Genomic DNA, 144,179 nt, shown 5'->3' on the forward strand with positions numbered 1-144,179 from the left:
GGAATTGGCAGTTCAAAAAAATACTAAATGCCTTAATAATTAAAGAGAAACCTTAAAAGTTCCTTCTGTGAAGGTTCACAGCTATAAAAATAATAAATGAAGCATCCAAAATGTTGCACTGTAGATTGGGTTAATAATCCTATTCCACAAGAGCTGACATTACTGGTCTCTGAGCGCCACTGTCAGCTTATGTGCTACCATAGCTCCCCCTACTGACCAGATGCAAGCCAAATGCATTTGGTGGCTTTCACTTGATGCTTCCTGAACGGCTACTCTGCAAGTGTTGCCCAGCTCTCAATCCTTTTTTACAAGAGAGGTTTGCCACCTTTTCAGGAAAGATCAAGATCCTCTGATTTTCTTTTTTAAGACTCATTTATGGGACTGGCGCCTGCAGTGCTGGCATCCTATATGGGCACCAGTTTGAGTCCCATCTGCTGCACTTCCAATCCAGCTCTCTGCTATGGCCTGGGAAAGCAGTGGAAGATGGCCCATATCCTAGGGCCCCTGCACCAGTGTGGGAGACCCGGAAGAAGCTCCTGGATCCTGGCTTCAGATCGGTGCAGCTCCAACCATAGAGGCCATTTAGGGAGTGAACCAGTGGACAGAAGACCTCTCTCTCATTCTCTGCCTCTCCTTCTCTCTCTGTGTAACACTGACTTTCAAATAAATAAATAAGTAAATCTTAAAAAAAAAAAGGCTCATTTATTTATTTGGAAGGCAGAGCTAGAGAGAGAAAGAGAGAGAGAGAGAGAGAGAGAGAGAGATATCTTCCATCTTCTGGCTGCAATGGCCAGAGCTAGGCCTATCCAAAACCAGGAGCCAGGAGGCTTATCCAGGTCTCCCACATGGGTGCAGTGGTTCAAGCACTTGGGACATCTTTCACTGCTTTCCTAGGCCATTAGCAGAGAGCTGGATTGGAAGTGGAGCAATAGGGAATCCAACCAGTGCTCATATGGGATGGCGGTGCCACAGAGCCTTAACCTACTAAAGCACAGCGCCAGCCCCTCCCCTGATATTCTTAATCTCAACTCCTAAATGAGATTTCTTCTATTGCTACCCTGTTCCCAGCTGTTGCTGCCATAACCTCCCCTCTTCAGCAATTCCAGTTCTGCCTGTTCTCCTCTTTAAGTCTATTGGGACTGGCACTGGCTACTTACATGTACCCACATTGCACCTGGGATGTTTCACTCATGAAAGCCTCCCTTCCTCTCACTCTCTGCCCCATCTCACCTGTTCTTACTTCCTCCCACCCATCCAGGCACGCTTAAAATGAGGTAGGTGGACAATCTACGTACTATCTACTTGGCTGCTTGCAAAAATGCAGATTCCTGAGCCTCCTGAATCAGACATTTGGAATCCTGGAACCTACATTTGTAACAAGAGAATTCTTGTGCACATAAACATATGGTATAAAAGCCACCAAGGTGGATTTTTAAACATTTTATTAATTTTTAACTTTTGTTACGCCAAATCAAATGATCTTATCCAGAAACGTGTCATGGCTCCTGGTCATCTAAGAATTAAATGCAAAAGACTCATGCTGGTGTACAAGGCTGTTGATAAGTTGCTCAAGATGTTTGCTGTCCTTCTGGGAGGAGGATTATGTTTTATCCCCCATTGATAGCAGGCTTAGCCACGTGACTTCCTTTGGCCCATGAGATAGGAGCTACACTGCTAACCGAGGGCACTGCCAGAGCTCTCGTACAGTACTGCCATACTGTCTTCCCTCAGCCAGAAATGATACCCCAGAGAAGGGCTGCTTCTTCAACTTGGTCCCAGAGCAGGCTGCTGTGGAGCACAGCAACTGGCTGCCCCCAAGGGAAATGCAATAGAAGCGAGAAACGATGGCTCGGTGCAGCGCACCAGCTGTAGCAGCCATTTTGGGGGTGAACCAATGGAAGGAAGACCTGTCTCTCTCTCTCTCACTGTCTAACTCTGCAGTGCTGCAGTGATTTGGAGGGTCCTTGTTACTGCAGTGTAACTTTGCCTGGGCTATCTGATACAAAGTACAGTCATGCATCACTTAGCAATGGCACAGGTAGGTTCTGGGAAACGTATTAGGTGATCCTGCTGTGCGAACATCATAGAGTACACTCACACAAACCTTGATGCTACAGGTTGATCACTGGATGCGGCATCTTGATGCAATCAGGAGACTCCGTAAACAAGAGATGCATGAAGTTGCTACAGCAACTTACAGCCTGCTGTTTTACAGTCAATCTTTTTCTAAGTAGAAATACACTCTACAATAATGACAAAAGTACAGCATAGTAAATAGGAAAAGGAATTACATGGCCATTTATTATCAGGTATGCACTAGACATAATTGTACATGCTGTACTTTTATACAATTGGCAGTATGGTAGTGTGTTTATACCAGTGTCACCACAAAACACACAAGTAATGAATTGAGTTATGATGATGACAATGGCTAGGATATCACTAAGTGATAGGAATCTTTCAGCTCCTATAATCTATGATCTATACTATACTATAATCTTATGAAACCATCATCTTATCTATACTATATTCTTATGAGGCCGTCATCATGTATATAGGCTGCCATTGACCAAGACATCATTATTTAGTGCATGACTGTATTTTACAATTTGCTTTTCTAATTCTATTTCCCTCTACTTCCTAACACTTACTCCAAATCCTGCCAAAATACCTACTTGCTTTTCCACATAAATCTACAAATTCTTCCAACTCTATGCAGTTGCTTGCCTTCTAGCTCCTGCCTGTGAACACCACCTGTCAGAATCTGACCTTAACTTTCCATCTCAAATGACACTTTGTGCATAAAGGTCTTCCTCATCTCTTTGATCCCTTTGAAAGGAGGAACATCCTTGTTTTTGGTCCACTATCACAGCAACTTCTGTAACCTACTTATTTTTCATATATTTTTATCATCACACACTTCCCCAGATGACTATCTCATTCACCAATATGTTCACTGAAGTTGTGAAAACAGGGATCCTGGCATGCATGAAGTTTGTGTTCCTTAAATAAAAGGTTTCTTTGGGGAGAAAAATAATAAAATAAAATAAAATAAAAACAACACACATAAAAAAACAAACAGGTATCCACACAAGTATTGATTGAATTAAGTTAACACTGTCAATAAGAAAACTGTTTAGTATGTTTACAATGTTTTTAAAGGTAGATTTTAAAGAACATCTAACATATCATTGAGGAAGCAAAATTAAAACACAAATAGAATCAAATAGAATGGTTTCTAATAGCAAAGATTCCCCATTTGAAATATAGCTGTTTAATCTCTTACTCTTTTCACATGTGCACCTGTGTACACAAGTCATCTAACACAAGTCACCTCACCCTGGTTAGAATGGCTCACATACAGAAATCTACCAACAACAGATGCTGGTGAGGATGTGGGGAAAAAGGGACACTAACCCACTGTTGGTGGGAATGCAAACTTGTAAAGCCACTATGGAAGTCAGTCTGGAGATTCCTAAGAAACCTGAATATAACCCTACCATACAACCCAGCCATCCCACTCCTTGGAATTTACCCAAAGGAAATTAAATTGGCAAACAAAAAAGCTGTCTGCACCTTAATGTTTATCGCAGCTCAATTCACAATAGCTAAGACCTGGAATCAACCCAAATGCCCATCAACAGTAGACTGGATAAAGAAGTTATGGGACGTGTACTATACAGCAGTAAAAAACATGAAATCCCGTCATTTGCAACAAGATGGAGGAATCTGGAAAACATCATGCTGAGTGAAATAAGCCAGTCCCAGAGGGACAAATATCATATGCTTTCCCTAATGGGTGACAACTAACTGAGCACCAAAAAGGAAACCTGTTGAAGTGAAATGGACACTATGAGAGACAATGACTTGATCAGCCCTTGTCCTGACTGTTGATGTACAACTTAATACTTTATCCCTTTTAGTATTTTTTTGTTCTACTTAATACTATTGGTTGAACTCTGTAATTAACACACAATTATTCTTAGGTGTTTAAATTTAACTGAAAAGTGATCTCTGTTAAATATAAGAGTGGGAATAAGAGATGGAACAGATGTACAATTTGGGACAAGCTCAAGCTGACTTGCCCCAAATGGTAGAGTTAGAAACGTGCCTGGGGATTCCAATTACAATGGCTTCCCCCTCCCCATAACTTCCCTCCCACCTGCAACCCTCCCATCTCCAGCTCCCTCTCCCATTCCATTTGCATCAAGATTCATTTTCAATTATCTTTATATACAGAAGATCAATTTAGTATATATTAAGTAGAGATTTCAACAGTTTGCACCCACACAGAAACATAAAGTGTAAAATACTGTTTGAGTACTAGTTATAGCATTAATTCACATTGAACAACACATTAAGGACAGAGATCCTACATGAGGATTAAGTGCACAGTGACTCCTGTTGTTGACTTAACAATTTGACACTCTTGTTTATGACTTCAGTAATCTCCCTAGGCTCTTGTCATGAGTTGCCAAGGCTATGGAAGCCTTTTGAGTTCGCCAAATTCGATCTTAGTTAGACAAGGTCATAGTCAGAAGTTCTCTCCTCCCTTCAGAGAAAGGTACCTCCTTTTTTGATGTCCCGTTCTTTCCACTGGGATCTCACTCGCAGAGATCTTCCATTTAGGTCTTCCTTTTTTTTTTTCAGGGTGTCTTGGCTTTCCATGCCTAAAATACTCTCATGGGCTCTTCAGCCAGATCTGAATGCCTTAAGGGCTGATTCTGAGGCCAGAGTGCTATTTAGGACATCTGCCATTCAATGAGTCTACTGTATATCCCACTTCCCATGATGGACCATTCTCTCCCTTTCTGATTCTATCAGCTAGTATTAGCAGACACTAGACTTGTTTGTGTGATCCCTTTGACTCTTAGACCTATCAGTGTGATCAATTGTGAACTGAAATTGATCACTTGGACTAGTGAGATGGCATTGGTACATGCCACCTTGATGGGATTGTATTGGGATCCCCTGGCATTTTAAGAAACATTTTAAAAAATGTACATCCCAGTGGCCAGTGCTGTGGTTAAGCCTCTGCCTGTGGTGCCGGCATCCCATGTGGGTACTGGTTTGAGTCCTGGCTGTTCCTCTTCTGATCCAGATCCCTGCTGACAGCCTAGGAAAGCAGCGGAAGATGGCCCACGTGCTTGGACCCTTGCACTCACATGGGAGACCCAGGTGAAGCTCCAGGCTCCTGGCTTTGGATCAGCACAGCTCCAGCTGTTGCAGCCAATTGGACGGTGGACCAGTGGATGGAAGATCTTTCTGTCTCTCCCTCCCTCTGTCTGTAGTTCTGCCTCTCAGATAAAATAAATAAAATCTTTAAAAAATAAATCTTTAAGAAAAATACATCCCAGGGCCAGCATTGTGGCATAGCAGGTTAAGCTGCCACCTGCAATGCTGGCATCCCATCTGTGCACTGGCCTCAATCCTGGATGCTCCACTTCCAATCTAGTTACCTACTAATGTGCCTGGGAAAGCAGCTGAAGATGGCCCAAGTATCTGAGCCCTTGTCATCCACATGGGATTTTTGGATGGAGTTCCAGGCTTCTGGCTTTGGCCTAGTCCAACCCCAGCCATTGGGGCCATTTGGGGAATGAATCAGTGTGTGGAAGATCTCTCTCTCTTCCCCCTCCCCTGTAACTCTGCCTTTCAAACATATACAATAATTCATTTTTTAAAAGTTCAACCATATTATGATTAAAAGTCAACAAAATGTAATCCCAATTTCAAACCATTACATCTACCAAATTCAGTAGTGACATACTGTCCCTACAAATCCTCACAGCAAATAGTCCTTATTCTCAATGACTTGCGGCTGCTCCCTTTTCTACCCTCTCCAGCTTCTATTAACCTAATGCCCTCTGAGACATTTTGGCAGTAATTACAAAGCTTCTTCAGGTTTTTCTGGATCTAATTTAAAAAGGATATAAGATATTATTTTTGAACTGCATATCAATCTTACGCTGTGTGATGTTTTACTGGAAGCTGAAGGTAAAACTACTTTGTACATATTAGGGACACACTGCTGTTTGCCAGAGCATGGCAAAGCTGCCATCTGTGCCTAAGAAACACATTATGTGTTCAGCCTCTACATTCTCTCAGGAGGGGAAACACTGCTTTCTCCAAAAATCAAAACAACACAAAAATATATAAAGATTCCCAACCTTCTGTTAGGCATTTTCTCAGCATTTTCTAAATCGTATTCCATGGAATAGAAGCACCTCTACATCTATGAGACAGCTTCAAAAAGCTCATGGGAATTTTCATTAAAAAGATGTTTACATTTGGTGCAAAACCTTTTTAAAATATTCAGGTTTTCCACAATATGCATTTCCATGAACTTTTTGAGGCGCTCTCATATAGGTATATGTTTAGCAAAATAGCAATGGAGGTGGGGCAGGAGTGAGGGGGTTGGTGATCACCTGTTGGAAGAAAACTACAAATGAGACTTCGATCCCATTTTTTAAAAAGTTATTTATTGAAGAGGAAGACAGACAGGGATAGCGACAGAGATCTCCCTCCTGCTGGTTCACTCACAACAGTTGGGGATGGGCCGGTCCAAAGGTAGGAAGGAGGAATTCAACCCAGATATGTGCATTCTTTGGGGGTATGTACTGGAAATATTTTTAGAATATTTTAACAGGAAGTAATAAATTGCTCTTTCATTGAACTTAAAAAAAAACTATAGCCATCAAAGTCATAGTGCCTTTTTTTGACTCATCATCTTTATTTTGGAATGATTCTTAAAGATGTTGGAACAGTTGATCATTTAACAAAAGAATGGTGACCTCCTATTTTGTTGTTTGAAGGTACAGCAACTTACCTGATAAGGCACAGCACCTGTTGCATATTTTAGATCCCCTTAGTTTTTGGGTGTGTCTTGAGTCTATGTGGCTAGATTTGATTTTGGATGTTTCACCTTCATGCCATCTTAAAGCTAAATATGTAAATTTAATTGTTATTTCCTGACAGTAGTAACTGGTTTGTGGAAAATTTGAGCTAATCAAACAAACTGGATCGAACAGGTTCTCTGGGGCGGGCACTGTGGTTGAGGTGTCACTTGGGATGCCCACATTCCATACTGCAGTGCAGTCTCAGTCCTGGCCACTCTGCTCCCCAAACAGCTTCCTGCTAAAGCTAATGCATCCTGGGAGGCAGTACATGACAGCTGAAGTACTTGAGTTCTTGCCATTAATATGGGAGATCCAGATGGGGGTTCGAGCTCCTGGCTTTGGCCTGGCCCAGTCCTTGGCTATTGTGGACAATTACAGGGTGAACCAGCAAATGGAGGATCTCTCTCTGTCGCTCTACCTTTTGAGTGTATTTTAAAAAAATACACATTTAAAAAAATTTGGTTCTTCCCTTCCTCTATAAAGTACCCTAGCATCTCAAAGTCCAGAAGAAAAACGGCTTCGAGGCAGGACTCTAACATTCTAACAAAAAGTCTTGAGACCTAGTGAACTTTCACAGGGATTAGCTGATGAAAAAAGAAATTCCAAGTTATCAGAACAAGGCTTTTAAGAACACTTATCTCTGGGGCTGGTGTTGTGTCATAACAGGTAGAGCTGCCACCTATGACACCTGGCTGTCGCTCCCCCTCTTCGTGGAGGAACGACACAGGACCCTGCGCTGTTCTTTCGTCTGCTCGGCCCTCCCCGGGTTTGCTGCTGGTTCTTCCCGGGTTGGCTACTATCCCTTCCACCTCCGTGGAAGGGCAGTTCCCCCTGGCCGCATTCCCCACTTCCGCAGGGGAGCGGCACACCGCCGGCCGGCTTTCTTCGGGGGCTGCACGGGTTCCCTTAGATGTTCCCCATAGATGTTCCCGGTGCATGCCGTCTCTCTCCTCCTTTATAGTCCTCCTCCACCAATCCCAACTCGGCTGCCCACACGCCGAGTACGCTGCTCTCCAATCAGGAGCAAGTCCTACAGTTAATTGGTTGAACTGGAGGCAGCTGCGCGGAAGCTGTTTACTTCTCTCCCAGCGCCATATTGTGGGAGAGCAGTTGCATAGAATAAGTCTTAATTCGAGTAACTTAGTCTAGTCCGGATTGCTCCCCACACCTGGCATCCTATATTGGTGCTGGTTTGAGTCCCAGTTGCCCCACTTCTGATCTAGCTCCCTGTTAATGTGCCTGGGAAAGCAGTGGAAGATGGCCTAAGTGCTTGGGGCCCTGCCACCAGAGAGACCCAGAAGAAGTTCCTGGCTCATGACTTCAGCCGGGCCCAGTTTGGCATTTGTGGCCATCAGGGGAGTGAACTAGCGGATAGAAAACCTCTTTGCCTCACTCTGTCTCTGAAGCGCTTTCAAATAAATAAATTTTTTTTTAAAAAAGAAAAGAAAACTTATCTCTTGAAGACTTTATTTTCAGTTGTTCATGAGTCTTTAAGAAGTTTCTGCTCTTATTTTCTCTTTCAAACTTCCATGAATACACTTGCTCTAATGTTTTAGTTTCTTTCAATCAGTAAAAAGTATTTTTAGTGATTCCTAATTTTTAATGAATTTTAATGAATTTAATGAATTCACCTCAACCTGCCATACCACAGTGCCTGCCCCAAAAGAACCAGTTTAATCCAGCTTATTTGATTAGCTCATATTTATTTGATTAGCTCAAATTAAAACTGAATTGTAATTTTTAAATGTTGTACATTTAAGTTTGATTTTAAAGAGGCAATACTATCCCTCATTGTTTGCTTTAGCCCAATTTGTGAGGAGGAGTAAAAGGGAATGGAGCAAGATGGAAACAGGGGAAGAGGGATTGGAATGAGAAACAGAAGTCCAGGGCAGTCTGTTTCCCATAATCTCACTTCCTTAAATGAACTTGAGATGAATAACACAAATCTTGGATCCAGAATATTTCATGTACTGTGACATTGTCATATGTTGCAATTCTGTTGACTAAAGTAAGTGCTGTTTATACAGTATGGGCCCCAGTCTGGACTTGTTTGACCTGGGAGTTTCTATTGCTCTACTCTAACTCTATAGAGTTGACAGCCACAAGCTGCACGTTGAGGCTCCTGGATCCTCTGGCTCCCAGTCATATCCTGCCAATGACAGTCAGTGGCAGAAAGAAAAGGAAGTTTCCCCTTATTTGCCTTCAGATGAGTCACTGTAGTTCTGTTTACTCTGGAGGACCCTGGCCTTGGGCTTTGTGAGCACTTCCCCACCAGCCAGGGGGCAGCACTGGCTTTCTCCTGGTGTTGAGTTTGCACTTGTCAGTCTGACTAGTCTTCTCAGCTCTTTGAACACCTGTGCTATCAATTTTGTGTTAAATTCTCCATGTTTGAAACACAAGTAGTTTTTGTTTTCTTGGTTAGAAGCCTGACTTCTGTAGTACTCAATAAAATCATGACCTATTGCAACTCTGGAGGAAAAACTCATGAAAAGGAATGTAGATCTCCTACATACCTTCTACATGGACCCTTCCCAAGAGACATTATTCAAAAATTTCACTTTTGGTGTTGGCTTTAAACCTTAACATGCATAAATTATGCACCTCACTGAGGTTAACTTTTACTGACTCCAAGCTAAATGATGTGCTCCACGGGAAGATATACATTATCAGACACCTGAGACTTCATCTTAGAGATTAAGACATGAAAAAAAATGAATGGAAATGTTTTAATAAATGGAAATTTTAGAAATGAAATATTTGTTTGCACAGCCTCTACAAAACTACCATGGATTCAAAACTGTATTCAAATTCAAATATAACTTCTTAAGTATAGCTTTATTCATATGACTGAAACTTGTAAAGAGTCTAGATACTAAATCTAACAAAAGCAAAAACACTATGGGATGCCTATGCAACACTATGTAAAGTACTGAGCATGGGGCCAACACTGTGGCATAGTGGGTAAAGCCACAATCTGCAGTGGGGGCATTCCATGGGGTGCCGGTTCAAGTCCTGGCTGCTCTACTTCTTATCCAGCTCCCTGCTAAAGCACCTGGGAAAGCAGTAGAAGATGGCACAAGTGCTTGGGTGCCTGCAGCCATGTGGGAGACCCAGAAGAAACTCCAGGCTCCTGCCTTCAGATAAGCCCAGCTCTAGCTGTTGAAGCCATTTAAGGAGTGAACCAGTGGATGGAAGACCTATTTCTTTCTCTCTCTCTCCCTCACCCTCCCTCCCTCTCCCTCTCTCCCTCCCCTTCTGACTCTCTGTAACACTGCCTTTCAAATAAATTTAAAAAAAAAATTTAAGATTTATTTATTTTACTTGAAACTCAGAGTTACACAGAGAGAGAAGGAGAGGCAGAGAGAGAGAGAGGGAGAGGGGGAGAGAGAGAGAGAGAGAGAGAGGTCTTCCATCTGCTCGTTCACTCCCCAGTTGGCCACAATGGCCAGAGCTGTGCTGATCTGAAGCCAGGAGCCAGGAGCTTCCTCTTGGTCTTCCACGCGTGCACAGGGGCCCAAGGACTTGGGCCATCTTCCACTGCTTTCCCAAGCCATAGCAGAGAGCTGGATTGGAAGTGGAGCAGCTGGGACTCAAACCAGTACCCATATGGGATGCTGGCACTGCAGGCGGTGGTTTCACCTGCTATGCCACAGTGCCAGCCCATTAAATTTTTTTTAAAAGTACTCAGCATTAATGGAGTGTTTGATATTGTCCCAGGAACTACATAACTTTAAGAATCACAGAATTTTACAGAAAATATTAAGATTAGTTTCTCATTTAACACTGATCAAAGGAATCAGCATTTTGCAAGCACCCATGCAAGGATAGCCTTTCATAAAATTTTGCTTTCAATGTCATGTGGTCAGAAATAGGGCTTTTTCCTTAAGAACAATAAATGTGAGGTGTGGGTGTCTGGCACCACAGTTAAGGTGCTGCCTGGATGTCTACATCCCTCGAGTGCCTGTGTTTGAGTCCCAGCTTCCTGCTAATGTACACTCTGGGATGCAGCAGGTGATGGCTGAAATGGTTGGGGTCCTGGCCAACCAAGTGAGAAACCTGGATGGAGTTCCTGGCTCCTGGGCGTTTGGTGAGTAAACTAATGAATGAGAGCTCTCTGTCTTTGCCTTTCAAACACATAACTATAATAAAATAAAAATTTTAAAAGAGCCATGAGACTGTGGTTAAAATTAATTACAAAAAGAAAAAGAAATGTGAAAGCAACACCAAGTAAGCAAATCCTGGCTGTAAGACTGTAATGAACTGTTTTCACCTAGTGTCAAAAATAAGACTCTCAGCATAGAAATTTTCTGCCTGCCTTGCAAAGACCCACAGATATTAATGGGTATTCTTGGGTTTGTTATGACTTACCATAATTAAAGCTAGGTGTAGGAAAACTAAGTCAAGAAATAATGAATGCTGCGCATTCAAGGGCCAAATTGAAAGTTAACAAAAGCAGTTCTTAAGAAAGAAATCACATGCTAATTTAAAATAAAAAATTTTATGAAGTAACATGTTAAAAGTCTCAATTTAGAAGATTTCTTTTCCAGGTTTACAATGTCATAAGAAAAATGTTGCCTTCAAGAGTGCTTCTTGGCCAGCACTGCAGCTCAATAGGCTAATCCTCCACCTTGCGGCAACCGCACACCAGGTTCTAGTCCAGGTTGGGGCGCCGGATTCTATCCCGGTTGCCCCTCTTCCAGGCCAGCCCTCTGCTATGGCCCGGGAGTGCAGTGGAGGATGGCCCAAGTGCTGGGCTCTGCACCCGCATGGGAGACCAGGAGAAGCACCTGGCTCCTGGCTTCAGATCAGTGCGATGCGCCGGCCGCAGCATGCCGGCCGCAGCAGCCATTGGAGGGTGAACCAACAGTAAAAGGAAGACCTTTCTCTCTGTCTTTCTCTCTCACTGTCCACTCTGCCTGTCAAAAAAAAAAAAAAAAAAAAAAAAAAAAAAAAAAGTGCTTCTTGCAGTCCACAAAGCAGACTCATAGAATGATAATCACTTTAAGTAGCACTCTGACCTCAGAATCAGCTCTTAAGGCATCCTGGCGTGGCTGAAAAGCCCATGAGAGCATTTCAGTCATGGAAAGCCAAGAAGATGTGGCAAAAAATGTTCTACATGAAGGCTCTCTGTGAGTGAGACCTCAGTGGAAAGAAGTGGCCATCACAGAAGGATGTACTTTTCCCTAAAGGGAGGCGAGAACTTCCACTTTGCTTATGGCCTTGTCTAAATACTGACAGAGTTTGTGGATTCAAAAGGCTTCCATAGCCTTGGCAGCTCATACCAAGTGCCTCTGGTGGTCATACATAAGAGTGTTAATTGTTAAATTAACAACAGGAGTCACTGTGCACTAACTCCCCATGCAGGACCTCTATCCTTAATGAATTGAATTATGAGTTAACTGTAAAACTTTTTCTGTCTGTGTGTGTGTGTGTGTGTGCAAATTGTTGAAATCTTTACTTAGTATAGAGTTGGTCTTTTGTGTACAAAGTTAATTGAAGATGAATCTTAATAGAGACTGGGACTGGGAAGGAGAGAGGCAGGAGAAGGAGGGGTGGGAGTGTGGGTGGGAGGGCAGGTATAGTGGGAAAAATAACTATATTCCTAAAGTTGTACTTGTGAAATTTGTACTCATTAAATAAAAAGTTTCTTTGAAAAACAAGAGTGCTTTTCCACTTCAAATCCCTAATTCAAAATCACTTTTTGTGTCACCACAAATTCAACATGTTGTCATTGGACATGGTGCCACTTCACATTAATATTTCAGCAAAATGCCCAAGGGAAAATATGTAATTTTTTCTTAATATGTTAATGATTTTATTATTTGATACTGTAACAGTTAATATACATTGAATGTAGGACATTATAGAGAAAAACTTTGTTTAAATGTAATGATATTAAAAATGCTTAGTTTTTATGATAAACCAAAATTTTTTAGATAGCCAAAAATCAAAATACAAATAAAGAGTTAAAGATTTCAGGGGCATGGCACTGTAGTGTAGTGGTTAAACTGCTGCTTGCCACACCAGCATCCTATGTCAGAGTGCTGATTTGAGTCCTAGCTGCTATGCTTCCAATCCAACTTCCTATTAATGTGCCTGGGAAAAGCAGTGGAAGAGGGTTCAGGAACTTGGGCCCTTGTCACCTGCATGGGAGACTTAGATGGACCACCTGACACCTGGCTTCAGCCTGGCCCAGCCCTGGCTGTTGTAGCCATTTGGGGAGTGAACCAGTGGATAGAAAATTCTCTGTGTCTCTCCTTTTCTCTGTCACTCTGCCTTTTACGTAAATATTTTAAACATAAAGATTCTAATTATTACACAATCTTCATTCCAGATTGCAAAACAACAAAAACTTCCTATTAAAATAAATGGTCATTATTTGCTTCTGATTTATCATGGATTCCTCTTCTGTGCCTGGTTTATTAAAGATTCTTAATGTTCAAAGGAAAATTTCCTGTGTGTTGCTCCCCGTCTTCGTGGAGGAACGACACAGGACCCTGCGCTGTTCTTTTGTCTGCTCGGCCCTCCCCGGGTTTGCTGCTGGTTCTTCCCGGGTTGGCTACTGTCCCTTCCACCTCCATGGAAGGGCGGTTCCCCCTGCCACTTTCCCCACTTCCGCGGGGGAGCGGCACACTGCCGGCCGGCTCTCTCGGGGGCTGCTCAGATGTTCCTCAGGTGTTCCCCTTAGATGTTCCTGGTGCATGTTGTCTCTCTCCTCCTTTATAGTCCTCTTCCGCCAATCCCAACTCTGCTACCCACACGCCGAGTACGCTGCTCTCCTCCAATCAGGAGCAGGTCCTACAGTTTATTGGCTGAACTGGAGGCAGCTGTGTAGAAGCTGTTTACTCCCTTCTCAGCGCCATATTGTGGGAGAGCAGATGCATAGAATAAGTCTTAATTCCAGTAACTTAGTCTAGTCTGAGTTGCTCCCCACACCTGTGTACATAAATGCCACTCTGAAATACTGTTTTATTAATCCTTATATAGCCAGAGGCAGCTGAAGGAAATGTAGCATCTAAAAATTCCAAGTCTGATGGAAGCATTTAGCCCAACAGTTAAGATGCCCATATCATACATGAGAATGCCTGGGTTCTACTCCCAGCTCCTGCTCTTGACTCCAGCTTCCTATCAATGCAGATTGTGGGTAAAAACAGTGACGGCTCAAGTAACTGGGTTAATGCCACTCACGTGGGAGACCTAGATTATGTCCCTTGTTCCTGGCTCAGGTCATAGTGGGCACTTGGAAAATGAACCAATGCATGGCAACTCTATCTCTCCCTCTCCAATCAATAAAAAATAATTTTCATTTTACTTCTTATATTTTCATATTCTTTGAAAGGCAGGGGGTAAAGGGTAAAGAGAGGCACAGACAGACAGGTCTTCCATCTGCTGGTACACTCTTCAAATGTCCACAACAGCCAGGGCTGGGCCAGGCTGAAGTCAGAAACCCACAACTCCATCTGGGTCTCACCTGTGGATGACAGGGACCCAAGTACCTGAGCCTTCATCTGGGTCTCACCTGTGGATGACAGGGACCCAAGTACCTGAACCTTCATCTGCTGCTTCCCAGGATACGCATTAGAAGGAAGTTGGATCAGAAGCAGAGGAGCCAGGTCTGTGGATATGGGATGTGCATGTACCAAGCAGCAACAAAGTGTTGCACCAAACACCTGCCCCAATAAAAAATAATTTTAAAAAATTACAAATCTGCATAAAACATACCTCAATTAATCTAAATGGAATTTTTGAGATAGGGCACTTATTAAAATACAACCCTAACTTCAAATTCTGTAAACTATCTCAAATGCTATACCAGTATTAAAAAGAAATCACACACAATACATTTGTTACATGAGTTAAATCTGCAGATCTTGCAGATGATATTATTCATCTCTTATTTCCATGAATTTGTCCTAAAATATTTAGTAATAAAGAACATTTCAAAAGGATATTAGAGAGAAATGAATCAAAATTGCAACAACTAGAATTGTTCAAAATAAAAACAACACTTCATTTATTTGCTAATAAGGCTGTGAAAATATTATTTTCTCATTAATTCTTCCTTTATCCTTCATTAAAGACATTTTTGTTTCTTTAGGCAGCACAGTGAGGATTAATGCCACAGGCCTGACCACAGTGCCCTGTGAGAAAATGTGGCTTCCAGGAGTCATACCTTGCAACCCCAAATTGGCTCTGCATGATTGATTTTAAAGTATGCATTAGCATTCTTCCTGAAACAAGGCTGGATACCTCCGAGAACATTCGCATTTAACCTTGTGAGTGCACTTCTACAGAAACTGAGCTGCCAAGGGAAAAATCAGTGTAATATAAGGAATTAATTAAGTCAGGCTGGAAAGTCTAGTATCAAAATAAAACAAAATCAACATGTATCTAAAGGGATAAGGATAGATGCATTACATATACTTAATGGCTTTTCTAAATGACTCCCAACAAAAGCATTCATCTAAGCACTTTTAACGCTGCCTCATTTTATAGTTTTGTTGTACTTGAGATTCTGATGTTTACCTAATAGAAAGTCTGACAAAATAGACTTTTTTCCAGTCATGGTCATAATTGAAGCATTATACAATAGTGGGCTTTAAATTATGTATGGGTGGAAAAGTAGAAGACTGAAACCAAGATATATTCAGAAAAATATAATCATGTGTCAAAACTGCTCAAAAAGAGAGGAAGGACTTGAGCACTTGCATGTAACCTCTCCCACCCACCATTTCCAAAGACTTGCCCACCCTGACCCCTTGTTTCTGGGAGATCCAGATTGGAAGGAGCCTAGCACCTTATTTCTTGAGAAGATGAACTCTTAACTACAAAAGTGCAGAATGGAAGTCTTCAGGTGCACACTCACTATGACTACACTATTCAAATATAACAATCATTCAGATACATAAATCCTGAGAGAAAAGGTGAGCCAATGTTTTCAAAATTCATACTCCCATTTAGCCAGTTTATGGCGCTTCTTTCTAGGGAAGTTTTCTTCAATCAAAATACAGCAGCCTTGTAGAAGCCCTGCTGGAGATCCACCCAGCATGCTAACTAAGGCTTACTGCTCCCAGAATCCGGAATGACAAAATATGATCTATGGTGTGAGCCGACAGCCCAGGAGTAAGCAAAAAATTCTGAGTTCAATCTCTTTTCCTACCATGTTTACAGAATAATACGGATCAAGTATTTTACCCTGTAAATTGCTGAAGATCTCTGTGAACTGTTGAATAGCAAAAACAGAGTAGAAGTGTCTAAATAGTAAATTTCTACCATAATTAGCCTTTAGTAATTGCAATGTTAAGTTCTTTCTAAAAAAAAATTACTTCCACATTCTTTACATGCCTCTACCATGTCAAGATGAACAGATCAAAAGTATAACAAAATCAACATTATTTTTAGCCTACGAACTAAGATGTCTCCAAATGAGAAGACAGCTGTCTGTTTTGTAAATTACCATAAGCCATCTTTTAAATTAATATGATACAGAAGTTCTCAGTACTAAGCAGAAAGATCATAAGGATGGCTAAATTTCATCTTAAATTCCCAGTAACACTAAACCAATTTTAAGAACATGAATAGGACAGACTAAAACTAAAATATGCAAAGGGAATTTTAAAAAATCAGAATCATTGAGAAACTTTTAAGAGAACTGTTCCCACAAAACTTGAAAAGGGAATAGAGTCTGATTAATGAAATCACTGTGAGTCCTGGGACATATGTTCTCTCATGTCTATAATGAAAAGACTTCCAGTGCAGTCAAATAATAAATACATGGGAAATCTAAGATTAAGGTTGTAATTGTGAATATTTTATATTTAGTAGAGTAAAAAGTCATAGGTAAGGAGAATTCCTTCTTGCTTTTCTTCTTTGGCAACCACTAAAACTTTATTCAGGAAAACTAAGTTATTTCAAAAAAAGAGGCATTCAGTTCTGGAGTAATTTGGTAGATTTATATGTGCAAAAATTAGAAATCACTTGATACATCTATAATACACAAATACATATATAAACATTTTATTTTAATAATACTCTTTTATCACTTCAATTTAAATCATTCCATTATGAAAATGTCTTAATTGAAGAGAGAATATTTCTTCAAAACTCTAAATTAAACAGAGCTTTATCAATTAAATTTACAACAATACAACCTTTAGAAATATGTAATTCTTCATTTGACAATAATACTTCCCATTAAAAATTTGTCATGGTTTGTCACAGATTTAAAATACAAGGCACCTAATACTATTAAAAGATAATACAGTATATGTAGTGTAAGTGAACCAGATCTGTTCTCAAATATTTATTCTCTTTAAATTTCCATCAAATTTGCATGAACATACTTGTTGCATAAATTAGACAATTTTTCCTGTGTAGTTAATTTGCAATATTTTACAATACCAAAAAATATAATCCGTACCTATTGCAGCCAGCTTATCTTAACATTTTTCCTGTCAGAAACACTGATCTACATAAATGATTACTTGAAAATATTTCCATAACACAGTCCAGCATCTAATAAACATGAAAATAACATTAGGATTTTATTCCTTGATTAGTTTAATTGATTTCACCAGCTGAATTTCTTGGGACGTGTAAGGCAGGTTGGTCCTGTAGATGGACTATGGACTAGAACTTCCTACCATTGTTTTGATATGTATACAGCTACATAGCAAAGTACTTCATTATGAAAATGAAGAAAACAGATATGAGGAAAATATATTTTAGAGTTTCAAAGAACTGAAACTGTTATTTTTCAGACTAGGCACTGAAACACTTTTCTACAAAAACTTGCCAGAGATTGTCTCTTCGCCGTATAACGTTCCATGATCAAGCTAAAAACAAAAAACACAGACAAATGATTAGATTCTGATTTCCATAGTTTTGATTTTTGAGTTCTACAGCAATGTCAAAGGCTGACATTCAACACTATAAGTGCTTACAGACTGTGTCTTAGCAGTGTGTATTACTGGTATGTTTCACTATTACACCTACAAGAGACAAAGACTGCTGCCCAACCTGCTCTGCTCTACACTCCTCTACTACAATCGATTGTCTTGAGTCTTTACTATCTCCCCTTTGTCCAACTCTCACTTCCAGAAATACTGAAACTTTGCCTAGGTTGGGGTGGGTTTGAGCATGACCCTGGGAATAATGCACAGCATGCTATGAAAAGATGCTGCATAAATTATAGTATTTAAAAACTTTAAAAATAATTGTATTTATAGTTGTGTATTTAAAGATTTTAGTATGTATTCATTCATTTATTTATTTGAAAGGCAGAGTGACAGAGAGAGATCTTGCAACTGCTGGTTCACTCCCCAGCTGCCTGCAACAGCCAGGGCTGGACCAGCCCAAAGCCTGGAATTCCATTCGGGTCTCTCAGGTGGGTAATGGAAATCCAAGTATTTGGGAAATCACCTGCTGCTTCCCAGGTGCATTAACAGGAAGCTGGATTGGAAGTGGGTGTGGGACTCAATCCTAGATATTCTGATATGGGATATGGGCATCCCAAAATGGTGGCTTAAACCACTGTACCACAACACACTTTCCAATTTTTTTTAAAAAAACTTAAGAATGGCAAATAAACACAGACTTAGCTTCACTCTTTTCTGAAAAGCTCATTAAGAAGGCAATGAAGGGATTATTTTTTTCCTAAAAGAAATAAACCAGAGTTCAGTAGTTAGAAACCACCTGAGATGGCCACATTCTATATGGAAGTGTGTGGGTTAGAGTTCTAGGTCTACTTCTTTTTTTTTTTTTTTTTAACTTTTATTTAATGAATATAAATTTCCAAAGTACAGCTTATGGATTACAATGGCTTCCCCCCCATAACATCCCTCCCACCCATAACCCTCCCCTTTCCCACTCCCTCTCCCCTTCCATTCACATCAAGATTCATTTTCAATTCTCTTTATATACAGAAGATCAGTTTAGCATACATTAAGTAAAGATTTCAACAGTTTGCTCCCACACAGAAACATAAAGTGAAACATACTGTTTGAGTACTAGTTATAGCATTAAATCTCAATGTACAGCACACTAAGGACAGAGATCCTACTTGAGTAAGTGCACAGTGACTCCTGTTGTTGACTTAACAAATTGACACTCTTGTTTATGGCATCAGTAATCACCCTAGGCTCTTGTCATGAGCTGCCAAGGCTACGGAAGCCCTCTGAGTTCTAGGTCTACTTCTGATTTCAGCTTGCTGCTAATGCACATCCTGGGAGTTATGGCTCAAGTTAGTTATGGTTCAAGGAGCAGAGCCCCTGATATCCACACAGGAGACCTGGGTTGAATTCCTAGCTCTTGGCTTTGACGTGGCCCAGCCCTCAGCTATTGCAGGCATCTAAGGAATGAAGCAGCAGATGGAAGACCTCTCTGTTTTCATCTCTGTCTCTCTGCCTTTCAAAAAAATTCATAAATAATTTAAAATAAAAGGAATAAACTACACAGACTGAGAAGATCAGAGAGCTAAGAAGAGAGCTGTCAACTTTAGCACATAAGGGAGAAATACCACTTGGAAGAATGAGGAAACAACTAAAAAATATAATATTGGTACCAAGTGTATAGAAAAACCTTGGAGGTACGCAGGTGCCCTCCCCTTACATTTCGCAGATGGTCAAGTGTCTTCTCTCAGAAACTAAAAATGCTGGTAACAAAGGTTCTCTGGACTGGGGAAATACCAGGTAGAACCCTACATAGTTTCATTATAAGTAACGTTCATTTTGTCATAGCGATGTAAACCTTAAATATAGGTCTAGTAGAAATTATGCATTAATTATGATGGAATACAGAGGAGGTAGGCATGATGTAGATTAGAAAGGCAGGCATGTGGCATGGGAGCAGAGAAGGTTTAACTATTTTGGTGGAAAAGTCCACTGAAGATGCCCAAAAATGAAAACTAAAGAAACAGAAGCAAAAGCATGGTATTTACAGGGACAAGGAAGTAAATGCCAAAAGAATCAGCAAAAGCATTTAAATGATTTCTTCAGAATGGGAAAAGAATGAAAGCCTGAAGGGCAACACTAGGTAGGGCACAGCAGGACTAGCTGCTTTGAACAAGAAATCGCATGGAGCATTATAATGATGTACACGTAAGACCATCAGCACAGTAAAAACTAGATTAAAAAACAAAACCTAGAAATCAGTCTTAGGTTAGAGAGAAATTTACCATGAAGATAGTGAAATATAAGCTTCAAGACCAAGAGGAACACTAGAATGTAACAGGAGTTATTCAACAGTCTAGGCGGCAAGGGAAACCTGACTACAATCAGGAAACACTTCAATATAAATTGCCTAAAGATCTTTCACAAGGGACCTGCATCTCCATAATTCTGGTAACTTAATCTCTCATTCTAAATAAATAATAATTTTGTATATGCCAAAGATATGCTTACTTCAAGTATTCATTAGCAAATTATTAAATATCACCTACTCTGTCATCCCAGAAATATAAAAGATAGTATTTCTTATAATTTAAAAAAACGGGAAAATATTCTTGAAACATTTTAAATACAAAAGCACAGAGAATCAGGGAACAGATTGTGCTAGTTAGGCAAAACATACACATGCACAGAGAAAAGACTATATAACACATTTTTCTTAATTTTATAATCAGAGATAAAATATTTTTCTTAAGTATAATATTAAATAAAATTATGACCCTTAACATGAAAAAAAATACAAGTTTGGGGGCTGGTACTGTGGCATAGCGGGTAAAGCTGCTGCCTGCAGTGCCAACATCCCATATGGGTGCCAGTTCGAATCCCAGCTGCTACACTTCCCATCCAGCTCTCTGTTATGTCCTGGAAAGCAGGAGAAGATAGCCCAAATCCTTGGGCCCCTTCACGCACATGGGAGACCGGGAGGAAGCTCCTGGCTCCTGGCTTCTGATAGGCGCAGCTCTGGCAGTTGTGGCTATTTGGAAGTGAATCAGCAAATGGAAGACCTCTCTCTCTCTCTCTCTCTCTTTGTGCCTCTCCTTCTCTCTCTTGTGTAACTCTGCCTTTCAAATAAATAAATAAATCTTTTTAAAAATAAACTAGTTAAAATTTACTGGTCACTTAATTTGAGTTAGTCACTATTATGTGTACTCTAAATTTCCAAGAATTTAATGTTTCCAGTAACATTATGAGTGGGTTTCAATTTTGACCCCAATTCACAAATAAGCAAATTGAAACACAGAAGTAAAGCACTGGGGTTGAGTGGTTGGCATCCAGTTCAAGTCCTAGCTGCATTTCAATCCAGCTCCCTGCTAATGCACCTGGGAAAGCAGCAGCAGAAGGCTCAAATACTTAGGTCCCTGCTACCCACATGGGAGACCCAGATGGAATTCCAGGCTCTTGATTTCTGCTGAGTCCAGCTTCGGCCACTGTAGCCATTTGGGGAATGAAACAGTGGCTGGAAGATCTCTTTCTGTGCAACTCCATCTCTCTCTCTGACATTCAGCCTTTCAAATAAATAAATAAAATCTTTAAAAAAAAAAAAAAAAAAGAACCAGGATTGTTGTTGTGGGGACAGTGAGTTAAGCTGCTGCTGGGAATGCTGGCATCCCCTACTGAAGTGCTGGTTCAAATCTCTGCTGCTCCACTTCCAATCCAGCATTCCTGCTAATGTGCCTCAAAAGGCAACAGAAGATATCCCAAGCACTCGGGCTCCTGTACCCATGTAGGAGCAGGTGTTGCGGTCAGCAGGTTAAGCTGCTGCTTGCAACGCTGGCATCCCATATGAGCACTAGTTCAAGCCCCAGCTGCTCCACCTCTAATCCACACCCCTGCTAATGCACCTAGGAAAGCAGTAGAAGATGGCCCACATACTTGAGCCCCTGCCACCCATGTGGGAGATGTAGATTCCTGGTTTCAGGCTGGTCCAGCCCTGGCTGTTGGAGCCATTTGGGGGAAGTGAACCACCAAATCAAAGATCTTTCTCTATCACTCTGACTTTACATAAATAATAAATACATAAGAGAAAGAAAAAGAGAAAGAGGGGGGAAGGTTATACAGTTAGGACATGGAGAAGGTGGAATTGGAACACAGGCAGTTTGATTCCAGACTACTCTCTTAGCCTTTAGGTGAAATTGCCTCTTAAATAACCAATAATGGAACAAGAATAAGAATCTTATGCAACACTAATGCCAGCTTACATACAAACCTGGGCTCTAGGCAACAGCTAACTAGCTCCATCCTCCTGTGAAACACCATGCATAGGAATGAGGCTCTCACACTGTTCACTGTCTTCTGGAACTCTTAAGAAAAAAGCAATAGTTAAGGGCAGTTTTAGAGTTTTAAGGGAACCTTAAAAGTGATTTATTCTACTGGCAGAAGCTGTGAGGTCTGGATGCAAGTTACTGGCAGATCTAAAATGAAGCCAAGATTTCTTAACCTGTCCCAAGTTCTTTTTTATAGAACAATATAAAAAGCTTCCTCTCTTAAAAAGAAAGGAGTAGAGAAGAGAGAATTTGAGGCAATTCTATCATTCTATTATGAATTATATTCAAATCAATAAAGGTGTTCTCTATTTAAATAACATTATAGCAAAACAGTAAATACTCTAGTTCTACCTGTAAATCAAAACACTTTTTCTGAAGTGTAGCAATGAAAAAACTCTTACCACCTAAAGGATCTGAGCAGATTACTTTATTTTTATCTAGCATAACACAGAGATCATGTGTAATCTTTCAGTAATTCCTCACAGGCTAGCACGATCTGATTTTCAGTTTACTTAGCAAACATTATTTTTTAAAAACCTACAGTGGAAATCAACCTACCTCTGAATTCGATGTTTTCTGCATATAAAAGCAAAAATTCTTCTGATTCCTACCATCACGGGATCCCAATTATTATAATGGCATAGGAGAGTTACAATAAAAAATGAAAAAAATACTGGGATAGCGCCTGCAAAAAATAACCAAGAAAACTGCACCTAAAAATGAAAGATAGGGAAAAAAATCAGACCTGCAATTATCACTGAGGAAAATTTCCCCTTTAATATAACTTTCCTATTTACAAAAACTAACAGAAATGTTAAAACATCAAGAGGATAATACTCAGCATTGAAAACATATTATTAATTATGTTATCATTAAATATAAGAACCCAGGAGTTCAATTACCTAAATAATCAACAATATTTTCTGCTTGGAAAATAGGCTAAAGAAAAGGCCAGGTAGCCTTCATTTACTTCACGGAGTACACTGAAAACAGGATCATCTACTGTGAAGCTACTGTCTTGCACACACATCACCATCTCTTCTTGCTTGTCACTGCCTATTCCCTCCCCCTCAGTTCCTGAACTCATCTTCAAAAACCTTACATTAAAAAAAAAATGTCATAGTTGTGTTATTATTGTGTTACATTATGGTTCTTTGTTAAAGATAGTACTAAAAGCAAGCAAAACCTCAAGTGCAACTTTTGTGAACCTCTTAGTTTTTTTTTTTTTTTTTAAGATTTAATTTATTTATTTAAGAGGTAGAGTTACAGACAGTGAGAGGGAGAGACAGAGAGAGAGGTCTGCCTTCCATTGGATCACTCCCCAGATGGCCGCAACGGCTGGAGTGGCGCCAATCCGAAGCCAGGAGCAAGGTGCTTCTTCCCAGTCTCCCATGCGGGTGCGGGGGTCCAGGCACTTGGGCCATTTTTTCCTGCTTTTCCAGGCCACAGCAGAGAGCTGGATTGGAAGAGGGGCAGCCGGGACTAGAACCAGCGCCCATATGGGATGATGGTGCTGCAGGCTGAGGATTAACCTATTGTGCCACGGTGCTGGCCCCTGTGAACCTCTTATTAACAATTCTATCAAAGACACTTGAAACTATGAAACAAGTTAAAAATGAAATAATGACCAAGCAAAATAATGAAAATACATAGGAATATTTACTAAGGAATGTTAGAGAAGACAAGCCTCAGAACAGAAGAGCCCTCTGATGTCACCAAGTCTGATCTTCTAATTCATTTATCATGGTTGTCAAGAAAATTCAAAATAATGAGATGATACAGTTATCAAAAAAATTCTTCCCTTTTGACTAGTTTACCTTTACCATCTATATTCAACTAATGGTTAAAAACAATTGCCAAAGAAACCTGTACTGATTAACTATTGAGAATTTTGGGAGACATCTTGTTAGTGTGCTTTAAAAATAATGATGGGAATAGGCCATTTAGGCTAGCAGCTAAGACCCCCTATCATGGTACCTGGTTTTGATACTAAGCTACAGCTCCTGACTCCAACTTCCTGCTAATGCAGACCATGGGAGGCAACAGTAATGGCTCAAGAAACTTAGCTTCAGCCTCTCATATGGAAGACCTGGATTGAGTTTCCCACTTTTGGCTTTAGCCCTGGTCCCACTCCAACATCAACCATGTAGGCATTTATGGAGTCAATCAATGGATGAGGGTGTTCTCTGACTCTGGCTCCCAAGTAAATAAATATAATAATGGAAATAATAACTCCTTCTGTCTTTAAGATAGGGAAGGGCCGGCGCCATGGCTCAATAGGCTAATCCTCCACCTTGCGGCGCCGGCACACCGGGTTCTAGTCCCGGTTGGGGCGCCGGATTCTGTCCCGGTTGCCCCTCTTCCAGGCCAGCTCTCTGCTATGGCCAGGGAGTGCAGTGGAGGATGGCCCAGGTGCTTGGGCCCTGCACCCCATGGGAGACCAGGAAAAGCACCTGGCTCCTGGCTCCTGCCAGGATCAGCGCGGTGCGCCGGCTGCAGCGGCGGCCATTGGAGGGTGAACCAACGGCAAAGGAAGACCTTTCTCTCTCTGTCTCTCTCTCTCTCACTGTCCACTCTGCCTGTCAAAAAAAAAAAAAAAAAAAAAAAAGATAGGGAAGGAAACTGTGTGTTCTCTTTGACAGTTTGATGTTTTTAAGGAAGCTTAGAATTATACCCAAGACTCCCTCTGGTGGAAAACATATTTCATTTCAGAGTATCATTCATCAGATTAAAGGGGTTTTGTGAGAATGTCTTAATACAAGAATAATCACTTGGACAATTTTTCACATGCACACCTATTTGTATGGTACAGATACACAAAAGCTATCCCCCAAAAATAGCCATTAAGAGAAACTAAAAACCCTCTAGTTATCCATTAGTAGTATTTATAACATATTTACCAGAATATTTAATAATCTAGAGAAACCATGATACATTTAAATTATCCAAAACTATAAAAAGTGTGAAAAACTTATGAGAGCTAAAACTGTACATAGAGCTGATAGAATGACTTTGTGACTATTCAACTAAAAACCCTATTTTTTAAACTGAATAAAAGTAAAATTTATAAAGGTAGGGAGTGGACATATAGTTTAGTGGTTAAGAAGTCTCCAACCCCCATCAGAATAGCTGGGCTCCATTCCTGCACCTTGCTCCTGACTCCTGTTTCCTGCCAATACAGACCCCTACAATGATGGCTCAAATAATTGGATTCACCACTCAGAAGGGAGACCTGGATCATGTTCCAGATTACTGGCTTCAACCCTGGCCCAATCCCAGGCATTGCAGGCATTTGGGGAGTAAACTATCAGATGGGAGCTCTCTCTGTCTCTGACACGCTTAGCCTCTTAAATAAATAAAAACTTAAAAAATGTATAGAAGTAGATAATAAAGCCCTAGAAGATCTCTAAAAGCAAAGCTTATACTCAACAATGCAGTTATTTATGTCTTGGCTCATAAAACTTCTACTTTGATTACCAATAACCTATGAAGATAATTAAAAAATAATAAAGTCAGAAAAAAGGAAAATTGCTGAAGTAAACAAAAATTATTCTCTGATCCCTGAATATATCTTAATATAAATCTGAATCCATCAGAGATGCTTCCTACTGTATCAAATGCTTCTAGAATAAAATAGCTAATTTATGTCAAGTACAATAATGTTAATAAGTGCTAAAAATTCAGAAACTAAATGTATATTGGCTAATAAAAGCAAAAATGACCCATGAAGGTAGAAGATTTTTCTTCCTGAGTTTCTATTGTAGCTCTGATACACTCTGCTACTTTTTCCAGTATCTCCCTACCCTCAATCCCCCGCCAAAGGCCCAGTCTGCTCATTTAATTGGTTTCCCATTCTAGAGGTTCAGACAGTCCAAAAGACTGATTGGTTATTTTTTCTAATCAATTACATTTACATATATTTCCCCTTGTCTTCTCTCTTTTTTAATCTTAAAATACTTGATTAAACAAACTATAAAATCATGTAATAAAACCAGGTCTTCTATAACATTGAGTTTAAAAAATTCCCTAAAATTAGCCTTTATTTTCAATCAGCCAAAGCCTGTTTTTAAGTCAGTATGGTAAAGTTGACTTCCACATCTGTCTATTAGAATCTTGAAATATACAGTACTTCCCCAGTTTAATAGAATAATTTTGTTTGATATTCAGGATTATTATCCTGAGATAAGGAAGGACCTGGATGTTATTAAAATCTGTAAAAGAGTCTAATGAAGGAGGCAGGTGTTGTGGCACAGTGGGTTATGCAGCCACCTGGGATGCTCGTATCTCATACTGGAGTGCCTGATTCAAATCTCAGCTATCCTGCACTTTTTCAAAAATATATAATAAATCTTTTTTAAAAATGAATAAATAATATTCATTTACTTAAATGGCAGAGAGAGAGAAAAATCTTTTTGCTGGTCCAGTCTCTAAATGGCTGGAATGGGCAGGACTAGGCCAGGCCCAAGAAGCCAGAATTCGATTGGGTCCTCTCCATTGGTAGCAAGGGCCCAACTGATCTGCCAACGCCTTCCCAGGTGCATTAGCAGGATGCTGGAAGGAAAGCAGTGTGTCCTGGACTCAAACCAGCACTTAGTATGTGATGTCAAGTAGTGACTAATCCCACAATGCTGGCCTCTACTCTGCACTTAAAAAAAAAAAAAAAGGTTTATTTATTTGAAAAGCAAAGTTACAGGGTGGGGGAGAGGTTGCTTCCATCCTCAGTTTCACTCCCCAAATGGCTGCAACAGCCAGGGTTGAGCCAGGAGCTTCATCTGGGTCTCACACATGGATGCAGGGAATTGATCACTTGGGCCATATTCTTCTGCTTTCCCAGGTGCAGTAGCAGAGAGCTGTATCAGAAGTTGAGCAGCCAGTACTTGAACTGGCATCCATATGGGACACTGGCATTACAAGTAGCAGCTTAACCCACTTTGCCACAATACCAGCCCCTCCTCTGTACTTTGGATCCTGCTTCCTGCTTACACACCTAGGAGGCAGAAAATGTGGCTCAAATACTTGGGTTCCTGCCAACCATGTGGGAAACCCAAATGGAGTTCCTGGCTTTGGCCTGACCCAGCCCTGGCTGTTGTGGGAATTTGGGGAGTGAATCAACCAGTGGTACCTGGGTTTAACACTGAGCTCCAGCTCCTGACTCCAATTTCTTGCTAATGCAGACCATGTGAGGCAACAAGAAATTAAGTTCCAGCCACCCATATGGAAGTCCTGGATTGAGTTTCCCATTCTGGCTTCAGCCCTGGTCCCACTCCAACATCAGCTGCGTAGGCATTTATGGAGTGAATCAGTGGATGAGAGTGTCCTCTCATTCTCTCTCTGGCTCCCAAATGAATAAATTAAATAAATATAATGACAGAAACAATTACTCCTCCTATTTTTAAGGTAGAGAAGGAAAACTGTGTGTGTTCTATTTGACAGTTTGTTTTTTTAAGGAAGCTTGAACTTATACCCAAGAGAAGATCCTTCTCTGTCTTTCCCTCTCTGTTACTCTGCTTTCAAATAAATAAATCTTTTTAGAAAAATAATTTAATGATATATAATTTCAGTGTTATGTATACTTTATAATACACATTCACATTCTTTGAAAATACACAGTATATGAGACTTAATTGAGAAGAGCTCCATTCTTCAATCATGACAAATAAGTAAGAATTTACTGAACCATAAAACAAAAAGTTAAATGTAAGCACAAAACATTTTAAAAATACACATACTAGGCCGGCGCCCGCAGCTCAATAGGCTAATTAATCCTTCGCCTAGCGGCGCCGGCACACTGGGTTCTAGTCCTGGTCGGGGCGCCAGATTCTTTCCCGGTTGCCCCTCTTTCAGGCCAGCTCTCTGCTGTGGCCCAGGAAGGCAGTGGAGGATGGCCCAAGTGCTTGGGCCCTGCACCCCATGGGAGACCAGGAGAAGCACCTGGCTCCTGCCTTCGGATCAGCATGGTGTGCCAGCTGCAGCGCGCCGGCCGTGGTGGCCATTGGAGGGTGAACCAACGGCAAAAAGGAAGACCTTTCTCTCTGTCTCTCTCTCTCACTATCCACTCTGTCAAAAAAAAAAAAAAAAAAAAAAAACAAAACAAAAAAAAAAACACACATACTAGGGCTGGCGCCGCGGCTCACTAGGCTAATCCTCCGCCTTGCGGCACCAGCACACCGGGTTCTAGTCCCAGTTGGGGCGCCAGATTCTGTCCCGGTTGCCCCCCTTCCAGGCCAGCTCTCTGCTGTGGCCAGGGAGTGCAGTGAAGGATGGCCCAAGTGCTTGGGCCCTGCACCCCATGGGAGACCAGGAAAAGCACCTGGCTCCTGCCTTCGGATCAGCGCAGTGCGCCGGCCGCGGCGGCCATTGGAGGGTGAACCAACAGCAAAGGAAGACCTTTCTCTCTGTCTCTCTCTCTCACTGTCCACTCTGCCTGTTAAAAAAAAAAAAATGCACATACTATATTATCATTGAGAGTATTTTGCCTTTATCCTAAAAAACTACACAAAGGCCTAAAAAATAGCTACAAAATCTGATTATTACTTGTATACATTTGTATACCTTTGGACTTTCAAGTATTTCCTGCCACACTTTTGTTACTTAGCACGGAGATTTGAAGCTTCAAAACACTATACTTCATGATAAATGCACTCCACCTTCCAACAGTAAGCAGTCACACCTCTTTCCTCCTACCAACCCTAGGGGCACTGACGAAACTCCTCCCTTCCAAACAGCTGGCAGAGACCTTGGTTTTTCTTTTCTGTGATGTTATCATTGCCAATGTTTATCACAAGAGTCCCCATGGCCAGACCAGGACTTCACAGATGAGGGAAGGAACACGTCCTCTACTAATTCCAGACAGAGATGAACATTCACTGAGAAACAAAATTATTCATGTGCTGCTCATATCTATAGTAGTATTAACACAGTGTTAAGGAACCTCTGAAGTTTATCTTAGAAATCAAAATACTACTACTTTATCATAAAATGTATCCCCTATTCTGTTCTAACACAAAAACACTTAGACCATAATAAGCTCAAAAACTGGAAAACTACATATAAAAATATTGCTGTTAAAATTTAGGGAAACATTGAAAAGTTTAAAAGTCAGGAAATAATGCATTTCTTTGATAATTTTTATAATTCTATGTACATCAAACACTTTGGGAGAAAATACATCAAGTTTTATTCATATTCATATCCTTTATAATTTAGTCATATTCCTTAGCTTTTTTAAAACCATATACTTAAAATATCTAGTAAGTAGTTTTCCTTACCTTTTGCATACACATGTCAGCTATAATGGACAGAGGTATTGTAAGGCTTAGTGCAAGTGTGCCTATCAATGATGAGGTAAGAAAGCAGCCCCTAAAAAAAAATTATACATTTCTACATTAAAAAAATAAAAGAACAAAAAAAAGCACTGAATAAAGACTTTTTACCCTAAATACAGGCTGAGAGACCAGTAGCAAAATTAAAGCTTAGGATGAGCTGAGACATAAAACATTGGATGATTCTCAAAGTTTATATTAAAAATGCAAATATATAAGTACAAAAAGTTCAAATACTTTATGCTGTTTTTAAGATTTGCTTACAGATAATTTTCAACTTTGGATGAATCGTTCATTACTTTTTTTTTTTTACAAAACTGTCAAACAGAGCTCTTAGAATTTTATGATATATAGCTAATGAAGAAAACAGTATTATTAAAATTGGATATTTCACACAGAGACTTTAAGACAGTGATAAGCCAACATGTGACTCTATCATCAAAGCAAAAATCTCACCCTCATGAAAACTAATAATGTGTTATTCTTTAGATTTGCCTAAGCATAAAAAAGAACTGAATATTTTAAAAGAATATTTCTTTGCTTTCTATTTTTCTAGCAATTGTCCAAATAGCTAATTTTTTTCCACTTGAACTATCAATAATGGTGTCAAATTTTGAAATATTAATCTGCATGTACTTTCGTTTACTTGAAGGAAAATACTACATGATATATAGAGAGATAATCCATTTATACAGACTTACAATTTGGATCTACAATAAAATGCATTCTGAGATAAAAACATAATATATATTATTAGGACCAAAAACTCATGAAAGTTATAGGCAAGTAAAGCTCTAGTTCAGTATATATTAGAATTAGCAATGCTGCTCTGCAAAAAGAGGTCATCTCTTTATAAAATAAGTATCCAAGATAGGCTTGACAACTGGTTCTTACTGACAAGGAAAGGAGAGCTCCAGTAGTGGTTCCTACCACTCATGGGCTGGTTCAGGGATCAAGTAAATCTTTTCCCTCAAATACAGGATATGTTCTTGGATATTTATAATCTTTGGTATATATAATATAAAATCAAAAGTCTGAGAGCATATTAAAACCTTGCTTGACTTAACCCAGCTTTTCTCTTTTTAGCTTATGGCTGACCCCTTCTATTACCAATAAATATTTCAGGTTAAAAAAGTTAAGCATCTAAAATGAATATAATAAAAGAGGGAAAGTGAATGAATAATAGATTCAGATATCAAAAAGTTTTAGAACAGCAAAGAAAAATATAAATTAGTATAATGTGAAGCAAATCTTTAAGTATTATACAAAAGGGAATAAGTATGCTAGATAGTGAGAAAAGTGACTACTCCCTTAACTGGGCAGGGTGAGAAAACAGTGTTACGACTTCTTGGAAAACAGGATCTCTGTTGTAGTGTTTAGCAAGGGAAAGCCAGTCACTGGTCTCAATTGATATGTAATACAATTCATTTAGGAGTTTATGAACAATTTGAATTTCTTTTTAAGTTTCTATTATATGGAAACAGGATTAAGTATAAAGCTCCATAGTTAAAAAAGTTTCTTAAACTCCATACATGATATTATGTTCTAATTTTTTAAACATGTTCCATATTATAATATCTAAGTATATTTTAACACTTCATACTAATCACCTCTTGCTTACTCATATCAAAGGTCCTAAAAATAGTATTATAACCAAAAATGCCTAGGAACCACGAGATATTCTAAAGACTTTTATGTAAGTAACATCCCATAGATTTTTCATTTAGAATTAATTAATTCAGACTTGTATACATAGCTCATAAATTTAGATGTCCATTAGAAAAGGATTACATTCATTTGCATAATACTCTACTTTCTATAACACTTTTACAAATTTAAGAACATTTTGATTTATTCATTCATTCATTCAACAAGTATTTATGGAGCTCCTTCTGTGTATGAACTACTACTCTATGCAATGGGCACACAAAAGTTAAAAAAAAAAGTTCCTATTCTAATGGAATTAATGTATTCACTTCTAAGAATTTATGGGTGAGCTCGTGCGTGTGTGTGTGTGTTGGGAGTTGCAGAGGAGGGGCCATTAGAAGACAGAAAAATAGTACTTAAACTATCCAAAAGTCAATAAATGAATAATAAATCACAGGAGAATAAAGAGCACATACCACAACCACAGGAACTCTGAGAGAACTGTTCCAATAAGGCCATTAATAATAATGCACATCAATACTACTTTATTTGGAAACTCAAAGTCCTCAAATCCGGTGTAATGAAGTAAAAAGAAACCAGGCCACAAGAGCAGCAGATTAAATAAACCTACAAAACCTAAACAGAAATAGAAGAAACACAACTTAAAATTGGGATTTATTTCAATTTTCCAAACTTGTAAGTCTATAATTAAAAAACATTAGATTTGCACAAAGAGTTTCAACAGGTTTCCTTAACTAGAACTTCTGCTGGTTTGGTTTGTTCTGAAGTCAGTCCTATGATTAACAAGCTCCACACTTGGAAAAAATTGTTATCCGGCAAGTGGTGATTACCACTCTTTGAGGTTCAACTATCCTCTTTATGTGGGGAGCAACTACTGTGGAACAAACCACTTCAAGGAATTCAAAGAGTTACTAACTTTATGAACTAACAATATGTCTTAGAACTTAAAAAACTGGTATGTGTTTGTTTATTCAAACTAAATTAATTGTGAGGAATTAGATGGCTTGCTTTCATGTTAAAGCATCTGTGCTAGGAACAACAGTGGAAGATTCCAAAGGAGATCCAATTTTTGGTTTCTGCCTGTCCAACATTCAAAAGCTAGTTGGTGATTACACATACAAGGATAACTCAACCAGTTCACAGGAAAATGTAAATAAAAGATATTTTATTTTGGTGGAAAATGTTATAATCCCATGATCAATTTTTTTCATAATATGTATTTTTCACAAACTTTTTAAAGACTCCTGGTATATACAAATAGCTGTTCAATGTACAATCTAAATGCAGACTGGCTGCTAAAACAGGAAGGCTATACGTGTAGTGCTAAAAGTCTGCTCTACAGTCTGACCATCCTGAGTTCCAATTCCCAGTCTACCATTCACTAGAAGTTGAAGTCTTATACAACAAGCAGAATCTCTTTTAAACCTTAGTTTTCCAATCTATAATAGTTAATTAGATTTCTGGGAAGCTGGAAGAAACACATAAAATATAGCACAGTACCTGGCATATGGTAAGTGCTTAATAAAGTTAGCTGTCATTATTATAGAAATTAAGTTTATATATGACTAACATACATATGAATGTAAAGACTGCAAAAATGATTATAATTTTATAGTAATTTGATTTTGCATTTCATTTTGTTTAACAGGTCTCCTATGAGAACCATGAGGTTAACTATAGAGGTTCCTTCAAAGAAAATTAAATGATAGTAGACATATATTTTATACTTCCTATATCACCTAAATAACCAGTTAGTATTTAGGGTACCTAGTTAAATATTCTTAACAAAGCTGAACACCATTCTCTATCTGCTCTCAAGATTCATGGCCACCCTCACTCTCTGAGGAACCATCTTGGAGAACAAAACAAGACTGCCTTTCCCAGAAGTTCCCATTGTCAGTGACTGGGGATGCACACACTGGCCCTCCTGGCCCTCATGGCTGTGAGGAGTGAGTAGTCATGTGGCCTGTTCCACCTCACATTTGCTACAAATTAGGTCAAACCTCAAATGTACTTGGGACTATGGTTCTTTCCCTTTCTCTGTTCTGCTTCCCTTACTTCCTAATCAGTTTTTCCTTCACCTCGTCCACCACCAATAAACAACCCACACCAAATCCTTATCTCATATCTTGCTTTAAGAAATCCAACTTAAGACAAAAAAAAAAAAAAAAAAACTAAATGACACATAAACATAAGGGACTCATGGCCTAAAATGTTTACATAACATCAAAAAGTTTTCTAATAATGACAAAAAAAATCAGCCTTTTTTTTTTATTTTATTTTTATTTTTTGACAGGCAGAGTGGACAGTGAGAGAGAGAGACAGAGAGAAAGGTCTTCCTTTTGCCGTTGGTTCACCCTCCAATGGCCGCCGCAGCCGGCGCGCTGCGGCCGGCGCACCGCGCTGATCCGATGGCAGGAGCCAGGAGCCAGGTGCTTTTCCTGGTCTCCCATGGGGTGCAGGGCCCAAGCACTTGGGCCATCCTCCACTGCACTCCCTGGCCACAGCAGAGGGCTGGCCTGGAAGAGGGGCAACCGGGAGAGAATCCGGCGCCCTGACCGGGACTAGAACCCGGTGTGCCGGTGCCGCTAGGCGGAGGATTAGCCTAGTGAGCCGCTGCGCCGGCCAAAATCAGCCATTATTAAGAATTAAATCTGGGACTGGCATTTTGGCACAGTAGATGCCTGAGACAACACCTGTGACACTGGGCTGGTTCCAGTCCCAGTTGCTCTGCTTACAATCCAGCTCCTTTGTAATGCACCTAGGAAGGCAGTGGAGGATGGTCCAAGTATTTGCCCTGACACCCCTGTGGGAAACATAAATGGAGTTCCAAGTTCCTGGCTTCAGACTGACCCAGTCCTGGCTGTTGCAGCCATTTGGATTTGGTAGATGAAACAGTAGATGGAAGATTCTCTCTCTCTCTTTCTCTCTCTTTTTCCTCCTCCCTCCCTCCTTCCCTCTCCTTTTCAAATAAATAATTATTAATAAGTAAAATTATTAAAAAAATAAAAAGAATGAAATCTATTCATTGAACTATGAGTATGAAATCCCACATAAATTAATACCTTTTGGTCCTAGAGACAAACAACCAAATCACATCACTATTCCTCAGGTTTTGCAGAATCTGGTGCCACATATCTTTCCATTCTTCCCCAAAGTGAACATTCTGGTACAATCACACTCCCTTGTCTGAACTCCCACATTCCAATCCTAACTCCTCCAAATCCTATCTATTCTAAAGCCTAGGACAAATTGATAATTGGTTCACCTCACATCACATATGAAAAGGACTAATAGGAATAACATGTCAATGTGCACTCACTCCAGTTAGAGTAAATTGAGCAGTTTTTTCTTGCAGGCTGCCAATGATTAAAAAAAAAAAAAAAAAGATGGGGTTGATCTATGGCAAGGTGGGTTAAGCTTCCACTTGGATTGCCAGAAACCCCTATCAAAGTGCCAGTTTAAGTCCTGACTGCTCTGCCTCTGATCCAATTTCCTACTAGTATGCCTGGGAAGGCAGCACAAGAAGGCCCAAATACTTGGTCTCCTGTCACCCATGGCAAGACCTGGGTGGAGTTCCTGCTCCTGGCTTCAGCCTGTTTTGGTCATTTGGGGAGGATACCAGTGGATGGAAGGTCTCTCTCCCACTGTGGCTCTGCTTTTCAAGTAGGTAAGTAAGTATATCAATTAATCAATCTTTTTTTAAGTGCCATTGACTCAACCATTTACCCATAATTCTCATTTCACTGAATTCCAGATGAATTTTCTATGATTCTAAAATAAGATGTCATAAAAATTATCATTCTGGAAGGGTTCCAAGACAGCAGAATATTGACAGGATGGTCCGAATCATGTGGGGGAAAATTAATATTTAAAATGGGGAGAAAATACACGCCTGTGATAAAACTGTGGGAAAACTACAATGGGAAACCCAGCAAGAACAGCAGAGATGGTCTGGGTTTGCACTGAAAGAACAAATAGGGGGGAAACAAAGGAAAAAACAGCAGAGATTTGGACCTGGGGAGGAGACCGGCGGCCCCGGAAGACCAGGGGTATCTGCGGCTATGAGGAAAAGGGTGGTTCTCACAAACAGAGGTGAACATACTCCTCCATCCAGATAACAAGAAAACATACCAGGGGACTCCAATTTAATCCCATCAAGGTGGCTTGTACCAATGCCATCTCACTAGTCCAAGTGATCAATTTCAGTTCACAATTGATCATAATGAAAGGACTAAGAGTCAAAGGAAGCACATAAACAAGTCTAGTACCTGCTAATACTAACCAATAGAATAAATAAAGGGGAGAGTGATCCAACATGGGAAGCGAGATACTCAGCAGACTCATAGAATGGCGGATGTCCTAAACAGCACTCTGGCCTCAGAATCAGCCCTAAAGGCATTCCGATCTGGCTGAAAAGCCCATGAGAGTATTTCAGGCATGGAAAGCCAAAACAGTCAGGCAAAAAAAAAAAAAAAAAAAAAAAAAAAAAAAAAAAAAAAACCCTAAATGAAAGATCTCTGTGAGTGAGATCCCAGTGGAAAGAACAGGTCTTCAAAGAAGGAGGTACCTTTCTCTGAAGGGAGGAGAGAACCTCCACTTTGACTATGACCTTGTCTGAACAAGATAAGAGTCGGAGAACTCAAGGGGCTTCCATAGCCTTGGAAACTCATGACTGGAGCATAGGGAGATTACTGATGCCATAAACAAGAGTGTCAAATTGCTAAGTCAACAACAGGAGTCACTGTGCACTTACTCCTCATGTAGGATCTCTGTCCTTAATGTGCTGTACATTGAGACTTAATGCTATAACGAGTACTCAAACAGTATATTTCACTTTGTGTTTCTATGGGGGTGCAAACTGTTGAAAGCTTTACTTAATGTATACTAAACTGATCTTCTGTAGAAAAAAAAAAAAAGAAGAAATTATCAATTGCCAACTTGACTCTCACTGGGATTAAACATGACAATAGGTCTGATCTGATTTCATCATCATTTAAAAAATCATCTATTATTTTTCACTTTATGTTTGTGTGGGAGCAAACTGTTGAAATGTTTACTTAATGTATGCTAAACTGATCTTCTGTATATAAAGAGAATCGAAAATGAATCCTCATGTGAATGGAAGGGGAGAGGGAGTGGGAAAGGGGAGGGATGCGGGTGGGAGGGACGCTATGGGGGGGAAGCCATTGTAATCCATAAGCCGTACTTTGGAAATTAATATTCATTAAATAAAAGTTAAAAAAATAAAAAATAAAAAATAAAAAAAGCAATAATACAAACAGCAAAGAGTTGGTTTTTCGAAAAAAAATAGACAAAATTGACACACCATTGGCCCAAAAAAAGGAGAAGACCCAAATTAATAAAATCAGAAATGAAGAAGTAAATGTAAAAATAGATACCACAGAAATAAAAAGAAACACCAGCAATTACTACAAAGAGCAGTACACCAACAAAACGGGATGCCTAGAAGAAACTGATAGACTCATGTACACATATGACCTACCAAAATCCATCAATGTGATACATCACATTAAAAAATTGAAGAACAAATTCCATATGATTATCTCAATAGATGCAGAGAAAGCATTTGACAAAATACAACACGCTTTCATGATGAGAACTTTAAGCAAATTGGGATAGAAGGAACATTTCTCAACACAATTAAGGCAATTTATGTCAATCCCATGACCAGCTTCCTATTGAACGGGGAAAAGTTGGAAGCAATCTCACAGATCTGGAACCAGACAAAGGTGCCCACTCTTACCACTGCTTTTCAGTATAGTTCTAGAAGTTTTAGCCAGAGCCATTAGACAAGAAAAGAAAATCAAAGGTATACAAATAAGGAAGGAGGAAGTGAAACTATCCTTATTTTCAGATGACATGATTCTATAGATAGGGGATCCAAAAGACTCCACTAAGAGACTATTGGAACGCATAGAAGAGTTTGTAAATGTAGCAGAATATAAAATCAACATATAAAAATCAATAGTCTTTGTATTTGCAGACAATGCCAAAGCTGTGAAAGAGCTTCTAAGATCAATCCATTTCACAATAGCTACCAAAAAAATCAAATACTTCAGTATAAATTTAACCAAGGATGTTAAAGATCTCTACAGTAAGAATTACAAAATATTAAAAAGAGAAATAGGAGAAGATGCAAAAAAATGGAAAAATCTTCCATGTTCATGGATTAGAAGAATCAATATAATCAAAATGCCCATACTATCAGAAGCAATTTACAAATTCAATGTGATACCAATAAAAACACCAAAGACATTTTTCTCAGATATAAAAAAAATGATGTTGAAATTCATATGGAAACACAGGAGACCCTGAATAGCTAAAGCAATCTTATACAAGAAAAACAAAGCTTGAGGCATCACAATGCCAGATTTCAAGACATACTACAGGGCAGTTATAATCAAAACAGCCTGGTACTGGTAAAAAAACAGATAGATTGAGCAATAGAACAGAATAGAAACTCCAGAAATCAGTCTGCACATCTACAACAAACTTATATTCAACAAAGGAGCTAAAATCAATCCCTCAAGCATGGCCAGTCTCTTTAACAAATGGTGCTAGGAAAACTGGATCACCACATGCAGAAGGATGAAGCAAGACCTTTATCTGACACCTTCCACCAAAATCCACTCAAAATGGACTAAAGATCTAAAACAACAACCCAAGACAATCAAATTATTAAAGAACATTGTGGAAACCCTACAAGACATTGGCATAGACAAAGAATTCTTGGAAAAGACCCCAGAGGCACAGGCCAGCAAAACCAAAATTGACAATTGGGATTACATTAAACTGAGAAGCCTCTGCACTGTGAAAGAAACAATCAGCAAAGTGAAGAGAAAACTGACAGAATAGGAGAAAACATTTGCAAACTATACAACTGATGAAGGATTAATATCCAGAAAATATAAAAGAGATCAAAAAACTCAACAACAATGAAACAAACAATCCAGTTAATAAATAGGCAAAGAACTGACAGACATTTTTCAAAAGAGGAAATCGAAATGGCCAACAGACACATGAGAAAATACTCAGGATCGCTAGCTGTCAGAGAATTGCAAATCAAAACCACAATAAGGTTTCACCTCACCCCTGTTAGAATGACTTTCATACAGAAATCAACAAACAACAAATGCTGGTGAGGATGTGGGGGAAAAGGCACCCTAATCCACTGTTGGTGGGAATGTAAACTGGTAAAGCCACTATGGAAGATAGTGTGGAGATACCTAAGAGGTCTGAACACAGAACTACCATATGAGCCAGACATCCTACTCCTGGGAATCTACCCAAGGGAAATGAAATCAGCATATTAATGAGCCATCTGTACCTCCATGTTTACTGCAGTTTAATTCACAATAGCAGAGACATGGAATCAACCCAAATGCCCATCAACTGAAGATTAGATAAAGAAATTATGGGGGGGGGGGGCTAGCGCTGTGGTGTAGTGGGTAAAGCCACTGCCTGCAGCGCCGGCATCCCATATGGGCACCGATTTGAGTCCTGACTGCTAAACTTCTGATCCAGCTCTCTGCTGTGGCCTGGGAAAGCAGTAGAAGATGGTCGAAGTCCTTCAGCCCCTGCACCCACATGGGAGAACCGGAAGAAGCTCTGGCTCCTACCTTCGGATTGGTGCAACTCTAGCCACTGCAGCCAATTGGGGAGGGAACCAGTGGATAGAAGAACTCTCTCTCTCTGTCTCTCTCCCTATCCCTCTCCCTCTCCTCCTTTCTCTGTGTAACTCTTTCAAATAAATAAATAAATCTTAAAAAAAAAGAAATTATGGGATATGTACACCATGGAATATTACACAGCAGATAAAAAATGAAGTCTGGTCATTTGCAACAAAATGGATGAAACTGGAAAGCATCATTCTTAGTGAAATAAGCCAGTCCCAGAGGGAAAAATTCTGTATTTTCTCCCTGACCTCTGATAACTAATAGAGTACCTAAAAGGCAACATGTAGAAATGCAATTGACACTTTGAGAAGCAATGATTTTGAACAGCTCTTCTCTTGACTGTTGAACAGCTTTTTGTTCTACATTTTTGTTTATCTTTCCCTTTCTAATATTTTCTTTACCTTTTTCTCTTTCATCTGAACCATTTAACTCTATACTTAACTCTATACTTTAACTCTATACTTAACATAGAGTTAATCATATATGTATCAAATTAATTGAAATTAGATCTTAGTAACGAATAAGAGTGAGAATAAGAATAAAAAGAGGATGGGGGTGGGGGTGTGGATTGGAGGGTGGGCACAGTGGGAAGAATTACCAAGATCCTAAAGTTGTAATTGTGAAATTATGACTTGCAGTCATAATTGCAAAGCAGTATAGTCCTACATACTTTCCTATGGACTTATTCTAAGGGTACAGCTTAACAACTTGCCAAAGGACCCCAAAATCCCTTAAGCTGGCTGATAAAAATAGCAGCTTAAGTGTTATAAATATTACATTGGTAGGAACAAGTGCTAAAGTGACCATATAAATAGGATCAAGTGTTAAAATGATCATATAAATAGGACTAAATGTTTGGAAATAATAATAGAATTAAAAAGGAATGAAGGCTCCAACATGGGAAGCAGTCCATACAGCCAACTCATAGAATAACAATCACTTTAAGTAATACTCTGATCTCAGAATCAGCCCTTAAATCACTCTGGTCTGGCTACAAAGCTCAGGGGGAACATTTCAGGCATGGAAAGCCAAAACACGCCAGCAAAAAATGTCCTACATAAGGGACCCCTTTGGGTAAGACCCCAGTGGAAAGAAGTGGCCACAAAGAAGGATGTACTTTTCTGTGAAAGGAGGAGAGAACTTCTACTTTGCTTATGGCTTTGTCAAGCTAGTGGATCCAAAAGGCTTCTATAGCCAAGGAAGCTTATGTCAAGAGCCTTAGGTGATCACTGATGTCACACTTAAGAGTGTTATTTGTTAAATAAACAACAAGAGTCATTGTACACTAACTTTCCATGCAGGACCTCTGTACCCAAAGGGTTGTACCATGAGACTTCATAGTAAAATTTGTTTTCAAGAATCACTTTCTTTTATTGTATTAAATTGAGAATATTATTATGTCTCATAAGTTATAGCTATGTCTAAAAGCTCAAAAAAGATGTATCATCCTTGGGTTCTTTTTTAAAGACAATCAAGTTTCTAAAAAGAAAGAAGGGAGAGGAAGGAAGGGAAATGAAGCAAATTCACCTTTGAGAAGAAATAACATAGAACAGCCCTTTGTCTAGACTGTTGAGTAACAGTTTTCTTAGCTTTTTATTCCATTCTTTTTTTTTTTTCACTTTTTCTTTTTTGGACTTAAAAGAAGAGGGAGGAGGAAGGGGGCATAAAGAGTGGATGGGAGGGTGAGTATGGTGGGAAGAATTACTATGTTCCTAATGTTGTATTTATGAGATACATACAAATAAAAAACAAAAAAATCATTCTTTTAAAAAATACTTATTTGAAAGAAAATTAAGATGGGGAGACACAGACACACACACACACACACACACACACATACACACACGAGAGAGAAAGAGACAGAAGGAAAAAGATTTCTTCCATTCACTGGTTTAGTCTCCAAATGGTTGCAACAACCAGGTCTGGGCCATACTGAAGTCAGGAGCTAGAAACTCCATCTGGGTCTCCCACACGAATGGCTGGGGCCCAAGTACTTGGGCCATCATCTGCTACTTTTCAGGTGCATTAGCTGGAAGCCAAGACTTGAAACAACATTCCAATGTGCAATGCTCACACCACAGGTGGCAGTTTGGGGCTGGCATTGTGGCACAGTGGATTAAGCCACCATTTGCAGTGCCAGGATCCCATATGGGTGGCTAGCTCCTCCACTTTGGATCTAGCTCCCTGCTAACGTACCTAGAAAAGCAGCAGAAGATGGACCAAGTGCTAAGGGCCCTGCCCAACATAGGAGACCTGGAAAAAGCTCCTAGTTCCTGGCTTCCATCTGGCTCAGTTCTGGCTGTCTCAGACATTTGGGGAGTAAATCAGTGGATGGAAGATCCCTCTCCCTCTCTCTCTCTCTCTCTCTCTCTCAATTTCTCTGTGTCTATCTCCTTCTTTAACTCTGCCTTTCAAATAAATAAGTAAATCCTTAAAAAAATAAACATAAAAACAAGTGGCAATTTAACCTATCACACCACAACACCAGCCCTAATCTTCATTTTTAATGTATATTTCTATAATGGTATACTTAAAAGGAATGTAAGCAGTCATTCAGACCTGTGACTTTTCAAATGTTTTATGGCTGTAAATATTTAGGTGCAGCTATTTAAACTATTTTTAGTTGAAAAACCTTTTTTACAAACTAAATCATAACAGAAAAAGCCCAACTAGTAAGACTGCTCCAGAGGAAGCAACAACAACAACAACAACAAAAAATCAAGAACAGACTCCCATGTGCAACTCCATCTCTTCCCAGCCCAAATCCTTTCTATTCCCTAGGAAGGAGTTTGGATGAGTTTAGAAGCACTTATGTAGTCCAGTATCTTCCATTTTTCATATGAATACAAGTCAAAGGAAGTTATAATAGCCAAATTCCAGGTCTCCTAACTTCCTGTCAACTGCACTCTGAACTCTCATTGCCAGGCTTCTTTCTCTAATTATATTCAGCCAATTTTTGGTGACTATCCTATCATTGTGTGTTCTTTAGCAATACTACAAATCCCACAAATTCTTTCTTTAACTGATTTTAGACAAAGGAAAATTTATGTCATATTAGGTATTTTATTTACCAAAGCCTAAGAATTGGTGCCAGAAACTATAACTGGGTAATTTGAGAATCTATGTTGAAAAAATATGAGTTTTTAGGATAAAATGTAAATGGAAAGCCTTTAACTATACCACCATTTTTAATGAAAATATATACACAAATTGGAATAATTTTCTACATATTATTTTGGGGCAGTTCCCCAATCCTATACTTCCAACAATTCTAATGGCAAAATGTAAAATATATAGTGAGTAAACTCTCACATGGAATAATTCTGTCCTATCAATGAGGACATATTTGAATCCTAGGCTGAAAACACTGATGCAAAAAAGGCTTTAGGAGTAAGTTTCTCCACCTCATACTGAGGGGAACGGACATTCCCTCAGAGGTGTACAACCATGCAGGACAAAGTAATAGAAAAGCACTGAGATGGTCTCCATAATCCTTAAATGGTTTTAAGCACTCTTATGGAGGGGGGAAAGGCTTTCTTCTACCCAAAATTAAAAACTAAAGTCTAAGTCAATCATTTGAATAGCCTCAAATTAAACATATTCTTACCAAAGAACATTGGAATATCCAACTTGTCTTCTCTGTCTACTTTTCTCTTAATCATAACAATATAGACAGCATAGAGCATGGCTCCAACAAGAGACCAAATAGAACCTGTAAAAATCAACATAAGGACTTAAAGCATTTATTTATTAACTCATTCAACATATACTTATTCACAATTTAGTATCAGACACTACTTCAAGAAATGAGCATATTCAATATTTTAATCAATTACTCAAAAGATAACTATTATTTTACTATTTTTAGACCTTTTTTGAAAAAAGCAAAGGGAAATCCTATCAACAAATCTCTTGGGCTAGTGTTGGGGCACAGCAGGTTAAGTTGCCCACTGCAATAATGGCATCCCCTGTTGGAAGGCTGATTCAAGTCCAGGCTGTCCCATTTCTGATCCATCTCCCAGCTAATACACCTAGGAAAGTAGAGAATCATGGCCAAAGTGTTTGGGCCTCTGCCACTCATATGGAAGATCTGGATGGAGTTCCAGGCTTCTGGCTTTGGCCTGGTCCAGCTTCTGCTGTTGCAGTATCTGGATGGAAGATCTCTCCCTCTCCCTCTCTCCCTGTCTCTTCTTCTGTCAACTCTGCCTTTCAAATAAATAAAAATAAATCTTTTTTTTTTTTTTTTTTTTTTTTGGACAGGCAGAATGGACAGTGAGAGAGAGAGACAGAGAGAAAGGTCTTCCTTTTTCCGTTGGTTCACCCCTCAATGGCCGCTGCGGCCAGCGTGCTGCGCTGATCCGAAGCCAGGAGCCAGGTGCTTCTCCTGGTCTCCCTTGCGGGCACAGGGCCCAAGGACCTGGGCCATCCTCCATTGCACTCCTGGGCCATAGCAGAGAGCTGGACTGGAAGAGGAGCAACCGGGACAGAATCCAGCGCCCTGACAGGAACTAGAACCTGGGGTGCCAGGGCCACAGGCGGAGGATTAGCCTAGTGAGCTGTGGCGCCAGCAAAAAATAAATCTTTAAAAACAAACATCTCACACACATAATAAATACATGAAGTACTTTAACGGGAAATGGTATTTAAAGTATGAAATTATTTTGTTATAAAAATGGTTTGTTCATAATGTATGTAAGATGTGTATTATGAAAAACTATGCATGGATTTCAAAACAATTTTTGAACCAAAACAAACTCACACTCTTAACTCCATTTGCCACAAGTTTTATGAAATATCTTTGTATCTATATATATTATTTTATATATAAGGGGCTACAAAAAGTTCACAGAAAATGTGCATTATCTTTTAATTCTACTTTTGACAAACTTTATAAAGACTGACACAAAACTGCTCTAAGTAAGAAAGATATAAGGCACTGCTAGCTGAGCAGTAACGAAAAATAACAAAGAAAGCATTGGTTTATTCAATAAATTTCAAATACCTAGATAAAGTATCCAAGGGAAACCATTTAAGTTAGGTTCTGATCATCTTGGTTTTATTAAATCTAAGCCTAGGATCAAAAATTGTTTATCATATTTAGAACTGTTTCAGATAAGAATCAAGAATGCATGACAAAATTATTGGGTAAAAGTTTGATAGGAACAGGATATTTGTCTAGTCTCAAAGTATCTCTCCACACCATGTTTATTATCTACAAAGAAAAAAACAGTAACTTTATTCTGGAGCAATCTGGCAGAAAACACCTTGGAATTAACATCACTAGTCCCAGGTCAAATCAACATCATGTGCCTTCTGGTACAATGCACTGATCAGATAAGGAAACACATTCTTAGCATAAGTGAACAACTTCAATTTAATCATGAGGAAATCAGTCAAACTCAAACTGAGGGGCATTCTGCAAACAATTAGGCTGTATCCTTCAAAAGTGTCAAGGTCATAGAAGACAAAAACAGAGGCAGGAACAGTTACAGATTAAAAGAAACAAAAAGATACATGAAAATTAAATGCAACAATGATCCTGGACCAGAAAAAGAACCTTAGTAGAAATAACAGTGAAATTTGTAAAGGTCTATAGATCAGGTACTACAATTTTAATCAATGCTAATTCCTAATATTTATAACTGTAGTTATATAAATTATTAACAACTAGAGAAATGTGGATGAAGGTTATATGAGAATTCCATAAAGCATTTTTGAATTGTTTTTTACATTAATTCCAAGGAAAAGCTTTAAAAAAAATGCTGTTAGTTCCCATGCTCTGTATTAGCACACATGTGCACAAATGATGACATACACAAACTTCTTAGCATACTTCTATGCTCTTAACTGAGAGGTAACTTACCTATTGTATCTCTTCCAGCAGATTTTTCAGACCCTGATAGGTTTACCAGCACAACACCTCCAATGCTATAAGAATGACAGTCATTACTGATAAGCAAAATAATGAATTCCTTAAGAGGCTAATTATAAAGACAAAAATTATTTATAAGTGATAAAGTCTAACCTAACTTTGGGTAAAGCTGTTGAAGAAGTTCATTAATAAGAATTAATAATATTATCAGTAAAGCATATTATACTTCTTTTTTTAGTATTATACTTCTAATAACTAATTTAATACTCACAAAATGAATAATATTGCCTCACATGAAGGGCATCACTATTACCATTTGCATTTTACATGAGCAAACTAATGCACAAAGAGGTAAAGTCATTGAACCAAGACCAACTGGCTCCAGAGTCCAACATTCTTAAGTACTATTACCCTTCAACTGGAGAAAAATTAACCAACTTATCATTCCTCTGCCAATCCTTCTTTTGGAGATATAAATGTATTAAGTTAATATAGACTTTACATCGGTACAACTTCTGCTTACTGACAAAACCTAAGTTAACGGTAAAAATATCCTTACATACTTAAGTAATCCCACTTATCCCATGCTTTTAATGAATAAAAATAAGATCAAACTAAGAATACAGAGAAATCAGGTCACTCACTCAATTGCTATTTTCTGAGTAGCTAACATGAGTGAATGAGATGGATATGGTTCTTAGGCTCATGAAGCTTATGCTATTTTCCTATTTCTATGCATCTTCTAAATTATATACAATTTTTCAAGCAGATGGAATACTAATTTAAAAAAGTCTAATTCTCTCACCTTTTGATCAAAATGACCACGTGGCAATGGGAGAGGAATATTAAAAAAGAAATTATTGGGGCTGGTGCTGTGGCACAATGGGTTAATGCCCTGGCCTGAAGCACCAGCATCCCATGTGGGCACTGGTTTGAACCCTGGCTGCTCCACTTCTGACACAGCTCTCTGCTGTGGCCTGGGAAAGCAGTGGAAGATGGCCCAGGTCCTTGGGCCCACGCACCCACGTGGGAGTCCCAGAGGAGGCTCCTAGCTCCTGGCTTCGAATCAGTGCAGCTTCGGCCGTTGCGGCCAATTGGGGAGTGAACCATCAATGGAGGACCCCCCCGCCTCCACCTCTTCTCTATGTGCAACTCTGACTTTCAAATAAATAAATAAATCTTAAAAAAAAACACTTAAAAAAAGAAATTATTTTCCCTTGTGGAACAGTGCTGTCATAAGTCAAATGTAATCTTTATATTAAAAATTTGTTATCCTTCAGTTAAATGACCAAAGTTCTCAGTTAAATAATCATTTAACTGAATCAGATTCAGATATGATTTGATTACCAACAACATTCCAGAAATCAGAGATTTTATTTCCATTTATATGATGATGATTGCTAAATATAATGAGCATCTGTTACATACCAGATATTGTCTCAAACATTTAACAAGTTTTAATTCATTTAATACTTTTGACAATCCCAGACAACAAATTCTACTATTATCCCAATATACAGAAGAGGAAATTTGCACAGAGATGTAAGAAACTTGCCCAAGGTCTCAAACCTAGTAATGATGGAAGTGGAATTAGATTATTATATTAAAATAATAAGATTCCAGGTGGGTTGAGGCCACTCTTTCTCATTGATCAAATGAGATTTCTTAGCTTATCAGATTTTCTTCAAGATTGTTGCAATGTCAAATTCTTTTTTATAACCTCAGAAACTGAACGTTATTGTTTAAGGCCAGTTCATAATGAGGTACTAAACAACGTTTACTATGACATTTTAAGAACATACAATACTACTTGTTTTAAAGCTTTTTTTTTTTTTGACTGCTAGGGGCGAAAGCCTATGCTGAGGCTTTAGGTCTCTAAGGATTGACAATCCAGTAGGAAGACAACACAAATATGCACACAATTAAATAAAGATTGAAATATAGTTATTAGCAATATTGATGTTGTGCAGCAGTACAAAACTAATAAACAAGTTATACAGAAAATAAGTGAAAGATCATTGGAGGGTAAGACAAGAAAAGAAAATTGAATGTTAGATTTTTAGAAAAAGTACAAGGAGAAATCAAAACCAAGTAAAAAAGGGGAACTTGTCTCAGGAAAAGGAAATTGAAACCCAGAAGGTTATGAGGATTGAATTGCCACATTAAGTTAAATGTGAGCATCAGGATAATATTAAGTGTGTATTGACATAAGTGGGAGTCAAAGACGTCATGGGGCTTCTTCCTGCTAGTTACCCTACCCAGAAAGGTTTACAACTGCTCCAGCACGTGATGCAGGACTGAGTAGCACAATGCCCACTTAGGCCTTCTTGTATCCTCATCTTTGTTTGTATATTATACTACAATATAAATTATTATGACTATTTTTTAACATTGTAGTTTTAGGCAGAGAAAACTACCTATTATACTATGAATATACTAATATTCTTACCTTAAAATTACAGCTAATAATTTTGAAAGGGTAAATCTATCACCGCTGTTACTAGGAAACACTGCAGCAAGAATTAAGGTAAACAGTCCTATGGGGAGAAAAGGATGAAAACAAGGTACATGAGCTTAGAGACTGTTACCATTATTTAATATCATCTTCATGGCTTCATTATAAATCTAACAAATTATTCTTTTGTCATTTTTAAATGACTGTGACTGCAGTTATCTAGGCTGAAATGTTCAAAGTCATACATCAAAATTAAACCACGTTTATCTTAACTGTACAGATCAAGGAGAGTTCTATTTATTTTAAAATAATAAAGGAGTTAAGCATCCAGAATAACATTCTGACTTCATCATATTCCAGCCTGTGTGCTAAAGTTATTTTTACCACTTCAAAAATACTTCTTTTATCTTCCAGATTTGGAAGGTGATTCAATTTTAAAAATAAAACACCTTAACATGGGGAAAATTATAGTTCTGAAAGAAGCTATTATATTTAGTTAAAGGGTCTAGAAAAAGATCTTTAGAAAGGATATGTGCAGGGAAAGAAAACTAGCTACAACTATAATATAAAGAACCAACTGAAATACTTCAATATATTGGCATATAAAAAATTCTGTAAAGTATCTGAAAACATAAACAGCACAAGACTAAAAAAAGAAAATATGAAGATTAAAAAGCAGTTACAATTACACTAATGTACCCTAAAATTAATGTAACAGCTTAGAAGATAGAATTTTATATACATATGCAAATATGTATATATACCAGAAATATACATGTATCAACTTTATAGCAGATTTGAAGATAAATTTCTTACCAGAAGTTGAAGACAAAATATTAACTATAGCAACTTGTGTGTCTGAAAGTGCTTCTTGATAAGACAAATTTGCCAAAAACCACTAAAAGAAAAAACAAAATGATAGACATGTCTGTATCTTTTATAGCAACTTATAGTGCTCCCTTTTTTTCTTTTCCTAAACACTTTTACCATGAGAGATTTTAAAAGCTGCTTCACATTAAAAAAAACCACAGGCCCAAAAGATAATAAACATTTGTAATCAGACCTAAGATCATGTTATCCAATTTCCCTTATGAAATTAACAAAAATTGGTTGAAAGTTACCTTTCTTTTTAAAAGAAAGTAAAATAAAATTAGGCATTAAATAACTTTTAAAATTTGTTTTAATCAAGCACCACTAGCACTCTATGAAGCTTATTTAAATCAAATTTAAATTGGGGAAAAATCTCAAACATTAACACATATATAGGTGAATAGCATAATTAAGAACTCCATTAAACTGAATGTGTCCATGCAGAAAGATGGAACTAGCTAGCTAGCTAGATTGATAAGCAAAGGCTACATTTACTTCATAAATTTAGAAATGTCTAATGAAAATTATTAGTTTATTGGTAATTATTTATATGATTATTATGAATCATCTGGGATTAATTATATGATTCTGTTTGGAGATACAACGCAAAGAAGTTCTTATAATTTTGGATACACTGAAGGAAGTTTTCTAGCTATGAGGAGGATTTTATTTCTCTTCCTTATCTTCTGCTCCTTAAGCTTGGGATATTCTTAAATTCCCAATCCCACACCTACTTTGCTTTAGGAAAAGGAAATAAAATCTTTTTTTGATGAAGGGTGATATGATGTCCAAAGCTCATTTATCTTCATTAAAATTGATCTTTTTTTTTTTTTTTGATAGCTAGATACTTCACTATTTCAAGCATGAGTGTTACTAAAGCATATACTTTACAGAAGTAAACTAACTGTTAGTCTAACTATTTTGGTATTTTTGTTACTGTCACAGATTCCACTGAAGACTGCCTTGTCTCTATTGAAAGGGACATATTTAGATCTCTCTCAGAATTTATAACTAAGTATTATGAAGTGCATAAATGTAAGATATCAGGATACTATCAGAGACAGCAGATGGCTAAGAGTCTAGTGATCTCTAGTCTATAGTGTAATTGAGGCTAAAGTCACAGTGCAATTGTGTCTATGTGTATGATTTCATCTATTTTTATTTATTTATTTATTTATTTTTGACAGGCGGAGTGGACAGTGAGAGAGAGAGAGAGAGACAGAGAGAAAGGTCTTCCTTTCCCGTTGGTTTACCCTCCAATGGCCGCCGCGGCCAGCGCACCATGCTGATCCGAAGGCAGGAGCCAGGTGCTTCTCCTGGTCTCCCATGGGGTGCAGGGCCCAAGCACTTGGGCCATCCTCCACTGCACTCCCGGGCCACAGCAGAGAGCTGGCCTGGAAGAGGGGCAACCGGACAGAATCCGGCGCCTCGACTGGGACTAGAACCCGGTGTGCCGGTGCCGCTAGGCGGAGGATTAGCCTAGTAAGCCACGGCGCCAGCCCATTATTTCATCTAAAGTCCATCTGATTTCCTAGATAATTTCACTTACCTATCTAAATAATAAGATGAGGTAGCAATTGATGAAATGGGTACTATCAGCCAGCGCCGCGGCTCAATAGGCTAATCCTCCACCTAGCGGCGCTGGCACACCGGGTTCTAGTCCTGGTCAGGGCGCCGGATTCTCTCCCGGTTGCCCCTCTTCCAGGCCAGCTCTCTGCTGTGGCCAGGGAATGCAGTGGAGGATGGCCCAAGCACTTGAGCCCTGCACCCCATGGGAGACCAGGAGACGCACCTGGCCCCTGCTTCAGATCAGTGTGACGCGCCGGCTGCAGCATGCCAGCTGCAGCGGCCATTGGAGGGTGAACCAACGGCAAAAGGAAGACCTTTTTCTCTCTCTCTCTCTCTATCCACTCTGCCTGTCCAAAAAAAAAAAAAAAAAAAAAAAAAAAGAAAAGAAAAAGAAATGGGTAACATCAAACATATACAGCTGTAGGATTCATAATCTATCTGTAGTTGAATCACTAGACAAGAGGCAGATACTGCCCCGAATTATCTTTCAGAGATTTTCTGCAAGAACAGATAAGCTTATCGGGTGTAAGTAGCTTTATTAACCCAATTCTTGTACTACTTTAATATTTAAACATTTTGCACATTTTCCAAACAATCTCACCAGTCTCTGCTAATGGAAGGTAAAGAAATAACAACAGAACACTTAGATGGCAGGCATTCAAAGATCATAAAAACTCATTAGCTTCCCAGAAAGACCTTCCCATTCTCTACCTCTCCCAAAACTCTATTCTCTGGCTCTCAACCCAGGGCACTCATAATAAAAGACCTATTCCCACTTTACTCCAATAAAAATCATCCATACATTATCCACGACTCATTCTATTACTCCAGAGTTGAGGACAACTACTTACTAATAATTATAGGAAATAATTTATATAACATTTCATTGTTTCATTCATAGTAATTCAGTTTTAAATACCCATAAAAATATTCTAAGAGATACTTAATTGACAAAAATTATATAAATTCAGAATATACAAAGTGATGATTTATGTATGTATATGATATATATGTATATATACACTATATACTAATTATCACAAATTAGAACACCCATCATCATCCACAGTTACTACTGTATGTGGGGGGTGGTAGTGAGGACATTTAAAACCTACTCTTAATAAATTTCAAGCAAACAGGCACAGGCGTTTGATGTAGTAGTTTAAGTTGCTGCTTGGGCTGCCTCCATCCTTTACCAGAGTGCCTGGTTCAATCCCCAGCTAATCTGCTTCGGATCCAACTTCCTGCTAAGGCACATCCTGGAAGGCAGCAGATGACAGCTCAAGTACTTGGATCCCTGTCATACATGTAAGAGATCTGGAGAGAGTTCTGGGCTCCTGGCACTGGCTGGTCCAGCCTTGGCTGTTGCAGCCATTTGGGGAATGAACTAGCAGATGGAAGATCTCTCTCTGTCTCTTTTTGTTACTCTGTCTTTCAGATAAACAAATCTTTTTAAAAAAAAAATCTATAGGAAATTCTGTGGAATTACTGTACTTGCAAAAATAATACTCAACCACATTTACATGATTTAATATAAAGTGTAAAAACACATACTTGAACAAATTAACATGTATAATAAACTCCTATGTGGATTTTTACTATTCCCTTGTATTTTATAACACAGGGTAAAATAAATATACTCATAATTCTAACTCTGAGAAAATGACAAACTCTGAAGAACTTCCTAAACTGCACTTGTGTGTATATGAACAGTTTCACTGTTGTAAAATTCATTGAATTACAATTAATATATTGAGGTAACGATAATCATGTATTAACTCTAATTCCCCGTCATGCCAGAGAGTAGAGTTTAAAGTCATGATTAGGGGCCAGCGCCGTGGCTCACTTGGTTAATCCTCCGCCTGCGGCGCCGGCATCCCATATGGGTGCCGGGTTCTAGTCCTGGTGGCTCCTCTTCCAGTCCTCTCTGCTGTGGGCCGGGAGGGCAGTGGAGGATGGCCCAAGTGCTTGGGCCCCTGCACCCGCATGGGAGACCAGGAAGAACCACCTGGCTCCTGGCTCCGGATTGGCGCAGTGCCGGCCATAGTGGCCATTTGGGGAGTGAACCAACAAAAGGAAGACCTTTCTCTCTGTCTCTCTCTCTCACTGTCTATAACTACCTGTCAAATAAATTACAAGAATAAATAAATAAAGTCATGATTAACAACAACAAACAAAAATTAACAATCTGAAAGTCTTATACTTTAATACAATATTGTCAGTATACAGTCTTTTCAAGTTCCAAACATATAATTAAGAAACAACCTACCACAAAGCAAAAAAAAAAGCTAATTTTTGCTACTTGAGTTGCAGTCAGTTTCCCCACAGTTTTTAATATAGATTCTTGTTCTTTCACAGTAGGATATGACATGCGCGACAACTTCGCTTCTAATGCATGGCTTGATGGAAGCTGTCGGATCTCCATGATATTACTGAACCTTACACGAGACTTTTTGGGAGCTTAAAAGGAAAGCACAACACAAAATCATTAAATGTTTCCCCTTGCAATCAATAAAATCTAAGTTGTGATTTAATGATAAGTATATACTATTTAATTCATCTATGACAAAGGAAACCAGAGTTATGTTATTACCTGGGGCATCTTTGTCTATTCAAAATAGTTAACTGGAAATATGGTTTCATCTATGAAAATGTTTGGAAGGTTTTAAAATGAGACTAACAATTAAACATGTCTTCTGGAAATGTGTAAACTGCCTGCTTCTGGATTTTAGTATGATTATTGTTTTAGCATTTATAATAAAATTTTGTTTGGATTTTTCTTCATGAATACTCAAATTATAAGAATTATTTTCTTGGGCAAGCATGCAGATTATTCCTGTATAGGTCCATTTCTTGTGAGAAAAATTGTGGGTAAACCCTATGTTTACACTGAACCTGGTATGCTTTAATAAATTCACAGAACCCTCAAAACTTACCTAATTTGCTATGAGGGATTTAAGGGCATATGGAGAGGATACTGTTCATTTGAAAAAATATATTTATGATGAAACCATACAGACTTTTGGTGCTTGGATTTCTGGTTGGATCAGTGCAAAAATGATTATATTGTATCAGATTCACAATCTAGACAAATGTGTAGAAGACTGCAGGATGAGCCAACACATGTGCAACAGAAGCATTACTGGGGAATGCCAGTCAGTCTAGCAAACCACAAGTTTAGGGCTGAGTGGGAGGCTTTAATGAGGCTAAAATTTCCCCCCCCCTTCAGAGATATGAAATTGTAAGATTTGCTCACTTTTTTCAGTATCAATGCTTGTACTCTCAGGTTTTTCACTTGGAAGATCATGAAATTTCACAGGAACATACAGAGGTTCACTCTGGAATGTAACAGAAACAGAACAAAAACAGCCAGTATAAAAGATGATATGGTGGCTACAATTTAAATGTAGATCCAGATACCATCCAAAACACCATGTTTACACGTCATAATTTTCCCAAAACATGTTTTTAAGGAAACTCAACTAATTCATCAAAGTATAATGACAAACAATAAATCAGTTTAAAGTTTGGAAATGTAATATAATAACATTGGGACATTATAACTAGGACAGGCTGAGCATCCCAAATTTGAAAATCCAAAATCCAAAATACTCCAAACTCAGATATTTTGTAAGTATGCTCAAAAAGTTTCAGATTTTGGAGCATTCTGGAGTTCAAATTTTAGGATAAGGGATACTTAACCTGTATTTAAATGTCATTAAAAAAAATGACCTCTCTCTCAGTTAACAGATTATCTCCTATCCCTTTTCATTCACTCTTTTAAAAAAATACATATTGAGCTCTGACTATGTCAAATATGGTTCTAGGTCTTAGGAACATAAGGGTGAGAAATGAAAAAGTCTTATCCTCAGTGATCCTGTAGTCTAAAGGGGAAGGCAGACAAGGAACAGCAATCAAATATACAGTTTGCATTAATAATATTTGCCACGGGGCTGGTGCTGTGGCGCATATGGGCACTGGGTTGAGTCTCAGCAGCTCTAGTTCCAATCCAGCTTTCTGCTATGGCCTGGGAAAGCAGTAGAAGATGGCCCAAGTCCTTGGGCCCCTGCACCCACATGGGAAACCCAGAAGAGACTCCTGGCTCAGCTCTGGCTATTGCAGCCATTTGGGGAGTGAACTAGTGGATGAAAGACCTCTTTCTCTTTCTCTCTCCCTCTCTCTCTCTCTCTCTACACCTCTCTCTGTAACTCTTTCAAATAAATAAATCTTAAAAAATCTTTTAAAAAAAGCTTTCCAAATTATTTCCTCTAACTACATAAGATTCAACAACAAAAGCATAAAAATTCCTGAAAACTTTTACACAATTAATAGGTAGCAACAAATGGCCACTACCATGACTTACTTCTTGCTAGGTACCAGGTACCAAGCAGAACAGTTAAACACGTGTACATTTTTCGCTGGTCTCCACAATAAGTTTATGAAATAGGTTCAAGAAACTAACATATAAAATAAACAAAGGAGGTGCTGGTGCCAGTTGGATTCCCTGCTGCTCCACTTCTGATCCAGCTCTTTGCTAACGCACTGGGAAAGTACTGGAAGATGGCCCCAGTGCTTGGGTCCCTGCACCCATGTGGGAGGTCTGGATGGAGTTCAAGGATCCTGGCTTTGGCCTGGCCCAGCCCTGCCACCGAGGCCATTTGTGAGTGAACAAGCGGTTGGAAGATATCTTTCTCTTTTTGTCTCTTCCTCTCTCTGTAATTCTGCATTTCAAGTAAAAATAAATCAATCTTTAAAAAAATAATAAAATGGTACACAATAGTATTAAAGCCTGGTTTGCCTAACCTTCCTCTAAAAGATCAGTATTTTTAGGTGATTCTAAATGACATCTATTTTTCAAATGTTCTCCAGGTGATCTAGTTTTCCAACCAGAAACAGTTTTATTTCTTTGATTTTTAACTCCTGACAATGACAAATGTTCAGTAAATAAACAAATAGGGTCTAGAAACAGACATGGTTAGTCTCTTTGTTATACTGTACTTATTATTGCTTCTCGGCCTTTGGCTAAGATCAAGTGTAGTATCTGTTCTTATCAGTTATACTGAACTTATCATTATAGTACTGGGCCTAACACAATTTGGTAGACTCATCTTATGGATAACAGCAAGGAATAAAGGAAGAATAGTCAGAAGGGTAGTCTGCTATCTCAGTTCTGATTTCTGTATTGACAGAGACAGCTGATATTAAATTACCTTGGCACATTAAGATCCCAAAGAAAAGAAAGGGCATTTTCTCTAAGTGTCAATAAACTTTTCTCAGTACAAACTTACACATTTAACTACACATTTAACTACAGTTCTAAGACACAAATAAAACAAAATGAAAAACTGTACTGTCAATAAAGTCACCAAACAAGGGCTTCACAAGCTGTTATTAAATTTTAGAGAACTTTAATACCATTCTCAGATAGAATGCCACATTTGGAAAGAAAAGAAGTACTGTAAAAACCACATTTTAAAGAGATGCCTCAGTAATGGTCTAACAAGAATGGATTTTACATAGTATCTCTCTAAATAGATTATAAATACTTAAGTAAATATGTTAATTATTTTATTTGCTTTCTTATTATCTGTCTCCTCCCTTACCCCAAACAAACACACACACTAGAACATAAGCTGTATTTTCAGAGCCTAGACCTAATGCTTAACACATATTAGGCACTCTAAAAAATGTGTGGAATGAACAAATGAACAATCTACTTACATATTCTTAGAGTCAAGTAGAAATATTTGTCTCTAAATGATAATGAGTATGAAGTAGAAAAGCTGGTAAGGAACAAAGGATTGTCCTTTACCATTTTCAAAACTAGTTTCCCCTTCCCCTGTCTCTTCAGAGGTAGCTGAATTGCTTACCTCCAAGCCCCAGGTCTCCCTGGGAAGGAAGAAAAAAAGGAAGAAAATACTAAACAACAAATTTCATAGAGGGCACTCAACATTGAGCTATAATTCCTAATATAGCTATGGTGCCATCGAAGCTGTATTGAGTTCTTCCTGCAGTGGCTCAAGTCCACCAGCTCCAGTGGTGATGAGAAAACTTACCAAAGAACTGTTTATAGTTGTATCTGTTGTGCAAGCAGCAAAATAACCTTCAGCATCTGCAAACTAAATATAACAAAAAACATACAATTCAATTAAACTTATAACGTAATATTAGTCAGACACAGCTCAAAAGAACAGAATAAAAATTCAAAACATACCTATAAGAGTATAACTACTACTAATAATTCCAATTAATGCCAAGTAATCAAAATGCAAGGCAGGTATTACCATTTTCATTTTATTGATGAAGAAACTGAGACTGATTGGTCTAATATCGAAGTTTATGCTTTTTACATAACACTCATAATAACATTTCAGGTAACTGGGAAGAATGAAAAGACAAGCAACATGTTGGTATTATCATGAAAATAGTTTTGAACTCATGAATCCCCTAAATGGAACTCAGGGGCTGGGTCAAACTTTAAGAACCACTCTAATGCTGTATAAGTATGACTTTATTTCCTACCTATAGCAACTCTCTCATTATCCTTGCTGGAAGTCTGAAGAGGTTAAATAACTTGTACAAGATCACACAACTGGTAAGTAAGAGAACAAGATTCAAACACCAGAGCCCATGCTCTCAAAGAGTCCTTTAAATCAGTAAGAAAAAAATAAAAGAATTCTACTGTCCAAGAGATATGGAGAAGTAACCAAAAACATAGATTAACCAAGATGCTAATAAATTGTTCACCCTCAAACTGGTGAATGACAGCATTTCTGGTAAGGGTTCAATCTGATACAACACTAACTGAGACTGAATTGGTACAACTATTGTAGAGGGTAATTTGGTAAAAAGAATCAAGAGCTTTAAAAATGAATTTCCCTTTTATTCACCATTATGCTTTCAGGAATTTAAGTGAATAACTACAGATAAGTATAAAGATATTTCCATTTATTGTATCAAATGCAAAAATAGGAACAATCTGTCAAAGGTAAACTAAAATAGGAAAAGATGATAAATTTTCTTTTTTCACCTAGAAAATCATGATATATTGTTGGGTGAAAAATAAAATTAGGTTAGAAAATTATATCTACATATATATAAAGAGAGATTAAGCCTATTCATGTTACATATATTTTTAATAGAACCATAGAAATATATAGTCTTATATAGTATCAAATATTTACAGAAGTCTTGGGATAGTGGGAAAATGGATAGACTATTCTTATTCTTCTTGTTATCATAATTTATCTTCAACAATGAACATTTATCATTACTAAAATAAAAAAATTCTTAAGAATAGCAGCATATATGCCATTATTATTCCTTCGTTATTTCTTGAATGGAAGAATTTACTATTTTGTTCTTTTGCTTCCTCTGTATTTCCTGCACATATGCTAGTTCATATACAATGTACTTCTACATGTAATACTACATTGCATGTGCACTTCTATCATGTATATGTATTACTTTTGCAAGGTAAAAGTATTCATATTTGTGACAAGTCAAATTTGTGTAGATATGGTATAGATTCTAGGCTTCACCTCAAAATCAGTTATTGAAAAGCCCCTGACAAAAATCAAACAAGTATATTTCTCAAAAAATAGATCAGAAATATTACTTTAACCCTTAAAAACCATTATACACAAAAGAAAACGACAAGGAAATATAGGGGTGACCAGCAGCTAGGGGAAGGAGATAAAGGGTTAATATTTAATTGGTACAGACTTTTGTTTGGGATGATGAAAAATTCTGGAGATGGATGGATGGTTGCACAGTAAAGTGATTGCGCTTAATGCCACTGAATTGTACATTTAGAAAGGGTTAAAATGGTAATTTTGATATTATGTATGTTTTACCAATAGAGAAAATTTCTAATAGGATTAATACTGGAGACAGTTTCATTTTCTTTATTCTCAAAAGTTGCCATGTTTCTATTTTTATAAGGAAGACACATCATTATGTAAAATATCATTTTCTGACACTATGAGTGAGTTTATATTAAATCAAAGAATATAATTTGCCAAACATCTGAAACATGTCCCAAAATATGCTATTTTCATTTTATAAAACCTTATAACCAACTTTATAACTAATTATTTGATATACAAGCTGCAAATAACCAAAAAGTCTACACATTCTTCTTTCTCCTTACTTTCATCTTTCTCTCCATATTAATTGATTTGGCCTAATTCAACAACTTTTAACAACTCAACTTATGTCACAGGGTGGGGGAAAGAAAGTTATTAGGTACTTTTGATTTCTCACAAGATATTCTGATACCATGTTAATCAGAAGACAAATAAAAATTTTGGACAAAAACAGCTTTTTCTTCTTTCTTTTTCTCCAAGGTAGGTTTTTCTTAAGCCATATTTTCACTCATTAAATGAACAACTTGATACCTGACTGACCTTATAGAAATTAATATATCTTTAAATTTTCAAAAAATATATACCTCCCCAATAAATAAGACTCAAAACTTACAAATGCAGCATGCTTGCCTCTAAATCCTCTTGTACACTGCTGTCTCCATGGCTTCCAAATAATAAAGCCCAGAAGGTACAGGACAAACATAGATGTTTTTGCAAAGGTACTGAAGAATGGTTTGTTGTACTGAGTAAAAACATACTGTAAAGGAAAAAGTTATACAGACATCTATGAGATGACTTTAAACCTTATTACTCATCTCCAAAAAAATAAAGCCATTATATGATTTTTAGAAGTAGTTCATTGCAATAAGAAAGGTCAAAAGGGATTATAAAAATATTTGTGATTCATTTCTGAATGCTTTATTTGCCTGGCATACAAACAATAATATTAACAAACAAAATAGCAATAACCTTCAAAAAAGTTTTGTTCAACATTCATTGAAAACCTACTGGGCAACAGTATCTGAGCTAAGGGCTAAAGAAAAATTAAATAGGCTTTCCTGCCCTTGAGGAACTTACAATCTAATAGAGGTGCCACATATAAAGAATATACAGCATAACATACTAAATACCATTACAGGGGTTCAGATTGCCACAGCAGCACCAAAAGGAAGACAACAATTTTTTTAAAGATTTATTTATTCATTTGAAATGTAGAGTTACAGAGAGGCAGAGGCAGAGGCAGAGAGAGAGATCTTCCATCCACTGGTTCCCTCCCCAGATGGCCACAAAGAGCCTGTGCTGCACCAAACTGAAGTCAGAAGCCAGGAGCTCCTTCTGGTCTCCCATGCAGGTACAGGGGCCCAAGGACGTGGTCACCTTCCACTGCTTTCCCAGGCCAGTAGCAGAGAGCTGGATCAGAAGTGGAGCAGCTGGGACTCGAACTGGTGCACAGATGGGATGCTGGCACTGCAGGGGGTGGCTTTACCTGCTATGCCACAGGGCTGACCCCAGATGACAACAATTTGAAAGTTGGGCTTGCTGCCTGAGAGGCAGGCTTTTCTTGAGATGTGTTAGAAATGCTGAAAAAGCAGTCAGCCAAAATGAAGGGAATAGCATAAAGAAAGGCAATGAAATAGAAGTGTGTGTAAAGACAACTATGTGAAGGTTAATGTTCTTGGGAAGTTATATTAAAACTATACTCTTCACTTAAATTAGAAAAATCAATTCACACTTAGGATTTTGTCTCCTAGAAAAAAATAACTTCTAATTATGTGCACTGAAAAGTCTCAGAAGAAATGATAACCTGAGAGGAATAAGCAACTCCAGGACCAGACAGCAGGGTATGCCATCTGGCACTACAATAAAGTATGGCTTCTAGAAGAAATGAGTAAATCCAGGTATGGAGAGAAAATATACAAGATGAGCCTGGGGGCACCTTGTGCCAGAAAGCAAGTAAGATGCTGAAGATTAGTAAGCTCATAGTAAAAGTACCCCAAAGCCAACTTGAAGGGGCTCCCATCTGTTAAAGATAGAACAGTGTAAACATTAAAAGAAATAGTTAAAATATTAAAAAATCTGAACAATCAACAAATTCTCAATGGTTACTACTAGAAGTTGCTAGATAATTCTACTCTAAAATAAAGACAAAAATTCAAATTTATTCACACTGTTATACATGAATCATGTTTCAAGATAACCAAACAGTAGTTATAAAAGAGCTCTTAAAGAATTCCAGCTAGGGGCTGCCACTGTGGCATGGCAAGTAAAGCCGCTACCTGCAATGCTAGCATCCCATATGGGCAGCGTTTCATGTCCTGGCTGGTCCACTTCAGATCCAGCTCCCTGCTAAGGGCCTGGGAAAACAGCACAAGATGGTCCAAGTGCTTGGGCTCCTGTATCCAAATGGGAGACCAGGTTGAAGCATCTGGCTCCTGGCTTCAGCCTGGCTAAGAACTGGGGATTGCAGCCATCTGGGGAGTGAAACAATGGATGCAAGATTGATCTCTCCTCTCTCTCTGTCTGTCTCTCTCTTTCTCTCTCTCTCTCCCCCTCCCTTTCACAAGAGATAAATAAATCTTAAAAAAAAAAAAAAAGCTTAGAAAAATCACTGAAACACCAGGACAATAGTCACATGGATATTCAATTACTAACTAAAGTTTGATGAGGAACCTTATAATGCTGAAGTGTCGTCAACCAAGGTGAGGCTTGCAGTCATTATGTGCTTTGTGTTACCATATGAAGTACCCAGTATCACCAAGGTATTTTTCCTAAAAACCTAAGCAGTACTTTACATCTAACTACCATTTTTCAGGAAATAAAAGAAAGAAAAAAAAGGTAAACACCTCAAGGAAGCAATCAGGGAAGTCTAGAATTTATTATATACATCCTACAGGAAAAGCTAACTAGCTTCTTCAACAAATCAATAGCATGAAAAAAAGAGAGGGGTTACAGTTAAGTAAAAAATTATTTCAAAGAGCCAACAAATTCATTGTGTGACCTTTGTTCAGATCTCAGTAACCCCCCCCCCCCCCCCCCGCAAAAGGTCTGGACACAAGGGCCAACCTGAATATGAACTATAAAGAACTTTAGCTAATTTTGTTAGATGTTAATGACAGTGATACGGTTTTTAAAATAACAGCACTAATCAGTTTGAGGTAAATAGACAAGAAATTATGTAGTTACAATTTGCTTTAAATACTGCAGGAAGGGCAAGGATTTGGCACAGCAATTGGGACACCTGCAATCCACATCAGAGTGCCTGGTTTGAATCCCAGCTACTCCACTTCCAATCCACATTCCTATTAGTGCACATCCTGAAAGGCAGCAGATGATGGCTTAAGTACTTGGAGTGCCTGCCACCCATGTGGAAGATCTGGATTGGGTTCCAGACTCCTGGCTTCAGACTGGTAAACCCTGGCTACTGTGGGCATCTGGGGAGTGAACCAACAGATGAAAGATCTCCATCTGTCTTTCTGCCATGCAAATCAAATGAAAGATAAATGAAAACAAAACAAAACCAAAAATAATACAGGAAAAAATTCAGGGCTAATGTTGTGATGTAGCAGGTAAAAGCTGCCGCCTGTGACACCAGCATCCCATATGGGAGCCCATTTATGTTCATGTCCAAGCTGCTTCACTTCCAATCCAGCTACCTGCTAGTGGCCTGGGAAAAGCAGCAGAAGATGGCACAGGTGTTTGGGTCGCGGCCACCCACATGGGAGACCCAGATGAAGTTCCTGGCTCTTGGCTTTGACCTGGCCCAGCCCTGGCCATTGCAGCCATCTGGGGAGTGAACCAGTAGATGATAGATCTCTTTTTGTCTCCTCCTCCCCCCATCCCTTTCCTTCTCTCTCTCTCTCTCTCTGTATCTCTGATTTTCAAATGCAATAAATAAATCTTAAAAAGAAAAGAAAAGATTTGAGAGAGGGGTTGACAAGCTGGCAAAATTTGATAATTGTTAAGCAATGAGTACCTGGAGATGAATTATACTATTCTCTTTACTTCACATGTTAGAAATTTCCAAATTAAAAATAATAATTTTAGTTTTGAAATACATTAAGAGTTTGATGAATTTGTCAGACTGCAGAACTAGATATTTTACATATGCTCTTGCATAATGAAGTTATAAAATAGCCTCTAAAATATTTTTTTATAAAAACAAGGGTTTTTTTCCAGCTTTATTGATAGTAACAGACACATAAAAATTGAATATAATTACTATGTACAATGTGGTATTTTCATGTATATATACATTATGAAATTATCTCCACAAACAAGTTGGGTTATTTTTAACCTTGCTTAGATACAAGTTGCAAAGTTACAATTTAATCAGATGCTCTTGTGTCCTAAATTTTATTATCTAATAAATAAAACAATTTAATTAAAACTAAAACAAAATTTAAGATATATTTGGCAGCAGGCATTTAGACTAGCAGTTAAGACTCCTGCATCTCACATCTGAGTACCTGGGTTGGATACTTGGCTCTGGCTCCAAGAGCCCAGCTTTGACTAATGCAGAGCCTGGGAGGTAGCAGTGATGGTTCAAGTAATCTCTCCTGAAACTCACATGAGAGATCTGGATTGAATTCCTGGCTCTTAGCTTCTGTCCAGTCCAGTCCCGGCCACTGAGGACATTTGAAGAATGTATCGGCTGATGGTCGTTTTCTGTCTCTCTCTACCTCTCTGCCCTTCCAATTTAAAAATTACATTAAAAAAAAAACAACATAGGTTTTGTTTCCTGTCAACATTCAGAGTATTACTTTGAGGTAAAAACCACAGAGTGTTAAATTAATCTAAAAAAGGTTCTAGAAAAATTCAAAAGTAAAAACTGGCTTGTAGTATTCCAAAGAAACTAAAAAAATGTTATACAGAGGATATAATGTCCATGTCAATTATTCATATATGAAAAGTGAGAAGACTTACAACATCTAACTGCTTCTTTCAACATTTAAATTCATTTTATAAATACAAGCTCCCTTTTGGAAATTTGCCTTAAGACTGCATCATGAGTCAAAATGTAGTAAATTCTGAAAATAAAAATGTCTTTTTATAAAGAATATTAAACACACAGCATTAAGTCTACAAATAGAGAAACTATTTCTAAACTCAAAGTACCACATCACTACCAATGGGTCATTAATAAAGACGAATTTTAACTGAAGGCAATCATTGTATACCATGTACTTTGTAACAGTGTTTGAGTCAGCAAACATATAAATGGGAAAGCACCCAGGCCTCTGCATAGTAGTGACCTATACATGAAAATCTGAGCACTTTTACTCTTGTCCAAAAACATTCTTATTTTATACTAAATGGAGACTGTTAGATTCCTGAATGGCTATTAATTAGAATATTTATAGAGAAAGAAACTGAATTTAGAAAAAAAACAAACACATTCAAAGATTAATATGAATTCTCTCTAATAAGTAATTCTCTCTAAAAGATACAATAAGACTGAATGAGTAGCATACATTGTGGCACGGCAGGTTAAGCTACTACTTGTGATGCCCCTATTCCATAAGAGTGCTGGTTCAAGTCCTGGCTGCTCTGCTTCTGATCCAGCTCCCTTCTAACCCACCAAGGAAGGCAAGGGGAAGCTGACCCAAGTGCTTGGGGCCCTGGAAGACTAGATGGAGTTCTGGGTTTCTGGCTCAGCCCCAGCTGTCGTGGCCATTTAGGCAGTAAAATACTGGATAGAAGATCGCTGTCTCTCCCACCATAACTATGCCTTTCAAATAAATGAATCTTAAGAAAAAGAAAACAAACAAAAAACAGGTTTTCACTTGAATTGACACAATTCATTATAAAAGAAAAGTAAATAATCCCACAATATTTAAAACACAATTTTTAGTAAGCATGAGAGTAATGGATAGAACTACTATGGGTTAAGAGAAATAGTGTCATTCTCATGTGACACCATTACTGAATAAGAGGTACATACCGAAGTGAGTTCAGAAGAGGCCACCCATATCACATCAACAAGCAGGAGAATAACAATCCCCAGAGCCATCCGCCTGCGCTGAGTGAAGCCACTGTTCGGGGAGTTCATGCGGTTCATGATAAACACACACACCATTTGTAGTCTGCTTTTCAGAAAATACAGATCTCATTAGAGATGACTTTGGAAAAACAAGCGAATAAAAAGAAAAAAGGAGTGGAACAGAAACACGTGACATTTGTTAGCTAATGTTCAGTATGAAAATCGCTTAGTATTTAAAGAGCCTGGAATTTACCTTGTTGTAAGGCCCTTTCGGAGATCTTCGAAAGCAATGCCTGAAAACCTGGATCTCAGTCTAAAAGGAGGTGAAGAACTCAGCACACCTAAAAACCACAAAACACTGCTTACGAAAACGTCAACTCAAGATTTATCACATCTTTTCCACCCCTCACGTTCAGACTGAAAGCAAATGAAAACATCAAAGTGTCAAGCATAATGGACACCTTTCCCTGTGCCCTTTCCCTGTGCCCCTCAGATCAGACTCTGAGGGGTACGCTGTATGGGGAGAGCAATATTCCAGTCAGCTTATTTAAGAACAGTTAGCTGTTTGAAGACAGCTGCTCCGAGTCTCACAAATGCACAACTCCATTCATGTCTCCTTGCAGAGGAATTCACCCCAGAGACAAGGTCCAGACACACGCCCGTTTCTACAAATGTGTTTTCTGCATCTAAGCTCCCGGGGTGGAATTCGCTGATTGGAGAGGCAGTGATCTGCAGTGGGTCTTGAAGGCACCTTTCCAACCCCCTTAACGTGGTAGAGGAAAAGGATCCTCCACGCTCCCCCACCCACGCCTGTCACTACATCTCGTTATTTCAGATCCAAGCAGTAATTCTTCAGGAAGGGAAGAAGCAGCTGTTAAAAAGGAAACACCCCCACCCCACCCCTTTTTTTTTGGAGGAAAAAAAGTTAAGTCGGTGGCGCCTCCGGTGAAAGAGAGGTAAAGCCCCAGGCGACCACGCACGAGCAGCTGGCTTAATCGCTGGAGTCTGGAGCCGGGTCAGAAGCCCCTGTCAGCCGACCGCTCTCTCCACCCCTCGAGACCACCATCAGCGGTCCTGTCAAGGCGCTAGCAAAGGCTGCAGGTGGGCTGTTCGCGGGCACTTGGTTCCGGCTTCGGCTCCGGGTGACTTCGGGGCCCTTCCCTGCCTGCCTACCTGGCCTTCCTGCCCCGCGATGGCGTCGTGGCGGCACCATGAGCGGACCCGGCCCGGTCCCGCCGTCGCCCAGCGCCACGGCCGCGGCCTCGGACTCACAGAGCTGTCACTGCGCTCGACATCGCGCCGCGGTGGAGGCAGAGCCCCTGAAGCCGCGTGCCCCACAGGGCAAGGCCGCCGACACCTCCCAACTCCACTCGGGCCGGGAGGGCGGGGAGTGAGCAAGGGGAAGGGACAGTGCAAGCTGCGATGGCCGCGGAGGCCCGGAGCTCGGCCCTGGCTCCGGCCCCGCCCCCGGCCGGCCAGCTCCGCGGCCCCGCCCCCCGACCCGACGGCGGCGCGCGGGCTACGTCACGTCGCGGCGACGGCAGACCGTGGGTGCATCTCCACGGTGACTTGGCAGCGCCCAGCGATGTATTGCCCGGAATGCCGCGCCCATCAAGGAGATGCGTCGGTGACGCGGTCGGGGAGCCGCGATAGGAAGAAAGGAAGTAGGGTGAGGCGGAGGGAGAAAGAGGGAAGCTGGCGGCGCTGGGTGGGGAAGAGAGCGAGCAGGGAAGTGAGAGCCTCTAGGCAACCCCTCCCTAGAACCTACGCGAGCAGCTCCCTCTCCTGCTGAGTTGGTAACTTTTGTCACCCGTTTCTCGAAGAGGGGAGTGGAAAGCAAAGTGGCCTGGGAATACTTTGGGTTCCTGGAAACTTTCATATGTAGACTACATCCTAGCTCTTGAACTGACAAGCTGTATCTTAGGGCAAAATATTTCTCACGTGGCACCTCAATGTCTTCATCTAAAGAATGGGGATAATGAAAGTACCTGCCGTTATCTGCCGTGTGTGTGTGTGGATGGATTATGTGAGTTTACAAATGTAAAGGGCTTATATGTCGATTCGTGGCACATAGACTCCAAGTGGTCGGCATCTTGACTTACAGTTGGAAAACAAAAATGAGGTTTAAGAATTCTGTAAGATAACTGGTATTGACTATCACAAGTGCCTTTTTAAAAAGATTTATTTTATTTGAAAAGCAGAGTTACAAAGAGAGAGAGAGGGAGGGAGAGACAGAGAAGGATCTTCCATCTGCTGGTTCACTCCCCAAATGGCCGCATTCGGTGGGGCTGGACCAGACTGCAGCCAGGAGCCTCTTCCAGGTCTCCCACATGGATGTAGGGGCTCAAGCACCTGGGCCATGTCCCACTGCTTTTCCAGACCATCAGCAGGGAGCTGGATCCAAGTGAAGCAGCGGGGACTGGACCTAGTGCCCAAACGGGATGCTTAACATGCCGGCCTCCACAAATGCGTTTTTGACATCTTAGTACGATGAAATTATGGGATTGACATTACTTTTTAAGTCTTCTTTGTTTCACAGAAATTTAATATATATTCATATGACCAAAAAGCACCAATGAACATTGTTGTGTTGATCTAATCAGTTTCTAATAAACTCTCAACATCAAGCATTTATAATAAATAAGTCAGAAATGTATTCTAGTAAGTTGTGCAGAGTAGAAAAACAGGAAAGGGGAGGGTTGCGGGTGGGAGGGAAGTTATGGGGAGGGAAGCCATTGTAATCCATAAGCTGTACTTTGGAAATTTATATTCATTAAATAAAAGTTTAAAAAAAAAAGAAAAACAGTCATCTACTTGCAATTGTTATTCAGGGGAAATTTGGTTGCAGATATTAATCAAATTATTCCAGAAGTAGTTTATTCTTTTCTTTCTTTCATTAACATTCTAAAGGATGTCAGGGTTGTAATATACTTAGAAATTTTTTATTCTACATGTATGACACATAGTCTGAAAACAGAATGCTACTGCAACTATTCCTCATGATCTAAGAGCCAGGAAAGCCATGTTCTATTTCCTAATCTCACCACAATTTGTTATGTACCCTTGTAGATTACACTACCCCCACTGTGCCTCAGTTCTCCACTATATTCTCAGCACCAAAACTAGTGCCTAGCAGAGTTGGCAGTCAGTGGTTAATGAACTTGAACATCCTTCTGTGTCTTGAACTTTTCCTTATACATAATTCCTCTCCCAAGTCTCCATTTATGTCATTTGGTAGTACCATTTTCCTGATCTCAGTCCTAATCTTTTCTTTTTAATTAATTTCCCTGTTATTCTTCAAACTTGATCACTTTTAAATCCTTTTGAAATCTCTTCATTGTAAACCCTCACAATTCATCAGGTGATAATTCTGACACCTTCGAAAAATTCCCTGAAATCTACTCCAGAGAAAATAATTTCCCCAATACATATACTACAAAATTAATATGAAAGCAAAGGATGTGTGTGTGTTAATAGTTGAATGCAGCTATAACCTGTACATTCCACATGTGCAAATAACCTTCAAATGAGTACAACAAAGGATATTTACAGTCAGCTTTGTATATCTGAGGATTCTTTATCTATTTGATGGGAAAATGCATCTTCCTTGAACATGTACAGACTTCATGTCTTTAATCCCCAAATCCTGTAATATAGACTAAGCACTATTTACATAGCATTTATGTTGTATATTAGGTATTATAGCTAATCTAGACGAGTCAAAACACGTGGGAGAATGTGTGAGAGTATATGCAAACACTATGCTAGTTTAAATAAGGGACTTGAACATCAGAGGATTTGGTATCTGAGGGTGCTAAAACCAGTCCTCAGATACTGAGACAGCTGTACTCAAAACTTACTATAGCAAAGCAGACAGCCATAGTCACTTGTGTTCAGCAGTGAACACAAAGGCAATCAGTGCAATGTGGAAGCTTTATTGGGACAAGGAGGAAAGGCTTCATGGATGCCCTCCAACCCTGATTGGGGTTTTATATAGGGATGATGGAGGCAGGTTAACTAGAAGAAAGGCATCCTATATAGTTAGTTAAGGGGTACATATTTGGCTTTCTCTGGTTGGTCCAAAGTTGGAAATAAGACAAAAACTAAGGAAACTGGCAGCTGTTGATCAAGTCCTAGTCATTTGGAGTTGCTGGCTTCAGAGATTGTGGTTGCTTTTCTGAACTGGTTGCTTCAGAGGTTGTGGGTCAGAGTTCTATTTTTATATATGCTCTGGCCATTGTCCATGTGTATATTTAGTGTCTGTCTCACAACAGTCTACTGCATATATCATCATATTCTCTACAATACCTACCAGATTGCTGGGCACACAGCTTGATAAATACTCAATTTTGTTTCTAAGATACAGCTAAACTAAGGTTCACAATTTTAAAATATATATTATATATTTTTAAATATAGATATGTAAAAGACTTCTTTTAGATTTGAACTTTACTGCATTTTGAATTTGAACCTTACTGTGAATTATATGCCATAGTGGAGGCCATAAACTTAGGAGGTTCTGAGATACTTAAGGTACTAAGGGTTATTGTATGCAATCAAGTCCTAGATTTTGTGGGGTTTAGTGGCAAGGTGGAGGAGCAAAATGTCAACAGAGATGTGAATGAAAGTTCTAAACATCTACAGAGTAACCATCTCGGCAGTACTGGATGGAAGTCCACTCGTAGGTTGATGCCCACTCATTGAGGGCATGGACCAGAGTTCTGAGTGCTTGATGTGTCTGGATAGCTATAGATGGAGAAGACTTTGGAAAAGAGAGAATCTAAGCTTGATTTTAATGATGGGGAGAACTGTGATAAAGGGATAATATTTTTTTCTAAGTGAATAAAATATAACCAAAAGAAAAAGGTGTGTTCGGAGACAAGTTATAAAACTGGTTTGGCAGAGCACAGCATGTATGTAGAGAAGCAATGGGAAATAAGACAGGTCAGGTGAGTTCTGGGGATATTGACACCTGCTCTAGAAACTAGATTAGAGATTTGGGACTTTTAATTTGCATATAATGAAAACCTAAGGGTTTTTAAACAAGAAAGAAACACTTTAGTGAATCAGAAATTATTAAATATCCACATGATGTCTACTATGTGTTGGGACTGTGTCAAGAGTACCACATAGGGGCCGGTGCCGTATCGTAGTAGGTTAATCCTCCACTTTTGGTGCCAGCATCCCATATGGGCTCCGGTTCTAGTCCTGGCTGCTCCTCTTCCAATCCAGTTCTCTGCTATGGGCTGGGAAAGCAGTGGAAGATGGCCCAAGTCCTTGGGCCCCTGCACTCACATAGGAGACCTGGAAGAAGCTCGTGGCTCCTGGCTTCGGATTGGCACAGCTCCGGCGGTTGCGGCCATTTAGGGAGTGAACCAATGGATGGAAGACTTTCTGTCTCTCCCTCTCACTGTCTGTAACTCTGACTTTCAAATAAATAAATAAAATCTTTAAAAAAAAAAAAAAAGAGTACCACATAAGGCGTGGGCCTACTTTCAAGGAAATTATGGGATAGAGAAAATTGATTCTCTAAATAGAGAACGTATATTCCAAGCTTGAAGATGCTGAGTCTAAATGCACTTCTCAAGTATCCTTTTAGCACCCTGTACCCATACTGGACACTAAATTGATGGTCATTTTGAAAATGGTCTCAATTGTCACTTCCTTATATCTTACTGTTGAAGGCATCGTTGGGAGGGAAGTGAATAATAAAGTAAAAGGCTCATCTGATTATCTCTGACCAATTTAAAGTGGCCCTGTTCATGCCCACCCAGTGCCTGAAACCAGGTGACGCAGGCGACCTGCCAGCTGAATGGCCCAAGCAGCAGACTAGCATGTGGTAATAAGGAGCTTATTGATGCCACACCTGATCTGAAGCTAGGAGCCAGGAGCTTCTGGGTCTCCCATGCGGGTGCAGGGGCCCAAGGACTTGGGCCATATTCTACTGCTTTCCCAGGCCATAGCAGAGAGTTGGATCGGAAGTGGAGCAGCCGGGTCTCCCCGGCGCCCACGTGGGATGCCAGCGCTTTAGGCCAGCATTAACCCGCTGAGCCACAGCGCCAGCCCCGCTGTCTCCTGTTTTAAGCAAAGACTTCCAAAGCACAGAACAACCAACTATCAAAGACCATAACAGTCTAAGGTCAGATTTTAGACAGTCCATGTGGAACTCAGAAACAGGGGTTTCGAACTTAGTGATAACATCAGCACACTATTCAAATCAAAGCTATATTTGTAGAATAAGAATCCATGACGAGTTAAAAAGAATTTACTTGAAGAGAGTTTTCACTTTATGTAAATATCTCTGATTCCTTAGGGATTTTGAAGGTCTGCTTCTCCCTTTCTTAACCCAAGCAAGGGGAAAGGTGCTCTTCAAAAGAACATTCAAAGATCTTGCCTTATGTTTTCTGTTGTTAATATTTATTTATTTTATGTATTTAAAAGACTGAGAGGTCTTCCATCTACTAGTTCATTCCCTAAATGGCTCCAATAGCCAGGGCTGGGCCAGACTGAAGCTAGGGGCAAAGAACCCCATCCAGGTCTCCCATGTGAGTGGCAGGGATTCAAGTACTTAAGCCATCATCTGCTGCCTCCCAAAGGCATTAGCAGAGAGCTGGATCAGAAGCCAAGTAACCAAAACTCAACAGATACTCCAATATGAGTTGTGGATGTCCCAAGCAGTGGCTTAACCCACTGCTCCACAACATCCATCCCAGCATATTTTCTCTCGAATTTGAGGAACACAAAATGGATACCTGTGTCTGCGAGTGAGAGGATATGACTGGACACTACAGGGGGCTTGATGCTATGACAGCAAGATAAAGAAAGAGGCCTCTAGTGGGAATGGCTTATACTTCCAGGAAAGGCAAACGAAGATGAATTTCTCTTGGGCCAAAAGTGGTTCCCATAGGAAGGCATCATACTTGATTTCTTAAAAGGGATTCTATGTCTTAGGGCTACCTAGGGGAATGCAGTTCTCATAACCTGTGACCACTCCAGGAGACTGTCAGGCGAACAACACGGGAATCATTTCAAAGGAACTACAGGAAACATCTTTCCCAGCAGGTGTGTTCCATGAAAACAAAAATCTGCATTTGGAGTATACTGTGTCTTTTAGCACAAGTATTCCTTGAGAACACAGATCCGCATGTGGTGTTCTGGTAAAGGATTAATCAACAGACCTTTAGATTCCAAAATTTTTTGCACCAAAATAAGCTCATATTAACTTGTTATAACATATGTGAACAAATTTGACATACTAAAAAAGATAAGCCATCAGTTTGAAAAGAGCACTATCAGAGCAACATAAGTTTGCTAAAATGGAAGCAAGCACAAACACCAAATTTAAGAAAGCTAGGTAGGGCCGGCGCCATGGCTCAATAGGCTAATCCTCCGCCTTGCGGCTCTGGCACACCAGGTTCTAGTCCCGGTCAGGGTGCTGGATTCTGTCCTGGTTGCCCCTCTTCCAGGCCAGCTCTCTGCTGTGGCCCAGGAGTGCAGTGGAGGATGGCCCAAGTGCTTGGGCCCTGTACCCACATGGGAGACCAGGAAAAGCGCCTGGCTCCCAGCTTCGGATCGGCACAGTGCACCGGCCACGAAGGCCATTGGAGGGTGAACCAACGGCAAAGGAAGACCTTTCTCTCTGTCTCTCTCTTTCACTGTCCACTATGCCTGTCAAAAATAAAAAAATAAATAAAAAATAAAAAATAAAGAAAGCTAGGTAGAAAAAATGGTGAAATCATTGGTAATTTATTGGGAAAATGCCTCAAAGAAATCATTTTATAAATGAGTAACTCGTTTTAAGAAGGGATCAAATGATGTTAAAGATGAAGGCCACACCTCAGAATCAGCCCTAAAGGCATTCGGATCTGGCTGAAAAGCCCATGAGAGTATTTCAGGCATGGAAAGCCAAGGCACTCTGGCAAAAAGATCTCTGTGAGTGAGATCCCAGTGGAAAGAACAGGTCTTCAAAGAGGGAGGTGCCTTTCTCTGAAGGGAGGAGAGAACCTCCACTTTGACTATGACCTTGTCTAAACAAGATAAGAGTCGGAGAACTCAAGGGGCTTCCATAGCCTTGGAAACTCATGACTGGTGCATAGGGAGATTATTGATGCCATAAACAGGAGTGTCAATTTGTAAAGTCAACAACAGGAGTCACTGTGCACTTACTCCTCATGTAGGATCTCTGTCCTTAATGTGCTGTACACTGAGGCTTAATGCTATAACGAGTACTCAAACAGTATATTTCACTTTGTGCTTCTATGGGGGTGCAAACGATTGAAATCTTTACTTAATGTACACTAAACTGATCTTCTGTAAAAAAAAAAAAAAAAAAAAAAAAAAGAAATTATCAATTCCCAACTTGACTCTCACTGGGATTAAACATGACAATAGGTCTGATCTGATTTCATCATGATTTAAAAAAAAAAATCATCTATTATTTTTCACTTTATGTTTCTGTGTGGGAACAAACTGTTGAAATCCTTACTTAAGGTATACTAAGCTGATCTTCTGTATATTAAGATAATCGAAAATGAATCTTGATGTGAATGGAAGGGGAGAGGGAGTGGGAAAGGGGAGGGTTGTGGGTGGGAGGGACGGTATGGGGGGGAAAGCCATTGTAACCCATGAGTCGTACTTTGGAAATTTATATTCATTAAATAAAAGATAAAAAAAAATAAAAAATAAAATAAAAACAAAAAAAAAAAAAAGAAAATTGAAAATGAATCTTGATATGAATGGAAGGGAAGAGAGAGCGGGAAAGGAGAGGGTTGCGGGTGGGAGGGAAGTCATCGGGGCGGGAGGTGGGGAGCCAATGTAATCCATAAGCTGTACTTTGGAAATCTATATTCATTAAATAAAAGTTAAAAAAAAAAAAGATGAAGGCCACAGTGGCAGACCATCTATATCCATTTGTTTGAAAAAAAAATTAGTAACTTTCATGACCTAATTGAAAAGGACCAACAATTTTTTTTTGTTTGGTAAGGTTTTTTTTTTAACCCCCAGAAACCTTTTAAGGAATACAAAGTTCATGGATTTCATAAACATAATTTTAGGAATATAGTGATTCTTCCAACGTACTCACCCACACTCCCACCCATCTTCCTCTACCCTCTCCTACTTCCCATTCTTATTTTTTACTAAAATCAATTTTCAATTAATGTTGTACACATATTAACTCTATACTAAATAAAGAATTCAACAACCTGTAGGAAAAAAAAAAAAGTTCCTCAATAGTTGAGAAAAGGGCTATTCAAAGCCAATGCATCGCAAAGTGTTACTTTCACTTCTATAGATTATCTTTGAGGTGTTCTATTAGTTATCACAGATCAGGGAGAACGTATGATATTTGTCCTTTTAGGACTGGTTTATTTCATTAAGTATGATATTTTCCAGTTATGTCCATTTTGTTGCAAATGACAGGATTTTATTTTTTATTTTTACTGCTATGTAGTATTCCATGGTGTACATATTCCATAATCTTCAGTTGACGGGCATTTGGATTGACTCCATATCTTAGCTATTGTGAATTGTGCTGCAGTGAACATGGGGGTATAGATAACTCCTTCATACACTGATATCATTTATTTGGGTCAATTCCCAGGAATGGGATGGTTGGGTCATATGGTAGTCTATATTCATATTTCTGAGGTATCTCCACACTGTCTTCCACAGTGGCTGTAGCAATTTACATATAGGGTACCTCTTTCCCCATACCCTTGCCATCATTTTTGTTTGTTGATTTCTGTATGAAAGCCATTCTAACAGGGGTGAGGTGAAACCTCATTGTGGTTTTGATTTGCATTTCCCTGACTGCTAGTGATCCTGAGCATTTTTTCAAGCATCTGTTGATGATTTTGATTTCCTCTTTAGAAAAATGCCTGTTTAAGTCCTTTGCACATTTCTTAATTGGGTTGTTTGTTTTGTTGTTGTTGAGTTTCTTGATCTCTTTATATATTCAGGTTATTAATCCTTTATCAGTTGTATATGTTACAAATAGTTTCTCCCATTCTGTTGGTTGTGTGTTCACTTTGATGAATGTTTAATTTGTAGTGGTGAAGCATCTCAATTTGATGTAATCACATTTGTCAGTTTTGGCTTTGATGGCCTATGCCTCTGGGGTCTTTTCCAAGAAGTCTTTGCCTATATAAGTGTCTTGCAGGGTTTCCCCAGTGTTCTGTAATCATTTGATGCCATCAGGTCTTCGATTTAGGTCCAGAATCCATTTTGAGTGCATTTTTGTATAAAGTAAGGTAGGGGTCTTGTTTCACACTTCTGCAGATGGAGATCCAGTTTTCCCAGCACTGTTTGTTGAAGAGATTGTCCTTGCTCCAGTGATTTATTTTAGCTCCTTTGTCAAAGATAAGTTGGTTGTAGATGCATGGATTGATTTCTGGAGTTTCTATTCTGTTCTATTCGTCCACTTATCTATTTTTTGTACCAGTACTAGGCTGTTTTGATTATAACTGCCCTGCAGTATGTCTTGAAATCTGGTACTGTGATCCCTCCAGCTTTGTTTTTGTTGTATAAGATTGCTTTAGCTATTCAAGGTCTCCTATGTTTCCATGTGAATTTCAGCATCATTTTTTCTATATCTGAGAAGAATAACCTTGGTATTTTGATTGGTATCACATTGAATCTATAAATTGCTTTTGGTAGTATGGACATTTTCATGATATTGATTCTTCCAGTCCATGAACATGGAAAATTTTTCCATTTTTCTGTATCTTCTTCTATTCTTTTGTTTAATGTTTTGTGATTCTCATCATAGAAATCTTTGAAATCCTTGGTTAAATTTATACCAAAGTATTTGATTTTCTTGTGGCTATTGTGAATGAATTTAATCTTAGAAGTTCTTTCTCAATTGTGGCATTGCCTGTGTATACACAGGCTTTTGATTTTTTTGTGTTGGTTTTTATATCCTACCACTTTACCGAACTCTTCTGTAAGTTCCAACAATGTCTTGGTGGAGGCTTTTGGATCCCAAATGTATAGGATCATGTCATCTGCAAATAGGGATAGTTTGACTTCCTTCTTCCCAATTTCTATACCTTTGATTTCTTTTTTCTTGTCCAATGTCTCTGGCTAAAACTTGCAGGACTATATTGAATAGCAGTGATGAGAGTGGGCATCTTTGTCTGGTCCTGGATCTCAGTGGGAATACTTCCAACTTTTCCTCATTCAATATGATTCTGGCCATGGGTTTGATTGTGTTGAGGGTTGTTCCCTCTATACCCAATTTGCCTCAAGTTTTCATCATGAAAGGATGTTGTATTTTATGAAATACTTTCTCTGCATCTCTTGAGATAATCATGCTTTTTTGTTTCTCAGTTTGTTAACGTGATGTATCACATTAATTGATTTGCAAATGTTGAACCATCCCTGCATATCTGGGGTAAATCCCACTTGGCCTCGGTGAATGATCTCTCTGATTGTTGTTGGATTCCATTGGCTAATATTTTATTGAGGATATTTGCATCTATGTTCATCAGGGAAATTGTAGTTCTCTTTCTCTGTTGTATCTTGTTCAGGTTTAGGAATTAAGGTGATGCTGGCTTCATAGGAGGGGTTTGGGAGGATTCCCTCCTTTTCAATTGTTTTGAATAGCTTGAGAAGAATTGGAGTTAGTTCTTTAAATGTCTGGTAGAATTCAGCAATGAAGCCATCCAGTCCTGGGCTTTCTTTGCTATGAAGGTCTTTATGACTGATTCAATTTCCATCTTGCTTATTGGTAGGTTCTCTGTGCCTTCATGGCTCAATTTAGGTAGATTGTATGTGTTCAGGAATCTATCCATTTCTTCTAGGCTTCCTAGTTTGTTGCCATACAGCTCTTTGTAGTAATTTCTGATAATTCTTTTCATTTCTGTGGTGTCTGTTGTTAGATTTCCTTTTTCATCTCTAATTTATTGATTTGAGTCTTCTCCCTCTTTTTTTGGGGGGGGGGAGTTGGGCCAATGGTGTGTAAATTTTATTTATTTTTTCAAAAAAACAGCTTTTCCTTTTGCTGATGTTTCATGTCTTTATTGTTGTTTGTTTCAATTTTGTTTATTTCTTCCCTGATTTTAATTATTTCTTTCTTTTTTTTTCTTTTTTTTTTTTTTTTTTTTTTTTTTTTTTTTTTTGACAGGCAGAGTGGACAGTGAGAGAGAGAGACAGAGAGAAAGGTCTTCCTTTGCCGTTGGTTCACCCTCCAATGGCCACCACGGCTGGCGTGCTGCGGCCGGTGCACCGCGCTGATCCGATGGCAGGAGCCAGGTACTTATCCTGGTCTCCCATGGGGTGCAGGGCTCAAGTGCTTGGGCCATCCTCCACTGCACTCCCGGGCCACAGCAGAGGGCTGGCCTGGAAGAGGGGCAACCGGGACAGAATCTGGCGCCCCAACCAGGACTAGAACCTGGTGTGCCGGCGCCGCAAGGCGGAGGATTAGCCTAGTGAGCTGCGGCGCCGGCCCTAATTATTTCTTTGCCCCTACTAGTTTTGGGTTTGGTTTGCTGTTGTTTTTCTATGTCTTGAGATGCATTGATAGTTCATTTATTTTGTGCCTTTCCAATTTCTTGATCTAGGCACCAATGCTATAAACTTTCCTCTTAAACTGCTTTTACAGTATTCTATAAGTTTTGCTATGTTGTATTGTTGTCTTCATTCATTTTCAGAAATTTTTTAATTTCACTTTTTATTTCTTCAGTGACCCACCTTCCATTCAGGAGCATATTGTTCAGTTTCCATGTGTTTACATATGTTCTAGATTCTTGAGTTGTTGATTTACAGCTTCATTCCTTTGTTGTCAGAGAAGATGCATGGTATGAGTTTGATTTTTTTCAGTTTGCTGAGACTTGCTTAATGTCTTGGTATGTGGTCTATCCTAGAGAAAATCCCATGCACTGATGAGAAGAATATGTATTCCTCATCTGTAGGATGAAAAGTTCTGTAGATAACTGTAGATTTAGTCTGTAGTATCAATTAACTCATTTCCTTGCTGATTTTCTGTCTGGTTGATCTGTCCATTGCTGAAAGTGGAATATTAGAGGCAGCGCCATGGCTCACTTGGTTAATCCCCTGCCTGTGGTGCTGGCATCCCATATGGGTGCCGGTTCTAGTTCCAGTTGCTCCTCTTCCAGTCCAGCTCTCTGCTGTGGCCCAGGAAGGCAGTGGAGGACGGCCCAGGTGCTTGGGCCCCTGCGCTTGCATGGCAGACCAGGAGGAAGCACCTAGCTCCTGGCTTCGGATTGGCATAGTTCTGGCCGTAGTGGCCATTTGGGGGGTGAACCAATGGAAGGAAGACCTTTCTCTCTGTCTCTCTTTCTCACTATCTAACTCTATCTGCCAAAATAAATTTTTAAAAAATTATAAAAAAAAAAAAAGAGGAAAGTGGAGTATTTAAGTCTCCTGTTACTATTGTATTGGTGTCTATGTCTCCCTTTAGATCCCTTAACATTTCTTTTAAATAGCCAGGTGCCCTGTAATTAGGTATATATACATTTTTAAAAAAGGTTTATTTATTTATTTGAAAGAGTTACACAGCGAGAGAAGGAGAGGCAGAGAGAGAGAGAGAGAGAGAGAGAGAGAGGTCTTCCATCAACTGGTTCACTCTCCAGTTGGCCACAATGGCTAGAACTGTGCCGATCTGAAGCCAGGAGCCAGGAGCTTCTTCCAGGTCTCCAACACAGATGCAGGAGCCCAAGGTCTTGGGCCACCTTCTACTGCTTTCCCAGGCCACAGCAGAGAGTGGATCGGAAGTGGAGCAGCCAGGACTTGAACTGGCACCTGTATGGGATGTCAGCACAACAGGCAGCAGTTTTACCCGCTGTGCCACAGTGCCAGCCCCAGGTGTACATACATTTGTAATTATCACATCTTCCTGTTAAATTGAGCCCTTAATCATTACATAGTACCCTTCTTTGTCTTTTTTTACAGTTTTTGTGTTAAAGTCTGTTTTGTCTGATATTAGGATGGCTACACCAGCTCTTTTTTGGTTTCTGTTAGAATGGAATATCTTTTTCCATCCTTTTACTTCAGTCTGTGTGCATCTTTGTTGGTGAGATGTGTTTCTTATAGGCAGCAAATAGTTGGGTTTTGTTTTTTAATCCATTCAGCCAGTCTGTGTCTTTTAACTGGAGAGTTGAGGCCATTTACATGCAAGGTGACTACTAATAAGTAATTATTTGGCCCTGCCATTTTTCTATAAAAATTATTTACTTTGGATTTCCTTTGTACTTTTACTGGTAGCTTTTCTGCCTTCCCCCTTTTTTTATAGTGATGTGTTTCTGTGTGTAGCACATCCTTAAGCATCTTTTTAAGGCTATACAAGTGGTTACAAATTCTTTCAATTTCTGTTTTTTATGGAAGGTTGTTATTTCACCTTCATTCATAAATGAGAGCTTTGCAGCGTACAATATTCTGGATTAACATTTTTTTTCTCTTAAGTCTGGAATATATCTCTCCATTTTCTCCTAGACTGTAGAGTTTCTGATGAGAAGTAAGCTGTGAGTCTAATTGGAGATCCTCTGAAAGTAATCTAGCATTTCTCTTGTGCACATTTTAGAATCTTTTCTTTATGTTTTACTGTGGAGGGTTTGACTATAATATGTCATGGTGAAGATCTTTTCTGGTCATGTCTATTAGGAGTTCTATGTGTTTCCTGTACTTGAATGTCCCTTTCTTTCTCCAAATTGGGGAATTTTTTTTGTTATTATTTTACTTAAAAGGTCTTCTAATACATTTCTCTTTCCACACCTTCAGGAACTCCTAAATCCTGTATGTTGTGTCATTTGATAGTATACCATAAATCTCCACTGTTTTTTAGTTTTCTAATTTCCTCTTCTTCTTTTTTAGTCTGACTGTAAAATTTCCAGTGATTTGTCTCGGATATTCTTTCTTCTGCCTCACCGAGACTGGCTTTCAACCATAGTTTTTATTTGGTCTATTAAATTCTTCATTTCCAATATTTCATTTTGATTTCTCTCAGTTTTGTGAGAACTGTTTTCATTCATGTAATGTATGGATTTCTTCAGTTCATAAATTTGCTTCTGATTACTTCTAAGTAATCCTACAATCAATTTTTTAAATTCCGTTTCTGGCATTTCTTCAATCTCTTCATCTTCACATTCTAGTATTGAGATACTGTGTTCTTTTGGGTGTGTCATGTTGTCTTCCTTATACTTGTTTCCTGAATTGCTGCATTTATTACTAGGTGTTTGTGGTGATACTTGTTTTTCATTCCCTCCCTGTAATGGCTTTTTATCTTTGAATTATGCCTCTGTGGCCTAGTGGATTCTCTGCTCTTTCAGTGAATACCCAGAGGCATATGCTAGGTGTGGTCAGGGAGCTCTGTTCAGTGAGTGCTCCAAGGTGAGGGGAATGCAAGGTGACACCAAAGTTAGGCATGGTAAATCTCCTCTTTTTTTTTTTTTTTTTTTTTTAATCAGAAGGGAGATTTGTTCAACTCTGTTGGCATAGTTTCATGCTCAGAGACCAATGTCTGGGTGCTAGCCCCAGTGAGTACAATTTTCATTCATTTCCACAAGAACCACACAAAGGATCTGTGCAGTCCTTGGTGTGAACACAGATCCTGCAGCAATGACCTTTACTAGGGAATCAGGGAACCCAAGTATGTGGAGCTGCCCACAGTGACTGCCCAAAGTCCCAGTCTTGCCTTGCTTCCTCCCATGCAGCCACAGTGTTTTCACAGTCCGAGCATACAAGGCTCCAACAGTCACAAGTTCCCAGCCCCCTGTCACTTCTCTGAGCCAGACTCAGTTGTCTCCTGTTGGCTGGTTGCTGGGCACAAAGACACGACCTGGCATAGCTATTAATGTATGCCCCAAATGGTGCCCACCCTCTCTTGGCTAGTTACAGGACACCAATGGTGGGTGGTTGAGGAGAGAGAAATGTGCCGCCTTTTTTTTCCCTCTAGGTTGGCAGGTACACTGTCCCCGACAGAGCTGCAAGCCAGACTCTTCCCACAGCTTTATTGCCAGTAGCTTGGGCTGCTGCAGTCTGGTCTTCCCACAGCTTTATTGCCAGTAGCTTGGGCTGCTGCAGTCTGGTCTCACGTCACTCCATAGCTGGTGCTGACACCCTCAGCTGCTGTGGTCCTGAGCTGTGGCCATCTACACTCCCCGTTGTAGTTCCACAGAGTCCCTCTAATTTGTGTGGAGTTTCCTCTTCCATTTTCTCACTAACTGTTCCCGGAGATTACACTCTCTCCACTTTCTTTGAAACTATCTTCTCCTAGACTGGAGCAGTAAGCTCCCTCCTTATTCTACCATCTTCAATACTCCAAGGACCAACAATTAACAGCAGAAACAGCAGCCAACACTACAGATATCTCAAGTTGTTCAGCTTTGTTTCATGGAGGAGAAGGGGCTTATACAATTCTGACTGAAAAATTGAAGTACATCAAAATTTCTGCTTGATAAGTACCAGAACTACTGTGCCCAAATCAACTGTAAAGAGAAGAGTTTTGTATGGAACTTTTCAACAAAGGGTATCAAGATCCTGAAGCATTTGTTCTAAGAATTATAGTAGGAAAAACATACTATGCTTCCCCAATACGATCCTCAGAAAAAAGCAAAAAGTAATGGTTACCAACAGGTGGAAGTTGTCCAGTCAAAATGAAAGTAAAGTTCATGGTGAAAGGTTTTGGGATGCTCAAGCCATTTTGCTATTGACTTTCTAGAGAACCAAAGAATGAGAACATCTGCTTACCATAAGAGTATATGGAGAAAGTTAGACAGAGTTGTAGCTGAAAAACACCTGGAAAACCACAAAGTCCTTGGCCACCACAATATGTCTGCTCCTTCCTCAGAAAACAAGGATAATTTTGCAACAATCTTCATGAAAAATTATTAGGCATCCACCTTACAGTCCTGATTTGGCTCCTCCAACTTCTTTTTGTTTTCTAATCTTTAAAAAAAATTTAAAACACATCTATTTCTTTTCACTTAGTTTGAGTATGTATGATGGAATATTATTCAAGCATAGAAAGGAGTTAATTACTGACATATGCTACAACATGGATATACATGGAAAACATTACACTAAATTAAACAAGCCAGATATGAAAGATCACATGAAGATATGAAAGATCACAGATATGAAGATTTACATGAAATTTTCAGAATAGGTAAATCTAGAGAGAACATAAGTTGGTGATTGCCTGGAATAGGGGAAGGGAAGATGAGTGGGGTAGAAGGTGGTAACATTTAATGTACATGAAGTTTCCTTTTAGAGTGGTGAAAATGTTTTGGAACTAGATGGAGGTGGTGGTTGAACACTATCATAAACAATACTGAAGTGCTCGCTTGACATGTTAACTTGATGTGAATTTAACCAATGAAAAATTTAATGAACATTATTTTAAAGAGAAAGAGGGTTTTGACTCCAAAAATAATTAGAGTAGTAGATAGGTTTTTTAGAGGATGAGATCCAGCATTAGGTCAGAGTACAACCAGTGAAACTAGAGGTATAGCTGCTACTCTGAACTGGTACCCACTTAACAAAACTTGTACCCACTTGAACAAAAAATTCAAGTTTTGTTTTTTATCTAAGGTAAGCAAATTTCCAGTAATTCATAAATATAGATTTAGGAACATAGTGACATTTCCTATAAGAGGGGGCATCCATGTAGAGCCCTTACTGTGAGCTGTCTGTTCTTTGCTGTTCACATTACAAATGTTTGATTAGTCCAGTCCCCCTGTGACTTGTGAAAGCCATTTTTCAGATAGAGGAAGGTTTATGGTCTTAAGTCATAGAAGAGCCCCTCTCTCCTTTGGTAAGATTATTTTAGTTCAATAAAAGGTTCAACCTATTTTTAAAAAATATTTATTTGAAAGAGTTACAGAGAGAGGAGGAAGACAGAGAAAGAGAGAGTCCACTTCCATTGTTGCTTTACTCCCCAATGGCCGCAATGGCCAGGGCTGGCAAGACTGAAACCAGGATCCCGGAGCTGCTTCTTGGTCTCCCATATGGGTGTAGGGGTCCAAGAATTTAAGCCATCATCTGCTACTTTCCCAGGCACATTAGCAGAGAATTGGATTGAAAGTGGAGCAGCTGGGTCTTGAACTGGAACCCAAATAGGATGCCAGCATTACAGGTAAAGGCTTAACCTGCCATGTCACAACACAGGCCCCTCAATGCACTATTATTAGGAACCCTAGGAAAAGGGAGAATTTTATACTTACTGGCCTTGCAAATAACTGAGCCCATACCTTAATAACTAGAAGTTCTTCATATAGACTTTTGATCCTTAATTTGCTTGGTTTATTCTCAAAGCATCTATGAGTACAGAAAATAACCATCTCACTTTTCTAATTTACTCCCAGCCACTGAGTGATTATTTTTTTTTTTTTACAAAGGATACACTTGGCAGGGGGGCCAGAATTACATTCCCTGAGAATTTTTCTGAAATGACTGGAAGTTTTCTTCAGGCAAACCATCAAGGGCCTGCTTTTTCTCTTGACGTTCACAAAAAGCCATGGTAATAGCCAAGATTCATGATTCCATAATTTTCAAAAATTTTAAAGTGTCTTTTTTATAGGACATTGTTTTGAACCTGTTGCAATATAGGTTTGTGCAAATGGGTATAGAAATATTATTTACTATACTAAATATACTATACATTTGTAACACTAAATCTTAGTACCTCTGAAGAAAAAAATTTTTATAGAATTATAGCTCAAAATTGCAAGTTGGGAATGATGTTGTTTCCTATCCTAGGACCTCATGTTGTAGTTGATTAAAACATTTTTTACTGCTGTCTTGTATAACCAATGAGCAATATAGAGAGGATATATTTATTGGTCCTCCAAGTATTTATCGAGTACCTGCCATGTGTCCTGCTCTGTTCAAGACAATGATCTATCTTAGGATGACCTAAACTTCAAGAGGCCCTGCATTGTGCAGCAAGTTAAGCTACCATTTGTGGTACCAGCATCCCTCAACAGAATGTTAGTTTGAGCCCCAGCTGCTCTACTTCCCATCCATCTCCCTACTAATGTGCCTGAAAAAGCAACTGAGGATGATCCCATGCATTAGTTCCTCGATCCTGGCTTTAGCCTGGCCTAGCCCTGACTGTTGTGGCCATTTGAAGACTGAATCAGTGGATGAAAGAGCTTGATCATAGGCCAGTGCCACTGTTCAATAGGCTAATCCTCCGCGTGTGGTGCTGGCACACCGGATTCTAGTCCCAGTTGGGGCGCCGGATTCTGTCCTGATTGTTCCTCTTCCAGTCCAGCTCTCTGCTGTGGCCCGGGAGTGCTGTGGAGGATGGCCCAAGTGCTTGGGCCTGCACCCACATGGGAGACCAGGAGAAGCACCTGGCTCCTGGCTTCGGATCAGCGCGGTGCGCCAGCTGCAGCTCGCCAGCTGTGGTGGCCATTGTGGGGTGAACCAATGGTAAAGGAAAACCCTTCTCCCTGTCTCTCTCTCTCACTGTCCACTCTGCCTGTCAAAAAAAAAAAAAAGAAAGAAAGAAAGAAAAGAAAAGAAAGAGTTTGGTCATGCTCTCTTGTTCACTTGCCCTCTCTGCCTTTCAAATACATAAAGAAAGAAAGAACCAGTATCAGTGTTGCAGCACCATGAGTTAAGTCGTTGCTGGCAAGGCTGGCCTTGCCTACTGTAGTGCTGGTTGAAGTCTCCGCTGCTCCACTTGTAATCCAGCATTTCTACTAAGGTGTCTTGGAAGGCAGGGGAAGATGGCCAAAGCACTTGTGTCCCTGTCACTCATGTGGGAGACCAGGATGAAGTTCTTGGCTTCTAGCTCCTGCCTGGGCCAGACCTAACTATTGTAGCTACCTGGGCAGTGAACCAGCGAATGGAAGGGCGCTATCTGTCTGTCTGCATGTGTCTTCCTTTCTCTGCCATTCTGCCTGTCAATTAAATAAACCTTTAAGGAAAGAAAATAAACTTCAAGGCACTGGAGATACATCAATAAGCAAAACAAACAAGACTCTGACATTTTAGAGCTTACTTTCTAGGAGAAGATAGATAGTGAATAAGTAAATAACTACATAAGTATATGCAGTTTGTGATGTTTGATACTTTCAGTTTGAATGGATCTCTTAGGAAAGATACCTCTAGTGTGGTGATTTGGGCTGAAGACTGATAATGAGTCAGTATTGTAAACAGCTATAGAGAGAACAGTCCTCATGGAAGAAACAATGGGTGTTCTTAAGAAAGGAGACAAAGTATAGCTAAAGCATTTGTGGGTGAAGGGCAGTAGGAGAAGGTCCTGGAGAGGTAGATAGCAGCCAATATGCACAACCTTGAGGATCTTGGTTAAATGTGTAAATTTTATTTTTAGGGACAACCATTGATAAGTCTTAAATAATGGACTAATGATATTTTTTTAAAATTACTCTGGCTTCAAAATCAAGAATGAATAGGAGAATAGATAAAGGGACAAATCAGAAGGTTATTGCAGGATTCTTGGAGCTGATAGGGAGTCATGGAATGAAGATAAATGGACATATTTGAGATAGATTTTGAGAATGTAACTTGCTGATGCATTGGATATGGAATTGGCATGAAAATACCATCCTACGTGAGCTGTGTATTTTTAGAGCTAAAAAGAATACCTGGGGATGGGCAGCATTTGTGGCACAGTTGGTTAGGCTGCCACCTGCAATGCCAGCATCCTTTATGGATACCAGTTTGAGTCCTAGCAGTTCCACTTCTGATCCCGCTCCCTGCTCTCCCAGCCTGGAAAGCAGAGGAAGATTACCCAACATAATTGAGTCCCTGCAGGAATGTGGGACCCTAATGGAGTTCTGAGTTCCTGGCTTCAACCTGGCCCAGCCCTGGCTATTGTGGCCATTTGGAGAGTGGATGGAAGATCTCTTCCTCTGTCCCTCCCTCTTTCTCTGTAACTCTGACTTTCAAATAAATAAATTTTAAAATACCTAGAAAATGTACATATTTGTTGAATACAACTTTTGAGATTATAGCTATGTAGGAAACAAATAATAAATACAGTAGTGTTAACAAGTCCTATACTAAGTGTTACCTATAAATAACCACTATCTATCTGAGATAAAACTATCTGAGATAAAACTAGTGCTCAATTATTCCATATTGGAGGCAACTGAAACAGAATAAAATAATAATTGGAGCCAGTGTTGTGCTGCAATGGATTAAACTGTCATTTGTGATGCCTGCATCCCATGTTGAGCTGCCCATTTGAGTCCTGGCTACTTTGTTTCCAGTCCATCTAGGAAGAAAGCAGAAGATGACCCAAGTGCCCCTGTCACTCATGTGGGAGACCAGGATGAAGTTCCTGGCTCCAGGCTACAGTCTGGCCCAGACCTGGAAGTTGCAGCCATTTGGGGAATGAACCAGCAAATGAAAGATTTCTCTCTCTCTCTCTCTCTCTCTCTCTCTCTCTCTCTCTTTCTCTCTGTCACTCTGCCTTTCAAATAAATACATCTTACAAAAAAGAAAAAGAGTAGATTGCAGCTCCAAGCTGGGGAATAGATGACTCAAGAACCAACTAATAACAGAATGTACTACTAAAAAACTGCTTTGTAAAAGGTAGGGGAGTATAGATCTTTTTGGAAATGTCTTTAATTTGCCCCATTTTGTCTCATTTTTCTTAATTTATAATTTTTCCTCATTTCTCTTTTCTCTCATTTCATGCCACAGTAGATTTACAATTTTAAGTGTGATTTTGGGCTGGCGCCATGGCTCACTAGGCTAATCCTCCACCTGTGGCGCCGGCACTCCAGGTTCTACGCCCGGTTGGGGCGCGGGTTCTGTCCTGGTTGCTCCTCTTCCAGTCCAGCTTTCTTCTGTGGCCTGGGAAGGCAGTGGAGGATGGCCCAAGTGCTTGGGCCTTGTACCACATGGGAGACCAGGAGGAAGCACCTGGCTCCTTGCTTCAGATCAGCGCAGCACACTGGCTGTAGTGGCCATTTAGGGGGTGAACCAACGGAAGGAAGACCTTTCTCTCTGTCTCTTTCTCACTGTCTAACTCTTCCTATCAAAAAAAAAAAAAAAATGTGATTTTACACACAAAATTTTCCATGACTATTTTCAGACAAAAATAAACAAGTTAAAAGATTATCATATTGTGCATTGAGTGCAACTCAAATGGCGTCCTGATAGTTTAGCGTGATTGAAACTTCTCACAGATCAAGTCAATCGCACTGTCAGGGTCACTAAAACCAGCACCTCCTACACATTCCACAGAGACTTTCCCAGGTGGGATGTGTCAGTTGCCTTCAACCCACAACCTTGACTGCTAGACTTAAACTGTCAAGAATCTCTTTCCTTAAGTAAATGACAAGAATAAATTGTATGAAACTAATTGCATACAATGCTGGATTTATCTATTTATGTTTTATAACTGGTTGTTTACTGCATTCCCAGTACCTAGATTAGTGCCCAAAGTGTAGAAGCTCAGTGAATACTTACTGATAGATGGAATGCATGATAAATACTCTCTGACAATTTTTCATAAAAGAGATTCCCTGCTCCAGAGTAGCTAGCCAACAGTAAATTCCATTAGAGCCATTATTCTCAACTTCCAGAACTCTTACTGTTACCGCTACCTTGTCTTCCTAAGGTCTTTTAAAGGCTGGGAATATGAGAGACCAAAGAGAGAAAGAGATTAACAGTTTGGAGAGGACATGCACTTTGCAGCTTTGGCATTTCATGTTGTTACCAGAATAGGTATATGAACACATAGGATTATTTATGATGATAGTAAATGCAACTGTGACAAAAAAAAAAAAAAAAAAAACTTCACTCCTGAGCTATCACCTTGTCTGAAATTCTACTCTTAAGGATTAAATTATTAAGACATCTGCATCCAGGTATTGATTGTTCTTCAATTATTCAGACCATTAGCAGAACCTTAAACAATGGTGTCATTCTCTACCCTCAGTGCCTAGCATATCCTTGCACATAAAGGTATTCAATAAATATTTGTTCAATAAGTAAATGGATTCTCCTCTCTGAATTTTCACTCTCCTTTTCCTTGATATTCACTTAAGTCTCTATTCTGTAAGCCTTGCCTTTTCCACTCCAAACTCTGATAGTTCTTTTCCAACTTTAATCACACCCCTAGACTTTTTCCCTGAAATACATATGCTAACTACTGGTTAACAGTGAAGACCTTGCCAGCTAGATGAAAGGCACAGACACTGTTCTGAAATCTAATCTCTAGCCTAACATTTAAACCTGCCAGGAAAGTTCTCCCAGCCTATGTGTTCCACGTGTATCATGCCAGCTTCCCAAACAGAACCCTCTATTTCAGGGTGGCCTTTCCACTGTCCTGCATGTCATTTTCACCACCACCTTCATAACTGCTCACATATTTCTTCATCCCTTTCTTCTGCCCATGGAAATGGCATCTTCTGGGTTTGGTTCAAGAAACAACTCCATAAATCCACCTCAGACCATGCTAAGCTAATTCATCTCTCCTCTGAAATCCTACAGCTGTATTAGTACCACTTGTGTAAACACATAATTACATGTTATTCTGCGTCATGATTTAATTGTTCCTGTATTTGTTTTATTGCTCCATTTTGAACTGTATAAGGAGGGAGTATATTTTTGTATTTCCTTTTTTTAAAAGATTTTACTTATTTATTTGAAAGGCAGAGTTATAAAGGCAGAGAGAGAGAGAGAAAGAGAGAGAGAGAGAGGTCTTCTATCTGCTGGTTCACTCCCGAGATGACTGCAATAGCCGGAGCTAGGCCAGGCCAAAGCCAGGAGCCTGGAGCTTCTTCTGAGTCTCCCACATGGTTGCAGGGGCCCAAGAACTTAGGCCATCTTCTACTGCTTTTCCAGGCTGTAACAGAGAGGTGGATTAGAAAGTGTAGCAGCCAGGACTCAAACCAGCACCCACAAGGGATCCTGACACTACAGGTGGCAGCTTTACCTGCTATGCCACAATGCCAGCCCCTATTTATTGCTCATGTATTTCATAAGGCCCAACTGATTGCTTTTACTCAAAGCTAGAGCTCAATTATTACTTGTTGCATTGAGTAATGAATTAAATACTCATGATTACAAGGGAGAGCTGTAGCTGTTGTTACAAAGCTAAAGATGATTTCTATCGTTTAGTATAATAGCAGGATATTATCACATGGAAGACCTCTGTTTTAAGACTAGTGAGAAATGGGCTTGGCTTTGTGGTGTAGCGGGTTAAGCCACTGCATGCCATACAAACATCCCATATGAGCACCAGTTTGAGTCCCAGATGCTCCACTTCCAAACCAACTCTATGCCTGGGAAAAGAAGTGGAAGATGGCCTGCCACCCGCATGGGACACCACAGTGAAGCTCCAGGCTTTGGCCTGGCTCAGCTCCAAATGTTGTGGTCATTTTGGGAGTAAACCAGAGGATGGAAGATATGTCTTTTTGCCTTTCCTTTTCTGTCTCTTTTTCTGTAAATGCTGCCTTTCAAATAAATAAATCTTTAGTAACAAAGATTAAAGAGGGATGAAAGCTGACATGAAATGTTGTTGCTGTGGATTCGTTTCTGAGAGGAGGAGTGTAGTAGGGGCAAGAGGTGTGGAGTCACCACACAGACCCCGGGAGCCAGGTGAAAGCAGGCCAGAGGCGAGCAGCCCGCAGACTCGTTTATTTCAGTTGATACAGTAGCTTAAATAGCCAAGGCAGCCAATCCGGTCAAGGGGCGGTTTATGCCCTAACCAATCACAGCCTGTTGCCAGGCAGTATCTGAAGCCATCTAATCATAGCCTGTTGCCAGGCAGGCTCCATTGCCAGGTGGGTTCCAAGCCATTCCTGAGTAACTGACGCTTGCTTGCCAGTGGCCATCTTGGCATGGCCTTCTCATTCCACCACATTGTAACAGAGATCTCTCTCAGAAGTCAGTTTTCACCAAATATGGACCTAATCATGAAATACAGTGAAAATAAGTATACCACTATACTAAGTAATTGAATATTTTAAAGCATATTTTTCTGCATAATTTGTCTTAGTAACAAAATTACTTATACTTTCTTGTTTCTATTTAAAAGCAAGTTTTATTTAAGTCAGAGACCTCCAGCCAGAGTGGCCTGGAGAAGGGCTCCAAGAGAAGAAAAACCGAAAGAGGCTGGTGGTACTGGGGTTTTTAAAGCAGTTTTGGAGAAGAAACTGTCAGTCAATACAAGGCAGGGACAAACCCATCAAAAGATGTGATTTGTCATCTTTTTACTCTGTCTGGCTTGCTCGTGCTAAAACAAAAGAGCCATCAGAAGGGTGGGATACCTATTTTGTTTTATAGTAAACTGGGAGCTCAGAAGGATGGAATACTACTCCCTTGCTATTCTCATGGTAAAATAGGGAATTTCTTAGAAATGGGGCAGGCACTTTTGACCTGGCTGAAGGTAACTTTTCGGGAAAGCAAGCATTTTACACCCTAAATTTCCACTGGGACCAACCTGACTGCCTATTAACCCATATGGACTCCTCGCGTTCTCTCCTCCAGAAGAATGGACCCTAACTTCTGTTAGGAGGTTAACCTTTCTTTTTTTCTAAGTTTTTATTTAATGAATGCATTTTTCATAGATACAACTTTAGGAATACAGTGGTTTTTCCCCCATATCCACCCCCCACTTAAATCCCATCCCACCTCGCTCTCCCTCTTGCATCTCCCTCTTCATTATGGTTCATTTTTAGTTTGACTTTATATACCGAGGACCAACTCCATGCTAAGCATAGACTTCAACAATTTGCACCCATGCACACACATAACATATACAGTATAATTTGGGAACAAAATTTGCAGTCAATTCTCATAGTACAACATATTAGGGATGGAGGTCCTACATGGAGAGTAAGTGTACAGTGACTTCTGTTGTTCCTTTAACAATTAACACTCTTATTTATGACATCAGTGATCACCCAAGGCTCTTGCCATGGGCTGCCAAGGCTATGTAAGCCTTTTGTGACCATAGACTCCATTGGTATTTGGACACTGCCATAAGCAAAGTGGATGTTCTCTCCGCCCTTCAGAGAAGAGTACATCCTTCTTTGATGGCTCTTTCTTTCCACTGAGGTCTCACAGAGATCCTCCGTGTAGGATTTTTTTTTGCCACAGAGTCTTGGCTTTCCATGCCTGAAATGCTCTCACAGGCCTTTCAGCCAGACCAGGAAGCCTTAAGGGTTGATTCTGAGGTCAGAGTGTTATTTACAATGAATGTCATTCTAGGAGTCTGCTGTGTGGACTGTTTCCCATATTGGACCCTCCTTCCTTTTTAATTCTATAATTACCAGGCACTTGATGTTATTTATATGATCACTTTTACATTTAAACCCATCTAGATGTTGACTTTGACATTTAATATGATCATTTTAACAGTTAAGGTGGCATTTAAACCACTAATTTTTATGGGTTTGGAGTCCTGTGACAAGTTTTTAGGCTGTACCCTTAGAAGTATGTCTGTAGGACTGTATGCAGAACTATACTGTTTCATAGTTATAGACTACCTCCTTCATCTCTTATTCCCCCTCTTATTTTTAGCTAGGATCTTCTTCCAATTGACTTAAAATACATATGGTTAACTCTATGTTACATGAGGAGTTCAGCATATAGTATGAAGCAGAGAAAAAAAAAAGAGAAAGAAAACAGGAATAAATATAAGAGTGGGAATAAGAGAGGGAGGAGAGGTACAATTTGGAACATGCTCAATCTGACTTGCTCCAAATAGTAGAGTTAGAAACGTGCCAGGGGATTCCAATTCAATCCCATCAAGGTGGCATGTACCAATGCCATCTCACTAGTCCAAGTGATCAATTTCAGTTCACAATTGATCATACTGATAGGTCTAAGAGTCAAAGAGATCACATAAGCAAGACTAGTGTCTGCTAATACTACTGATAGAATTAAGAAGGAGAGAACAATTCAACAAGGGAAGTGGAATACACAGCAGACTCATAGAATGGCAGATGTCCTAAACAGCACTCTGGCCTCAGAATCAGCCCTTAAGGCATTTGGATCTGGCTGAAGAGCCCATGAGAGTATTTCAGGCATGAAAAGCCAAGACACTCTGGAAAAACAAAAACAAACAAACAAGACACCTAAATGAAAGATCTCTGCGAGTGAGATCCCAGTAGAAAGAATGGGCCATCAAAGAAGGAGGTACCTTTCTCTGAAGGGAGGAGAGAACTTCCACTTTGACTATTGACTATGACCTTATCTAAATAAGATTGTAGTCGGCAAATTCAAAATGCTTCCATAGCCTTGGCAACTCATGACAAGAGCCTAGGGAGATTACTGAAGTCATAAACAAGAGTGTCAAATTGTTAAGTCAACAACAGGAGTCACTGTGAACTTACTCCCCAGGTAGGATCTCTGTCCTTAATGTGTTGTTCAATGTGAATTTATGGTATAACTAGTACTCAAACAGTATTTTACACTTTGTGTTTCAATGTGGGTGCAAACTGTTAAAATCTTTACTTAATATATACTAAATTGATCTTCTGTATATAAAGAGAATTGAAAATGAATCGATGTGAATGGAATGGGAGAAGGAGCTGGAGATGGGAGGGTTGTGAGTGGGAGGGAAGTTATGGGGGGGAAGCCATTGTAATCCATAAGCTGTACTTTGGAAATTTATTAAATAAAAGTTAAAAAACAAAAAAAATCTATAAAAAAAAGAAAACAGGAAAAACAGCAACACAACAACAACAACAAAAAAGGATATACAAAATAAAAAGTAGCAATGATAAACTGCCCCTGGACAGTCAGATCAAGGACTATTCAAGTCACTGAATCTAAAAGTGTCAATTTCACTTCTATAAGGAGGTTAACCTTTCAACAGCTAAATTTAAACTCTCCTCAGATACATTAAAACATAACAAGGCCCCCCATCACTGGATCTATCAATGCACTATGAAATTAAATGTTGAAAGCTAACTTTCAGCTCTGGGACAGATTGTCATATTGAAGAAAGGAAACTATGAGAGATGGCTGTGGTCATGTCAAAAAGATTCAAGACCAATTTCATGAGACTCATACTGCCAAAGGATAAAACCTTATTAGTAAGAATCAGAGTAGTATTTACAATAGACTAAAAATTATCAAATACAAAGGTACTTCAAGGGCAGGCATTATTAACACAGTGGGATAAGCTACCACTTGAGACTCTTACATCCCATATCAGAATGCTTGGGATTGAGTCCTGCCTCCTCTTCTAATCCAGCTTCCTGGCAATGCACACCCTTGTAGGCAGCAGATGATGGCTCAAATACTTGGGTCCCTGTCACCCATATGGGAGATCTAGATGGTGTTCCTGACTCCTGGTTTGGCCTGGTCTAGCCCTGACTGTTGCAGGCATTTGGAGAGTGAACCAGTGGATTGAAGATCTCTCTGTCCTAAGTAAAGAAAATAAACAAACATAAAAGCCAAAAAGTAAATATAGATAGATAGATAGATAATACCTTTTTAAAAAGACTCACCTGTCTCTATTGCTCTACATTTCTAATAAACAAAATCTTTTAAAGTTAAGGGTCAAGAATGGACATTTTGCTTAGCAGTTAATGCCTGACTTCAACTCTGTCACAATTTTAGCTCCTGACTCCAGCTTTCTGCTAATTTAGACCCTGTGAGGCAGTAGATGGACCCAACTAATTGAACCTCATGGGAGATTTAGATTGTTTTCCCAGCTCCTGGCTCTGGCCCCACCACAATCAATCATTTTGGAATTTGAGGGGAGAACCAGCAGATGGAAACATTCTCCCATTTTCACTCTCTCTCCCTCTGCCTCACCAATGCATAAAAAATAAACTTTAATAACCACATTTTTCCTTATGACACAATATTATGACTGACTATTTTTTCCTTTTCAGCAGACCTGCCACCTACAAAACCTCAGCTTAACTGAATAAGTAAGTGAAAACAGGAATGACATGACATCTGAGTATGTAAAATATACACAGCATTTTCAGTTTCCCTAAACTCTGGATAATCACTTATTTTCATATTTTTGTGTCAATTATTAGATAGTCTCTAACTCTAAATATGATTAATATTTCTATATCTTTATGCATAAATAAATAGAGGCTAGGCTACTATCATTACTAATCATGTGATCAAATGTTCATACCTACCAAGTTGTGCCTCAGAAGGGGTCAACCTACAGAGGACCCCAAAGCCACACAGTACCTGCACAATAGCAATTTTTTTCTGCCACATTACAATGAAAGAGAGTACAAAACAGTAGATGTGGGAATTCCAGCTCTATTTGATAAATATGTAATGATTCGGAGGCAGAAGACTTCAAGAGAAGGCAGATTACTTTTTTTTTTTAAAGATTTATTCATTTACTTGAAAGTCAGAGTTATACAGAGAGAGAAGGAAAGGCAGGGAGAGAGATAGGTCTTCCATCCTCTGGTTTACTCCCCAGATGGCCACAACAGCTGGAGCTGCGCTGATCTGAAGCCAGGAGCCAGGAGCCAGGAGCTAGGAGCTTCTTCCTGGTCTCCCATGAAGGTACAGGGGCCCAAGAACTTGGGCCATCTTCCACTGCTTTCCCAGGCCATAGCAGAGAACTGGACCAGAAGTGGGGCAGCCAGGATTTGAACCAGCGTCCACATGGGATGCCAGCACTACAGCTGGTGCCTTTACCCACTATGCCACAGTGCCAGCCCTAAAGCAGATTACTTTGACACTGGTGCCATGTTTGCCTGCAACCCCCCCACCATTCCAATACTATCAAAGCCCTGCATGGAAGATTCCCACAAGTTACCCACACAATGCTAATGTGGCTAAACTAGAGAATGAATTAGAGCTAACAGCTATGATTTAGAAAGATACTTATTCTTTCTGTGCCCAAGTTTAATCCTCTGTGAAAGTTACTTTGTCCTGCTTACCACAGAGCTGCTAGGATCATAAATTTCCATAGTGTTTTCTGAAACAATCTTGAGAACCTTGACTTCTCTATAAGAAGATATATTCTATATACTTTAAAAAGTTTTGCAAAAGAAATTTATGATTATTTTGTCCAAAAAAGAACCTTCTTCAATGCCAGTCCCTCTAGTATTTTCCACCATTCTTTTTAACAATTGAGGCCATCATTTCTAAAAATAGGAAAAATATTTTGAATTACATAGACATGGAAGTGACTACTAATCACCTACTGAATATGCATTGTATCCTTCTTCATTTCTAATAGGACCAAGATTTTATTATAGTGACAGTGTGGCAACTAAAAAGCTGTATTTCCTTCTCCATATTATAGCTAATTATGATGCTCTGACTAAAGTCCAAGATTGTGACAGGTTAGAGATAACCTGAAGCAATCAGATAGCAGACTAGAAGTCATCACATTTCCCCTCACTCTTTTGTCACTGTGCCTTTGTGCTAGGCTTACTCTTCCGTGTAGATATCAAACTTTTGCAAAAGTCCCCTCGGCCAGCTATTTATAAATAATTTGGGAGGAAAGGGGAAATTCTCCTGCAGAATAGACTTTCTCCCAGAATAAAAAATGAAGATGCCTGGTAACTAGTGGTAGTAGAAAAATGTAAGAAGGAGAAGCTTAGTACACCAAGTAGAAATTCCACATTCAGTTGCTTCTGAAGAGAATTACAGAGGGCGCTAACAGAATACCAAGTTTATTTTTTTTAAATTGACCAGTACCCCTGGACACATTCAGTGATTCTAGCCCAATATCCATGTGAATTATTCCCATCCTAACCTCTGTTTCACAACACTGGAAATCTTATGCCTATGTCCAACAGATCTAAGGTCACCATGGCACATGTATGTTTTGTGTCTAAGATCTGCCTCCTTCATGTTTCTTTTTCCTTCTGTTCTCCGTACTTTTATCTTATTATATAATAATATTTAATAAATCATATAATTCTCGAACTCCTCTAATCCTAGCTTCTTTGAAATTAAACATATAGTCTTGAGAAATGAATTACAGCTGTTAGGAGTTTTTTTCCTTTATTTGGTGAAGGCATCGGATCATCATCCCCTTCCACACCAAGATTTGAAGAGTTTGTGGTAAGGGATTATTCTATGACACTGGTCCTGAAGCTCACACAGGTCCTTTCTCCCAGGCTTCTGTTTCCTGACCCCAAAAAAATACCAAATGATCAAAGATCCCAAGAAATAATCACTCTCCCTCTTTCTATTTTCCTTTCCTTCTCCCTCTCTCTCCTCCCCATCTCCCTCCCTCCCTCCCTTCCTTCTTTCCTCAAATACTAGAGAATGTCTGAGGTTTCTATGCAGATATTTAGTCTACTATTTAATTGAGTTCTTTGTCTTTTTATTATTAAGTTGTAAGAGTTCTTTATACTTTCTGGATACCTACTTCTTATCTGACATATAACTTGAATAAAAAACTTTCCCATTATGTAGGTGATCTTTTCACTTCTTTATGTTGCCCTTTGAAACACTAAAGTTTTACTTTTTAATGAATTCTCCAAATAACCTATTTTTCTTATGCTGTTTTTTATGTTTCTCAACTAAGAAATCAGTACCTAATTAAAAGTCATGAAGTTTGATGCCTATGTTTTTTTTAATTTAATAATGTTACCTCTTCTACATGGATCCTTTCCCATTTTGAGTTAATTTTTGTCTATGGGTAGGAGATAAGGGTCTATATAATTTCATTGCATTTGGATTCCCATTCATTGAAAGGTGTTTGGATTTCTGTTAATAATTCAGCCGCCTGTATGCTTTCTTTGTTGGTGAAGGGTAATAATTTCCCTCTGAATCCATTGAAATCATCTACAGAAGTATTTTCCCTTTTATCAAACCACCAGAGAGTGTCATGAAACTAATTGACTCATAATCAGCACATTTAAAAAAAAAGAAACAATAAAAATTAGCAGATTACTCAAACATAGTTAGGATAAAATTATTTTTAAGAAATTTCATTTCAGTTTTTAAGTGAGTGTGTGTGCATGCACATACACACATATATATGTGTGTATGGACTGGGTTGAGATAGAAAGTGTACATCTTACATTTTACACAATTTGTGAACTTACAGATAAATTTGGAAAATATTGATGTGGAGTACATTCTTGCTCAGAATGAGTGACAAATAAATGAAGGGAAGAACTATTAAAGATTGTTCTTTCTTTGCCTATAAATGTTTTGCCTTCCCTAAGAATGCACTGGTTGGACAAAGGTGAAATTGGAGCTCCAGATATCAAGAATTCCAGTTACCTCCTCTTCCAACCTTAGAGCAAACACTCTCAGGCCTCTCTTGCAGCAGGATTCAACTTGTCCTTTGCCTTTGGCACTTTCAGAAAACATGATAATGAAGATAATAAAATGCTGACTGTCAAGCAGGTATTGTCTCTCCTTTGGCTGCTGGACAAGTGTAATTCCAATTCTAGATAGGCAGTCTAAATTACATAGTTGGTTTCTTTGGCTTGTATGGGTAAATCTTGTCAATTCTTTCTCTTTGGACACATCCTTCAAACAATAATGAACCTCCTCTAAAAGCAGCCCTTAAATTAGTAAAATTGTTTAAAGTAGATACATAGGTACAAGAATAAATACAGAAGCCCCCGGAGAAATGTTTAAGGAAAAAAATGCCATAATTTTATGTAACAAGTGACATCAGAACATAAACCAAAAATGAAATAGCTACTAGTCTACAGCATAGCCCTATTATTTTAGTTAATAAATATGCTAATGTACAACCTATGACATATCAGATATATAGACTATCTAAAAATGCACATATCAGGGGCAAGTATTTTCCTAAGTCAAGACTCTACTTGGGATGCATATACCCCATATCAAAATGTCTGGGTTTGAGTCCTGGCTCTGCTCCTGATTTCATCATCCTGCTGATACGCACCCTGGGAGGTAACCAGGATGGCTGAAGTAGTTACATCCCCACATGGAGACTGCATTGAGTTCTTGACTCTTGACTTTGGCCTGGCCTAGCCCTGGCATTGCTGGTATTTAGGGGGAATGAACTAGCAGATGGAAGTTTTCTATGTTTGTCTTTATCTCTGTTCTCAAATGAAATAAATATTTTTTAAAAATGCACATTAGTATTTCATTAAATAGTATTTTTAAAAATAATATTTATTTATGTGAAAGGCAGTAACTAAGAGAGAGTTAGAGATCATCCATCCACTGGTGGTTCTCTCCCCAAAAAGCCCCAATGGCCAGGGCTGGGCCAAACTGAAGCCAGGAACTCCATCTAGGTCTCTCACATGGGCGTCAGGGTCCCAGGTACTTAAGCCATTTTCTGCTGTTTTTCCAGGTGCATTAGCAAGGAACTGGATTGGAAGCAGAGAAGCTGAGACTCAAATATTTGCTCCAATATGGGATGCCAGTAGCATTGCAGGTGTCAGTTTAACTCACTGCACCATAAGACTGGCCCCACTTTGGGTCATAGCTAATTAGAAAAGAGAGGTCATTGTCCAAAGACCTTCATTAGAACATACAATTCAGAGGGGACTTTGAGAGACTTTAGAGATATTTAGGGACTTGCCAAAGGTTATACACTTCACCAAGTGAGGGTAGAGCTCAAAGTAGAACCCAGCCTTCCAGACTCTTCTTCCTGTGCTCCTTCTACTTTACTGTTCTCTATTTCTCTCCTTAAATTTATTTGAAAACTGCTTTCATGAAGTCTCAATTATTAAGCCATTCATTCCTTCAAAAGGAATTAAAAATGTCTATTATATGTTAGGCATTTTTTTCTATGACAATGTTCCTACCTTCATGAAGCTCACTTGTAAGCAAGGTGATAGAAAGTAAATTATTGGCCGGCGCCGCGGCTCAATAGGCTAATCCTCCACCTTGTGGCGCTGGCACACCGGGTTCTAGTCCCAGTCGGGGCGCCGGATTCTGTCCTGGTTGCCCCCCTTCCAGGCCAGCTCTCTGCTGTGGCCCAGGAAGGCAGTGGAGGATGGCCCAAGTCCTTGAGCCCTGCACCCCATGGGAGACCAGGAGAAGCACCTGGCTCCTGCCTTCGGATCAGCGTTGTGCGCCGGCCGCAGCGCGCCAGCCGTGGCGGCCATTGGAGGGTGAACCAACAGCAAAAGGAAGACCTTTCTCTCCGTCTCTCTCTCTCTCACTATCCACTCTGCCTGTCAAAAAAAAAAAAAAGTAAATTATTAATGAAAATTAATAATGAAGGTCTTGCAAAGTAATGGGGCAAGACTTTGTGTCCTTGATTAATGGAATATATGGATATGGCTACACTTTTATAGATAGAAAATGTAGATGGAATGGCGTTTGAAAGTTCCAGTTCCAGTTCAACTCATCTTTCTCCATTCCAGGTGCTGAACTGCACCCAAAGACTAGAAGACATTAAAAAGATTTAGTTTCTTCCTGTCCTGGGGCTGTTCTGTCTCCATGAACTGAAGGATTTAATGATGGAAATTACATCACAGGTCATGGGATGCCTCACATGAGCAGGAGCCAAACTGCCTCTATTAGTAGATTTACTATTTTTTTAACTCCAAAATGAAAAATGTTTACAAAACAAAAAAGGTTTATTATTTTTTAACTCCAAAATGAAAAATGTTTATAAAACAACAACAAAAAAACTACTCTCCCCCAAAACTGCCCATTTTCATGGTACAGTTAATGTCAGCCATGCCTAAGAAAATACTGATTAAACACTGTTGTTTAAAGAAGTGGTACACAGAGTCTCAAAAGAGACTGTGAATGATTTCAGTTGTGGAAAATTTTCAACACCAAAAGAAATAGACCAAAATGTTAAGAAGCTATTCCAATCCTGATCAATCCCAAAGGTAAAGTGTTTTGGTATATCACTCCCATTAACCACCTCAATGGATTTGGCTGTTTTCCAAAAAGGTAGGTGAGTGACCTGGGAACCAAGAAGCAAACTAAAATTTAACATTGGAAGATGATGATCAATAACCAAAGATCTGTCCCTCTTTTTATAGCACTGAGATCACTGAAAAAAAGCATATAAATATTTGACATTGAACTGGCTAGCAAAAACCTTAGAATTTATGGAGAAAGAAATATTTATTCCAGTCCTAAATCCAAAGATAATCCCCTAAATACAAGCCACTTAAATTTGCCAAGCATAAGACTTTTCATTTATAAAATGGAAACAGTATAAACAATGCCTGCCTCATAGGTGTACACTTTGTTGAGTGCACAGATATTCAACAGACACTTGGCACAGGATTAAGTAATCTGTAACTCGTACCATTAACAATCACAGCAGTAACAGTAATAAAATGGATTCCCAATCAGGGAGTTGGGTCATCCAAGCTACTTGAGAACCACTCTGGGAAGTACTTTTGAAAACCTCACATAACTCAAAACATGCATAATTCCAGACAGATTTCCCCTTAAGAATAAAAGTAATGCAAGAAATAACAATTTCAGCACACATAAACCTAGGCCATAGTAATATATTTCTTATATCAAACTTAGTGTTTAGTGCAAAATAAACAAACTTTATTGTAGGGAATTTATATTATTTCCACTTGTGTGCGTAAAGGGAGATTTTAATAATATTTTTCAACTCTCTCCATTTCACATTTGCTAATTCAGGTTTCTGTAAAATATAACTGCACTGTTTATTTAAAGGCCACTGAACATCAGAAAGAGGTTGTTGTAAGAAATGAGGCACCAGGGATTGTGACATAGTATTTCAAGATATATACCCTAAATAGAGAAGGAAGCAATAAGAACTGTAAAACCTGAAACAGAATTTAAATTATTGGAATTTCTTTTACAACTGGGAAGCCCATAAAAAATAAATTTTAGCTGCAAAGAAATTTATAGAGGAATGTGAAATGACGAAAAATTAACCCCCTCTTATACTCCCAAGACATCAGCTGTGATGGGAGAGGAACACACAGAAGCACAGAAGAAAACTCTTTATCTATTGCATAGACAAAAGCCAAATTTCCAAGAAGGATTTATGATTGTGCCTGCAAAATTTGGATTCATGCCTTATACTTCTACTTCTTGGAGGGAAACTAAAGCCCCACCTGGGGACTTTGTCTCCAGATTCCACACTTAAAGTCAGGCCTTTAGTTGCATACTTTGTCAAAGATTACCACAGGATAAGATTTCATCGCCACCACTGCAGTGCTAGAAACTGGAAGGAAGGGCATTCGGGTTGTGTTTGTGGTTTGTATTGTGATGAGGGATTTCTTTTAGCAGATGACTCAGACTCAGTTCTTCAGTGACTCCTATTTCAGCTTCATGGGATAAAGTCCTAAAATCATCACATAATTCAAACTTACCTAAGTCCAGACAGTTTATTCCTCCAGAGAAATAAGTAGAATGTAAGGATTAACATTCCCAGAACACATGACTATTATTACACTGTAGAGCACTTCCTCGAGAAAATGTTTAAAATTTCAAAAAAGTTTTCATTTTAAAATAATTTTAATGGTAAAATGATACTTTTAAAGTTTATTTTTATTTATTTGAAAGGCAGAGTGTTGGAGAGACAAAGAGATCTTCCATCTGCTGATTCACTTTTGCGAATTTCTGCAACAGTCAAGGCTAGGCCAAGGCTGAAGCCAGGAGCCAGGAACTCCATCTGGATCTCTTGCAAGGGTAGTGGGGGCCCAGTACTTGAGCCATCATCTGTTGCCTCCCAGGGTGTGCATTAGCAGGAAGCTGAATCAGAAATAGAGGTGAGACTGATTCCCAGGCGCTTGGCCCCATATGGGTTGCAGATGTCCCAAGCAACAACTTCACCCACTAAACTGCAATGCCCACTCCAATATTTCATTTACAAAGCTTTTGTGTCAATCAGAAAGCAATAATATTGGGGCTAGCATTGTGACATGCAGGTAAAGCTGCCGCCTGAGACACAGGCAACCCATTTGGGCTGGTTTGAGTCCTAGATGCTCCACTTCTGATCCAACTTCCTGCTAATGTGCCTGGGAAAGCAGAAGAAAATGGCCCAAGTGCTTGGGCCCCTGCACCCACATGGAAGACCGGTTGAAGTTCCTGGCTCCTGACTTTGGTCTGGCCTAGCCCTGGCCATTGCAGTCATCTGGGGAGTGAACCAGTGGATGAAATCTCTCTCTCTCTCTCTCTCTCTCTCTCTCTCTCTGTGTGTGTGTGTGTGTGTGTTTGTGTGTGTGTGTCTCTCTCTCCCTACCCTTCTTTCAAAGTCTGTCTTCAAATAAAATAAAGCTGAAAAAAAAAATTAGCAAAAATGTTGTTACAGTCCAGGCATAACTGGTAGCCATGGATTGCTATTTGTCCAGGCCCAGCCTAGGCCCATAATCCCTACATTATTTTGGGACCCTCATACCCCAAAAATCTGCAATCTTGGAACAAGGGATTAATTATGAAACAAAGCTCCTACCCTAGTGCCTTTGGTGTGGGACTTTATCAGTTTCTAGTATCTCTTCCTGGACTTGTGGTTCCTCTAAAGAGCAACTCATAAATTAGGGAGTATCACAAGGATAAAGCAAGAGCCTAGACCCTGAGTCATAAAGACTGGAATTACCCCTAGTAGTTAATCTCAGTGCTAGCCTCTATTCAGAGAGCTTTGTAGTAACTCACAGGCCCTGATCAAACCAAGTAACACCCAATCTACCCTTAGACCCAGACAGACTAGAACCCACTGTCATTTCAAAGGAAACACACTGGCCAATCAAAGGAAGAGCATGCATACTGTGGACAATCTAGGGACCCACAGAGGGGCTGATCATGTGCTGCTTAACCTCCACTTCATTCTATAAGATTCATTGCTTTTAATCCTATGGGAGTCCAGGAATTGAGTGGTGGCTACCTGAGTCCTTGCTCTGTGCATTGCAAATAAATACTTTCTTCCACCATCCCAGTGTGTGCTAGGGAAAAGACGCAGTATGGGGGGTTCTGTAGCAATTCCTCCTCCATCCAGCTTTGGGGATGTTCTATTACAGCTGGAGCTGGATCATCCAAAATTACATCTCATCCTGTAGGATTTTTCTAGGTGGCCTGTCTTTATCCAGCAATCTAGATCCCACATTCTTTACAGGATGATAGCTGGCTTCCAAAGGGCAAAAGGAGAAACAGCCAAATTTTTTCAAGGCTAGGCTACTAACTGAAATCATGTCTCCATACCTAATGTTGCCAGCTTTAGCAAGCAGTGTACAGATGCCCAGTTATATTTCAATTTCAGATAAACAACAAGTAGGTCACATTTTTCTGCTCATCTGGCATTCAAATTTAACAGAAAAGGGGGAAAAACTGCTACTTTTCTACACTTTTCCTACAACACTTCTGACACCAACCAGTTCCCCAATTCTTGGAGAACACCAACTGGCCATCCTACAATTTAACTCAATTCTGATATTAATGGGCCAGAGTTCGCTCCAACCCCACCAGTTAAGAACTCAGTTCTACAAAACCACACCACCACCACCCCACTGTCCCACAATTCAGTTATCACAGTGGTGAGTCCCCACAATATCCACAACTTCTCTCTGACTTTGCTACAAATTAGACACTCCAACAACACCCTCCTCAGATTCAATAGCTTGATAGAATGACTCACCAACCCAGGGAAACTTTACCTACTTTTACTGCTGTGTTACTGAAGAAAAATCTTAATGACTACTAGGGAAAAGGCAGATGGGAGAGATGCATAGGCCAAGGTATGGAGGTGGGGTGATGAATTTCCATGCCCTCTGTGGGATCACCATCCACTCAGCATCTCCATGTATTCATCAACCTGGAAGGTTTTGGAGCCCAGTCATATAGGGGTTTTATGGAGGTTTTGTTACATATCCATAGCATAATTAATAAAATTATTAAAAATTAATAAAATTTTAAAATCAATAAAATTATTGGCAATTGGGGTATTGAAGTCTATCTGTAGCCCATCTCCTTTTTCTTGAGGCCAAGTGTTGGGGCTAGAAGTTCCAACCCTCTAATCACATGGCTGGTTCCCCTGACAACCTTTCCAGAAGTCAGCTCATAATATAAACTTTGGTGTAGTTAGAAGGAACTTGTGAATAATAGAAAATGTCCCTTTAACTTCTGTAAGTCAGGAATTAATAAGGGTTTTAGAAGCTCTGTGTCAGGAACTGGAGATGAAGACAAAATACGTATTTCCTATTACATAGCAATATCACAAGGAAGCACCCTGAATTTTATCTGTTGGCCCTATTTCCATCAGATTCTAAAGGAAAAAGCAAAGCACTCAAGGACAAGGGGAGCCTGTTGATGGTTGAATGGCTTGCTTACACAGGGAGTGGAGGAATTAATGATGGTCACACTTGCAGACTACCTCACTATAGCAAAAACCTTTAAAAGGTACATCTTGTTGGCCGGCGCCGCGGCTCAATAGGCTAATCCTCCACCTTGTGGCGCTGGCACACCAGGTTCTAGTCCCCGTCGGGGCGCCGGATTCTGTCCCGGTTGCCCCTCTTCCAGGCCAGCTCTCTGCTATGGCCCGGGATTGCAGTGGAGGATGGCCCAAGTGCTTGGGCCCTGCACCCCATGGGAGACCAGGATAAGTACCTGGCTCCTGCCATCGGATCAGCGCAGTGCGCCAGCCGCAGCGGCCATTGGAGGGTGAACCCACGGCAAAGGAAGACCTTTCTCTCTCTCTCTCTCTTTCACTGTCCACTCTGCCTGTCAAAAAAAAAAAAAAAAAAGGTGCATCTTGCTATAAGATTTGTGATTCTATTTCTAGCAGTTTTCCTAAATACATGAATAAACAGGTGCAAAAGATTCAGCTGTGTGGATGTTCGTTGTAGAATCACTTTATAGTGAAAAATAGGAAATAGTCTACACATGCAGCAGTAAGAGTTAACTATATTTAGTCATAACATGTTATATAACAATTAAAGCAATGTAGAACATCTATTTTCTCCTAAAAACATTGAGTGCCCAATATGTACAAGGCAATATGTTGGGTCCTGAGGTAACAGAAAAACAACACAGCTAATCTCTGGCCTCAGGGGTCTTAGATGCCTAAGAAGTAAGACTGACATTAAACATAATCACACACCTGATTAATTGACTGTATGATAATTATTATGAAGGAAACCTATTAGGTGCTAGTACATCATCAAGAGACCCAATCTACCGGGGATTGGTTTAAGTGAAGGGGAAGGAAAGAAAAACAAAGAATGGGGAAAGAGAGCATCAGTCATAGCAGACAGTAGAAATATAGTAAATGGATCATAGTCCCCCCTTATCCACAGGGGATACATCCCAAAACCTTCAAGTGGATGCCTGAAACCTCAGATGATGATAAACCATGTAAACTATGTTGCTTCCTATACATACTTACCTATGATAAAGTTCAACTTATAAATTCATCACAATAAGAGATTAACAATAAATAATAAATAGAACAATTATAACAATATAATGAATTTTAAATTATGTAAATGTGGCCTCTCAATCTCTCTCAAAGTATTTTATTGTATTTTCACCTTTTTACTTAAAGAAAGCATTTTATTGCCTCTTTGGACCATCTCAATTACCAGCATCACTCCTCTTTCTTGCACTTTAGGGCCAAATTAAGGGCTACTTGAACCAAGCAGTGGTACTATGACAGTTCATCTGATAACTGAGATGGTTGAATGATTCAGTGTCCCAGATGGAAAGGGGCAAGAAACCAAGCAATTTCATTGCACTTCTGAGAGTGACATGCAATTTAAAACATATGAATAGTTTATTTCTGGAATTTTTCATTTAGTATTTCAGATCATCATGGGCCTAGGTAGCTGAAATTGTGAAAAGCAAAACCATGGATAAGGGTGGACAACTCTGTTCATTTCCACTGAAAGATAATCATATGTTCAACTGGAGATGCAAATACTATTAGGATATACAAGTTCAGAGCTGGGGAAGGTTAGATTTGGATTTGTACATTTGAGAGTTACCAGCCTACATTCAATGGAATGGAATGGGCACTGATAGAAGAAGAAAATCAGGGAACTGGGTTATTGTAGGGGCCAAGAGAAGAGAGAGTCTCAAGATGTAGCGGGTAGTCACAAATGCTGAATTGTTGAGTAAGATGGAAGCAGAAAAGTGATCACTGCATTTGGTGACATTGTGTTAACTGAATAATCTTTTAGAAGATTCAGATGTGGGGAGGAAGACAAAAGTCTGATTGCTATGGATTGAGGAAAGAAAATAGGTGGTGTCACATGGAAAGTCATTCATTTGAGAAGTTCTGCTGTAGAGAAAAAAGGAGAATTGGGTAGCAGCTAGACAGGAATGGGAGGTCAAGAGCAGATTTGTTTGCTGATGAAAACAATCCTCTAGATAGAGCAAAATCAGTAGTGCAAGAAAGAAGGGCACAGTTGTAGGAGTGAAGTCCTTGAGAAGGTAAGAGAGTGAGATCCCAAGTACAAGTGAAAGGTTGACCTTAGCTAGGAGCAGGGATACTTCATCCTTGAACAGCAGTATGAAAGAGTGGGTCACAGTTCAGCATGCTGGAGAAATGAGAGTTTGCTTCTATTTCCTATGAATCATCAATCAAGGTCATCAGTAAGAAGAAAGGGAAAGAGGAGATTAGAAATGTACTAGAATAATTCCCCTAGTGTACTTTACATCACAGATTGATTATATTAATTGGAAAATAATAAATGTATACAACACTCTCACTTTTTCAATAAATGCTACAGTTTCTGAATGTCCCAAACAAGAAAAAAAGTGAAGGGGAGCCATTGCAAGTATCAAAAACAATAGCGCATTCATGAAGATGAATATATAGGAAGAGGAAAGGGGGTGCTCCAATCCGCTGGTTCATTTCCCATATGCCTAGGCCAGGGCTGTACTGAGCTAAAGCTAGTAGCCAGGAATAAAATCTAGATCTTCTATGTGGGTGGGAAGGACCCAATCAATTGAGCTTTCATGTTACCTCCCAGAATCTGTATTAGCAGGAAGCTGGAGTTGGGAGCCAGAGACTGGCATCAAATCCAGGTATTCCAATACAGCATATGGGCTTCAGAACTGATGTCTTAACCACTAGGCCAAATTCCCACCTCTATGGAATAGTTATAATTAAAATCTTTTTTTAAAGATTTGTTTATTTATTTGAAAGTCAGAGTTACACAGAGAGAGGAGAGGCAGAGAGAGAGAGAGAGAGAGAGAGGGGGTCTTCTATCCGATGGTTCACTCCTCAATTGGCCCCAATGGCTGGAGCTGCGCCAATCTGAAGCCAGGAGCCAGGAGCTTCTTCTGGGTCTCCCACACAGGTGCAGGGGCCCAAGGACTTGGCCGTATTCTACTGCTTTCCCAGGCAATAGAAAAGAGCTGGATCAGAAGTGGAGAAGCCAGGTCTCGAACCGGCACCCATATGGGATGCCGGTGCTTCAGGCCAGAGCATTAGCCACTGCACCACAGTGCCGGGCCCAATAATTAAAATCTTTAGAGAAATCTTTAATCACATACTAAAATTCACTTGTCTTAGACTATTTATGTTGCTGTAACAGAATGTTTATTTTCTGTTCCTATTAAGAATATCTGAGACTATGTACCTTACAAAGTGATTTATTTAGCTCAAAGTTTTGGAGGCTGAAAGTTCAAGACTGAGCAGCTTGGCCCCAACAGTTAAGCATCTGATTTGGCCATAGGAGTTCAGTTTGATGTGATTGCAGCCATTTTGGATGTGACTACCATCTTGCCCTTTAGATAACTCTGACAATCATCCCAAACCCTATGATAGGTTGAACAAAAGTCATTATGATAACCTGCTAGGATTGTATTGCTGGGTCAGACCCTGGAATGTCCCAAATCTGATGCCTAGAATGTTAGTATTTCTTGAGATAGTACAGGTGCACTTGGGTTAGCCTTGAACCACCTTTACCCAGCTTAACATATAAACCTCTTACTGCTGACTGGGAATATGCAGACCAGTTATCTTACAGCTGCCCAAGACCACAGTCCTACTTGTGAGTCCTCCAATGAATTGCATTCTGAGTAATCTTGAATTTGTCCTCTTTATTCTATCTCACAGCACCCTCTGCCAGTTCACATATATTGTGATGTTCCAGACAGCCCTCCTCCTACAGCTCCATCAAAATATGATGGAGAATCATTCATATGAAGAAGGGGCCAGATACACGAGGTGGCCTCATTTCAGTGAGAACCATCTGGGATCCCACAAGAACTATATTAGTGCCTTAGGGAGATAACACTCCCACTGACTTAATTACCTCCTGTAAACTCAACCCTCCAGGTTCCATTACCTCTCACATCATTACACTGGGCATCAGGCTTCCAACACATGACTCTTTGGGGGACACACTTCAACCACATCCAAACCACAACACTGGGAAATTTTTAATAACTGAGAGTTTATTGACTCACAGTTCTGGAGAGTAGGAAGCCCACTAACAAGGAGTTAGCATCAGGTGAAAGTCTTGCTGCATCACCTGGTGGGAGGAAAGAAGAATAGGGGCAACAGGATAGAGAGGAAAGGAGACTGAGGGAGAGAAGAGAGTGAGAGAGATAGACTGACAGGCTGAACTTGCCCTTTTGTAATGGCATCAGTCCCACTCATAAAGGTAGAGCCCACCTGGCCTCATCAACTCTTAAAGTTCCTACCCCTTAATACTGTTACAATGGCAGTTACATTTCAACATGAGTTTTGGAGGGGACAAACATGCAAACCATAGCATTCATCTATATTGGTGTTGCAATCAGAAAAATTCCTAAGTCATAGGTAGACATTGCATCAAAGTCCTTTTTAAAGTACTTGAGTTTCCCAAGGTTTGCATTAGCAGGAGACAGAGTTGGGACTCGAACCCAGGCACTCTGATGTAGGCATCTTAACCACTGCATCATACACTCCTTCCTCATTATTCAGAGATTTGCATCATAGAATTAACAAAGACTCAAATGATGTCTGTTTTAGTGACTTAATCTAAGCATGAGATTGCTTATCTCCATACTAGAAGAGACTAAATGAGTAACCGTAACCGAGTGATGTGTTTATTATGACCAAAGAAAACTAGACATAAACAGAGATAAAGTCAATGTATAAATCACAACACACCACTGTAAACTATATAAACTATCCAACTTGAGATCAAAAGCTGATCCTCCTGGGAATATTTTTTCAGAAGCTATTAAAAAAAGTGAAATTTGAGAGAAGCTTTTGGGTCATCAGTGCACTATATTTAGAATCTTCAAATAATCATATATCTCATCACTATGTCACCAAGAGAAAAATAAAATGGGTTACTTCTCATTTCACTGAGTTTTTTTCTTTTTCTTTGAGTGCACCAGGAGTTTCTGTGATGGGACAGATCCCATTCTGACACTTAGAAATAGATATTACTAATTTCATATAAGAGTAAAATCTACCACGATCATTAAAACATAATAGCATTATTATTTATAATAGAATACATTTTTTCAAAGAACAAACCTTAAAATTTTAATTGCCCATTTTTGTGGGTTTCTGTGTGACAAGTCAACACATGTATTCAATGTGTGGAGATCAAAACTGATTCTTTAGCATTTCCATCTCTTTAGATTTAAAAACATTTTAATTTAACTTTAAAATTATTATTTATTTGAAAGGCAGAGAGAGATATTGAGATCCACTGATTCACTCCAAATACTCATAACAATAGTGAGTAGGCCAAATTGAAGCAATCCAGCCCTCCCATATGGGCAGCAGGGACTCAAGTACTAAAGCTATTCTCACCTGCTATTCGGCAGAGTGTGCATCAACAGGAAGCTGGAATTGGAAATGGAGGCAGGACTTAAAGTCAAGCATCCTAATATAGGATGTGGGCATCCCAAGTGGTATCTTAATCACTTAATCACCAACCATAACTGTACATATGTATGGAGTAGAGTGTGGTCCTTCAGTAAATGTGTGCAATTTGTACAGGTCAAATCAAGATAATTAACCTTTCACCCTCCTTTTCGCTGTTATATGATTGAACCTTCAAACCTCTTTCTTCTATTTGTTTAGATAATTTATAATAGGTTATTATGAATAATAATCACCTCACTGTGTTGTACAAAACTAGGAACTTATTCTGTCTTTTTGGTACCAGTTATTCAACATTTCCCCAACCACCTTACCCCCAGCTCTTCTCATCCTCTAGGAATCACTGTGCTGTACTGAGATCCTTATTTTATCCTATAAATATGAGGGAGAACATGCAGTATTTGTCTTTCTCTGTATGGCTTGTTTCATGTAACACAATACCCTCCAGTTCCATCCACTTTACTGTGAATGACAGGACATTCTTTTTTATTGTACTTAGAACCGTATACCACATTGTTTTATCCATTCAACTGTTGATGGACAGTTGTCTTGGCTATTGAGAACAGTGCTGCCATAAATAAAAGAGCAAATATTTGAGTACTCATGTGTCAACTATCATTCTTTCTTGTACTGATTTTAATGAAATCTCAAAAATGCAGACACCTTTATGAGGCAGGTACTATTATTCTCTGCATTTTGCAGAAGAGGGAATAGTGGTTCATCCAATCCAATATAATAAAAACATACAATACAAATATTGTATGAGTGATCTATGCCAAGTATATCACTATGCCCAAGGGAGGCAAAAATTAAATGAGATTCCCCAGCTCACAGCCTCCTGGAAGGGACAAAGGGGCAAACACATGAGTTATATTTCCATGCAGCGTATTTTGTGGAAAGATAAATAATTAATCTGCTTGAGGGTAAAAAAATTTCACAAAAGAGATGACAGCAGAGTTGGATCCTGGAGATTAAGTAATTATTGGGAGAAAAACAGGTAAAAACAAGTGGAAAGAATGCAGTTCAGACAAGGTCCTGGTCTTAGTTCAGTATAAGGAGAAAGTACAAGTTAGGGAATGGTGAGAAATAAGCTGGAGAAATAATAGGTGAGAGGCAGACTGCAGGGGTCTCCTGTGCAGCTGTCAAGTTAGGAATGACTTCTGTAGCTACCATAGAGCATCAGAACCATGCATATATGATTAACTTTGATTTTCAGGAGGATAACTCTGGCACCAGTCTGCAATGTTTATTGAAGATGAAAAACTGGAATGCTGAAGAAATTTAGAGAAAGTTAATGCCTGGGTGCAAAAGGATGATGGCCCCAAATAAGGTAGAGTCATTTCTTGATATTACTAGGGGATTGGTTCCAGGACCTCACTGATGATACCAGAATCCGAGGATGCTCAGTTCCTTGTGTAAAATGGCATAGTAGTTGCATATAACCTATGTACCTCCCCCTTGCTACTTTCAATCATCTCCTTATAATACTTAGGACAACACAAATGCTATATGAATGCATAGCTGTTACACTGTACTGTTTAGGGAATAATGTCAAGAGAAAAGGCCCTACATATTCAGAGAAGACAGTTTTTTCTGAACATTTTTGACCCCATTTGGTAGAATCTGAAGATGCAGAGCCCTGGATATGGAGGGCTGACTGTGTTAATGGAATAAGTAAAGAAGCACACTTATGATGTGTTTCTGAGCAAAGATACTAATCTTTGATATTTAAATACATAAAATCTGGATTTGTCACAACACATCCGTATCCATGGATTAGGGCTGGCAATTACCAGACAGTATTTCTGGAAAGATTTTAACTAACTAAACAATATCCATCCTAACTGCCGCTGGCCCGACAGCAATCATAAGATGCTATTCCTTTCTAACTTCATATATGTTAAAATGTGAAAGAGAAAAATTGTGCTTGGAATGCATGAAATGGGAGCACAACATTAAAAATATATTAAAAATGCAAACACATCTCCCCAGTCCAAGGCAACACTGCCTCATTCCTGGATCATTACAGTAGCTTCCTAACAGGTCTCGCTACTTCTGCCCTAAGAATGTCCTTATTTCTTTTCTATCCTCAAGTGGGCAGATAGAATCAGGTCATGTGATTCATGTGTTCAGAATCTCTGCTGGCTTCTCCTCTTACTCAGAGAAAAAGCCCAAATCTTTACAGAGGATACAAGGCCCTGCTGAACCTGAGGCCTCATTAGCTCTTTCTCTACATCTCCTGTTCAACTCCCTGTGTTCCCTCTACTCCAGACAAGTGGGCCTCCTCTTACACACCCTCCACCTTCCACTTCAAGTAATTTGCATCTCCCACTCTCTCTGCAGGACCTGCTCTTCTCCTGGTACCTGCTGGATTAAATTCCTGAAGTGTTTCCCAAATGCTGCCTTTTCGGTGAGGCTTCCTTTACCTGCCCTTGGCTAAAAGTACCATCAATCCCAACCCCAAACTCTTATTTACTGCTTATCCACCCTCCCTGTTTGTATTCTTTCTTTTAGAAATTAATTAATTAGAGAGGGAGGAAGGGTGGAGAAAGCAAAAGAGAGAGAGCGAGAGAGCGCGAGCGAGAATGCAGTTCTGCAGGTTGGAGCTGGAGATCAGGGTGACAGTATGGTTGGATTCTGGTGAAGACATTCTTCAGCGGTGCAGGCAACTTCTAGTCATATCCTCACATGGAGAGAAGTAGAGTGAGCTAACTAGAGTCCCCTTTATAAGGACAGTAATCCATTTGTGATGGTTTTACTCTCAAAAATTAATTATTTCCCAAAGGCGCTACTTTGTAATACAGGACAGAGTAGGATTTTAACATTTTGAGAGAGTCATAAACATTCAGTCCATTATAGCCAACAACTCTGTTTCTTTTTCAAACATAGAATTATACCTAACAGGATCAATATTATCTAAACAGAAAAAAAGAATAGATTAAATTTTGTTTGAGACAATTAAAGTGAGGAAACATTGAACTGACTTTTAAAATAGAAGGGGTAAGGTCCTGGATCTTACGTCCTGGTGTTCTATTTGTCACCAGCTCACCCTCTGAAGACACTGTGCTGTTAGAAAGAAAATCCCATTGTCCAGTGGACAGGTAGCTTTTCCTTAATTGCTTCAAAATCAAAGGAAAAAAGGAAAACAAACCGAGAATTACAGGAAATACTACAGACATTTGTTTTTTGGTGTTTTTTTTTTTTGTTTGTTTGTTTTTGTTTTTGGTGGTTTTTGTTTTTGTTTTTGGTGGTTTTTGTTTTTGTTTTTTGACAAGCAGAGTTAGACAGTGAGAGAGAGAGAGAGACAGAGAGAAAGGTCTTCCTTCCGTTGGTTTGCTCCCCAAATGGCCGCTATGGCTGGCATGCTACGGCCAGCGTGCTGCGGCCGGTGCGCTGCGCCAATCCGAAGCCAGGAGCCAGGTGCTTCCTCCTGGTCTCCCATGAGGGTGCAGGGCCCAAACACTTGGGCCATCCTCCACTGCCTTCCTGGGCCACAGCAGAGAGCTGGACTGGAAGAGGAACAACCGGGACAGAATCAGGCGCCCCTAGGCCAGCGCCGTGGCTCAATAGGCTAATGCTCCACCTAGCGGTGCCAGCACACCGGGTTCTAGTCCTGGTCGGTCGGGGCGCCGGATTCTTTCCCAGTTGCCCCTCTTCTAGGCCAGCTCTCTGCTGTGGCCCGGGAAGGCAGTGGAGGATGGCCCAGTGCTTGGGCCCTGCACCCCATGGGAGACCAGGAAAAGCACCTGGCTCCTGCCTTCGGATCAGCGCAATGCGCCGGCCGCAGCGCACTGGCCATTGGAGGGTGAACCAACGGCAAAAGGAAGACCTTTCCCTCTGTCTCTCTCTCTCTCACTGTCCGCTCTGCCTGCTGTCAAATATTAAAAAAAAAAATTGTCTGGGCCAGCACCGCGGCTCACTTGGCTAGTCCTCTGCCTGTGGCGCCGGCACCCTGGGTTCTACTCCCGGTTGGGGCGCCAGACAGGCAGAGTGGATAGTGAGAGAGAGAGAGAGAGAAAGGTCTTCCTTTTGCCGTTGGTTCACCCTCCAATGGCCGGTGTGCTGCGGCCGGCGCATCGCGCTGATCCGAAGCCAGGAGCCAGGTGCTTCTCCTGGTCTCCCATGCGGGTGCAGGGCCCAAGGACCTGGGCCATCCTCCACTGCACTCCCGGGCCATAGCAGAGAGCTGGCCTGGAAGAGGGGCAACCAGGACAGAATCTGGCGCCCTGACCAGGAATAGAACCCGGTGTGCTGGTGCCACAAGGCGGAGGATTAGCCTATTGAGCCATGGCGCCGGCTATGGCCCAGACATTTGTAATACAAAATTTTTTGGTTGGTATTCTGTAATGCTTTCTACTAAACCAATAAATTAAATCATGGAAAGTGATGGACAAGGATGACTTATAGTATTGCCTCTCCAAGGGAACACAGTTGTTCTAGCTTCTACCAGCTTCAGTTTCAACCAACCAAGATGCCAAGATGATTAATATACTTCTCCTCTTTTCTCACATTCATCCCATTACCACCAACCCCTGCTGTAGGATACCCTGAAACTGTTGGGCAGATTTACTACAGAAACACAAAAGTAAAGATGCTTGTCCGACATGCAGCAAGCCAATCACAGACACCAGGACAGTAGAAAAAAGAGACGTTTATAGCAAAGCACAAAGCAAGGCCTGGCCTCCCTGAAAGATTAGAGGAATGAATCTTATAGTTCAAAGTTGGGAATGTGCACTGCATGATCAGCTCATGTGTGGGCCTCTGGTTGGTCCACAGTGCACCTGGCCTTCCTTTGATTGGTGAGAGGGGCCAGAGAGTTTCCTTTGGAATGGCAATGTCTGTCCAGGTTTCTGGGTAGATTGGGTATACTTTGAGTATACTGTGGGTATACTTTGCATATACTTTGGGTATACTGTGAGTTCCTACAAACCTCTCAGAATAGAGCCCAGCTTTGAGATGTTAGCTATGTAAACTATGAAGGCAATTGTATCACTCCTTAACTTATTTTTAAAAAGATTGTTTGTTTGTTTGCTTGTTTATTTATTTGAAAGGCAGAGCAACAGAAAGAGAATCTTCCATCTACTGATTCACTCCCCAAATTGCCACAACTGCTGAAACTGGGCCAGGCTAAAGCCAGAAGCCAGGAACTCCACCTGAGTCTCCCACATGGTGACAAGAACTCAAATACTTAAGCCAATTATCCACCACTTTAGCAGAAAACTGGTTTAGAAGTGGAATAGCCTGGACTTAAATTGGCACACTGATATGGGATGTGAGCATCCAAACAGTGGCTTTCCCAGCTGTGCCACAACACTTGAGTTAATCTTTACAGAAGAACTACAAGCTAAGGAAGAGATACTGGGGCCCTCTAAAACTCTAAGGTATTAGGGATACAGGCTCGTCTTTACTCCAATGTGCTGATTGGTATTGAAGGGGTGAACAATTGTTGACCAATGAATGAGGGACTAAGGGCGAAGCTGATTGACATCCTACCATCCTACCTGCAGGAAATCTAAGCTTAACCAATCACAAAAGTGGAGTTGAGTGGCTGGTTGAAGGATTCTGGGTCAATTTATTACTTTCTGCAGAGCACTTGGGCTAGACAATCATGCTGTTGTCGGATTAACTTCTACTTAATGTCTACTCATCATCCAGCTGGGAACTTAGTTTACCTGATGTGAACAGTGAGGTACAACTTCACACCCATTGGGATGCCTAATGTTGAAAACAAATCAAGAAAGTAACAAGTCTTGGTCAAGTATGTGGAGAAATTGGAGTCCTTATACATTGCTGGTAGAAATGTAAAATGGTATAGCTACTTGAAAACACGGTTTAGAAGTTCTTCAAAAGGTTAAGAATAGAGTTATCATATGATCCATCGATTTTGTTTACAAATGTATATTCAAACAAGGTGAAGGCATATGTTCACTAACACATGCAAAAACTGGTTCATAAAGGTGCATAGCATCATTTATTTATTTCTTTATTTGAAAAGCAGAGTTACAGAAGGGGAGAGAGAGAGAGAGAGCGCGCACTTTATCTAACATCCCCTGGTGCACTCCTCAAATGGCTACAATGGCCAGGGCTGGGCCAGGCCAAAGCAAGGAGCCAGGAGCTCCATCTGGGCCTCTCACACGAGTGTCAGAGGCCCAAGCACTTGGACCATCTTCCACTGCTTTCTCAGACACAATAGCAGGAAGCTGGATCAGAAGTCAAGTGACCATTATTGGAACTGACACCCATATAGACGGCTAGTGTTGCAGATAGCCATTTATCCTGATTTTCCACAATGCCAGTTCCAGCATCATTACTTTTCAAATTTTATTTATTTACTTTTATTTATTTGAATGACAGAGTGACAGAGGTGGGGGGTGGTGGAGGAGGGAGAGAGAGAGAGAGAGATCTTCCATTCACTGGATCAGAATGGAGTAGCCAAGACTCAACCGGGCACTCTACTAAAGGATCACAGCTTCCTAAGCAGCAGCAGCTTAATCCACTGTGCCACACACTCACTCCATCATTATTCAAAATAGTCAAAAAGTGGAAATAATCAAAATTTCCATTAAAAGATGAATAAACAAAATATGGTATACCCATACAAAGAAGTATTATTCAGCTGTCAAAGGGAATGAAATATTAACACATGATACAGCATGGATGAATGTTGAAAACTCTGTGTTGAGGCTGGTGTTGTGGCATAGCAGTAAAGCCTCTGCCTGTGATGCCAGTATCCCATATGGGCACCGGTTTGTGTCATGGCTGCTCTGCTTCTGATTCAGCTCCCTGTTAATGGTCTGAGAAAAGCAACAGAAGATAGCCCAATGCCGGTTCGAGACCCAGCTGCTCCACTTCTGATCCAGCTCTCTGCTATGGCCTGGGAAAGCAGTGGAAGATGGCCCAAGTCCTTAGGCCTCTGCACCCATGTGGGAGACCTGGAAGAAGCTCCTGGCTCCTGACTTCTGATCAGCACAGCTCTGGCCATTGTGGCCAATTGGGGAGTGAACCATAGGATGGAAGACCTCTCTCTCTGCCTCTCCTTTCTCTGTGTGAAACTCTTTCAAATAAATAAATAAATAAATCTTAAAAAAAGAAGATAGCCCAAGTGTTTGGGCCCCTGTCACCCACATGGAAAATCCAGATGAAGCTCCTGGGTCCTGGCTTCAGTTTGGCCCAGCACTGTCCTTTTTTTTTTTTTTTTTTTTTTTATCTTTTATTTAATGAATATAAATTTCCAAAGTGCGACTCATGGGTTACAATGGCTTTCCCCCCCATACCGTCCCTCCCACCCACAACCCTCCCCTTTCCCACTCCCTCTCCCCTTCCATTCACATCAAGATTCATTTTTGATTATCTTAATATACAGAAGATCAGCTTAGTATACCTTAAGTAAGGATTTCAACAGTTTGTTCCCACACAGAAACATAAAGTGAAAAATAGATGATTTTTTTTAAAATCATGATGAAATCAGATCAGACCTATTGTCATGTTTAATCCCAGTGAGAGTCAAGTTGGGAATTGATAATTTCTTTTTTTTTTTTTTTTTTTTTTACAGAAGATCAGTTTAGTGTACATTAAGTAAAGATTTCAGTCGTTTGCACCCCCATAGAAACACAAAGTGAAATATACTGCTTGAGTACTCGTTATAGCATTAAGCCTCAGTGTACAGCACATTAAGGACAGAGATCCTACATGAGGAGTAAGTGCACAGTGACTCCTGTTGTTGACTTTACAAATTGACACTCCTGTTTATGGCATCAATAATCTCCCTATGCACCAGTCATGAGTTTCCAAGGCTATGGAAGCCCCTTCAGTTCTCCGACTCTTATCTTGTTTAGACAAGGTCATAGTCAAAGTGGAGGTTCTCTCCTCCCTTCAGAGAAAGGCACCTCCCTCTTTGAAGACCTGTTCTTTCCACTGGGATCTCACTCACAGAGATCTTTTTGCCAGAGTGCCTTGGCTTTCCATGCCTGAAATACTCTCATGGGCTTTTCAGCCAGATCCGAGTGCCTTTAGGGCTGATTCTGAGGCCAGAGCCAGCACTGTCCTTTGAGGCCATCTGGAGAGTGAAGCAGGAGACAGAAGATCTCTCTCTCTCTTTCTCTCTCTCTCTCCCTCTCTCTCTTCCTCTCTCTTTCTCTCTGCCTCTGCCTCTCTTTCTCTCTCAAATCTGACTTTCAAAGTAAAAAATCTTTTAAAAAAGAGAAAAAACTTTAAGTTAATTGAAAGAAACTAGTCACACAAGATCACATATTGTATGACTCCATTTGTGTGAAATATCCAGAACAGTTTATCTATAGAGACAGAAGTAAATTAGTGCTTGCCAGAGGCAAGAGGGATGAAGGACTAGTGAGTGATTTTCGTGGGTGTGGAATTTCTTTTGAGGCTGGTGAAATGTTCTAATCTTATATTGTGGTGACAGTTTACAACTCTGTGAATATTCTAAAAACTCTTAAGATTTTTTTTGTGTATGTGAAATATATCTATTTAAACTTGTTATTAAAAATAAAATCAATTTTTGTTTTCAATGATATTTCCTGTATATTTCTAATGACAGTATTATCAAATGATTTGTATACTTTAAATGAGTGAATTGTATGGCATGCAAATTACGTCTCTTTAAAGCTGTTACAAAAAGGAGAAGGAAGACAGATCTTGTTTAAACAGTAGATGGAGGGAATGTAACTTTTTTCCTTTATCAAACCTGTCAAAGCCTAAGAGAGGAAATGAAAACCACAAAATCTGTAGGATCAGACACCAAGAGCAGGAACAAATCCCTTAGCAGCTGGGCAGTAGTTAAAGAAGAAGGCCCTGCTTTTGAGAAAAGACTGCCCTTCTAGGGGCCATGAATAGATAGGCTCTTCCTGTATCATTTTCAGGCAGACCTGGAACCAAAGAATTGTACTTGAAAATCTACAATGAGCCCATCATAGTGCTCAGATCTCTGAAATCTCCAGATCAAGAATTTGCAGTCTTTCAGACCTAAGGACTACCCTGGTGAACAACTTGTCCTGGTTTACTCAGAACTTCATCACTTTTCGTAATGAAACTTCCAAATCCCAATAACCTCTACAGTGCCAGGTAGATCAAGATGATTACTCGCCCTAGGATCTCCAGATAAAGGAAATGAACTATAGAAAGCAGTTGTCTTTATTGATTCTTGTGATCAACAGACTATGGTGACCAGACATTATTAAAACTCCTTCTGTTGCAGAAAATAAACTCCCGTATTTTCCCTGGCATCCCAGGGCTTGTTGCTACGGTTATTTACCTTGAGAGTATTAACAGAGTTTGGAAACAACCCAAGGCAGAAAATGATAATTCAAGTTTAAGAACACCAGAAACACATCACAATGATGGGATTCTGTCTCAAACAAATACCTGTGCTATGCTGGAAATTCATAGCATAATATATAGAAAATAAATAGAAAGCTTGCTAACAAATGAAAACCAAATACATCATAGAATCCAATCCATTGACAGAAAGTGTTCACTAATTAGAGAGGCTTTCAAGCCTCTATGTTTCTCTGGCTAAAAGGTATCCTAGAGGCTCTCTGAAACATCTACTTAATAACATTTATGAACTATATCCAAATTCAAATCTGCTGTATCAGAATGAAGGATACAATATTAAAGGAGTGTTTTGTTATCCATCAAAAGTAAACTACTAACATGGTTAAGGCAAGAAATAACATCTATTCACCATCAGCTACCAATGTTTAAGAACATATTATACCCTGATATGTTTACTAATGTTTTGAGTTTGGGGAACTTCAGAAAAATGGCCACCTGAAAACAGGTCCAAAATACTCTTTTCCGGGAACTATATTTGAATTCCTGGATACTAAGTAAGAAAATATAAAGGAAATGAATAAATTGTTGCACAAAAGGAAAAGTTTCAATAGCAACACCAATGATGTTGGCCTACCCTGACAGCTTCTTAGCTTCTGTGTAGTTCATCCAGGTGATGATGTCCTAGGATAAGTTGAAGCACACTGCCAACAATAAGAACATTATCAAAGTCTTTTCTCTAAGATTCCTGCAAAGAAGATAATTACAATTTAAGATGCAATGCCAGACTCTTCCTCATCACATGATGAGCTTGTGGCTTCTTAGCTGTTACACATAAAAAAGGCATTTGATCAAAAATGACTCAATTTTTACATAGCTTATAAACTTATTTAAAGAAAGAGAAATGCTCCCTTTCTTCCTTCCTACCTATCTACCAAACTATCATCTATATGCCTATCCATCCATCCATCCCCTACTTCCTTTGAGAGAGAAAGAGAGAGAGTTCAAACTGGCAAAGGCCAAATACATTTTATGCTTTGGAAGTCAAACACATGTTTGTTACTCAGTTGATAAATCCCACATGACAGTCATAGGATTAGTTGGCAGTCTTTTCCAAGATGTCACCACATGGTGCTTCTCCTCTTTCTTAAAATCACTCAGTTTCAGTGGTGTTCCAATATGCTGCTTAGTCATGACCTTAAAGCCAAAGCCAAACCCCATACAACTTCTGTAATGAAACCTACAATAAGATTCCAAATTTCAGTGAACAATGTCAAATATCCTTCATTTGCAGAGTGAGGGAGGCAGCAGCTGAGGAAAACAAATGGGAAGAGGAAATAATGGGGCTGTCTCTTTTTCTTTTACATCCCTCTATTCCTTTGTCCTTTAGGGACTTGGTCTTCAGAAAAGTTCTTAGAGTCCAGATGAACCTTTTCTTTTCCAGACAGTTTTATTTGACCCAGCTTCTCACAATCTCAGACAGTTAGAGGATCCTGCTTTCCCTGAAGATAGATGACTGAACTCTCTGCCTTCCAGACCAGGTGTCACAATGCATGAGTTTAGTATCTATAATGCTGGTCATTTTCAGAGATAATTTAAGATGAAAGGAGGCCTGGGACCAGTGCTGTGGCATAGCAGGTAAACCCACTACCTGCAGTGCCGGCATCCCATATGGGCACCAGTTTGAGTTCTGGCTGCTCCATTTCCAATACAGCTCTCTGCTATGGCCTGGGAAAGCAGTAGAAGATGGCCCAAGTTCTTGGGCCCCTGCACTTATGTGGGAGACCCAGAAGAAGATCCTGGCTCCTGGCTTCGGATTGGTGCAGCTCTGGCCATAGCAGCCATTTGGGGAGTAAACCAGCAGATGGAAAACCTCTCTTTCTCTCTCTCTCTCTCTTTCCTTCTTCTCCCTCTCCCTCTCCTTCTCTCTGTGTGTAACTCTGACTTTCAAATAAATAAATAAAATATTTAAAAAAAAAAAGAAAAATAGAAAGAAGGCCTTATAAAGTTCAATTAGCTTTTATTGGGGGGCTTAATTGTATCAACATTCCACTGTTTCAACTGAGTTAAAAAAAAAAAAAAAAAAAAAAAAAACAACTTTACTCTCCCTTGAGAGGCCACCTCCTGCTGGAACCCTGTCTTGACTGCCATTCCCAACGACACCCGTTTTCAGCACAAAGCAGCCAGAGTGATCATCTCCCAGTCCCCCTAACAGATGTTAGGGTTCATTCTTGTTGAGAGGGGAATGTGAGGAGTCAAATAGATTTAATAGGTAGTCTGGAAATTGAGGGTGGAAAATATTCCCCCCAAAAAAATTATTCTTAGCAAGGTCAGAAGTGCCTGTTTGCCCACTCCTTGGGGAGCTTCCAGTCTTATCATGAGAATAGCAAGGAAGTGGTGACTCCACCCTTCTGAGCTTCCAGTTTATTGTGAAAACCACCCTTGTGATGGTTTTTTGTTTTATAATGAGCAAGTCAGAAAGGATAAAGAATTTAATTTAAGGTCTTTTGTTGGAGTTGCCCCCACCTTATTGCTTGACATTTTTGTCCACAGAATTGTACTTAAAAGCTCCAGTGCCACAGGGTTCTTCGGGTTTTGCTTCTCTTGCAGCTCCCCTCCATGCCACTCTGGCTGGTGGTCTTTGACTCTAATAAATCTTGCTTTTAAACCTTAAAAAAATTATTAATTTATTTATTTGAAAGGTAGAGTTACAAAGAGGCAGAGGCAGAGAGAGATATAAAGAGATAAAATCTTCCATCAGGTGGTTCATTCCACAGAGGGCTGCGATGCTGATCTGAAGCCAGCAGCCAGGAGCTTCTTCCAGGTCTCCCATGCAGATGCAGTGGCCAAGGACTTGGGCCATCTTCTACTGCTTTCCCAGGCCATAGCAGAGAGCTGGATTGGAAGTGGATCAGCCAGAACTGGTGCTCATATGGGATGCCAGCACTGCAGGCAGTGGCTTTACCTGCTATGCCACAGTGCTGGCTCCCCCAGCTGAGTTTTTTCACCAGGGAAAATGTTCCTCTCCTGGGGGAAGGGAAAGTAGAGGAATACTTTCCTGAGAGGAGTGTACTATCTGACAGAGGAATGGAAAGAAGCAAGTGAGCATTCTCAGATTACCCACATTGCTTGATTGTTTCTTTGCCCCACCTCTTTTTAAGAACTACCACTATGTCTCCATGAGGTAAACCTTCTATGTCATGATCTAGTCTTAATGTGGGGAGAATGACAGTTTGGGATAGGGCAGGTGTTTGTCCTATTGGTTAAGTTATCTGTATCCCATATCATGAGCCCCTGGGTTTGATACATGGCTCTGGCTCAGGCTCCAGCTCTTAATTCCAAATTCCTGCCAAAGCAGACCTTGGGAAGCAGCAGGTGATGGCTCAAGTAATTGAATCTCTGCCGTCCACATGGAAGAGAGACTGAGTTCCTGAATCCCAGCTTCACTGTAGCTCCCCGCCAGCTACAACAGGCTTTTGAGGAGTGAAGCCGTAGTTAGGAGCTCTGCTTGTCTCCCAAATGAATATAAATATTAAAAATAGGCAAGTAATTTTAGGAAGCATATATTTGTGATGGGTAGGGTCATTTAAGTGGAAAGTTATTAGGGAACATAATTTTGGCTAATGTCTATGCTTTATTCATCAAACTGCCATCTTGATAATAGAACTGGGTATTATGATTCTTGTGTTTACTTCTCAAGTGGTTTTGAACACAGAGGATTGACAGAGAAGTGTCAATTCTATATACCATGCTATGCTTGGATATGGTTTGAGTGTGTCCCTGAAAGTTGCATGTGTTCAAAGCTTGCTCCCCAATGTGGTGATGAGAGGTGGTGGGACTTTTAACAGGTGGATCTAATGGAAGGTCTTTAGGTCATTGGGGTGGTTACCCACCCTCAGAAGAAATTAAAAGAGTTATTGTGAGACCCCCAAACTCTCAGAAGAGCAAGTTGATACAAAAGAAGTTCAACCCTTGAGTCATTCTGTCTTCCTATCTCACTATGTGATCTCTTGCTCCAGCACATGCTGTCATCAGAATACCAACCAGTAGCTGAACCAATGAGGCCACCTGATCTTAGCCTTCCAGCCACCAAAACTGTGGGTTCAGTAAACCTCTTTTCTTCATAAGAAGTTGCCTCAGAAATTTTGTTACAGTAATGAAAAGAGACTAATACACCCTCAAACCCAGTGGCTACAACAATAATTTATTTCTCACTCATATCATTGGGATCCTATCATGTACTTTGCACATTGTCATGCCGAGGGAGGAGAGGGTCTTTAAACCCCAATTTGAGTTTCATGCACCTCCAACTGGGATGTTTTGAGAATATAGAAGTAGAAATGATTTTCACATTTGAAGCCTAGGATGTACTTACAGGAACTGTGCCTGAGTGGTGTCTTCAAACTTAACCCTCTACATAGAGGAGCCATATTTATTATGGCTATCATCTACAACTGAATAAACCTTTTCATATCCCCCCAGTTTGCTGAGAATTATTTTTGGGAATACTTAATCCAGAGCTTTTCTTTCAGGGTATTGGCACTTCCCATTTTTGGATATGAGTTATTCTAGACCAACCTCTATTATTTCTGGATTACATGTCAGCAAAGGAAAATGAATTGAGTGTTTTGAGGAGAAAAACTATCATGGCCAGATAGATGAATGGACTGATTGTGCTGTGTTGCTAAAAGTAGGAACTCTGGAAAACTCATTGGTATGATTTTCAAGGAAGCATATCTTTTTGGATACTCTTCAGAGTTGTGACAAATTCCTCCAGCAGCAGGTGGGAGGTGCGTCTATTGATACAACACTTTCCCTTGGCCCTCCCCTGAGGTATTTGAACTGACAAGACCTACTCTGTCTTCAAAGAGAGGCCTTTCTTTGCTATGTGATATTCAAATATAAAAGCTGCTTTGAACTCTCAGATTTCAGGCATTTGGGAAAGAAATCAGCAGCCAGTCGAATTTACATATTTATTGTGTCTACCGGAGGATGGAGAGATATTTTTTCCTTGCCCAGTTAATATTGGTGTTTATCCATTGAACAGATATGTATTGTTCCTACTATATGCCACATAATATTGTGTGCCTGTTATACAACAACGGTTCAGACTGACATAGCCCCTCATCTAATAGAATTCTCAATTTGGGAGGAGGGAAGTGCATACTACAATGCACTTGAATAAACATCCTACAATTCAGTGTGAGAAATACCATGATGAGGACACACCAAGTGCCATGGGAATCATATAGCAGACAGCCAGAAATGACTTGTTTGAAATAAATGACTGGTCATTGTGATCCCAGGGATAGTAACTTAACCAAAGAGAACGAACAAAAACCCTAAGGTTGGAGGCTGGCATTGTGGGTTAAGCCGCTGCCTGTGATGCCAGCATCCCATATGGGCACTGGTTCATGTCCCACCTGCCCTACTTCCAATGTAGCTCTCTGCTAATGGCCTGAAAAAAACAGTGGAAGAGGACACAAATGTTTGAGCCCCTGCCACCCACATAGGAGACCAGGTGAAGCTCCTGGATCGTGGCTTCAGCTTGGCCCAGTCCTAACCATTATGGCCATCTGTGGAGTGAACCAACAGATGGATGTGTCCCCCCCCCTCCCCCCTTTCTCTCTCTGTAACTCTGATTTTCAAAGAAAGAAGAAAGCAAGCAAGCAAAAAGGAAAGTGAAAGCAGCTCTGAGGTTAGAGCAAATGTAGTATACTTAAAAGCCTGAGTGTAAAAGTATATTGTCTACGTGAGGAGGAAAATAAGTTTTTGAGAGGAATAGTTGAATAAGAAAGGAATGAGCTAAAAAAGACAAGCTAATATAAGGTCATGGAATGTCTAGAGAATCCTATCAGGATCTGTGGTGTCTATTCCCATGGGAAGTCACTGAATGGTTTGCAGAGGTAAGTGGCATGATTGGATTTGTGTTCCCGAAGGCTCTGACTACTCTGTTGCAAATAGATTAAAATAGAAAAAGTCTGGAGAAAGGAAATAGAAAGACCAGTGAGGGAGCTATGTAGGCCTCCAGATGAGACACTATGGATGCCTAAAATGAGGTATTAGTAGTAGAATGCACAATATGAGTGGACTTGAGAAAAGTTTAGAAGATAGAATTGACAGGACTTGGTGACAGAAATTATGTTATTGGTATAGAAAGGGAGAAACTGACCATGACACTGAGATTGCTCAAGTTTCTGGTTTAGACACTAGGTTGATAGTGATGATATTTATTTATTTATTTATTTATTTATTTATTTATTTTTTGACAGGCAGAGTGGATAGAGAGAGAGAGACAGAGAGAAAGGTCTTCCTTTGCCATTGGTTCACCCTCCAATGGCCGCCACAGCCAGCGCACTGTGGCCGGTGCACCGCGCTGATCCGATGGCAGGAGCCAGGTGCTTCTCCTGGTCTCCCATGGGGTGCAGGGCCCAAGCACTTGGGCCATCCTCCACTGCACTCCCGGGCCACAGCAGAGAGCTGGCCTGGAAGAGGGGCAACCAGGAAAGAATCCAGCGCCCCGACCGGGACTAGAACCTGGTGTGCCGGCACCGCTAGGTGGAGGATTAGCCTATTGAGGCACAGCGCCAGCCTATTTATTTATTTTTAAAGATTTATTTTATTTGAAAGAGTTAAAGAGATAGGGAGAGAGAGAGAGAAAGAGAGATCTTCCATCCACTGGTTCAATCCCCAAATCACCTGAACAGCTGGACCTGGGCCGGGACAAAGCCAGGAGCCAGGATCTTCTTCTGGGTCTCCCACATGAGGGCAGGGACACAAGCACATGGGCCATCCTCCACTGATTTCCCAGGCAAGGTAGAAGGGAGCTGGATCAGAAGTGGAGCAGCCAGGACTTCAACATGCACCCATATGGAATGCCAGCACGGCAGGCAGCAGATTAACCAGCTATGTCAGAAGGCCTGCCTTCATTTATTGAGACAAGAAACCCAGGAGGAAAAACAGAGTGAAAGTTTAGTCCTTGAATTCAGTTGGGAACACGCTGATTTGAAGTGTGTAGTAGGTGCTCTCAGTGACCCATTCCCATCTCCTTGATCTACCATTGAAGTTGCCTGCAGACGAACATGTGGAACCAACTTCTGTATCCCTCTGCCTGAGGCCTTTCTTAGGCCAATAGAGTAAGCACTGCCTCAGGAAGGCTCACCGACAGGGAGGGACTTGAGTTGAGGGATAAAACTCTAGCTTTCTTGTCCCTCTACATCGGTTAAGAGGCGTGTTTCACCCACTGTCTCAGAGGGAATTCATAGTGAGACAGCCCCATTTACCAACAACAATAACCTGCTTATTAACATACCCTCTCTCTTTTTTAATTTTTTAAAAGATTTATTTATTTATTTGAAAGTCAGAGTTACACAGAGATAGGAGAGGCAGAGAGAGGGAGGGAGAGAGAGAGAGAGAGAGAGAGTCTTCCATCCGCTGGTTCACTCCCCAGATGGCCACAATGACTAGAGCTGTGCCCATATGAAGCCAGGAGCCAGGAGTTTCCTCCAGGTCTCCCACATGGGTACAGGGGCCCAAGGACCTGGGCCATCTACTACTGCTTTCCCAGGCCATAGCAGAGAGCTGGACCAGAAGTGGAGCAGCCGGGACTCGAACCAGTGCTCATATGGGATGCTGGGACTGCAGGCAGCAGCTTTACCCGTTACACCACAGTGCCGGCCCCAACATACCCTCTCTTTCTTTCCTTCTTTTCCAGTCTCATTTTCCATCCCCTTAGAATGTCTCTTGGTATTAACTATTTGTATCCAAATTGCAATATTGGAGTCTAAGATGAAGGTGTTTGTTATACAACCAAGTGGAAGTTCCAGAAGCCAAAATGGGTGTGAAGATCTGAGGCTGAGGCACAAAGTTGAGCTGGAGGCTTAATTTGGAAGTCATAAATGTATGCTTTTTCATTGGTGTTGTAGTCCCAGAAAATATTTCAAAAGACTGTGTAGAAGAAGAGGGTCTATCATAAAAACAGTATTGTTTAGGGGACAAGCAGAAAGAACACTGGATTTACATGAGATGGAGAAGAAAGTGAGGGAGGGGGAGAATCAATGGCGGAGTGTGAATGTTCTGGAACAGAGGGATAAATAGAGCCAACGCTGCATTCTCAAATGCCTATAAGTGCAGTACTGGAAAATGGACTGAATTTGGCTGCAAAGATATAATAGGTGATTATAGGAAGCCCAGTTTCAATAGAACATGAAGCCAAAGGCAGGCATCACAGATTAAATCTTGAACAAAAAGTGACAGTTTAAATCATGAACAAAAAGTGAAAAAGTCTGGGCAAAAATACAGATAGGCCCATCCGTGTGGCAAAATAGATAGATAGATAGATAGATAGTCCTCTCAAGAAATCAAGCTATGAAGAGAGAGCCAAAGCTGAGTAGTATTTCGAGAGGGATATGGAGAAGAGGGGTTGTTTTTGCTTTTTTGTCTATTTCTTAAGAAGGAAGATTGTGAGGTTTTGAGTTGTGTTTTTTTTTTAAGATTTTATTTATTTGAGAGGTAGAGTTACAGACAGTGAGGGGGAGAGACAGAGAGAGAGGTCTTCCTTCCATTGGTTCACTCCCCAGATGGCTGCAATGGCCGGAGCTGTGCCAAGCCGGAGCCAGGAGCCAGGAGCTGCTTCTGTTTTCCCATGTAGGTACAGGGGCCCAAGGACTTGGGCCATCTTCCACTGCTTTCCCAGGCCTTAGCAGATAGCTGGATTGGAAGAGTAACAGCCGGGACTCAAACCAGCGCCCATTTGGGATACTGGTGCCACAGGTGGAGGATTAACCTATTGTGGAGGCGGAGGATTAACCTACTGCGCCACGGCGCCAGCCCTGAGGTTTTGAGTTTTGATGATTCTGATAATCCTGATTCTGAGTTATTTTTTGAAGGCACTAAAATTTCATTACTTCAAATCATTCATCAAATATAAACTTAGAATGTATTAAGTGTCAGATTTTACTGTAGGAACTACAGTTGCAGCAAATAAGATAGCCTAACAGGAGACACAAACATCAAACTAATGATTGCACAGATAACACAATGATTAGGACTTACAAAGGTGTCTGAATAACAAGTACAAATGCAAGGATGTATTTTAAGTAGATGAGTAGATGTAATCTAAGTGAAAACAATTGAAAAAAAACCTTAGTCAAAGATGAAATATGAACTAAAGTATCAAGAATAATCAAAAGATGAATTAGTACAGGGAGGCAGACATTTGGTGGTGGCATGGGAGATTAGGTAGATATTACGAGAAATCCATTACAGTGATCTGTGTGTGAACAGTGCACCTTCAGGAATACAGGTAACTGACAGAATGTCCAAACAATTTTTTTAAATAAAGATTTTATTTATTTATTTGAAAGGCAGAGTTACAGAGAAAAAAGGCAGAGGTAGAGAGAGAGATCTTCCATCCACTGTTTCACTCCCCAAATGGCTGCAATGCCCAGAGCTGGGCTGATCTGAAGTCAAGAGCCAATAACTTCTTCCGGGATACCCACACAGATACAGGGGCCCAAGGACTTGGGCCATCCTTTGCTGCTTTCCCAGGCCATAGCAGAGAGCTGGATCAGAAGTGGAGCAGCCAGGTCTCAAACCAGTGCCCGTATGAGATGCCTGCCCTGCAGTTTTACCCACTATGCCACAGTGCTGGCCCCAAATAGATACAGTTTAATACATGAATCTGAGAAAGTAAAAGTACAAGTTTGGATATTGGCTGTACAAAGCCCAGCTTAATTTCCATAAAACTTTCATGTAAAAAAAAAGATTTATTTATTTATTTGAAAGTCAGAGTTACACAGAGATAGGAGAGGCAGAGAGAGAGAGGTCCTCCATCCGATGGTTCACTCCCCATTGGCCGCAATGGCCAGAGCTGTGCCTATCCGAAGCCAGGAGCCAGGAGCCTCCTCCGGGTCTCCCACATGGGTGCAGGGGCCCAAGGATTTGGGCCATCTTCCCCTGTTTTCCCGGGCCGTAGCATAGAGCTGGATCGGAAGTGGAGCAGCCGGGTCTCAAAACAGTGCCCATATGGGATGCCGGCACTTCAGGCCAGGGCGTTAAACTGCTGCGCCACAGTGGCGGCCGCCATAGAACTGTCCTAATAACCACACTTGAAGTGACCACTCATTCCCCTGACTGCCCAGATGTTTACGGAAGGCAAAACTGCTGAAAACAAAGATTATTAAAACAATAGGCAATGCATGTTTCAAATCCTAGTCTTGTCAATTAACCAGTTTTATTAGTTAGTTTTCCTCACTGTAGAAGAGTATCTGAGGTGGCTAACTGGATAAAGAGGAAAGGATTATTTAGCTCACAGTTTTTGAGGTTCAAGAGCCTGGCACCTACATTAGCTCTGTTTTGATGAGGACCTCATAGTGGATGGTAGACGGCAATGGTGATAACTTGTCTGAATCACAATCTCTTCCAGGGGAATACCTCCAATGAACTAAGAACCTCTCACTAGGTCCCAACTAGCAAATCTTCCACCACATCCCAATAGCAACATACTGTGGACCAAGCTTTCCATCTCAATGGGCCCTTGAGGGATGTAATGAAATCATATCCAAACTATACCACTAGCTGTGGGTCTTTGAGTAACTTCTCTAAATTTGTTTCTTCTTCTGTAAATTGGAGACAATCACTACTTCATGTTGTAGTCATAAAGTTAGATAATATGCAATGTAATTCACAACAATTCCCATGCAAACTCCAACACAAGCAGTATCTAGACAAGAGGGAGCAGAAGGCTCTTCTTCCCTTGTCCACAGAGCACTCAGTACTCATATTTGCATTATACCTATTATAATAGGTACTATTATATAGCTATTATTTTCATTGACATAGCCCCCAGTGGCAGTGTTTAATTTTCTGTTGTTCCATAATGAATTACACAAATTTCGTGACTCAAAACTACAAAAACAAATTTGTCATCCAACAGTTCTGGAGCTCAGAAATCTGAACTGGGTCTCACTGCACCAAAATGAAGGCTGAGCAGGACTGTATTCCTTCCAGAGGTTCTGAGGGATAATCTGTTTTCTTGCCTTTTTCTTTTCTAAATTCTACAATCCTTGACTTTTGGCCCCTTCCTCCATTGTCAGAGACAGAATGTTAACATTTTCAGTTGTTTCTGTCCGTCTTCTATTTTAAAAAGTATTTGAGATTGCACTGGGATCACCCAGATAATTAAAGATACTGTTATTATTTTATTTTGTTTTTTATTTATTTGAAAGTTGTGTATGTGTGTGTGTGTGTGTGTGTGTGTATCTTGAGAAACAGGCAGACAGAGATGTTCCATCTACTGGCTCACTCCCAAAATGCCTTCAATAGGCCAGGTCCAAGCCAGGATTTATGCATTAGCAGGAAGTTGGAAAGGCACATGGAGACTTCATTTGAACCCAAGCACTTCAATATGGAATAAGGGCATCCCAACTGCCATACCAAACACCTACTCAACTCTCCTTATTTTAAAACCAGCTGATTTGTGATCTTAATTCTATCTGCAAACTTCTCCTTGTCATGTGACATAGTATATTCACATGTTCTAGGGACTTATACTTTTTTTTTTAAATTCTTAACTCCATTTTTTTCAAGTAAATACATCTTTGAATTTAATTTTCCACAATCTTAAAAAAATGTATTTATTTATTTGAAAGGCAGAGTTACAAGGAGAGAGAGAGAGAAAGTGAGAAAGAGACTGGTATATGGGTGCCAGTTTGAGTCCTGGTTGCTCCACTTCCGATCCCACTCTCTGCTATGGCCTGGGAAGGCAGTGAGAGCTGGCCCAGGTCCTTGGGTCCCTGTATCTGCATGGGAGAACCAGAAGAAGCTCCTGGCTCCTGGCTTCAGATCAGCACAGCTCTGGTCATTGCAGCCATCTGACGAAGAACTCTCTCTCTCTCTCCCTCTCTCTCTTTCTCTCTCTGCTTCTCTGTAACTTTGCCTTTCAAATAAATAAATAAGTCTTAAAAAAAAAAAAAAAAGTGGATATCACAACTTTGCACCAAGAGCCTGAATCATGAGAGAGGCGGCCTCAACCCCTGACTCAACCAGCCTCTTATGTAAGGAGGCCAACTCACAGAAGGGTCACAGGCCAGGCTGCAGCAGTAATCTGAGCCAAAAGAAGTGTTATCGGAAAGCCCTGCTGCCTCCAGTCTGAAGCACACATCTTAAACTATTACTCTTTAAGAGAAGACAAATCATGTCACCAACACCACCCTCCATGGTAGTTAGTTGACTAGATTGATCAGCAAATCAACAGAGCACCTAAGGGAATGTGACATCAGCCTACCAGGGAAGCAAGCAGAGGTTCCCAAAACTATGTGGCCACCTTACGCAGAGTAAAGCAACTAGCGATCAAAAGGGATTTAAACACCTTCATGAAATTCCCATCCCTTCACATTACATGAAAATGACATCAGTGGCCTAACACATGAAAATAGCTCCCACTTCCTGAACACAAATTAAACATCAGACCTGGCACCAACCATATTATACACAAGATTGCATTTAATGTTACCACAATTTCAATGAGCTTCTCTTAATACCAACAACTTAATACCAACAACTAACAGAGAGGGAACTAAGGATAGAAAAGTTTAGTTACTTACCTATGGTCACACTGCTGACATACTTCAGAGTTAGGATTCAACATGAAGACTACTGACTCCAAGGTCCTCCCTTGCAAAGAAAGTCCCATATTTGTCCTTTCAATGGGAGGATTACTTCCTCAGTGGAAGGAAGATTTGAACCATCAATCCATCCTGCCTAGGGGTTATCTGTGATGAAGTCTGAGACAAATATGTAAGATAAATAAGAATACCAGCATGTTTTGCTCCATTCTGCATCTTGAAGAAGTAACTCAAAAAGACAGTTAACTTTTTACTGCTTAATTGAGAGGTGAGAAGAATGTGAACATTTCATGCCAACAAATATATTTTTTTCTTTATTTGAGAAGCTGATAAAAAAAAAAAAAGAAAAAGAGACAGGGAGGGAGGACAAAAGAAATGAGAAGGGGGTAGGGAGAGAGAGTGCACTCCCATCCATCGGTTCACTCCTCAACCATCTGCAATGACTGGGGTTGGGCCAGGCCAAAGATGGGAACCAGGAACTCATTACAGTTCTCCCACATGGGTTGACAGGGACCAAACTGATTGAGCCATCACCACTGCCTCCCAAGGTCTGCGTTAGAGGAAGCTGGAATCAGGACTGAAAGTACTCCAAAATGTGATATTGACATCTTAACTCTTAGGCAAAATGCTTACCTCATTGTTTTCTTGTTTTTCTTTATTAAAGAAACACTTACTTAGTGTCATCATCAGGGACAAAGATGGCATCTGTTACTTCATACCTGTCTTCAAGAAGGCCTGTTAAACTTGATTTTCCTCTCTTCCTTGGGAGACAAAAAGTTGCTAAGCCACCTTGGGGAAAAGATCTTTACAAAATTGCCTTTCCAGATTGACATTACCCTAGAATTCCTGGTTCTTCGCTTTTTGAACATCCTCATAAGATATGTTATGACAATAAACAAAAAACAATGTGACTGGGTGTGTTATGACCACCTATCAATGTCTTCTTGTCTTCTGCTTTCACATGGGAGGGTACTTCCTGTATGTATCCACTGTGCTCCTGTAAAGATGAGGCTGGAATAAACAGGAGGGCTGAGGTTATTGTACTGCAAGAGAATGGACAATTATGGCTACTAAATCAAACTGCCAGCAAACCCTTGTTGACACTTGTTATAAAAGCAAGCTGGAATTATGGACTCAATATTTTTAACTTTGAAAATTTTATTTTCAACATTATCATATAGTAGAAAATTTTTTTCCTTGATGTACAGTTCTATGAATTTTAACACATTGATTGGTTCATGCATCTACCACCATGATCAGGACACAGAACACTACCTTCATTCCTCACCAACTCCCTTCTGCTATCCCTTTATAGTTACCCACTCCTAGTCCCTGAAAACCACTGATTTGTTGTTCTTCCTCATAACTTTGTCATTGAGAATGCCATATAAATGAAACTTTACAGTATGTAACCTTAGGAGACTTAGCACAATGCCTTTGTGATTCATCCAAGTTGTTGTATATATCAGTATTTCCTTTCTATTTATTACTGAGTAGTATTCCATGGTATGTATGTATGTATCATCATTTAACATCTTGAAAATTAATATTTTAAAAGTAGAAATATAATTTACATACTGTAACACTGATAATATTACCTTAAGTTTTACAAAAAGAAGAAATGGGTCATAAAATTATCTTTACCCTATTAAAAATATCATTTGTAATCTGGAAACATTTTTGAACATGCCATGTATGTCTGATTTTCTTCAATTTCCTACTCCTTTGATCTTTGCAGGGGGGAAAAAAACAAATTATTTCTATATTTGGAAAATTGTTCAGTACAAATTCTTTCTCCATCTGCTTACACTCATGTTATCAGCAAATGTTCCCTCCTTTATATTGATTTAGGGTTGGCTCTCCAACACTCTACATTGCCTTTACTCTTTAATTTTTGGTAGATAATATCTGTTTATTGCCCAAAACACAAAAAATATAAAGTGGTATACTAAGGTAAGTATGTCTCCTGCACTCTCTCTCTCCAGCAACTCAGTCTCATCTCTGAAGCCAACAATTTTCCCAATTCTTTTCTGAATCATTACAGGGCTATTCTATGCATTTAAAAATATATACATAAAAATATGTATAAACATATGTAGAAGTATACAAAATGTATGTATATATAGATATACAATGCACATTGATATAAATAAAATAAATGTATATGCATCTTCCTTACACACATAGGAAGGTGCATTCTACCCATATCCTAAACTGTTTTCTCAGAACTCCTCTTGTAACGCTTGTCCAGAAGATTATGTTTAGAGTAGTTTATTGAGTCCACTTACTCTATTGCATGAATGTATCACAATTTACTTAAAGCCGTTCCATTGTCATGTATGTTGTTTCCAAACTTTTCCCTTACCATGAATCCCTGCAATGAATATATAATTTTATTTGAATCATGTCATACATGTGGATTCATCTATTTAGGATAATTACTTAGAAGTGAAATTTCAGTCAAATGTTTCATGCTGGTCTGTTTTGAATGGAACTGCCACATGACCCTTCAGAGATGTCAGTTCTTCCTCTATTAGCAAAGGATCACATTGTTTCTATGTTTTCAACATATATTTAGTAGCTAACTTTAGCATAATTTCAGACTTATTAGTGAATGTTCAATGATCAGTAGCAAGAAATTAGCATTAATAGTTTTCAGTTCTCCTTGGTTTCATGACATTACCTCTTTTTGAGATTTATGATGGTTATATCAAAGAATGTCTTTCCGCTTGGGTCTATTTTTCCTTTAAAACAAAACAAAACAAAACAAAACAAAAAAAAGAAACAGCTGCAAAAATTCAACACAAAAAATAAGGAAAAGAGCCAGAATTGGTGGTACAGCAGGTAAAGCAGCCCTTGGAGAATACTGCATCCCATATTGGAATGCCTGGGTTCAAGTCCTGCTTCTGCTTCCTCTCCAGCTTCATGCTAATGAGCACCCTGGGAGGCAGCAAATGGTACCTCAAGGTCTTGAGTCCCTGCCACTCATGTGGGAGACCCAGAATGAGTTTCGGGTTCCTGGCTTTGGGCTAGGCCCAGCCCATGTTGTTGCAGGCATTTTTGGAGTGAATAACCAGGTTTTCTCTGCCTTTCAAATAAATGCAAATAACTAAATAACCTTAAGAAAACAAACAAGTGAGGGGCCTGCACTGTGGTGCAGCAGGTTAAAGCCCTGGCCTGAAGCGCTGGTATCCCATATGGGCTCTGGTTCTAGTCTTGGCTGCTCCTCTTCCAATCCAGATCTGTGGTATGGTCTGGGAAATCAGCAGAAAATGGCCTAAGTCCTTGGGCCCCTGCACCCAAGTGTGAGACCCAGAGGAGGCTCCTGGCTCCTGGCTTCGGATTGGCACATCTCTGGCCGTTGAGGCCATCTGGGGAGTGAACAAGCAAATAGAAGAACTCTCTCTCTGTCTCTACCTCTCTGTAACTGTCTTTCAAATCAATAAAAATAAATCTTAAAAAAACTATAAAAAAGAATATGACAAAAATTTTTCATACTATTTATTGATCTCTTTACTTAACAGTTAATCATATGTGTATAAAATTAATTAAAATAGATATTAGTAAAAAATAAGAGTAGGAATAGGAAAGGAAGGAGGAAGAGGGGTGGGAGAGCAGGTGGGAGGGTGGGTACAGTAGGAAGAATTACCATGTCCCTAAAGTTGTAATTATGAGATGCATTAAGTTTGTATTCCTTGTCTAAATAAGGTCAGAGTTTGTGAACTCAGGAGGCTTCCATAGCCTTGGCAGCTCATGACAAGAGCCTCAGGTGATTACTGACGTCATAAATAAGAGTATCATTATTAAATCAACAACGGGAGTCACTGTGCACCTACTCCCCATGTAGGATCTCTGTTGTACTATGCGAATTAATGGTTAAACTACTGCTCAAACAGTATTCTATATTTTGTGTGTTTGTGTGGGTGTAGTCTGTTGAAACCTTTACTTGGTATATACTAAGTTGATCTTCTGTATATAAAGATAATTGAAAATGAATCTTGGCCAGCGCCGCGGCTCACGAGGCTAATCCTCCACCTTGCGGCGCTGGCACACCGGGTTCTAGTCCCGGTCGGGGCGCCGGATTCTGTCCTGGTTGCCCCTCTTCCAGGCCAGCTCTCTGCTGTGGCCAGGGAGTGCAGTGGAGGATGGCCCAAGTGCTTGGGCCCTGCACCCCATGGGAGACCAGGATAAGTACCTGGTCCTGCCATCGGATCAGTGCAGTGTGCCAGCCGCGGTGGCCATTGGAGGGTGAACCAACTGCAAAAAGGAAGATCTTTCTCTCTGTTTCCCTCTCTCACTGTCCACTCTGCCTGTCAAAAAAATAAAAAAAGAATCTTGATGAAGAATGGGATGGAAGAGAGAGTGGGAGATGGGATGGTTGTAGGTGGGAGGGAGATTATGAGGGAAAAGCCACTAAAATCCAAAAGTTGTACTTTGGAAATTTATATTTGTTAAATAAAAGTTGGAAAATAAATAAATAAATAAATAGTTTCTGGGGGAAAAAGTTCCAAAAAAATTATTTATTTATTTGAGAGGTGGAGTTACAGAGAGGGAGAAGCGGAGGCAGAGAGAGGGAGAGAGAGATAAAGAGAAGGAGAAAGAGCCATCCACTGGCTCACTCCCCAAATGGCCACAATGGCTGCAGCTGGGCTAGTTCAAAGCCAGGGGGCAGGAGCTTCTTCCTGGTCTCCCACTTGGGTGCAGGGGCTCAAGGACTTGGACTATGTCCCACTGCTTTCCCAGGCACATTAGCAGGGAGCTGGATTAGAAGTGGAGCAGCTGGAACTCGAACTGGTGCCCATATGGGATGCCAGCACTGCAGGCAACAGCTTAACCTACTTGTTTTTTATTTTTAAGACTACTTACAATTTTTTGAATTTTATTTATTTATTTATGTATATTGAAAGACAGGGAGACAGAGTAAGACAGAGATATTTTCCATCTGCTGAAAAAGTTTCAAAATCATGGATTGATGGCACTGAGAATGTGGAAGCAGGGTTGGCATGCTGACACAATGGGTTAAACTGCTACCCACAATGTCAGGTTCCCATATGAGCACTGGTTCAAGTCCCAGTTGCTCCACTTCCAATCCAATCCAAATCCCTGCTCATGTGGGCCCCTGCTGCTCATGTGGGAGACCAGGAAGGAATTGTAGGCTACTGGCTTTGGCCTGGCCCAGCCCTGGATATTGAGGCCATTCCATTTGTAGAGTAAAACAATGGGTGGGAGTATATAATATATATATTATATATATATAATATATATAACATATATATATATATAATGTCCTTGAGTCATTGGGAACATTCTGTTAGAGGGTAATTCTCACAAGGGGGCTAGTTATATAGGCTTGGGTTGGACCCAGCCATAATCTGTCCACTTCTTGGCTCACCATATGGGCTCTCTTCTGTACTTGTCCTGCCATCCACTGCCTTTCTCAGATGCCAAGCCAATGGGGGCTACCTGGTATCAGACTGGAACCTCCAAAAATATGAGCTAAAATAAGTCTTCTTCCTTCTTATGTAGCTCTTTTCGGATATTTGTGATAGCAACAAAAAACAGATTAATACTGGAGGCATCCTGGAATCTGTCCCTGGGCAGATTTAGGGAAGAACTGCATAGAAAAGCAAAATTGTTTACCTCCCATCACAGAATTGGTCCTTTTCCTCTTCCTTACTTTCCTTGCTTTTCTTTTCAAGTTGAAAAAGTTATGTATGCTCATAGTAACAAATTAAAATAATTCAGAGAGGAATATATTAAGAGTGGAATGCCCTAGGCTCTCTCTAGTGTGCCACAATAGGGATAACCTCTGTAACAACAAGATGTGTTTAATGTCAGACCATTTTCTTTTTCCTCTTGGAACAAATATTTGAGTTCAATCCTTTTTTTTAAAGGTATATTTATTTATTTGAAAGGCAGACAGACAACGGGTGGGGGGTAGGGAGGGAGAGAGAAAGAGAAAAAGAGAGAGAGAGAGGAGAGAGAGATCTTTCATTCTCTGTTTCACTCCCCAAATGGCTGCAACAGTCAGGGTGTGGCCAGGCCAAAGCCAGGAACCTAAAATTCCACCCTGGTCTCCTGGATTGGTGCCTGGAGCTCAAGAACTTGAGCCATCAACTGCAGCCTTCTCAGGTGCATTAGCAGGGAGCTGGATCTGAAACAGAGCAACCAGGGCTTGAACTGATGCTCCAATTTAGGATGCAGGCATTGCAAGTGACCATCTAACCTGCTGCACCACAAAGCCAATCCTGAATCCAGCTCTTTCTGAATTCAAAGTCCTTCTTTGTGATGAATATTCTGTGTTGCCTTCCATATGCAAAGAGCAAAGTTATATGATTGTACAGATTCTGTAAATTAAAATGGCTCTAAAAACTCACACCCATCAGATTATTAATTGAAAAGCAAGAAAAAACTAAAACATACAAAGTGCCATATCTTTGTTACAAATAACCATTTTTTTCATAACATAAAGGCTATAAAATTAATTTTAATTATTTTTAAAAAAATTTTTTGACAGGCAGAGTGGACAGTGAGAGAGAGACAGAGAGAAAGCTCTTCCTTTTTGCCGTTGGTTCACCCTCCAATGGCCACCGCGGCTGGCACGCTGCGGCCGGCGCACTGCACTGATCCGATGGCAGGAGCCAGGTACTTATCCTGGTCTCCCATGGGGTTCAGGGCCCAAGTACTTGAGCCATCCTCCACTGCACTCCCAGGCCACAGCAGAGAGCTGGCCTGGAAGAGGGGCAACCGGGACAGAATCCGGCGCCCCGACTGGGACTAGAACCTGGTGTGCCAGCACCGCAAGGCGGAGGATTAGCCTAGTGAGCTGCGGCGCCGGCATCGGATATAAAATTAATTAAATAAAATTAAAATAGATTTCAAAATCAACACCCAGCAAATATGTTTTGCAAATATTCTCTTTAGTCAATTGACTACCAAAAAAAAAAAAAATGGAAAAATGAGGCATGTAACCAAGGAAGGAGAACAAAAGCCACTGAAGCCAAAAACAGCTTTATTGTGCACTGGCTAATCTGGTGGCTCACTTGGTTAATCCTCTGCCTGCAGCGCCAGCATCCCATATGGGCGCTGGTTCTAGTCCTGGTTGCTCCTCTTCCAATCCAGCTCTCTGCTGTGGCCCGGGAGGACAGTGGAGGACGGCCCAAGTGCTTGGGCCTCTGCACCCGCATGGGAGACCAGGAAGAAACACCTCGCTCCTGGCTTCGGATCAGCACAGCACCAGCTGTAGCAGCCATTTAGGGGGTGAACCAATGGAAGGAAGACCTTTTTCTCTGTCTCTGTCTCTCTCTCTCACTGTCTAACTCTATCTGTCAAATTAAAAAAAAAAAAGTGTTAGAGGAGGAGACTGGAGCCAATAGTTCTTTTTTGTTTTTTGTTTTTGTTTTTTGAAGAATTACTTGTATTTGAGAAGTAGAGAAAGAGAGAGAAAGGAGAGAGATTTGATCCATAGGTTCACTTCCCAAATGTCTACAACAAAATTCATCCATGTCTCCTACGTGCAGCAGGGATCCAACAACTTTAGCTATCACCATTGCCTTTCAGGGTCTTCTTTTATGGGAAGCTGGAGTTAGGAACTAGAGGAGGTGTTGAACTCAGGTATTCTGATATGGAACACAGGCATCTCAACTGGAATCTTAACTACAAGGCCAAATGCCTACCCAGAAGCCAATAGTTATTCTAGTAGTATTCAACTACCTGCATTGCATCGATTGCATAGGATCCTGGTGAGATTATCCTGGTGACTGGTATCTCGAGCATATCCCATTTCAAAGTATCAATGGTATTGGCAGTGGGACATGAGGACCATTTAAAAATTATTCTTTCATTTTAGGGGGATGGTTCATTTTTATAAGCTGGGCAATGACACTGAAGAGGACTTAGCAGTTCCATGGAATTAAGATTCCATCTGCCCTCTTTCTACTTCCATGTCACAGGTTCCACTGGGACTCAGATCCCCTTCAGAGCCAGTGAGCCAGAATTTCTTGGATGTAGTGTAGGAATCCAGTATTTGAGAACATCTGCTGGGCACTGGCATTATGGTGCAGAAGGTTAAGCTGCTACTTGGAACACCACATCTCATATCAGAGTATTGGTTCAAGTGCTGGTTGCTTTGCTTCCTGCTAGTGTGCCTAGGAGGCAGTGAATGATAGCTTGGGCCCCTGACACACACGTGAGAGAGCTTCAGCCTGACCCAGTGACTGTAGCAGGCATTTGGGGAGTGAACCAGTGGATGAAATATCTCTCTCTTGAAGAAAGAGGAGAAGGAGGAGAAGGAGGAAGAGAAGGAGGAGGAGGAGGAGAAAAAGAAAGAGAAGAACTTCTATCAGGAAGCACAACATGAAGGTATCTGAGCACCTGCCTGGCAGGTAACAACTGCCTGTAAAATGCAGGGGAAGCACCAACCCTGCAAGCAGGGCAGGCTTAATTGATAGCATATTACACTCCTGTGAGAAAGAGATAGCCCTGTTTCCAAAAACTCTCATGACTACAAAGAGCTTAGTATAAAATGTGTTCTATTCAAATAAATTCAGTAAGCATTTATTTTCCACTTTCCACTGTGACATATACAAAAGAAGCACACAATCATAAAATTAAAATGGCTAACATTGAGCACCTACTGTGTAGCAGGCACTTTGTCAAATGTTTTGTGTGTGTTGCCTCATTTAGTATTTACCAGACTTCTTCATGTAGACTATAATCAGGATCACTAGGTGCAACATCTGGGGTCCATGACACTCTTAGGGACACAAAGAAATATTTTAGTTCTTTTTAGAATAAGAAGGGGGAAACAAAGGAATACAATTGTCTCTGAATTGTATTAGTCTTTATAACAACTGAGTCACAAAATGCAATTCATAGTCTTTTTTTTTTTTTCATGGAAGAAGTCCATGAAGGCAAAAGTGCCTTGGGCCTCCAAAAGCTCTACTGTGATTATCACCATAATCATTACCATTTAACACTTGAGAACACAGAGGTTAAAAAGTTAAACTTGCCCAAAGGCCACACATCTAGGAAATGGCAGAGGTAATCTTTGGATATGGGACTGTGGGATTCCAGCAATGACCCTTGTCACTATCACACTATGCTTGTACAGTATGACATAGCAAGAAGCTCATGCTAAACCGAGAAAGCAAGTTCATTGTACATTAACCAATTAAGAGATTCTTCACGGAAAGAAGATAATTAAATATCTAAATTTAGGAGTGGATTGAGATTATGGGGGGCCATCAAGTGTAAATCTCATTAGCTCCATGATAAATGTCCCTGTCCTTAGGCCTAAATAAAGCCAGGAAAGGGATAGGGTTAAATCAGACATATGGATCAAAGATTTAAGGAGGAAATGAGATCGAAGTGCGAATTTGGATGTCATAAGTGTAGATACCTGGGGAACAAGTCAGCATCGTCTCTTCAGGAAAACAGAGAACTCCACTGCATTGCAACCCACAGTGACACTGGCCAGAGGCTAGACTCAGGGCATGGGGAAATCAGGAAGTGCTGCCTGTTTTAAATACTAGGATGGAGGAGCCATGGGTATTATTACACATTGGCAGGTCTTGTGTCACCACATAATGAAAGGTAACATCAGGGTGAGGAATCTGATGGCCATGTGTAGGACTCTCCAGAGGTTCAGATACAGGCAGGGGTGAGTATTTGGTGCAGTGGTTAAGCTGCTACCTGGGATGCTGGCATCCCATGTTGCAGTACCTGAGTTCCAGCCTTGGCACCATTGCTGATTCAAGCTTCCTGCTGGTATACACCCTGAGTAGCAGCAGTGATGGCTCAAGTACTTGTCCCTGCAACCATGGAGGAAACCCAGATGAGGTTTGTGGCTCCCAGTTTCAGCCTGTTCCAGCTCCAGCTGTTGTGGGCATTTGGGGAGTGAACTAGCAGACGAAAGGTTTCACTTTGTCTCTCTTGAAAATAAATACATAAGTAAAATTTTTAAAGAAAGAAGCTCAATCCGGTAACCAGAAGGAATAGAGAGGAATAACAGTCAATGATAGTGGTTATGTTTTGAGCCTGGGTAATTAAAGGAAGAGTTGTGGGATTGTGAGAAATGGAGAGGTTGGTTAGGTTTGGTTCTAGAGAAGTTACATGTAGCAGAATGATTGCAACAAAAAGGCATTCTGAAAAAACTTGATTAGACTCCACTGACATTAGCCTTGCCTGTGTTTTCTGCATAGTAATACTCATGTGATTAACACCTTCTTTTTCAATGATGTTAACAGCATTAATAACAACATGGTCAGGTCTGCCTCTTCTTGCTGACTATGAAGCACTTGACTTCTAACATGGCTTTTGTTAAACACTGTTGAGATTATTCATTATAATTTAATACTCAGAGTTGCATCCATGCCCACTGCTTCCAAGGCTGAACAGCTAAGAGGGCTCATCACAATAAGGTTTGACAGAGCATTACAGAGCAAACAAAAATAGAAAAGATAAGGATTAGAAAAGAAGGAGGAGTCTTACAATCATTCAAAAAATGCTTATTACACACCTATCATGTGTCAGGCTATGTGCTTGAAACAACAAATAGAGAAAAGATATAATCACTGCTGCAAGGCAGTCTGAGTTTTCAAGGATGGGTGCTTGGAAATGTGATAGGGTCAGGCATAGCATCAGGAACAACAAATTGTAGAAAGTGAGGGGAAGGATGATGAATTTCAATTTAGCCATGTTAAATTTGGTATTCTGAAAATGTGAAGTGGAGATACCCAGTACAAAATTGTACACATGGGAATGGAGGCTACGAAAGAAGTCAGGGCAAGAGACAGACATTATAGAGTACATGTAACAGCATAAAGTGAATGAGGTAGGCACAAAGGATGAAGGTATGATGTTCAAGGATAACAGGGTAGCATGAGCGGAGGCTCTTTAAAAAAAAAAAAAACTACAGAGGCTTCAAAATCAAAGAATTACACAGAATTAGTGATAAAATTATACAGAATTGGTGACAGACTGGTAAAGATATTACAAAGAAAACAACCTAGGAAGAGGCTCAAAATCAGAACTTGACTTGCATCCTCTTAAAGGTTTCCTATGATCTGTTTTAACAAAAACCAGGAGGAAGAGAAGCTAGGCTGCAGAAGCAATGTAAAGATAGATGGCAGGTCAATTAATGGTTGCCTTACACAGTGATCTGCCATCAAGGAGACACAACAGGCCAGTCCACTGCACTGGTTTTTGACATGAAAAGACAGGGTTTCCACAGAAATCAGCTTATGAAGAGCCCTGGCAACTCTGCCAGTCAAGAGTTGGGTCACTGGAAACGGAACTGCCCTGGAGTTGAAGGACTTCCAGGTCAGAGCTGCAGGCCTTGTGGCTCTTAGCTAATCTTCACTGCTGTCGGGGGGATGGCCAAGTAGGGGTCAGCAACATTGCAGGCAGAACTATAAATTTCCTATTAGAGATGCCACCTGCCTTTACCTGGCCAGCTCTCCACCCAGGCCAGCTAGGTAATGGAAGTCAACAGGGTATTATCCCTAAGAAGGTTCACACCTCCCTTATGATGTCTCTTCCAATAACCCATGTGATGATATAAATACAACTGGATTTCATACCTGGCAAGGCCTTAATGCCCACTTGATTGTTATCAGGTCCCTTCTGTCAGTTTCTATTTGCCTCTCAATGGGAAAACTTGCTCATGGTTTAGACAGCACCTTTCTTAGGGCCTCTAATAATGACTCTGTCCTCGGTTTTAAATCCTGTCTTGACTGCCCTTCCCAATGGCTCCCCTTTTCAACATGAAGCCCCTTTTCAATATGAAGCATCCAAAGTGATCATCATCCATTCCCCCAACAGAAGTTAGGGTCCATTCTTGTTGAGGGGGGAATGTGAAGAGTCAGTTGGATTAATAGGCAGTCAGGGTGGTCCCAACGGAATTTGGGGTGTAGAATGCTTGCTTCCCCCAAAAGGTTATCTTTAGCAAGAACAAAATGCCTGCCCTCATTCCTTAGGAATCTCCAAATTTACCATGAGAATAGCAAGGGAGTGATTTCATCCTCTTGTACTCATGGTTTATGGTGAAAACAAGTTACCTATCCCACCCTTCTGGATGGTTTTTTGTTTTATCAAGAGCAAACCAGATAGGATAAAGGATTGCAAATCAGATATTTCATTGTGTTTGTCCTCACCTTATTGATTGACAGTTTCTTCCTCAAAATTGTACTTAAAAATCCCAGGGCCATGGGGTCCTTTGGGCTTTTTCTTCTCTTGAAAGCCCTTCTAGAGGTACCTTTCTCTGAAGGGAGGAGAGAACTTCCACTTTGACTATGACCTTGCCTAAATATGATCAGAGTTGGTGAACTCAAAAGGCCTCCATAGCCTTGGAAACTCATGACTGGAGCATAGGGAGATTACTGATGCCATAAATAGGAGTGTCAATTTGTAAAGTCAACAACAGGAGTCACTGTGCACTTACTCCTCATGTAGGATCTCTGCCCTTAATGTGCTGTAAATTGTGATTTAATGCTATAACGAGTACTCAAACAGTATTTTTCACTTTGTGTTTCTATGTGGGTGCAAACTGTTGAAATCTTTACTTAATGTATACTAAACTGATCTTCTATATATAAAGAAAATTGAAAATGAATCTTGATAAGAATGGAAGGGGAGAGAGAGCGGGAAAGGGGAGGGTTGCAGGTGGGAGGGAAGTCATTGGTGGGGGGGGGAGCCAATGTAATCCATAAACTGTACTTTGGAAATCTATATTCATTAAATAAAAGTTTAAAAGAAAAGAAAGAAAGCCCTTCTCCATGCCTCTCTGGCTAGAGGTCTTCAACTCTAATAAATCTGTTTAAATCTCAAAATAAAAAAAAGACAAAATATTCTATTAGGAATATTCTACATGTATCCCATAATGTTTATATATAGTTTATTTTGTTGCTCCTCTCTACATATGGAAACTTGCATTTTCTTTCTTTTTTTTTTTTTTTTAAGATTTATTTATTTATTTGAAAGTCAGAGTTACACAGAGAGAAGAGAGAGGTCTTCCATCCGATGGTTCACTCTCCAGATGGCCGCAAGAGCCAGAGCTGCGCTGATCCAAAGCCAGGAGCCAGGAGCTTCTTCTGGGTCTCCCACGTGGGTGCAGGGGCCCAAGCACTTGGGGCATCTTCTACTGCTATCCTGGGCCATAGCAGAAAGCTGGACAGGAAGTGGAGCAGCCGGGTCTCGAACCAGTGCCCATATGGGATGCCGGTGCTTCAGGCCAGGGCGTTAACCCACTTTGCCACAGCGCCGGCCCCGAATTTTCTTTCTTTTTAAGTAATATTAATACAAAGAGAATGGATTCAATGTAGTTCTAAGAATATAATGATATTCTCTTCCTACCCTTTCCTTCCCTTTCTGACTTTCTCCCTCCCTCAACCAATCTTCCTTTGTTTCTTTCTTTGTTTCTTCCTTCGTTCCTTCCTTCCTTTTTAGTTTTCAAGATAGCATATTTTTAATTAAAACTACAGTCAGGGGTTTAATGTTCCACCAAATAAAGAGATCAAAATGTAAAAAGTAAAAATATCCTGGTTCAGTGCTAATATAAGCAAAGGTTGTATACAAAAATCAAATGGAAAGATGAACACTGCACCCATATACAATAAATTTTAAAGCAATCACAGATCTTTAAAACTCTCTTAAAATTTTATATTTAACTTCTAGATGTATAAGATTGTGTTAATCATGATGTGTGTGTGTGTATGTGTGTGTATTCAACTAGAGGAGAATTAAATGTAGAGAATAATTCCACAGATAATAGAGAAGCAGAGCACAATGTTAGAACCCAGGCATTAGCAACAACAGAAAGCCATTACCAGTTTTGGTCTGAATCAACAATGGAAGGAGATAGTCTTGAACTTTGAACTAAGGCCATCTGGAATGAGTTAAGGCCAACATGGAGAATGCCCAACTGGAATGGGAGCCGCAAGCAGCAATCCACAGAAGGTAGGGAACATCCTGCCTTCCCATCTGCCTCTTCAATTCACAGTCATCACTGTGTTCATTGTTTCCCATTGGTGGAGCCTACCAGGAGTCCAGAGCCAAGGCACCCTGGGAATTGTAGCTCCTTATTGGAGGAAGAGTAAGGGGAAAAGCAAATGGGGGTAACAATTTTTTTATTACTGGATATGTAATTGTATTATATTGTGATCAAATAATATGTTCTATAAAATAGTGACTACTTGCTATTCATTGAGACTCAATTTGTGGCATAGGGCAAAGTCAATTTT

General features: G+C 39.9%; 1 protein-coding gene, 1 long non-coding RNA gene and 1 pseudogene across 3 annotated transcripts; 2 read left to right on the forward strand and 1 right to left on the reverse strand.

Annotated features, from left to right (window-relative positions):
- Nucleotides 1-16,827: 16,827 nt before the first annotated feature.
- Nucleotides 16,828-64,723, reverse strand: SLC35F5 (solute carrier family 35 member F5). 2 transcript variants are annotated; one of them, XM_002712407.6, is made up of 16 exons: nt 64,585-64,723; nt 63,665-63,752; nt 63,373-63,514; nt 58,045-58,188; nt 55,620-55,682; nt 52,820-52,901; nt 51,833-52,023; nt 47,941-48,022; nt 47,119-47,206; nt 44,661-44,725; nt 42,405-42,509; nt 31,553-31,712; nt 29,376-29,466; nt 22,666-22,820; nt 22,050-22,143; nt 16,828-17,731 (listed from the first exon to the last, which is right to left on the reverse strand). In XM_002712407.6, exons 1-15 carry the CDS (start codon nt 64,622-64,624, stop codon nt 22,068-22,070), a joined length of 1,572 nt encoding a protein of 523 aa, XP_002712453.3. In that variant the 5' UTR covers nt 64,625-64,723; the 3' UTR covers nt 16,828-17,731; nt 22,050-22,067. The 2 variants fall into 2 exon arrangements, with proteins under 2 accessions (XP_002712453.3, XP_008256712.3); XM_008258490.5 differs by having other exon boundaries at nt 63,373-63,517.
- LOC127491943 (U2 spliceosomal RNA) lies at nt 54,567-54,672 on the forward strand (annotated as a pseudogene).
- On the forward strand, nt 64,604-110,430 carry LOC103348744 (uncharacterized). Its single transcript, XR_007920691.3, has 3 exons — nt 64,604-65,080; nt 109,242-109,355; nt 110,369-110,430. It is a non-coding gene; the product is annotated as an uncharacterized LOC103348744 (long non-coding RNA).
- Nucleotides 110,431-144,179: the final 33,749 nt, after the last annotated feature.

This window comes from Oryctolagus cuniculus, chromosome 3 (assembly GCF_051225735.1).
Source record: "Oryctolagus cuniculus isolate XC-2025 breed Fujian yellow rabbit chromosome 3, ASM5122573v1, whole genome shotgun sequence".
Taxonomy (NCBI): Eukaryota; Metazoa; Chordata; class Mammalia; order Lagomorpha; family Leporidae; genus Oryctolagus; species Oryctolagus cuniculus.

Coding starts and splice junctions, on each gene's coding strand:
- SLC35F5 (XM_008258490.5), bottom strand. CDS start 64,624: ATGGTGCCGCCACGACGCCATCGCGGGGCAGGAAGGCCAG. Junction 55,683..58,044: donor GAGGCAAGCATGCTGCATTT/GTAAGTTTTGAG, acceptor TGTTATATTTAG/TTTGCAGATGCTGAAGGTTA. Junction 22,821..29,375: donor CTGACATGTGTATGCAAAAG/GTAAGGAAAACT, acceptor TTTCATTTTTAG/GTGCAGTTTTCTTGGTTATT.